The sequence below is a fragment of the Pecten maximus genome, chromosome 5, assembly GCF_902652985.1.
Source record: "Pecten maximus chromosome 5, xPecMax1.1, whole genome shotgun sequence".
NCBI classification, from domain to species: domain Eukaryota; kingdom Metazoa; phylum Mollusca; class Bivalvia; order Pectinida; family Pectinidae; genus Pecten; species Pecten maximus.
Window position 1 is genome coordinate 26,312,370 of NC_047019.1, and position 132,945 is coordinate 26,445,314.

The window sequence follows — 132,945 nt, forward strand, 5'->3', positions numbered from 1 at the left end:
GATTTTGACAAACAAGTTTTGTTGATTTGGTCTTTGAAGTGAATTTTGAGGACCATTTTAGTGTATCAATTCACTAAAGATATCACTGAATTCTATATGTCTGTGTGTAATCATTAATATATACAAAGGCGTACGTATATATCAAGATATGACGGGAACTTCTGAACCACACATGAATAATTTGACAAACTTTAAATCACCCTACTTTTTCCTTGGTACATCAAACAGGTATCGTCAATGTCAAGGTCATGCCATAGGTTAAAGTTCAAATAACTACTTCTAAATGTTGAACCTGATTTGATTGATGAGAAAATGACCTCACAGTATCACACCATGATTAAGTTGAAAATGGCTACATGAATGAAACCTCTTAATTTATAACAAAATGCATATATCACATTACCAGTATCCCGGCCTAGTCCGAGTTTCCTTCGGCCAAAGCACCTGGCTTAATAGACATATTTGCGTATAGATATAGAGCTGGAAGCAGTGGAAACTCGGCCTGTTGCACCCTTTATTTTGAATGACTGCTCTTTCCATGGTTAGCAAATATATTTGAGTACAAGTACAGTTAGCCACAGTTTACTCATGTATGTACAATGTGTACACTCTGGTCCTTAATTATTACTGTATGTACAATGTGTACACTCTGGTCCTTAATTATTACTGTATGTACAATGTGTATAATCTGGCCCTTAATTATTACTGTATGTACAATGTGTACACTCTGGTCCTTAATTATTACTGTATGTACAATGTGCACAATATGGCCCTTAATTATTGCTGTATGTACAATGTGTACACTCTGGCCCTTAATAATTACTGTATGTACAATGTGTACACTCTGGCCCTTAATTATTACTGTATGTACAATGTGTACACTCTGGCCCTTAATTATTACTGTATGTACAATATGGCCCTTAATTATTGCTGTATGTACAATGTGTACACTCTGGCCCTTAATTATTACTGTATGTACAATGTGTACACTCTGGCCCTTAATTATTACTGTATGTACAATGTGTACAATATGGCCCTTAATTATTGCTGTATGTACAATGTGTAGTCTGGCCCTTAATTATTACTGTATGTACAATGTGTACACTCTGGTCCTTAATTATTACTGTATGTACAATGTGTACACTCTGGCCCTTAATTATTGCTGTATGTACAATGTGTATAATCTGGCCCTTAATTATTACTGTATGTACAATGTGTACAATATGGCCCTTAATTATTACTGTATGTACAATGTGTACAATATGGCCCTTAATTATTACTGTATGTACAATGTGTAGTCTGGCCCTTAATTATTACTGTATGTACAATGTGTACACTCTGGTCCTTAACTATTACTGTATGTACAATGTGTACACTCTGGTCCTTAATTATTACTGTATGTACAATGTGTACACTCTGGTCCTTAATTATTACTGTATGTACAATGTGTATAATCTGGCCCTTAATTATTACTGTATGTACAATGTGTACAATATGGCCCTTAATTATTGCTGTATGTACAATGTGTACACTCTGGCCCTTAATTATTACTGTATGTACAATGTGTACACTCTGGTCCTTAATTATTACTGTATGTACAATGTGTATAATCTGGCCCTTAATTATTACTGTATGTACAATGTGTACAATATGGCCCTTAATTATTACTGTATGTACAATGTGTACACTCTGGCCCTTAATTATTACTGTATGTACAATGTGTACACTCTGGCCCTTAATTATTACTGTATGTACAATGTGTACAATATGGCCCTTAATTATTGCTGTATGTACAATGTGTAGTCTGGCCCTTAATTATTACTGTATGTACAATGTGTACACTCTGGCCCTTAATTATTACTGTATGTACAATGTGTACACTCTGGCCCTTAATTATTACTGTATGTACAATGTGTACACTCTGGCCCTTAATTATTACTGTATGTACAATGTGTACACTCTGGTCCTTAATTATTACTGTATGTACAATGTGTACACTCTGGCCCTTAATTATTACTGTATGTACAATGTGTACACTCTGGTCCTTAATCATTACTGTATGTACAATGTGTACACTCTGGCCCTTAATTATCATATTCACATAAAATATTCTGGACACAATTCACAATCAGATGGGAGTGGTTCCTGGAGACATCACAGACAAGGCTATCAGATGACCAGAGGCATGATAAAGGGAAAATGCTCTCATGTTTTTTTCTCACCAATAGTGGCCCAAACTTCTTTTTTGGATGGGAACTAAAAAGATAATATCCAAATATGTTTCAATCTTCTTGCCATCTTGCCCGTCACTTTTTTGAAGACGAAGAAGTAAAGATATGAAAAAGGACTACCATGGCAATCGCTGCCTTAGTTGGCTTTACAATAGTGAGTGGTATATAAAATCTGATTATAAAATGGAACAACTAGGAACTCTTACTGAAGAATGGTTGTGCTGTTGACTGGAAAAAAACTGGGTGGGCGAGACAGAACGTAAAAGAGAAATCTTAATCGATGTGGAGGGACTGTGTATAATCTGGCCCTTAATTATTACTGTATGTACAATGTGTACACTCTGGCCCTTAATTATTACTGTATGTACAATGTGTACAATCTGGCCCTTAATTATTGCTGTATGTACAATGTGTACACTCTGGCCCTTAATTATTGCTGTATGTACAATGTGTACACTCTGGCCCTTAATTATTGCTGTATGTACAATGTGTACACTCTGGCCCTTAATTATTACTGTATGTACAATGTGTACACTCTGGCCCTTAATTATTACTGTATGTACAATGTGTACAATATGGCCCTTAATTATTGCTGTATGTACAATGTGTACACTCTGACCCTTAATTATTACTGTATGTACAATGTGTACACTCTGGCCCTTAATTATTGCTGTATGTACAATGTGTAGTCTGGCCCTTAATTATTACAACTGTCCATTGGTCGTTAAAAAGAAAACAGGAGATCATATTCACATAAAATATTCTGGACACAATTCACAATCAGATGGGAGTGGTTCCTGGAGACATCACAGACAAGGCTATCAGATGACCAGACGCATGATAAAGGGAAAATGCTCTCATGTTTTTTTCTCACCAATAGTGGCCCAAACTTCTTTTTTGGATGGGAACTAAAAAGATAATATCCAAATATGTTTCAATCTTCTTGCCATCTTGCCCGTCACTTTTTTGAAGACGAAGAAGTAAAGATATGAAAAAGGACTACCATGGCAATCGCTGCCTTAGTTGGCTTTACAATAGTGAGTGGTATATAAAATCTGATTATAAAATGGAACAACTAGGAACTCTTACTGAAGAATGGTTGTGCTGTTGACTGGAAAAAAACTGGGTGGGCGAGACAGAACGTAAAAGAGAAATCTTAATCGATGTGGAGGGACTGGAACGTTTCAATACTTTGTTTTCCACTATCCATGGTCATTAATTATCACATATATGTTGATAAAATGTCCAAAACTGTAAATGGCTATACACACTTTACATCATACTCTAATGATAAAGGCGGGCTAAAAGAAAACAAACACAACTTTCTTTTAATATTGTTTTATAAGCGTAATAATACAATTCATACATACCCATTCAACATTCAATCAATATTAAAAATAATCGTTAATTTGCATGATTTAAAAAGCTACAGAAATGTTACTGAAGCTAGTTCAGTGTGAACAAGTTCACCAGGCTATTCCGACAGGTGTACCACATAGACATCTCTGTTTAAAATTTATATTTGTTAGTCATGGAACTAAACAAAAACACCTTTTCTCCAAAAGTATTTGTAATTCTTGTTGAATAAAGGCCTGTCTAGGTTAGAATGTCATGAAAGGTGTCTCTCCGATGTCCAAATTATTTTCTTGTACAGAAGCACATCCTTGTAATTCGAAATTTATTTCCTTCGTGAAATTAAATATATACTGCTTTTAATCAAATTACCAAACGTGTCCAAAGTGATCAGATTACCAAGGTTTACTACAGTGCAATAATATAGGAAATTACACAACATGAAATTTACATATCCTTACATACCGTAATTGTCACCATCACTTAGGACAAAAACAAAACAAGTTTAGCTATTTTTCAACTTCAAATTCCAGCAAAATCATGAAATATAACTGGTATCCACATTTCATGACTTAAGTTTCAAGTATTTTCAATTAATTTCTAAGTTCCAATGTGACTTAAAATTGTTCTAGCTGATATAAAACAGTTTTTTGGCTAGATACTATACAAACGGTCAGAACCAGAGTTGTGTAGAAAATTAGTGATTTTCTTTGTGTGTAACTAAATCATTGTAACTTTTTTTCAAATTGTGAAAAATACTCCAAAATAAAAAAAAAAATTAAAAAAATCCATATCTCATTTTTCATGATAAAACATTTATGATATAACATTTAAATATTGATCTAAATATAGGTAAGAAGATTCAGAAACTTTTATGTCCCTTTTTTTTTTTATTTGTGATAATATTATTACCCTTACAAGTAATTTTTTCACGAGGAAATTTTATTGACAAAAAACAATATGTTGCAACCCCATTAGACCAATGACAGCCACTTCAGCCCCCCCCCCCCCCCCCCCCAACGTAAACAAGTATAATCTATACCTCGTGTTTGAAATGTTAGCTGCTGTGTACCCTGCAATAACAACACAATACATATTAACATCTTTTCAACATCTTCTGTATTTTCCCTCAAAATAATAAAACACAGACAAGACAAGCTGCAGTAAAACTACTGTATACTGATAAAGGGTTACTGTAAATTAAAAACAAAATCAAACAAATATATCAGACAATTATGTAAGACCCTACAGTTAATGCTTCATGGGTACCATGTTACTGGGAAAACAATGATAACCCTGTACACAATGAAACCTGCCTAATCTGAACCAGACTGTCTTATCTGACCACTAAGTAATCTGATATCCTGTCTATTTAAACTTGGTAAGTAATCCTTAAAGAACTACACAAGTCTTCCAACAGTTAATCTTATCAATATTTATTTTTTACAGAATGCTGTATTTGACACGTTCATTTGATCAAGATGCTGTATCCCACTGGGTGTCAAATTAGACAGGTTAATTTTTTCAAAACTGTTATATTGTGTATGTCACAGTGATGGTCAAACTACGTGTCTCTTGAATGTAAGCTCTGTGGACGATTTCAGACCCTGTTCCACTACACAATTCACACCTTACTAAGCTTTCTGTACATGTCACAGACATACAACTTCCATACATTTGTCTCGACCTAAGGTCAACATCAATTCAAATTATTTGAGTTAAACATTTTCCATATCCTATGTGAAAGCTATAAGTGAATTCCATTGGCAGGGGTAACAAACTTGTTTTCTAATGAAGCTCTGAATCCTGAGAGTTGAATCTCTAATTATTTTCATCAAAGAGTATTTTTCTACATGGCTTTGTCATAGAAAGTAAATTATCCGGTGAAAAAGAGGTTTTCCTAACAAGCATTTCTGTTACTGAGTGCAAAATATTGTTAAAAAATGTCACATCTACTTCCTGGCTGACCCTATAGACGGACGACATTAAAAACAAGGGAGATAAATTAGCCATATCCTGTGTAGACCTGACCAGACTAAAATGATGATTCTATTCCTGATGGAGAATGTACAGTGCATACTGACAAACATTATCAATGTCTCAATTCAGTGACAATCTGGAAAACTTCAATTCTCAAAATTCACAAAGGAAAACATTTCACTGGAATTATTAACTTTCTGTTTAGATGAATGATATAAATGAAATATGTAACTTTCTATGTCTGTCATAGTCTCACGTGTCGTAAAGAATACAGTATACAATGTACTATATTAAATAAGGGAAAACTGCATTAAAATAAGATTAAGATAATGTTTATGATATTAATTCTCATTTTTGCCATCATTCCCTAAAAATACTATGGCATTAGGAAATGTTTGTAAAAACAAACATGAATTACTACCAAAACGAATCCCATTTATAATGAACACAAGTACAATTAAAATTCCTCGTATAAATATACCTGGACTACTTTTCAAAATCCCTAATAGTATTATTACTATACAATCAGATGTCAATGCTGTTTTGTAAACTTTTTTCTTGTGCATGGCAAAAAATGAATCCATATTTAACAGAAGGAAAAGAATGAACATGACACTGTTCATTCACTTAAGAATTTCCACAAATTTGAGTTCTCTGTATCATAAATATCTATGATGCTATAGCTAAAATATTAATAACTAATACTGACAAGAAATATTCATGTCATCTTGCTACAAATGTCCTTCGACTGGAACAGCAGTACAAAAGTTTGCTAGCAACACTGAAGCTCTTCCATCTTGTTTATCAGAAAAGTGTATTTATGAGGATGTAACAGGAAAGGAAAATGCAATGACCAAACCGGACTCGAACCTGGGACCTCCAAACTCTAAATGGTCTCTCTTACCATTTGAACTATCTGGAAACCAGTGTTCAGCCCAGTCCAGTTCCACCGTAAGGATATACTGTATAATTTTTTAAACTTGTTTATAAATTAGGATTCAAAATTTATTTTATAATTACTTTTTTGATACTGTCCGAAATATGAATTTCCACAATGCAACTTTCAAAAAAAAGATTTTTGAGTAAATTTATTCACCCTGTGAATCACAGTGGTAATGTCAAAGTTATTGATATAAAGACTGTATTCATCAGGCCAAGGGAGGCAATCCTGCTTTGTCACGACATTTTATGATTAAAGCTCGCAACATGAACTGTTTTCTGGAGAGCTCTCGTACTTGCTGCAATGATAAAGATACAAATTATTTGCTGAAATCCATACTTTCATTTTCTGCTTTTTGTTGGTTTTTTTCAATAAAATCATAATTACAGTGATGAAACATGAAGAACTGTGAAACAAAAATGCGGTGCTTTGTGAGAAAGCACAACCACATCATGATGAAATTTTAATGACAATCAGAGATATATTTATAACTCTCCTTTAAAAATTTGACAAACATAAACAAATTCTTGACTTGTTTTTTTAACATAAGGACTGATAAGTAAGTTGTTGTTAAGAAATGTATCTCTCACCTTGAGGAAGACATCAATATCAATGACATCTTTGCGTAGTGCATCTCCCAGGTAAAACAGAGCATCTTCAATGGCTTGTTCCTCAGCAAACGAGTTCACTAGCCTGTAGAAGGGGAAGAGATATATAATACTGGCCTAGTTAATCACATTTGTTTACCTGATCACTAAACACAGACCAGCTGGGGAATATTTATATATATATAAATTATTACATACTGTATTAACAGTGAATTGTATACAAACTGAAAACTGATAGGATCAAAATGGTTATTCCATATTGTACTCTTAAAAGTCATCCTTTTCAATGTTTGTATAATTTTCCAGAACAAGGGTCCTGTGATTCAGCGATCACATTGTATTTGCCAGCTTTATCAAAGAATTGTAATTTTGGAGAAATGACAGAAAATTCTCTCTCTCCACGAAAACAATAATGAAACAGTGGTATTACAATCTGGTTAAGTCCTGACTGAAAATCACACACCAGTTTCCAGGCATATTTGTAGTAGATCATTTTTTTTATCGCCCTCTCTTTTTGTGTGATTTCACGTGATACATGTCATATTATATTTTGCGAATAAAATTTTAAAAATATGGAAAACAAAACTTTTTCTGTTGATGAATCAATTAATTAGAAAAGAGAAGAAGGAACTGACTGTTTATACAGTGGCATTGTGGTGACCACTGCATCGTCGATGTTCATTGAATCCTGTTTACCCATCTTCTCCAAGGCGTCCTTCACCTCACGATCCTTCTCCTTCAACATTTGGATGTTGCTCTCAATGTCATTCTAAAAAATAGCAATGATAACCAATATTTTCATAGAATATCAATGATAACCAATATTTTCATAGAATATCAATTAATCAGTTTTTTTCACAAAATATCAATTATAACCTCCCAGGAAGAAGGTTGTCTACTGAATTATTCAATCTAAGGGAGGTGTCTACTAACTTATACAATCTAAGGGAGGTGTCTACTGACTTATACAATCTAAGGGAGGTGTCTACTGACTTATACAATCTAAGGGAGGTTCTACTGACTTATACAATCTAAGGGAGGTGTCTACTGACTTATACAATCTAAGGGAGGTGTCTACTGACTTATACAATCTAAGGGAGGTGTCTACTGACTTATACAATCTAAGGGAGGTGTCTACTGACTTATACAATCTAAGGGAGGTGTCTACTGACTTATACAATCTATGGGAGGTGTCTACTGACTTATACAATCTAAGGGAGGTGTCTGTAGACTTATACAATCTAAGGGAGGTGTCTACAGACTTATACAGTCTAAGGGAGGTGTCTACTGACTTATACAATCTAAGGGAGGTTCTACTGACTTATACAATCTAAGGGAGGTGTCTACTGACTTATACAATCTAAGGGAGGTGTCTACCGACTTATACAGTCTAAGGGAGGTGTCTACTGACTTATACAATCTAAGGGAGGTTCTACTGACTTATACAATCTAAGGGAGGTGTTCTACTGACTTATACAATCTAAGGGAGGTGTCTACCGACTTATACAGTCTAAGGGAGGTGTCTACTGACTTATACAATCTAAGGGAGGTGTCTACTGACTTACACAATCTAAGGGAGGTGTCTACTGACTTATACAATCTAAGGGAGGTGTCTACTGACTTATACAATCTAAGGGAGGTGTCTACTGACTTATACAATCTAAGGGAGGTGTCTACTGACTTATACAATCTAAGGGAGGTGTCTACTGACTTATACAATCTAAGGGAGGTGTCTACTGACTTATACAATCTATGGGAGGTGTCTACTGACTTATACAATCTAAGGGAGGTGTCTACTGACTTATACAATCTAAGGGAGGTGTCTACTGACTTATACAATCTAAGGGAGGTGTCTATACTGACTTATACAATCTAAGGGAGGTGTCTACTGACTTATACAATCTATGGGAGGTGTCTACTGACTTATACAATCTAAGGGAGGTGTCTACTGACTTATACAATCTAAGGGAGGTGTCTACTGACTTATACAATCTAAGGGAGGTGTCTACTGACTTATACAATCTAAGGGAGGTGTCTACTGACTTATACAATCTAAGGGAGGTGTCTACTGACTTATACAATCTAAGGGAGGTGTCTACTGACTTATACAATCTAAGGGAGGTGTCTACTGACTTATACAATCTAAGGGAGGTGTCTACTGACTTATACAATCTAAGGGAGGTTCTACTGACTTATACAATCTGAAAGGGGCCATGAGTGAATTGAGCACAAATACTATACAAATAGGAATGAAAATACTAAGAGGCAATATAAATTGTTTTAATTTTTCAATTCAACAGTCAAAATACTAACTCTAGCAAGACTAGGTTCATCTGATCCTATAACAATCAGAATACATACCTTTTCTGTATCAAGATCCTTCATCATTTTGTCCAATTTTTCCCTCCCTTGAAGAAGATCTGTCTGTGTTTTGTGCAGTACATTCATTTCAGCCTGCAAGATTTAGGAAACAAGTGAACCTACCTTCTGTCAGACACAGAAAATCACGACCATTAAGTTAATTGGATTTCATAGCATAGAAACACAAAGGTTTGGTATATTACAGAATAACTTTTAACAATCATAATATAAAGTTGTTTCAGTTTTATCACTCCTACTAAGCTTGATTACACTACAGAGATTGGCTGATGGTACTCATACAGCTGAATACAACAATTTACTGACAATAAGTAACAAACTCTTAGAACATGTGAGAGAACACCCAATGGTGTTATAGAGGTGATGTCCGTGTAGAATTAAATAGACACCTACCTGTGCTTGCTCAAATATTTCCCTAAGTCTCCGTTTCATTTTATCCTCGACAGCAGACAGTAATGACATCCGTAGGTGTTCCTCCGTCACTGTGTTGGTATTCCCAGGTCCACTCGGGCCAGAACTTGTCACTGTTGTTACAAGTAATTACCAATATATGATGACAAGGTCACAAAGGTAGAAACTCAAGGTCACAGACTTTCATAAACATGGCCATAAATGTCTTAGTCAGGGTCATAAGGTCAGAGACGTTGATATACAAGGTCACAAACGTCTAAGTCGGGTCATAAAGTCAAAGGTGTCTAACTACAAAGGTCACAGATATCTTATTCAAGGCCGTAAGTTTGCAGACGTGTAAATAATACCTCATGTCTACACACAAGCCAAAAATTTCATTGTGAAACAAAGATAAACTCCATAACACTGGTACATATAGGTCTCTATAGAGGGTCATAGATGTCCAAATTCATTTTCACAAGATGATTGAATTGAAAATAATGTTTTACAATAAACTATAACAGCATTACCTGTGCTGGCTGTGGATGTAGGGTACTGCGATTGAGATGGATAGGCTGGGTATGGCGTCTGCGACGGATACTGCTGCTGGCCACTTTGAGGATAACCTCCAGTACTTGGTGGGTATCCTTGGAATCCTTGTGGTTGCTGTTGAAAATTTCCACCATAATTGAAGTTGGACCCACTCCCTGGCTGGTTGTATCCCCCTGAGGGATAAGGGGTGTATGCTGGAGGATTAGATGTACCTCCACCGGGGGTCGGCATCTGGAAGCCTCCTGAAGTTATTAATTAAGAAATTACCATCTACTACAACAAACAATAGTCAGGAAATGTAAATGGCTTGTTTACTTTATCGTCCTGTAAAGAGCCAAGGTCATTTTGAGACAAGGTAAAATAGAAATGGTAGCATGCAAATACAATGATTTATTTTTAAACAGAGCAAAGGGAATAAAAATACATGCATCCTGATGTAATACATAGTTACTACATTTATTTTGTAATGAAATATAAGCTGTTATCGTGAAAATATCAGTCGAGTGAAAATAACAATTTTGATATTTTCACACATTTCAAACAGTATTTGGAGTGAAAGTTTCGCCCCGGAACTACCTTTTTTTTTGAAATATCAAAACAAAAGATTTATCTCCCCTTATTTAGCCTTTTATTTTACATTACACAATATTGTTAAAAACCTTTGATCTGCTGTCTCCAACGTTCTGACAAATAATGGCATATATTCAATCACTGTCACTGTCAGGAAAACAAGAACGTAAGCACTGTCAGGAAAACAAGAACGTAAGCAATCTAAATAACTACGACAAAATTAAGATCAATTTGAATCACGCGATCTCTCATATACTGTCATCAACAAATCATGATCAACCCCATATAATAATTTAATCTTCCCTCATCCCAGCTGCTCATAAATCGTGAAACTCAGTCTCTACAGCGAAATTTTCTTCTACTAAGAATGTTCTCTGAGAATCCAGTAATGTAATGTAATTATGTAATGGGACAGTAAAATTCAACTTGTATGGACAACAAACCAGTCTTCAGATGTCAAACGTATATTTGTCTTGTCAGGATTAATGTCAGTCTTGAGTTAGGAAGCATAACAAGCACAAAATGTTATTTCCTGACAGAGACAGTCATTGAATATAACAGATCTTGTTCTTTGCAGTCAAGATTTGTTTCAATTCATCTTCTGTGTCTACAGCAAACGACTTCAATAGCTCGGCCTACACTATTCACAACCACAGTCATATCACTTCGCCATATTGTGACAGTTGTGTTGCTGGTGATGTTATATAAAATTATGCAAACATTTTCAATATTCTTGTATAAATGCACAATGTAATTCTTCAGTGGTAAAAATCATAATCCTTTGATCCTAGAATATTTGCATTAAATTGCTGGAGTATAAAAGGTTGTATTTATTGACTGTGTTAATAACTGTCTTCCAAACTTGTCTCCCATATTTAAAACTATATTATTCAGTGGAGAAATAATAATATGGCAAGCAAACAGACAGAGCGGCAGATTTAAATTGGCATCGGTAAAGGTGAGATAAACTGAATTAGAATATTCATTAGTAGGAGTGGAAAATCTCCAAGTTTCCATTTCACATTATGTTATTCACCAACAAACAATGAATATCCTCTATTTAAGTAAACAAAAAATGAAGAGCAGATGATTAGGTAATCCTATTACAGTATTTTACTGTTATCATTACCTCACAAACATTACTTTGCAACAGATTGAGTTCCCTCCCATAGACCTTAATTACTTATAGGGCGAACTTGATTCTGACATGCCGGTGGCAAGGCAGGAAGGGGGCAAAATTACTTGATTGTGTCACGAATATATTTTGGCACGTGCTGATCGGCTTAAATTCCTGCCTGTTTGGAAGCACCGGCACACCGGCAAATAAGATGGCAACGTACTCAACCAAAAGATTAAATTAAGTGAGAAGTTAACGATTTTCAACTTGTTTTGAGCCTGTGATGCTATTTTAGTCATATATAGTGCAAAATAAGTTTATTTTGAATGATCTGCAGCGTTCAATGTTTACAATGCTTTTGAAATTTGTTTATTCGTATATGGAAAATGCAATCCCTAAAGAAAAGAAGACGACGACGGCGGCAACGATGACGAAGACAACAACAACAACTTCACTTGCCATGTTCATGACCAGTTCCAACTGTACAGCAAAAATGTTTCACTTGATGGTTATTAAAGCTTCAAGATTACCATAAGACACAAAGTAACATTTGAACAACACTGTATATACCTTGTGATGGGTACGGCAGGTTGGACGACTGTGCCTGGGGGTACGGGTTCGGTCTTTGGGCCTGAGCCCGGGAGAATACCGGTGGATCGTCACTGAACACTATTACAAGTATCTGTATCAACCCAAGCAGGTCCGATTGTGGCTGTTAAAAAAAGATTAATGATTGATTATAATGACAGGCTTTTATCAAACTACTTTATAGCAAATGATGCCTTGCTTCTATATTATCCCAAGGAAACTTCAAACGAAGCTAAAAAATGCACATGTCCACCATGTATATATTACTAAACATGAAGGTGATATAAAGGTAGATGGTTACTCAGTACGCCTTTCTTGGGTGGAACACTGTGATCACTCCTTATCTGGGGTGGGACACTGTGATCACTCCTTATCTGGGGTGGGAACACTGTGATCACTCCTTATCTGGGGTGGGAACACAGTGATCACTCCTTATCTGGGGTGGAACACAGTGATCACTCCTTATCTGGGGTGGAACACTGTGATCACTCCTTATCTGGGTTGGAACACTGCGATCACTCCTTATCTGGGTTGGAACACAGTGATCACTCCTTATCTGGGGTGGAACACAGTGATCACTCCTTATCTGGGGTGGGAACACAGTGATCACTCCTTATATGGGGTGGAACACAGTGATCAGTCCTTATCTGGGGTGGGACAATGTGATCACTCCTTATCTGGGGTGGGACAATGTGATCACTACTTATCTGGGGTGGAACACAGTGATCAGTCCTTATCTGGGGTGGGACAATGTGATCACTCCTTATCTGGGGTGGAACACAGTGATCAGGCCTTATCTGGGGTGGGACACAGTGATCAGTCCTTATTTGGGGTGGAACACGGTGATCAGTCCTTATCTGGGGTGGTACACTGTGCATGTGATCACTCCTTATCTGGGGTGGAACACTATGATCACTCCTTATCTGGGGTGGAACACAGTGATCACTCCTTATCTGGGGTGGAACACAGTGATCCACAGTGATCAGGCCTTATCTGGGGTGGTACACTGTGCATGTGATCACTCCTTATCTGGGGTGGAACACTATGATTACTCCTTATCTGGGGTGGAACACTATGATTACTCCTTATCTGGGGTGGAACACTGTGTTGTTTATTGTATTGATCCTTACATATCTCCAGTCACGGAGGTAGGGCAGATCTACTTTGCCGTTGGCGTCCACATTCCGGCCCTGTTTGATCTGCATGCTGCTTGTAGGTTTGACGAAGACCATTGGAGGATTGTAGGGATGTGTGTCAAGGATCCAGATACATACTGGGATGTTGTATGTAACATCTGTAAACAGTAAACAACTCTACTACAGTATGTTATACATTGTAGGAAAAATACAAATTTATGCACAACAATAACTTTCCAGAATTTAGTTATACTGTGCACGTGGATGTACATACATGTATACATTAAACATATACTTCTGGTAATGCCTATTCTATATCTATGTATTTTCTGCTATGCCTTTGTACTTTTTAAAAACATACATTTAACTCAACATCCTTTGCTGTCACGTGGTAAACAAGTAACTAAAGCTTTGTTTGTTTGTTATGTCAAGCAACAAGGAGTAGATATAAATAGTGAAAGCCAAAGAGGACAATTTGACAAAGTGTTTGCATATTTGTGTCAGATCCGGTACGGTACATACTTCTGTATGATACGGGAATAGTTCCATCCAAATTCAGGAGCTCCTTTTTGGACCCATCATTGAAAACTGCAAAATATGAAATAAGATATAGTTATAAAATATATCTAGTTACTAACATCTCTGTCCATCATTCTCAAATTTATGTCATAAAATCATAATACAGGTAATTACTGGTTTTCTTTTCTTAGGTAAGAAGCAAAATGTAAATTTAAAGATATGACAATATATCCTAATTAGAGTCATGTAGATGGATGTTATTTTGGACATTCTAGAGATATGATCTATTGATCTAACAACATACACAAATATTATTATCTGATTACATACATAATAAACTCAGTTTGATTTTTTGGTCTGAACGTTTTCATTGAAACAATTCAATTTTCTGGTACCAGGTGACATTTAAGAGGAAAGTTCTGTTGCTGTGCTGCAGCCATGTCACAGGAGAATACTGTATATAACATGTAAATAACCAAGGTCTGAACTTACTGTAGGAATCGTATGCCGGTCGAAGGTCTTTGAATTGTTGAAATACATTAAGTACATCTCTTTTGGCAATGTCTGCATATTTATACTGCAACAAAATTAAAAAAGGAAAAAAAAAATATAGCAAATAGATACCATGTAAATTAATGATACAGAAATGAGAATCAATGACAACTTGGTTTATAGAAATTGACAAGCAGCTATGTATATATATATAGGTTCAGGTAAAATTATACAGGATAATATAACAATTCCTCATAAGGGCCAAGTCAACACTATTTAAGTACCTTTTAAGTAGGAGTCATTTAAACTGAAACTATCATTAGATGATAACATACTGGAGTACCTGGGCTGATGTCTCTGGAAAAACACAGGAAGCTAGCTAGGCCCAGCCACACATATAATTACCCAAATTACCAAATTTCTCCCATACAAGACTGCTTGGCAATATGCTGCACAGAACAGCTGTTTGGGAGCTGTCTGGTCCTGTCAATTTACTGGATCAGATGGAAAGGTGCAAACTCAAAAAGAAGAGGGGATAAAGGTATTCCACTGATCAATGCAAATAAACACAGTCCTTATAAGGTCATGAATTGGGAGATAAAAAACAATGTATATGTCCAAAAAGTAACCAACCCTCCATGGAAAAGCTGTTGGCTTTATTACAATGTGTCTCGAACATCATCAAACCATCATGTTCCAAAGAGCCAATACCATCAATATAATTATTGATTCTCCAAGATCAGTACTTAAATTAAATGAGACAGCTAGCTGAAATCTTAAATCTAAGATCATGGGGAGACTGAATCAGCTATAACAGGATGAGCATTCCTGGTAAAGGTACATCACTTCAATTTACTTTTTATCTTTAAATTCAATTGATCCCTGCGATCAAACCATTGGTTTTCCAAAAGATGATGGAGAGTCTGTGGAAACTAAGACTAATGTCTACTATAATCATAATCTGTCAAATTACAGCACAACTGGGGAATCTACGTCATACTAATATAATACAGATACAGATAATGAAGACCAGATCTAGATTGAATAATCTGAAAATATAAAGGGAATGTATATTGTCTATATTGCCATGTCAAAATAGTTTACTTAACAGTTTGTTTGTTCTTTTGCTACTTTACTTTGTACTTTTGTTAATTCATATATAACATGCACACATATGGATTCATGCATAATTTGAAATAAATAGGATCCAACAAAATTACATTTGTTTTCCCTCTAGCCCGAGTTTCCTCTGGCCCTGACACCATGTCTGGTGTAGGGCCAGAGCGCGCTACTATATATATATATATATGAAAACGTGGAATTATCCGACACCGTTTGGTGTCGCTAAGAATCTGGTGCAAATGTAATAAAATCGGGAGTGACATTGTAGAGAAAACTGGTGTAGGGTTCTCACCAGCCTTCTCTAGAAGACTAATGAATGCTCCCGTATCCCAAAACCCATACAATACAGTGACGAGTACTCACGTTTAGTGGCTGTATGTGTGCATTGCAGGGTTCAGGATCAAAGAGAGCGCTCTCTGACACCCCGCGGGATTTTATACTAGCTCACGTGCGGAATGAGCTCCAACCAAGGGAGATAACTCCCCCGATTTTCACTACACTCCTCCCTGTTTTATGAAGGCCCCCTCCTGGACTCTGTACACTCCCTGGGAAGAATTGGTGGGTGTCCTAGCATTTATGGATCCAATGGCATGGAGGGCTCCAGATTCTAGGGTTGATGATCTTCCGAGGGACGACGAGGGTGTGGGCCTCCTTAAGCTAGATCTAATCCTATGTCTGTTGTCTAACTCCCATGACTGGAAACGGTGCACTTTGGAACCGTTACTCACATGGGAGATTCTTTCAGAATAGCCGAGATCCTAATTTCTGAAATTCTATTTTTGTTTTACTAATAGCAGCTATGTATATAACTGCTGTGTTAGACGACGGTCAGAGGGTTTTTATCCTCAGACTTCCTAACTAACATTTAACTCTGAGTATATATTTAAATACCCAAACTTAAGGGAGTTGGGGTTGTTCCGAAGGCCCCAGCCTGAGAAAACCCAGGGGTTCCTTGAACAACCATTTACTGTTTTATGTGGAGGGATTTTATTGAGGGTTAATGCAACTTACTTCATGAAATTATACCTGCTGAGATGAAGAATAACTATTTGTGCAACTGATATATGTACAATATTTACATTCCCCTATGTGAGGAAAGGCTTTAAGTTGCTTGTTAAGTCCCAGCCCCACTCGGATGAGGGTTCCACTACTAAGTGATAGGTCCCAGTACCCGACGGTTCTATGGGCAACACTTAAGCCATAACTGATCCTATATACATTAGATGTATTTTGACCAATTAAACCAAAACTGATAGTTTCATAGGATAAAAATACTAGGAGTGTAGTCACTCCATTCCCTCCCCCCTTTTATTGGAGAGCACTCTTGATAAAAAACTACTTATACTAGAAGTGTACTCCATTCCTCACCCCCTCTCTTAAGATGAGGTGTGGTCTCTGTGACCAATGGCTACCTGATGACCTGATCGAATTCTAATTATATGTATTAGTTCTCAGGGGAGGGTCTCTCAGGTAAGCTATATACCTGTCTCCACAGATTCCTCCCTCTCCACCTGAATACTCAAGGGGGGAGCCTGCGGTGACCTTGAGAACTTGTGCTGGAGGTATAGAACCTCACACCTTATCAATCTGTTGGTGTTGTGGCAGCGTGCACACCCTCAGAGGCTCTCGGACCCACAAATTGAGGAGAGATCTCTGTGTGACTGCACGCCCCCCTTGAGGGACTTTAAGTTCCATCAGCACCAGAGTGCCTTGAACTCTAAACCCTCCTTCCGAGAATTAGAGAATTCCGATATTTCATCAAGTATATAAATATCAATGGGGATGCTGCCTGCTGAGGTTCCACTGGAACCCCGCGCGCGGTGCACATTACTGGTTACATAGACTTTTAAGACTTGCCCCCTTGAGGTTCTACAAATAATTTGGAACCCTAGGAGGCATTTCTCTATTTTGGATATTTAGGGGCTCCACCGTCACCTCCAGCTCCTATAAAGCGGTGGCAAGGTGGATATCGGGTTTGGTGTTTTAGTGGGGCCCTGGATTGGTGAAGGGACATCCCCCCCGGACATTTCAGGGGGAATGTTGTCGCCCTCAAGGTCCGTCTTCTCCGGCTCTGCCAGGGGAGCACTGACGGGCCCTGGGGCGAGGAAGTCTCTGACTCCAATTGAGGAGTCGGATTTGCATACGTTTTGGACTCCTCCGTCCCTGTGGACGGTGGAGTCCCTGAGGGAGAAGTCCGACCCACCGGCCCTTTGGGGGTCGATGGCCATGGGGCTTCGGGTTCTAATAACCCTTGGACCTCCTTAAGGAGGTCCTCGAGCCCATCTTCCCGGTGGTGCAATTCCAGGATGTCCATTTATAGTCCTGCAACGGAATTGACTGAGAGTTGCATTGTATGGATCGGAATAGTAGCATTTCCTATCTATATACTCCTATACACCACCTGCATTTGTGCCTACACACACCACCTGTATTCGCTTGCCTAACTTACCTTCCCCCCTCCCGTAGTATAACCTAGGGTAGGAAGTAGTTGTCAAATCTACGGGGTTGTCTGGTTTGTCTCACCGTACGCGTTACTGGTTTATTCTGGTCCCCCCTCAAAGTGCTATCGGGAGAGCCAACGGTATTCGGGCGGTTCGAGACCCCGGGGCCTGTTGATGGTTTGTTCGGGGACACCACACTTGGCGGTGTGTTACTACCGCTTCCGGGGTGTGCCCCCCCACGACTCGCCGTCGGAGCGTCACTGTCCTCCCCTGAACTCGCGTTACACGGGTCTATGTCCTCCTCGTCCGAGGGTACTTCCGTCCGCGAGGGATCATCGTACGCGGCCCCCGGTAGGAGGTTGTGTCTTAGGCGACGTAGCCATATGGGAAATGTATCCCCCGCGTAGAGCTTTAAGCGATCGTGGTGACAATACTTGGCCCCTAGTCCTGTATCAGCCCCTTCCCAATGGACCTTAATGTCCAACTTATGGGGAGTTTTTGTCTCCCTGTATAGGAGAGTGATATAGGGTCCCCATTCTTCCCCTAGACTGCATGAGTAGGTACCCCCGGGGTCAATCTTCCATGGTTTGACAGACATACTCAGCGGACCCTGGTTCTGTTGGCGCGAAATCCCACGACACTGCAGATAGCGGCCCTTCAGCGCGTTCTCGCGTATGGGTACTACAGACATGTTTTTAAGAAGCTCTGATCCACTTCCTGGGTTCGGATCATTCTGGGTCTTCCATGACACGTCTCTGTTGGAATGGGCTTCTCCTGGCGGCTCAGTGTGTGGTTCCCTGACAGGAAGGGGCATATGGGGCTCCACTGTCTCTATTCTCATGACGTTCTTCCCCCTTGCAATTTTGAAGTCACTGACCACCTTCATAATGGCATGATCCACCCCAGAGGATACCGATGTGTTGCCAAATAATGGCCCCACTGCACTGGAGTTGGGCTGGACCATGACCGGCTGCCGGGTGGTCTCGTTCCAGCTGACATCACAAAATCCTATGGAGTTTGGAGGGATAGTGGTGGTCTGAGTCGCCGACACCTTAGTGGTATTCTGCTTGTTCTCCCTATACGGGGTGAGGGGAATTATCTGATCTGCCATCAGGAGCCTCCCGGAGTTCATATCCAGAACGCAGTTATTTTTGGCTAAGAAGTCTACCCCCAGCAACATGTCGTCGGTAATCGGTGCTTCACATACCGTCCAGGGGGTTACTATGTCTCCCACGCCGATGAGTAGATCTTTTATTTCCCACACATTCTCCACGTTGCCGGTGAACCCTCGGAGCTGTACGCGCTTTCCAAGTATTAACGGCCCGTTCAGGTGGTCCAACAATCCTCTCCGGACTAACGTCATGGTGGCGGCTGTATCTACGACTGCTCTTATGGACGTTCCATTCAAAGTTACTGGTATAGTGAGGCTGCTGCCTTCAGAGACCACCAACTTTATTTCCCTATGGGGGGCTGGATCCCGGAACCCATTGTTTGATGGCGACGGAGAGCAGGACCGACTAGGAAAGCTTTTCTGGCGGTCTGGGGACATGAAATTGTTTACTGGGACGCGGCTGTCTTCCGTGTTGCCCTGGCTCCTACCATTACTCCATCCTGGTGGTGTAGAGTTACGTCCTCGGTCCCACGTCTTCCGGTCAGCAGTAGGGGAACGATCCCGGTCCCTAGGCAGAAATTGACGGCCGTCATTATCCGTTGACCGTTGGAAGCGCCGCGGGGAACTGTCGTACCCGGGAGATCGAGGTCTTCGGTCGGGATTTCGATTCCCTTCACGATACGGAGGATACCAACGTGGATCCCCCGCCGGCGGGTAATACGGAGATGCCACCTCACCTCCACCCTGGTTATGGTATGGAGGTGGGGGCCGAGGCTGGTAGTACGGTGAGTTAGCTGTCCCACCACGCGTAAGCGACCGTTTGAGATCATTTACCTCATCGCGTAGCATTTTAATAATCTCCTGCTGTGTCTCACCGTCCCCGGGTTTGGTGCCTTCAGCGAACTCCACCTGTCTACTCGGAAAATGTGATGAGCGTGTGCCAAATAACGCGCGCTGGTTCGCTACCGAGGCCTTTATATATTTAAGGGCCTTATGAACCGTCTTGGGATTCTTTTCCATTGCTTTTTGAGCCGCCACCTTCTCCCGGCATCCCTTTAAGAAGGATTCTGTCGCGATTTGATCTTGGGTGGTCTCATCAGCGTAAGCATACCCATCATTGGTAAGCGTTTGGATACGCTGAGCGTACTCAGCAAGGGTCTCCGTTTCTTCCTGCTTGGCATACTGGAGCTCGCGCCTAGCTACTACAGGTACATCCTTGTCACTAAACCTCTCCTTCATCTTCTTTTTTAGCCGATGAAAGGAGAGCGCGCTGGGTAGTTTATCTGCATATTCTAGCGCGTCCCCGCTTAGACAATCAAAGAACCGGTTAACTGTCTTACGCTCTGACCATGCGTTGTCGGCTACTATGCGGTCAAATTTTAGGATGAAGGGTTCCCATCTATCCTTACCAGTAAATGTTGGCATCTTGTGGCGCTGCGGGCTTTTACTGCGATGTCGGTGGTGGCGGTGTCCATCTCTCCGATGTCGGTTGAAGTTGTCACTGGATGACTCCACATTAGGCTCCTCCTGACTCGAGAAATCTAAGTCAGATGGTTCACTGTCCGATGAGTCGGCACGGCGGTTTTCCACTCGGGCACGATGCGGATTGCGGGCACGCCTATTGTCAACGGCCCCTCGATCGGTTGAGCCGCGCCGAGAACCGTGGTCGTCCCGATTATGCCTATCATATGTGTGCCTCCCCCCTCCTGGGTCCCTATGGTATATTGACTGTCTGTCTACCGAACCTCTACGGGTATACTTAACAGCTGTATTCCCCACGTGGGTCTCCGTACCCATATTGGGAGGAGGTTTACTATCCCCCGAGTTATCCGGTTTAACACGGTTTGGTATAGTGAGGCCATCTATGTACCCTAATAAGGGAGTTTCTACATTGGGCCTACATACAGGTGCTGTGGGCAAGTCATGTATCTGTGGGAGTGGTATGGGTGTAGACCCCCCATAATCATTTGGTGGTAGATTGGTAGTAATGTTACCACCATAACCACCCAGGTCCCTGGAACATAAAGGGTCTAAGTCAGCAAATGTCTGGACTCCAGCAGATACTGGGTGCCTGCTTGTTACCTGGGGACCTGGTTGAAATCCATAACCTTGACATGGTAGATTGTCCCCAACATAGGATCTGGTAATGCCCATAGATACCGGTGGCTGATCCACAGAACTGTTCATGTTGTTCTGAGGTTCTGGAAAACCCCAAGATGTTTTAATTTCTTGTTGTTGAGGCGATATCTGTATCCCCCATGTATTGGCTTTAGATTGGGGAGGGTATGAGGTAACTTGATCCCTTATGTATCGACCATCCCTAGGTAGTACATTTATGATGCTGTCCAGATAAGGGTTACCTTGCGGAAGGGTCCCCGACATGACCAACCCCCCTGGTGCCTCCCGTTGTTGGGTGGGTTCCCCCCATACTGGCGGAAAGTCAGGAACTGTGGGTTCTAAGGGCTGGGGGTCTAGTGGTACCTGGTCATGGATGTACTGCGCCCCACTAGGGGTGGTTAGCTGAATTGTTCCCGGTTGTACCACCTTACCAGGAATTGTGGGATCGCCAGATCAAAGTTAACCACGCCCACCTTAACGACGGTTGTCAAGTAGGAAAGGCCCGTCATCAAACGTAAACAAATATGGCGGGCAAGACCGCTTTCGGCGACATACCCGACGACGTTTCTGCGGCATACCTGCCTTATACTCCTACCTTGCGACAGAAACAAAAGGCCATTTCTTTTGCAAGAGGTAGCTACATCAAATGTGTAACAATTAGCGGCGAAAGCAGCAGAAATGCGTGTATATCGGCCCGGGTTTACCGCAGCCAGAGGAAGTCGGAGGACCCTCACTCAACTGTCATCAATATAGACCTCGATCAACGGAAGATCACAGATGCGCATTGCAGCTGTAAAGCTGGGTAGGAATAATAAACTAGTTAAGATGTTCTGATTTGTTTGTTGTTTGTTTGTTTTTATTTCTTTTTGTATTTTGTTTGAGTGCATGTACAGTGTGTGATCAATTAGGCCTAACATGTTAGCCTATGTGTGCAAGGTTACGTTGAATGAATACGAAAGGCAAAAAGAAATATGCATGACGTTAGTGGAGTCACAAATGCAATAGAAATGGCACTGCATCTCCCATTCTGATCCAGTGAAAATAGAACAATATTAAGTGTAAATTAAGAAAAAATCATTTTAATTAAAAATTGTGAAAACAACATGAATACAGACATTAAAATTCAGAATAATTAGGCCTACAGTTTAGTACACATAGCATATTAATATATATCACAGATCGATATCAACAAAGCAGATAAATTGATTCCAGAAGGGAATGTTCTGTTTGCCTTATTGACAGTAGAGTTGATGTGATGACTAGTACTGTAACAATGTAACCAAATTAGGCCTATCAGTAGATCTATCAAAGTAGAACAAAAGTTTCAAAATATTGTTGAGAAAACAGCTCGCTCTCCCTGGATTTTCACTACAATATCCAATGGAAGCCAAAGCTGTTAAAACAAGTTATGGGGTCCTTGCACAAAATATTTCTTTTTTAATCATAAAATTAAATTCGTGTTGCAATGGTGCATGCATATCGTTTAAAATGAAATGATTTAAAAGCAATGATGGAATATGTCAAAACATATTGTACCGATGTATAGGCCCTAAATAGGCTACATTACACATATCATGATAGCGACTACAATATGTATGGCTATCAGGTTTTTAACATCCTACGACAGCCTAATTAGATATCAAATGAAAAAAGGATTCAAACCTGGGACAGCCGGTACTCTTATAATTACCAGACACACTAATGACTGAGCTACCTGGTAATTAATCCTGATCATCCCAGTCCAGTCCATCTACACAACCAAGATTATTCCTTTTACCTATCAGAAACAACATTACATTTTCTACAAGTAAAATTTTCATTTCCAGCAGTTGATTTTTTTACGGATTTTGATGTTCCTGATATTAACATGCATGCAGCTGTTAAACAGATTTTTAAACATTAAACAATGGGTATGTATATATATATATGTGTGGACATACTTCAGTAACTCAATAATTATGGCACTGATCATGAATTAAAGGACATTTTAAAATAAAAATTTGATTCAAATTACAAATCGATTTATCTGATCAATCTTGGTTTTTTTTTTAAAACTAATTTAATTACTGTACATTTTTATAACAGCATTTAAATCTTTGTTTAGATCTTACCTTCTTTATTTGCAGTCCTTATTGTATATACCGGAATGTATTTAAAAGTCAATATTAATACAATCAACTGCAATTGCCATCGATATGTTTGCAAGAGATCAATAATTGAAAACCAAAATTTACAGAATATCTGGACAGTGTGCACACATTCTTGCTGTGATAGTTATAATTGAGGAGTGGAAAATCGCTGGATTGAAAGAAGTTCCCTCTCAGCCTTCATCAACGAGTTTACCACAGCAGTGGGATAAACCGAGAGGACATAAAATAAAGCCAGAGCCTGTGTCGCAGATGGTCATATCCAGACCACTCAATATGAATCGGAAAAGGAAACCAGTTATTGCCTCTTTTGTTGACAATAGGTATACATAGTATGATACTCTTTGAGATACATATTCCTTTGGTAGGATGAGTCGCACCATTCAATATATCGTTTAATTTATTTGTAACACACAGAGTGTAGTGGAACTTCCTTTGAGGTTTTGATTGACAAATTGGTTAATTTTGTTGTTTATACATTCATTTACATATTTCAATTTCATCAATTAAACTGCAGAAGTTTAACATGTGAATATACAGTTGAGAGAATTCAACCTAAATATCATTTATCACATATATTAACATTGCAGGAAAATGCCCCTGACGACATCCGATATTGCTCATTTAAAGAGTCTCAGCAACAGCCCCATTTCATACTTGGTGGAAAATGGAAGTGACACAAGTACAGTTAATACCCCATTAGGCCCCCAGTTCATCGGTTCAGCTCTAAGCTATCATGTATGTATGCTGCATGATATTCAAATGTAATTGTTTTATAACTATTATTTATAAGGTTAAACACTTGATTTTCTAGGGATTTTAAACATCATACCAAATATCTTTCACATGCATAATGGGCCGTGGAAGCCAAGTGGTTAAGGTGTCCTGATCATAACATTTTATCACTGGCCCTTCACCTCTGGGTTGCAAGTTCGAAACCCTGTGGCAACTGCCTGGAAGTGACCTTAGGATGGAAGGTCGGTCGTTTTCCTCTGGGTACTCCAGCTCATTCTTAAATGACCCTGGTTGTATTAGGTAAAATAAAATAAACCAAACCAATATATCCCATGCATAACATAAAATACATGAAATATCTTAGACTGTATACTAAAAGAGGTATCAATGGAACATGTACAAGGCACAATACAAAAAAGATCAGTCTTGTATTAAATATGGCATGAAGTTTGTCAACAAACTACAAACTAACCAAACTTGGTTTATACAGCCAAATAAAGATAGGCTTATTTTGTCAGACAAAATTTTAAATTGCTTGATACGTGCAATAGCTCTTTCCACATGAACTCTGTGTTTTGCAATTTTTATAGTTTTTGAAACATCCCCTGGCTTCATCTGTGCTCCACTTGAAGCAAATGGTGGAATATTTAACTTGAGTCCAAGTTCCTTCAGTTCATCCTCAATAAGGAAACCCTTGTCAGCCATGATACCATCCCCTCTGTTTATTTTCTGTTGCTCAATGAGGTCTGTCAGAAGGTTAAGAAAACCACTTTCTTTGGTTAAAACTTTATCCGAAATAGATCCAGAAAAAAGCATTGAGGCAAAGATAACCGATCCTCTGGGATCAACACCAACTAGAGCTTTCAAGGTAGTACAGGATTTATAGTCCGAGTAGCACTGACTCTGTCGATTTAATGCACTTGGTTTTTGAATTTTGAGTTCTGTTCCATCGATGATAACAATCGTGTCAGGGAAATCCTCTTTGTACTTCGATGGCATATTCCTCACTATCTCCACTCTTTTGGGCCAAATCACAAGTGAACCAAGTTTGAAAAACATGTAATTAATCCAATTGGAAAATATTGTGCTGCAAGCCTGAGAAGAAAACATGAATAGGTTACTTAAATGTACAAAATCAAAATTTTGTCGTAACTTCATCAGCACAAGAAGAAGCTGGTCTTCCAAAGAAATATTTTTTGTTCCACTCACTGTTTTTGTAAATGTAAATGGCTCTTCTTCTGATGGGATAAAAAACTTGACCAAATTGTGAAATCTGTCACTGGAAAATCCGGTGTAGTACTGGTAATCTGATGGTTTCAAATTATTACAGCTGAACATGGCCTTGGAATCCCCCTGTACCTCATGGGAAGTTGTCTTTCGACATAACTGTTCATATTGAAGTATCATTTTGGAATAACCTTCACTTAAACGTGCGTTGTTTGATATAAGTTTGGCATGCTCCTGGTCTAATCTTCTGTTTTCAGCAGCCAGAGCCAGTAGGTCTAAAGGTTGTGTTTCTGAAAAATAGGAAATATCTGTTTAAAATACAAACACAAACTAATAGCAATTTTTGCTATGTACATATAGCAAATATTACACAGATAACAACTGTTCAATCAAAGATAAGAGAGGATGATATACATCAAACAACAAAAATTAAAAGTATTTTCTTTAAATTATTGATTTAATTACAGTGTATCTTCTCTTATTTCAATGAAATACTTGTATCATCCATAATATTATTAATTCATTATTCAATTTAACATATTTGTGTTGTGATGATCACATTAATTTTAGTTTGTATAATATCAGGCAGACTTCCCTTATAATTTCAGGCTCCCCTTATACAACCTGTCACTCAACCAAGGGAGGTAAATTCTGACAAATGTGGAGATATAGCATTTCCTAAGGAGCTACCCAGCTGTATTGATGTACCAGCACCAACACCAGAATGGGGGGATGTATCATTAACCCAAACAGAGGCACAGGATATTGAAAAGTCAACTCGCTCTCAGTCAGATACACAACTGTGGTTCACAGAGAGAAAGAAAAGAATCACTGCATCAAACTTTGGTAGGATAATGCTTCGAAAAAAAATTATAAATGATGCTTTCATGAGCACTTTTCAGGAGCGAAGTTTTACATCAGCTCCAACATCTTATGGAAAGGCAAATGAACTAATAGCCAAACAAATGTACATCAAACAAAGTGGCAACCATATCCATGATATTGGCCTTGTGATAAACCCCAAGCTACCCTTTATAGGAGCTACCCCAGATGCAATTGTCTGTGACAAAATGGTTACTGGATTAGTTGAAATCAAGTGCCCATATTCTGTGAGAGACATGACAATTGAAGATGCATGCACCAACAGCAACAAATTCTTCTTAGAAAAAAATGGAGGGAAATATGAATTATCTAATATGCATATGCACTGGTTCCAAGTGCAAGGGCAGCTTTTGGTCACAGGTGCCCAATTTTGTGACTTTGTAACTTACACAAAACAGGACTTCAACATTGACAGAATCCTTCCACATAAGGAAACCATGAAAACTCTGGTGGAAAAACTGACCCATTTTTATGTTGACCATTTCAAACCCTATTTTGCAAAGTAAAATATGGGGTATTGTAAACAGTTACCTTTCATAAGCAAATTGTCATCTTTCTGCATGTCTAATTGCACTTCAGATGGCACCACAATGCTCTCCATTTCGATGCTGTAATCAAAATAAAGATATTAAATACAAGTATTTGTTTTTATTTGGAGTTACATATTGTGTTGAATTCATAGCAACATATTAAAATGAATCACCTTGTCCAGAGTGTCTCCAAAGTGTGTGGAAGTGTCAATATTTTGATTTTGTTATATATGTACCATGTCCTATTAACTAACAGCTAGGTTCATTTGAGGATGTGCCAGGTTTGTTCCATTTTCCCACCCAGACTAAGGTGAAATCCAAATATTGTGTTTTAACACTACCTGCCAAAATGCCTCATGTGGGCCCTGAACCATATACAAATTTTTTTTTTACCTACCCATTGAAAAAAACATAGCTCAGGTTTGAAAAAAAAACAAAACAAACAATTTTTCAATTAAGGCCTGATCTGTATAATTGTTTTGATACAAAAGAATGTAGAAATAACTATGTTTATAAATGTATGTGTTTTAATTTTTTTTTTAAATAGAAATAATCAACATTACTAACTTATCATTTTCGTCCACGATATCCAGAATTTTTCGTTTGGTACTTTTTGTCAAATCAGGTCTTGGCATTGGTCTCTTTCTGCTTGGTGTTATCCTGTCATAGGGAAGTGCAGACCTTGGATTTGGATACAAATCGGATGGCTTCCCATCAACAAAATGCTACAATAAGAAAATGAAGATACTGTAAATGAAAAAAAAAATACAAAATTTGATTCCCAGTAAAGGCACAGGTAAAAGTCATTTTATTAAAATAGTATAATATATTATAATAAATAGTTATATTTTTATGGTACTATATGTGTAAGGTGCATGCAGAGAGGGATTTTATTTCATTTACTGGTTGTTGTTTTTTTAAATACATGTATGCTGTCTCAGGTGTCATATCCATCTAAAAGTAATTCATTTTGATAGATCTATAGATTGGACAAGTGCCGGTTTGTCTGACAAATATTTCTGTTATTGAAATGAATTCATGCCAGAGTTAGTTGTTATTAAATCATAGAGCTGAACTGCTTTAGCCTTTAAAATAAATCTTTAAATAGGATATATATACAGTCATAAAATGTAAACAACAGCTAATATTAAAAAATAGTCAGAATTACCTATGCTGTATATAAGGACTAGACATGTCCTTGTGATTCAAGCGTACGCATGTCCCTGTGGCTGATTTTTTCTTATAGAAACATGCACTGTGCTAAACATGTTCAAACACTCGGTAGAAATACTTTACAATTCGTATGGTATCGTACATCCAGCCCCCCCCCCCCCCCCCCCCCCCACACACACACACACACATGTACGCATACGCTACATACGACCTATTTCTGTGAGCATGGCAGTCATCTAAAGTAGTTACTACATTATCATTTATATAAAGAGGATATGACATTGAAATATCAATATTACCTTAGAACAGACAAACAGGTGTTTGGCTTTACTACGCTCACGCAAGATTTCTTCGTTCAGTTGTGATTGTGGTCTGCCACACAGTCTTATCCATTCTTTGCATTTTTCCAAACTCCTGCCGGGTTTAGGAAAGGGTATAAATGTCACCCCACCTTCCAGACGGTCGGGGAACCTGCTGTCCGTGTTACAGGTACCCCAGCAGCATCTTTTCACCATTGTTGTGACACTTCAGAAAAGTCCGACAGTGACGGGCAAAATGGCGGCGGTTTCATGTGTCGCCGAAGTTATTTGTAACGCGTCACGCGATTGGTCGAACTGATCTGTCAATCAAAATCTGGCGATCCCACAATTGACCTGGTAACAGCGGACTCCTCCTTCAAGAGTTCCGCTGTCCCCCTGTCTACCATAAATTTATCTAATTTTCCCCATAACTCTGTAAACTTGAGGTTCATGTCCCTCATTGCATCGTCCTGTTTATCCAGGCGACTTTCTAAATTTTTCCCAGGGGAATGGGACCCTCTCAAGGAACTGGGTGAATGGGGTGGTGAGGTTGGCCTCAGGTTCATACCTGTAATCCTTCCCTGGCATATCCAATCTAGCCAAGTGTCTTTACTAATTCTTAATTCCTTTAGGGAAGACAATGTTAATTCTTCCCTCCCCCTGATTTCTATTATCTTCCCTGCATAGACTTCCCCTATACCTGGAAGGGAACAGAGTTCCTCCTCTGTTGCTTCCCTTAAATTAATACAAGGCATGGTTATCACAGGAAAAATAAAGAAGGCAACACAGGTGGTGTAAATAAAGAACACAACACAGTTTTTGTATGCAAAAGGGGTGGTGTAAATAAAGAACACAACACAGTTTTTGTATGCAAAAGGGGTGGTGTAAATAAAGAACACAACACAGTTTTTACATGTGTTTGTAGGCTACTGTTGTGTGGTGCTATGTAAAATAACACCAATAATACATGTAATTATATCTAATCTATGCTATCCTAATACTAACTTAACACTAATTTCCTATAACTAAAAATAAGTTTCCCAACACTAACTACTCTAACCTAAAATACGTGCGATTATAACACACCTCCTCCGTACGCCGCCAAAATATAATGGGCGGCCCACAGCACAGGTGCGTAGCCGTATAAAAATAACTACCTAAACTAATTTCTAATTAAAAAAAACCTATGTCACTGTATAATTGTACACTCGGCCTTTGTATGCCGCCGATATGGGCGGCCCACACGATCAAGTGTACCAGCAAAAACACGAAAAAAAAACAAAAATGTTTGTTGGAACGACAATTAAATCGTTCCAACCTACCCTAACCTACAAATAGTTAGCAAAAAAAACCCTAATAGTCCGACAGAGTGTCGTTCTGCTCCGTAGGCAACATGTGCAGGTCAAAACAAAATGGCGCTGACACGTGCTGTCCGGAACAGGACGACACTAAGTTGAACAAACATGTAGAAAAAAATAGAATTTGGCGTGAAATTCTCACACACTCTGACACCAGTGTAGAGAAAACTGGTGTAGGGTTCTCACCAGCCTTCTCTAGAAGACTAATGAATGCTCCCGTATCCCAAAACCCATACAATACAGTGACGAGTACTCACGTTTAGTGGCTGTATGTGTGCATTGCAGGGTTCAGGATCAAAGAGAGCGCTCTCTGACACCCCGCGGGATTTTATACTAGCTCACGTGCGGAATGAGCTCCAACCAAGGGAGATAACTCCCCCGATTTTCACTACAACATAACACCTACCTTACATATATGCATAAATGAGATATTTATTTACTCCAGAACACCAATTTAGTCCCACCTAGGTGTTTTATTCCGTCGGTATAGACCCTTGCTTTACGCTAGGCAAAATTTCATACTTTACTCGATGCCATATTGCTAACCATGTAGGTCGCGGTCGGCCTAATTACCCTAATCAGTGGGCGATGGAGCGAAAAGAAAAAAATACATTTATTTTTTATATTTTACCATTTATAATTTATAAATAATGAATTTTTGAATTGAATATAATAGGTTTTGGGAAATAATAAGTTTAGTTTCCTTAATTTAAACTATGTAAGAAGAAAAACATAATAATTGATATGTGGTCTTTTCGGTCCATTGCGTTTCGATTCGGGTGGTTAGTCGTACTATCACCTACAAAATTGACTACAGTATTGACTAGCGTAAAGCGAGGGTATATATATACGGACGGAATAAAACACCTAGGTGGGACTAAATGGGTGTCCAAGGGTAAATAAATATCTCATTTATGCATATATGTAAGGTAGGTGTTATGTCACTCCTGATTTTATTGTTTTTGCACTAGATTCTTAGCGACACCAAACGGTGTCGGATAATTCCACGTTTTCATATAGTAGTGCGCTCTGGCCATACACCAGACATGGTGTCAGGGCCAGAGGAAACTCGGGCTATTTTCCCTCATGTGATGGGAATGGAAATATAAGATATTTTTTAATCAATATTTCAGCATTTAATATTTGCTTGTATATTATGTTACAAATACATGATAAACCTTATATATTGAAACTATCCAAGCCCTTTTTGTGGACCATCCTGTGATGTACTTTCATTTTGAATAATATTAAATCTAACCATATTACGTAAAATATAACATTCGACATACGCCTTGCCAAGTCACTTTGTTACCTATGAACGAACACTTAAATTGTATTCAGATATTACTTACCTTAGATAAAGACGTTTTCAGATAAGATTCGTAGTTTGTTGACATTGTTAATTTTTTTTGTATAACTTGATATTTCAAGTGTCAAATAAGTCACAAATACGTGTTGAGGTTACTGATAATTGAATGAATAATTATACATTGGTTTTATCCGAACTAATAAGTTACCGGTTCCAGAATTAAACAGCTGCATTCCTACATCTTAATACACAAACAATGTCAATAAATTCACATTTTCTGGTGAGGAAGATATGTCAGACATTTATGACTTTCTTTGAATCTTGAATCTTCGAAGCTTGTAACTGCTTATACTCCCCACCCAGCTTTACAAACACTTTGATGATAGTGATTTAGCAGGAATTACTGTCATTCCTAAAAATAGACTGTGACGTTATATTGGGAAAGCCCCGTTGAACTAATGTACACGTGTTGTTCGTGTTGTTATTACTTTGAGTAAATCACCAATCTAATCAAAATTGGATGTTCACATAATTTTTAGTCATAGTGATAATTGACCTAAAACTTCCTAAAAAATACTAGGTTCTAGCATCGAATAAAAATCGATAGGCAAACTGAACATTCGTATTACGCAATGCCATGTTCTGATGCTGTGCCGCAGTCATGTCATAAGATGTAACAGAACGCATAATTAATTGAATTTAAATCACTGCCTCCGCTAGGGATCAACCGGGACCTCTGACTTACTAGTCTTACGCTCAACCGATCGAGCTACAGATCTAGAGAATATCTCTCTCGCCGAGCGGTATATTGTGGATAGTATTACCAGGGTTACATACCCTACAACATGTACCAGGTGTGAAGATCAACTTACTGTAGGAATCTATTATCCTGTTATTGTTTACCGAGTCTCTGAAAATGTTTTCTACTTTTTATTCCACCTAAGTAATGTACAATTATGTATATACAGCTATATTTCTATAAGTTGAAATAACAAATTGTGCCAAGTCCTACTTTTGTAATCATTTTACAATAAAATATGTTTAAACTAAGCTATATTGAAAATTAATGCAATATTACAAATTCATTACCGGAAATGAGGATATAAACATGCAAAAATTAGAAGAAATGTTCATAGATATTATTTAAATGACATCGCGAAATTCATGAATATCATCGATCATAACTCTGTATTAGCCTTGTTGTCACGAATGTTGTAGGTAAAGTATATTACAACATAAATAATGGTGATAACATTTGACGTACATCAATTAAGTTGGAGATATCACTTTTATCAATTGATAACATCAGTTTCTGAATACAAGCAAATACGATTTGATCACAACAACGAATATGTGATATACATCACTACAATATGTATTGATGTCACCAATATGATAACTATTTAATGGATTGATGACATCACTTTTATGAATTGACGATAGATGAGTGGATTGTCTATAACTTTTTTGAATTGATAATATCACATTTATGAATTGATGGTGTTACTTTTATGAATTGATGATTTCACATTTATGAGTTGACGATATCACTCTTAAGAACCGATCGATATCACGTCCATAAATTGACGATAGCAGTTTTATGAATTGGCGATATCACTTTTATGAATTGACGATATCACTTTCTTAAAATGATGATATTACTAATATGAACTGATGATATCACTTTCATGAAATAATAATATAATATCGCTTTTATGAATTGATGATATCACATTGATGAGTTGACGATATCACTTTTATGAGGTGCCGTGGTGGCCGAGTGGTTAAGGTGTCCCGACACTTTATCACTAGCCCTCCACCTCTGGGTTGCGAGTTCGAAACCTATGTGGGGCAGTTGTCAGGTACTGACCATAGGCCGGTGGTTTTTCTCCGGGTACTCCGGCATTCCCCCACCTCTAAAACCTGGAACGTCCTTAAATGACCCTGGCTGTTCATAGGACGTTTAACAAGACAAACCAAACCAAACTTTTATGAATTGACGATATCACTTTTAGGAATTATTGATGATATAACTTGTATTAACTGATAATATCCAAGGTCGGATACAGGATGTTCAGTTAGGGGGGCGTGCCAAGTGATAGTTTTATAGACATTGCAAAATAATGTCGAAATAATGCTTTGGTATTAATTTAATACAAATCTAATTAACTAATTTGATAGAGTCTCTATTGTTTGATATGAAAAGTCCTTTTTTTGTACAATGAATATTGTAATTATAAAATAGGTGTCTGATTTATTTTATGCACTCGACACGATCCCATACATGTAGATCACCTGATCTTGTCAATATACAGGTGTGTTGTCTTTTTAACACCTGACTATTTACACTTGTTCCATTGCGTACGTGACCCCGGAACTACCAGGACAGTGTGCCTACTCCCTTCATTAGTCCGGTGTCGGTATCGATGTCGATTTCACGTGTCTCATTGACAGCTGATATACAAGAAGGGCGAGGTAACGTTATAGTTCACACGTATTAATTTGTTGAACGAATTTAATTCGACTGTAACTAAACCAATGTTAAATAGTCATCTGTGTTTGGAGTGATTGTTATTTCTTTATAAAAAAAGTCACGAATTTAAATTTAAAGTACACGTACAAATGTATTGTACTCCGGACACTATACATGGGATCGCCTTAGATGTTTTTACTATATTCTTTCTGTGCCATTTCATTCACAAAACTATGAGTTATGGTGACGTTAATTATCTAGTCAGATTTACTGTCACAATTAAAAGTAAAAACACATAATAGAACTGTTTATGATATCCGGGTTACTAGCCGAAATAAACACAACAGTGATTTGAGGTATACAATGTAATTCCGGTGTTTATAAACATACCCCTAATTAACAATACACGTATTGACACGGTATCATTTGAACTTCCTATAGGATCATCAGTCCTTCACAGAACAGGCTAGGCTCTCCCCGGATCATCTTGCACAATCAAATATATCATTTGTGTACGTATATTACCGAATGAACTGAAATTGAGTTATTTCAATGAAATGTCATTTCGAAGACATGTTGGTATGACATCTTTCTAAGTCTATTCTCATGACGCAGACACTAGTTATTAAAAAAGTCCAAAATTCAAACGCATTTTTTCTCGATTGTTTAATAGGGATAGCATGTATAGTCTTACGTCCTTCTAGTCTGAGCTTGATAATTGATGATTTGACGGAAGAGACTGGATTTGGTATCATTGCCAACTTAAGGACTGAGAGAAAAGAGAGGACCCAAAATGTAGTAGCTCCATGCAAATCATGCAGTGAGAGATGATAATAAGTACTATTCTTACGCCCAGCCTTACGGAAGAGATTATTACCATTAACCCCTTGCTCTCAATCAATCATTTGAAGTTTAAATGTTGTGAAATATATCAAATTAAAGTTTAAAGTTTTTCCTACTAGAAAAAATGATGTTATTGGTTAGGTTCAATAGCATATAAGAGCACACCAGTACTTGGAAGACAGTAACCCTGATATTTACAGTGGACTACGCAATCATGTTACAAAATGGCCGCCGTGGCTGCCATGTCAAAGTTAAGAGGCCGGAAAATGACAACTCTTAGTTTGCTCCCCTTCCTTAACATCCTCACCGATTTCCAGCTCAATGGCACCAGTGGAACTGGAGAAGAAGTTTAAAATATGTTTTTCAAGATGACTGCCATGGCGACCTAAAAATGTGTCTGTCAAGTTCACATACATGCCCAGAAAACGACAGGAAACGTTTATTTTTTAGTAAAACAATCACGACTTTAATAATCCAAAGTGTTAGGATTAAACCACGACACAAATGGGCTAATCGGTTTTGATAATCTTGTCGAATGTCACATTAAGCCGCTTTTGAGTTTAACCCCTTATAGGAAGATCACTCCTGGTATGACAAACGCCCCGTACATAATGTGTGTTTAATAGTGCTCACTTCCATGTACGTATATATAGTATATTGTTTTCTCCTCCACTAGAGTCCCTATACCGAGTCCCATTTTTGGAGGTAGGATGGCGCAGTGAAAACACGCTCTTTACTACTTTCTGCAAGTCGGCCTGGGTTCGATTCCCCGCCTGGGCGAGGATATAGTCTTGGATTATCTTAGGAATGTCTTGGGTGTTAGGTTGATCAACATAGTCCCATTATCACTGTAAAATAAATGACGTTTGTACTTGTATTGCATATATTTGTTTTTTCCCAATTTGTGAAATTTTGTTGAATAAATTAGGAGAGTGGTGGTCTGTTAGAACAGCTTGTAGTACTGTGGATTTGAACGTATTTCATTATTTAAACACAACTCGATTGGGCACAAGTTTTTGACAACTTAAAAAAATATTTACATTTGTCTGGCATTGTCACTATATAGTATGTTTGAGAGCTCTGGTATTGATATACGCTTAAATGCCATCCGTCACGCGCTACACTTATCAGCGTATTAATACAACATAAACCGGAACTACAATATCCAATAAACATTGTTTATAATTAAGTTTAACGACTAATTATTTTGTCTACATTATTTGTTATAAACAATATGTCATTTGCACATTACGTTGATAATAAGATGATTAACAAAATTGAGTTTTTGTTGTTGTTTTTTCTTCTTCTAATTTTCATGTACTATTTTGTTTGCCAAAAGCACGCGACCATGTTCAGGCTGTTCCAACGACTGACAAAAAATCTGCTGACTATCGGTAAGGCGGGAATAATGAATTTTGAATGTAAATCATAGCATTTAAAAAGAAAGTAAAAGGAATGAAAATATAAGTGTTGAACTGTTTTTTTTTCTCAAATAGATCATAAATATCATACAATAACAGTTCAATGCTTAAATAAAAGCCTACCACAAATATATGTTACAAAGATTGTAATAGCGACACAGTATACTTATAACAATAAGAAGAAAGACACATCTACAGATATAATAGTAAGATGAATGTTGCTACATCATAGACGACGTACACAATATAAATCTTTAAATACATTTAATTAAAATTAAATTCAAAACTGATGCATGGCACGATCTAGATAAATACATCCAATACACGTCACCTATCCACTGTAACTGAATCACAGGAGTCTAGGAAGTTGTTACAGCACACCTTAACCTGTCTACTGAAATCCATTGTAACTGACTCACAGGAGTCTAGGAAGTTGTTACAGCATACCTTAACCTGTCTACTGAAATCCATTGTAACTGACTCACAGGAGTCTAGGAAGTTGTTACAGCGTACCTTAACCTGTCTACTGAAATCCATTGTAACTGACTCACAGGAGTCTAGGAAGTTGTTACAGCGTACCTTAACCTGTCTACTGAAATCCATTGTAACTGACTCACAGGAGTCTAGGAAGTTGTTACAGCGTACCTTAACCTGTCTACTGAAATCCATTGTAACTGACTCACAGGAGTCTAGGAAGTTGTTACAGCGTACCTTAACCTGTCTACTGAAATCCATTGTAACTGACTCACAGGAGTCTAGGAAGTTGTTACAGCGTACCTTAACCTGTCTACTGAAATCCATTGTAACTGACTCACAGGAGTCTAGGAAGTTGTTACAGCATACCTTAACCTGTCTACTGAAATCCATTGTAACTAAATCACAGGAGTCTAGGAAGTTGTTACAGCATACCTTAACCTGTCTACTGAAATCCATTGTAACTGACTCACAGGAGTCTAGGAAGTTGTTACAGCATACCTTAACCTGTCTACTGAAATCCATTGTAACTGACTCACAGGAGTCTAGGAAGTTGTTACAGCATACCTTAACCTGTCTACTGAAATCCATTGTAACTGACTCACAGGAGTCTAGGAAGTTGTTACAGCGTACCTTAACCTGTCTACTGAAATCCATTGTAACTGACTCACAGGAGTCTAGGAAGTTGTTACAGCGTACTTCAACATGTCTACCGAACCTCTCCCTCAACTATAGTCCCAATTATTGTAATGTTTTTATTTTGACGATTTATGTTTTGGTCTGGTGTCTGTTAAAAGTTTGTGACTTAACCTTTCGTGCGCAATTCCCTGTTAAAGTTTTGGTGCAAGTTTATTCAGTAGCCCACAATTCAGTCAGATAATATGTTATTGTCTTGATTTTTGACATGAATGTTTATGTGAGGTCTAACAAAGATTATATGGATTTCATTAGGTAAAACAATTTCTATTTTCTCATTTAAATATTTCTTACCCATTTTGGACTTTTTGGGACAATTATTACCAAGTCCAAGTTTACATTATATATCAAACAAACAAAAAATAATTAGCTAGGGTCAGATGGGCTTGTTACACTCGTAGTTCAAAAAGACTTTATTCTCGTGTGTAAGAAGTACGTATTTTTTACGTTGTTAATTACTCAAGAAAATAGCTACAAACCTCAGAAACATATTTTCTCTATGTACTTGGTATGAAACAGCGGTTGGACTAATCATGAAGTAAGTTATGTCCTAAAACGTTAGAATAATTCGGTCTAGTTCAACTACAACACTTCACCTTGTAGTTATACGATACATGGACTTATCACCCCCTACCCACCCTGAACCTGGGCCCTATACGGGTAGGTACACGAATTATAAACTCATTATAAACAACAACAAACACCTGTCATTGTCACAATAATGGGGCTAGGATGTCCGGAGTCGGGTTGTACCTACGAGGAAAACCTTTGTGTGGTAAACATACTCTATCGATATACTGCATACTACCGAATCTTAGATAATGTATAGCCATAAACCAACGAGTGTATCTAGAGAATGATCATGCAAATGTGAATTTAATGGAAAGTATCAGTGATTTGATTAAAAAAATCAGCCAAGTACATGTAATATTTTATAGATTTACAATTTACGGCATGACAACACATTTAGAGAGTGTTTCACTACCGAGACGATTTCCGTCCATTATACTGACTTGTAATTAGATAACGTTCAATATTAACCAATCAAAACGATGCTCAACCTCCAAGGGTTCTAACCAACGCGGGACTCTTGCTCGCCATATTCCCCAGTGATTCCCAGATTATAGCCAATGATGGCGAAAAAGGGAGAGGGAAGTGACATCTATGTCGTGGTTTGCGCATTATAACATCGTGATTTCAAAATCGATTGCGGGCGTCTATATAAAAACAAACAATGGTTTAGTTTTACTACATCCTGAGAGACTATGCAAATAGTGGTATTTCTACCTCTCCTGTCCTGGAATATAACATTAGCTAATATACTGTGATATCTATTATTATCGCACACATGCAATCACCTGCAGTAAATACAGTTTTCAATGTATTGGTATTGCTTTGTTAGGTACGATATACTTTAAACTTCCATAATTGATAAATATCAATATTTTCTGTTTATAAATCTAGGTTTAGCATTGAAGAGCGGTATATCTGACATTCCGTGTGGCAATTCATGATGTCATAAAATATGCGGAAATGCGGAAACTGCGGTATATAACTTCTCCCTCCCCTTGTCGTCATCGTTAACTATAGTCTGGGAGTTGGCGAACAACAGACTGTCCAGCCTTGACGGAACTTTTACCCTAGGAGGGCAAACGTTTAGAGATTATTAACGCTACACGCTGACCAATGAATGAAGAAGTTGCGGTATGGAAAATACAGTTAGATCACAGTGAATCCTTTCTGGAAGCAGATTTTTACCCATTTTAACCTAGCGGATGAAGATAGAAGGAAAGAAGAAATAATCGTGAGTCCCCCGCATGCAACCCACTGTCCTACGGAACATGTAAAAATGAATACGGACGGATGAAAATCGGCGAAGAAAGGCATATAAGATAGTTTGGGATTTATATTTTATCAAATAAGGTAATTAAAACAGGAAACGAATAAGAGAGTAATTTATATTTTCGTTTTTACAGTTTTGAGTCGGTGGCAATCTTTGAGTTTTGTAGATGTGGAAAATGAAATGGTTTCAGGTTAGATTATGTAAAGAATCAATGTAGCTCAGGACGTACAATGTTTGTGATTTGTGATATTAAGCAGAATGTTACATTACAGAAATACTGCTTGAATAAATATTGTCATTATTTTGACCAGCGCCTCATCAGGTGAATGACAATGTATGGCATGTTAAAACCGACATTGGAGAGTTAGGGTGGCGGTGGGGGTGAATGGTGTAAGTAGGTACTCGGTGATGTACCGCCCTGACCAAGACATTCCAGGTGTGTACATTATATATATATGTGTAAACTATTGACGATAGTTCATTTTCTCCTATAATTATCGAAATGTGGATAAAATGATTATTTTTCTTCAGCTTGTTGAAAAATTTAAATCTCCCCATAACTATAGGAAAATAAAGAGATGTACATATTTTGGTATTATTGTCTCTCAGTTTTCCATCTTTCTCATTCTGGATCAAACCTTCCTCTAAAACATAAAAAACAAATAAAATGCGTTTTCTTATCGAAGACACAGAGAAGATGGCAAAACATGCGTATTTTTAAAGTATGATCGATATATTTGATTTTAATTTATTTGAGAAAAAAGACTTTTCAATGCTTCAAATGAAAAATATAGACTATGCCAAAAAAGGTCTGAGTGGATTCAATTCGCAATATTTATCCAGCATGCAACACCTTTGAAAGGCATTGCCACATACTTTATAATTGTACTAGGGTACTGACATTTGACATTTGGCTCCTTGTGGGGTTAGACTATCGGGGTAAAACTAAGGTATTTTGACATGTTTTCTGACTTCAACATTTTTTTTTTGCATTTTTGACGATATCAGAGATTTTACAGCTATTCATAAATGATGTAAATTACGGTTGGGTAACACAAATTAATTTCGTCAAGTACACAACACAAATCTTATTTATCCAATATGCAAAGCAAAACCAATTCATATATGTTAATTATTTATTGACAAATATTTGCGAGACAAGCTATGCTGTTCTACATCAACTCTTGTTTAAAACTTATTAGGGAATGTGAATTCGCTACTCCCCACCCTCAAACATAAGGGAAAAGACAACTAGCCCTAAAAGATGGTGTCTTCTTAGACTCAACCGGTGACCTTTCACATACAATTTACAGGATCTTTTTATTCATTAAAACTGAATAAATAAAGTCTACCAAATGTTTTTTTCCCTTTTGTTCAATCTCACCACTGAAGAAGTGAATTTGGTATTATATACTCTGCAAGCGTAGAAAGAAACGAAACGCAAGAATAAAGACGTCAAAGCGACTCATCCCCTTAATATCGTCATCACTTTGATAGGTTGATAGGACGTTAAACACCGAAGAACTTCAGTTGATGTAGGACAAAATGTGTGCCGATTCGGCCATACTAATCCCATATACATAATGATCACGAACTTACAGCAATACCAAAATATTAAACAGAAGGACGTTTTGAGAGTTCAATGTGTCCAGTGTTCTAAACTCCACACCTCGTGCTGATAAACCAAACTCTGATACTCGGGTTGAGATATCCATGTCCACAGAACAGGCCATTGTAAGATTCTATCAGTCACGAACCAGGGGGAATGGCTGTGGTCACAAAAAAGACGCAGACTGAAGTTTATTTATCATGTTTTCCCCTAACGTAGCCTAGATTACTGCGAACACCGTTGTATAAATTGAGAAAATATTATATTTTTTTCTTGATAATGATCATATTGTGTGAGACAGAGCAAATGTAGATAATGATATGATATGTCTGCGATGAACTTAGGTCACAAATCATCGTTACCTTCTCTCTAAACGTTGTCATCGTAACATGGTCTTTCCCCAAACAAAAACGTATTCATTAGTAACCGCAAATCAAGTTCCCGGACCTATATATTCCAGTTGTAGGTTTTCTAACAAAGAATATATACATAGATTAATTATTCCAATTTAAGACTATAGCTAATTAAGTTCTCCCAAATTAACGATTGTTGAAATCATTAGTAACTGCACTCTGACGTCATACACATATTGATTTGTCACATCAAGGTGTATAATCGTGAACATTTCCAGATATGTGCTGTTTTTAAGGGTTATTTTGTTCTCGTAACAACACCTGTATTAATTAATTCGTAGGTCATATATATACCTGTGGAAGCCAGGTGGGCTAGTTAGCGAGACATCCTCTTATTTAATTGTTAATTAGTCACGATCGTGTGTCGTCTAAACCTACGCTTTTGCGATCGTTTCCCGACTTGTTAAAAAATAGGGCGCAACTCTGGATATGAAGGCAGACGTGTGTTCGCAGATCACAGGCCGGTCACTCACATCTAAAAACCGAAAACTCGCAACCAGATTGATGACGTAACAATATTGTCACCAAATGGTGCCATATGAAAAAATGGCGTGGTAAGGGTTGACGTTTCAATTTGTAAAGTAGTCTGCAGGTTTGACCCATTAACACTACAGCAAAGAGAATGGCAGATTTTTACAAAATATTTGATACCTGCAGATGTTGAGCCAGAAAAAAAGACAAAAGAATTGGCCGCATCCGTTGATATATAAATCTGGGGGAATGCTCACATTGGTTGCATCTAAAATAGGACACACTAAAATGTTGTAACTGGGAATTTTGAGAGGTTTATGTTCATTTGTTATATACCAACCATCAATCGCATACCCAGAATCCGCCATTTTGTACGTGATTCGTGTCCGTCACCGGAAGTTGTTTCCATGTTAAGTTTTGAGAGAATGAAAATGGAAGTTACACAGAAACACGTGTTTGACTCGAACCTACACCCTCATAAAGCTAATCCCTTACACATGGAGATTATGACAATCCGATATGATTAAAATCCGGTACAAATGACACCCCGATGTTAATTATAACCGTCTAGCCCCCCAAAACGTTTCAAAATGTGCTATAACACAGCTTCCTGTGTTTTTGGTGTGGTACAGCGAACGCAATATTGGCCCTGCATTTTATCACCTGACAAAAACATAGCAAGTTTAGATGATGACATTGTTTGCACTTAATCTGCATTTATATAAAAATAACTTTCATGCTTTATTTGGGGGTTTACGCCACAAGGTCATATGAATCCGTTGTCCAAGAATGGTGAACCACTGAAGGACGACTTTCTACTGATCATATTATCTACAAGTTAATAAGGGTACTGTGTCTGGCTGGTGATTAGTTTGTAAAGCTCTATAAATATCTATTCTGGTATTAAGTGTGACTGCCGTCCCTGATTAACACCTAGTATTAATAAAGTATTGGTCTATGTAACGAGGACACACAACGTAGATATACTTTGGTATATGGAAGTCTGGCTCTTCGGTGGCAACACTGTCACCTTCATGTACTCGTACGAGCTCGTAATCAAATCGACAGGTATTTCTGTCTTCATGATAATCTATCGAGGTGGAAAACAGCAAACAGGTTTTTCGGCTATATTGCAGAGAAGTCTTACGTTACTGAATGGACGTGGTTCAATTGCCACAGAACTACATATTCACTTAAAAGAACAAAATCACATCCGCTCCGCTATGAAGATATGCGGATATCCCGTTTGAGTCCTACCTATATTTTATATTGCTAGAGTATAAAATCTGCCAATAGAACATACTTTTCACGGCCCCGAGATTTTCCGTTATCCTACATACCAAGTTAAAATTATTACATCTATGTGTTTGATCACAGGGACTTGAGAATTTGTTACAGTCTACGTGTATTTGGACCTTCCCTAGTGTGTATATAGCACATTTTGAGGGCTACAAATCGTCTCAAAATGTGCTTATACACATTAGGGAAGGTCCAAATACACGTAGAATGTAACAAATTCTCAAGTCCCTGTGTGTTTGATGTGTTTTTAGATTGATGTCTAATCTACTGAACTGCTATGTCAGGATATACTAGTCATAATACCGGCATGTAAACGAAGTATTATAGTATGTATCACTCAAGGTTTTCATGGCGGGTACGTGTTGTCAATTAAGTAGAAGACGCTTTCCCTTCCGAAACAAATGGTCTTATCCTCCTATTTTTTTTGTTATTGTTTTATTGGTTTTCAGATACAACAACGTATTCGTTTACATATTTGCACTAGTTTGTTTGTCGTGCAAATTAATTTTCAGATTACAGTTTTTTCATAAAAAAATTACAAAAATGTGCTCTACACTAAGAAGGATCGATTTGGAATAAAATGACATCGTTTGTGTCAAATAATTAATACCAAAGAGTTATATGAACACACAAAAAGGCGGAAAGGGCCTGCAGAATAAAGAACTTTGAACATTTTATCAATGATACCGATATTTTACGTACACAGTACCACTGCTTAACAAAGATAATAGTGATTCACAAATTTAATCTTTCGGACAACCTCATGTGAAAATCCAAATTCATATACATGTTTATTCAATGATATTCACTGATTCATTCAAAGACGGTCACTGACTTATTCAAATGCATTCACTAGATGGAAGCAGGCTGACGGATGTCCTATTGGTAAATTAAACGCGCCAAACAATATCACCAGACTACTCGCGTAACATGAATGCGAAAGCGTCAACGAAGCTTGTTCAGATTCATGTTGATAAAATCCATGTCCTCGCCTATGTTAATGTAGCAGACGAAGTTGAATTTGTAGTTGGTATTATTAGCGAGGGATTTAATTTAGCAATATTCATGGTAATTGAATATAGACAAAGCGATTGATGTTTACGGTGTTGTGCGAAATTTAATACCCGCTAATTAGTACCGACTAGGACAACCGCGAAATATTAGCCTATGAAGTTTAGCCCATATACAGTAATCAGAGTAGAAGAATGGAACACTTGCAGAATATATTAATAAACTCTGAGGTAAACGATCAAAATCATTTTAAATCAACCGCAACATTAGTGAAATATTTCATCGGTGATTAAAAAAACAACACAAACCACCTACACTTGTAACAAGTTTGAGGGGGCGTATGTCATCTCTTGATAACATACGATATTGATCCTAAAATCCTGTGTTGTTTTCGTGTGCGCTCTTCTGAGAGACACAGGTGAGAAACGAGGCGTACTAATCCTAGTATACACAGATATGGTGAACTCTTTTTTTTTTTCAAATGTCATACGACAAGAAAGTGATCACATATATATACAAAAGAGAGTGATTTTTATATTTCTGTAAACAGTGAAAAGGCGGCATTTGTTGAAGAAGTTTAATTTCTCACGGTTTTAAGTGACACACGTGGACTGTCGTTTGGCGATTACGCAATCGCAACTTCCCAGCCAAGTACGAAAAAACCCCGATACAAATAACTATATAGTCAATACGTTGGTAAGTTTTACTAGTGTGTTTTATAACAGGTCACTGAAATGCTCTAATCGTTACAATATTACTAACGACGCCCAGTTTGGTTTTTAACCTGGTTACAGTACAAACAATGCTTTATTTGCTCTGCACGGTATTATAAAAATAACTCTCTAAAAAGCGTAAAATTGCTGTTTTATAGACTATCGTAAATCATTTGAGAGTGTTAATAGAAATAAATTATTTAAAACATTGTATCAGATTCAGATTATTTTATTATTTCCTTGTGTTACAAGACACATTGGAGAGTAGACATATACATATACAAATTGTGTAAGAGGGACACCTCTAAACTCGTGGACCTTTTCCGCAATATGCTTGGCTTGATTCAATGTGTCTCTTTCTCTACTCAATGTACGTTAATGATTTTGAAAATGACTCAAATAACATGCCATGTGATGTATATTTTCTCAGAGACGTTCTTTATTTTTGTCGATGTAAGCTGACGAGAATGTTTGTTCTGAATCACCAACTGGTCTTCAAAAATGTTAGAGTCTTTGAAATCATTCAGTGACAATTAATGGCAACTGTTTGTAAATACTGGAAAAAACCCCCCATAAAATTGTCATTTTCAGGAGTGTTTGAAGATTAAACTCCAACGAACATTTCTTTTTTTTATTTTAATTTAATTTTGAATTTGAAGTTGTCGATAGCTTTATTTACCTTGGGATCGCATTGTATTTTAATGGTAACTTTAATAAAACTCAGCTCACTATTGCTGATCATGGACGAAAGTGTTTGTTTAATGTTTTAAAGATTTGCAACAATCTGTCTTTAAATGTTGAATCTAAGATGAATGTTTTTGATGTTTATGTTTCTTCTGTCCTTAAGTATAGCTGTGAAGTTTGGGGCTTTACCCCGGCAGGACAATTAGAAAAACAGATCTTGGTTTCTTGAAAAGGATGTGAAACGTCAAAAAAGCGCAACATAGTATATAATTTATTCAGAGTTGGGTCGTTTACCTATGCATATCACACGGAAGTGTCGAATTATTAAATACTGGCTTAAATTAATTAAGTCTGATAATTGTATACTTAAGTCAGGTATAATTGAATGTAATCACAGAAGCTGTCACTGGCGTTGCCGGGTTAGAAACCTTTTACGTATTTCGGTCATGGTAATGTTTGGTTGAGTTATAACGCAGATAACATTGATTCCACCGATGAACGATTTCATGGAAAACTCATCAAATTGTTTTTTGTTCAAATTTTTAATCGACTCCTTCACTTTTCTAGGATGTCTTTCTCCTGTGTATTTTTTTATTTCGATTATCGTTACGAAAATTCCAAAATATTCCAAGAGAACGCAGATTTTGCATTTACTGTAATCATATTTGTTAGAAGATAAATTTCATGTCATGTTTATTTGTCCTCTTTATAATAATTATCGTAAAATATGTTTAGAAGTTTTTTGGAATCGGGCATCATCTTACAAACTGGTTCTGTTATAAACTCAAAAGGAACTTTGCAAATTAGACAAATACATGTATCTTAAGCTTTCACATCACGTTCCGCGTATCATGGTTAGGGCAATTTTCAATAGCATTAAGTCGGTCACTTCCTGCCAATGTGAAAACCGCCTTCTCATGTTTCACGTGACTTTTCATTTTTTTTTTTCAGTTTTATAAGAGATCATAATTTATTAACTTTATGTCAGTGCTTTTTATCTTTACAATTCTGGCACTTTTTTGCCGTTATTCAATATAGCAGCAATCAAATGTCCGCCCGTTAATTAATAATGCACAAGCTTGCTAATTAACATATATAATTTATTTGATTTATCAATGCTGTAATGACTTGTAAATTAGTGCACGTTGTATATATGTTGTAAGCATGTAATGCTTGTAACCCGGAAAGCTTAAGGTTAACAATTATTGAAACAATAAAATTCCGAGTCTAGGTAGAATTGGACGAGATGTTACGATGATGTGATCATAGTGTCACATTATGAACTACTTGACACTTTCTGTTAGTGTTTTACCTAGCCGTACTTTTTTTCTTCGTCGGGAAAAACGAAACCTTATGAAACATTTTCAGCAGACATTTTTCGAAATTAGACATTGAAATAATATACAAAATAATAACAGTGATACACTCTTGAAGAGTGTTCCCCGTAAATGGTTGGTGACTTTTCTTTTTTAAACTTCATTGGTTTAGATCCGTTTAAAGGAATATTTTATTGAGCTGTCGACCTTGTTTTATGGGGACGGGTTGACTATAGTAAGGGTGATTTGGTTTTTGTATAATGTTATTTGATCGTGTGTATGTGTGTCCCACGGTACACACTGGTGGGGTATGTTGACCTAGGGGACTAGACTCTCCAGAACCAAACCTGATCTTACCCAAATGTTTCTATTTATAGACGGCACGGGATACGAAAAGGGTGCGTCATAGTGTGCCGTATTATTATACACATTGTCGTCAGTATATTATTGTTGTTGAGAGTTCAATACACATTAAACAACGCGTTACCTGACTAACGACTTTAGAATATTACTATTGTCGTGAAATGGAAACATTTATTTGGTGACATATGTTTCATATTTCTTTGCAAATGTGAAAGAATGTTCTTTACGAGGTTTTAAATCATAATGTGTATTATTGAATCCCATTCACTGCGGAATTAAGTGTGTCACATTGTACAGCGGGGATAGAAATATATGCTTGACAGGTTTTGGACACGCTTTGTTGAATTTAATACAAACGAAGGAAGACTACCGGTCGGAAGTTTATATACCCGTAGTGTCACTGGAACAGCCAGGTCGTGAACTGTTGAGCTCATGGATGTTTATACTTTGTCCACTCATCAATAATATTAAAAACAGCACGTCTTTCATATATACATAAAACTCTGAGATTAAGAATCATGTAAATAAGACCAGTGTGTTATTGAAAACTGGAGGTCAGCGTATACAAACTTTCGGTGGAATGGGTCTAGTTTCCCCCATTTTTACGTGACAATAGTTCATACCAGAGTTTATAGAACGTGACATGTAACATAAGGACACATAGTGAAGTTGCCTGTCATCCTGATCGACAACCTACCCGGAGTGTAAGGTAAGGCAGCATTGTTATATATATGAACGTATATTAACATAAGTCCTTTATACACAGACTATACAGACTGCATGTAGTCTCTCTTTGAAGGTAACGCTGTTTTATTGCATCTAGAAAAAAAGGAAAGTTGGCCAGTATATTTTGCACAGGTAAGCATCGAACTTACTCTCTTTACCAAACTTTGTTACTCTATGAAGCATTCCTTTAGAGAAGAGAAGGCAGTCGTGTCATATTTGTAAGTAATCGCTGATGTTAATGCAGTCTCGATTTAGTAAAGAACTGAGATGACATCCATGAGCTTAGAGTTCTTATTAACAAATTTCTCCTTACCTGTGTTCAACTCTTCAAGCTACCAATGCAGGCCTCGAAGATTTTATTATGCTGTCTTTTCCTTTTCATTGTATTAAGCGATGGTGCCTTTTCTTATGTTGCTCTCTTCGTTACCTACTGTCTTTCTTTTGGTTTGTTATTTCCTCAATTTCTATTGTCTTCCTTTTTGTTTTTTGTGTCCTTAGTTTCTATTGTCTTCCCTTTCATATTGTTGTGTCCTCAAATTCTATTGTCTTTCCTTTCGTATTGTTGTGTCCTTAGTTTCTATTGTCTTCCCTTTCGTATTGTTGTGTCCTCCAATTCTATTGTCTACCCTTTCGTTTGTTCTGTCCACAGTTTCAATTGTTTCGTTTTTCGTGTTTGTGTTTCTTCAGTTTCTATTGTCTTCCCTTTTGTTTTGTTGTTTCCTCAGTTTGTGTCGTCTTCCCTTTTGTTTTGTTGTTTCCCACGTTTCTATTATTGTTCCCCTTTGTTTTGGTGTTTCAACAATTTCTATTGTGTCTTCATCTCTTGGTACCTTACGGCCATTTCCATTGATTCAGCCCGATTGTTTATATCTACGTGAATTCGCCTTCTCCTAAGCATAGTTCTCGTTTCTTTCATTCAAGGTTCAATACTATGAATCTTTTTGAACTCAGCGATGATGTTTTTCCTCTTATTTTCTTCTTCTGCTTTTTGTTTGCTTTGTTTTTGTTTTGTTTTTAAACAATGGTAATTGTCTGATACTTGTCCTGTCAATGGATTTATAATAATATATATATGTTGTTATTTTGTTATAATTGACATTCATATTATCAATCTCCACGTAAGTGTGTAAAAGGCTTAAGCTCGGCCACAGGTTTTGGCTACGCTCGGACAGATGTCATTTAATAATGCAAGTCTATATAAGCAGGTGGACAAGTTGGCAGTAATGTTACCAGTGTACAGGTCTCCGTATATGTGCTGGCTTTAATAGGATTAATGTGTTTGAAAAACGACAATACATACGTAAATACCCCAGGACTAATGTACTAATTCAACATATTCAACAATGTAGGCCACTTGGAGGTATTTTGTTATGGTTTGCATTTTTATTCAGATGAGATTTTACCTCTTGAAGACACCATATACATTACATGTTGTCGCGTTTACGTTGATGCATGTTAGACTATAAGATCTATATCAGATAGAATCGTTAATGAACATATTAAACACACTCAACAAACATATCTTCTTATATATTCGAAAAATTTTCAATTTTAGTCCTATCAAATTGGACAATTGGAATTATTAAACCCGTTTATAAAAATACATGAACACAATCTTGATAACTACAGAGCAATTACTTTAGTATCGTGCCTAGGTAAATTAAAAAAGCATTTGATACGGTGTGGCGTATCGGATTATGGAGAAAAATGCAGTCCGTTTCTATCACGGTTAAAATTTTCAAAGTTATCAATAACTTATATAATAATTTTCAAAGTTATCAATAACTTATATAATAATTTTCAAAGTTATCAATAACTTATATAATAATTTTCAAAGTTATCAATAACTTATATAATAATTTTCAAAGTTATCAATAATTTATATAATAATTTTCAAAGTTATCAATAACTTATATAATAATTTTCAATGTTATCAATAACTTATATAAAAGTACTAAATCATGTGTAACGTAGGGTTTAAAATAAGGCGAAAATGTGTCATCATTGTTGTTTCCTATATACTCTAACGATTGTTTTCTTTAGTATAGTTAGTATCAACACTTTTTATTTTCATGTTATTAACCTGTAAGCCCTGTGCATTGTTTTGTCATATTGACGTCTTGTTACACACTTTGTGTGTCCTGAATGAATGAAAAACATATTGAACTCTTGAATCAAGAAAACTCAGTGAATACACTTCTTTTGAGAAACACTTTAGAGATTGAAGAAGTCCAGCTAGTTTCGTTTGTATATGCATTCGTTATAGGAATGTTTTGTTTCTGAGTGTCGCTCCCTTTTTCTTTGTTTATAAAACAGTGATGTGTATTCTAGTTAGTGTATTTACATAAAGAATTTTTTACATAGGACATACACATGTTCTGTGTGTCATTGTCATACAGGAAGGCAGTAGTCTTTAATTATATTATCTGTCTTGAGAGGGTTATTAAATTATTTACAGATAATCACGGCAATTAAACTGATAACATATCCGGTTTGAAGTAAACTCCGAGCTGGTTTGTCACATGATGCTATACATGTACACTGTTTTAAAGTCCCGTTTTCCTTTTTCGCATAGAAACTTTTGATAAATTTTACTCGTTGTATTCATAACCAGCCTTTTTAATTAAAAAAAAATGACTGTGTAACGATATGTTAATACATTTCTCAAACATGCCCTGTGCTCCCGATGCTATTGGTTGCTTGAATTGATTTGAGTTTGTAGATTCCATCGTGCCAAAGTTGTTCATACTCCCGGAACATCAGATTACTTAAGATTGTATATCAAACTAAACTACCAATGATGCGTTACAGCGTGTTATATATCCCAAGTGATATTAGTCTGCAGAAAACGGTTAGTAAAGGTACAGTGGTTTTCGGAATCCTCAATTTATCTTTTTGTGAAATCCTGGTGTTTTCATGAATACAGAACAACGTATTGTTTTAACCCAAACAAGCACTAATTAGAAAAGAGAAGAGAACAACGCATAATGTATACTCAGTAGTGCTTAGCTAAATTCATAAAATTTTGGATGATAAAGTATTCCAGCGATTAGCATTTTTCATTGACATTATTTTAAACTCGTCCTTGGTACGTCGGAGTTTTCTTGAATTTAATACCTAGCCTGTTGCGTGCTCAAATGAAATAAGTCCGAAACCTGTTGAAATAGACACCTTTTGTCCGATAAGCCGATCAGGACATTTTTGAGTACTATGATAAACTGTTTTACATTTAGAATACGTATAATTATTTGACGGGATATCTCTAAATCAACATATTACGATGAATAAACATGTGTTTAACTGTATTATAGGTCAAGCTGTAGGTCATCTATGATTTATTGTATGTTTTTATATCCGGAAAGGTCGGAACATTTGTCGTGTTAAGAAACGGCCCAGTAGGTCGATCTCATTTTGGCATTTGAAACCGATACCTAGATTGAGGTCAATTACTGTGAGAGTTTTTGTGTGAACCCCATCATAGAAGGAGAACTGTATTTAATCTTGATGTCATAAACGTTTGCCGACCATCTCAAATTGTTCTAATGATAACTTCATACATAATGATTTCTCGTTCCTGAGGAAATGGAACAATTTAACAAAGTGACACTTAAGTGTGGATGAGATATACTAAGAGTCATTTTGAAAAATCAGTATGTATTCAAAATGTCACGTACATATCGATGTATGTCGAGGATCGTATATAACTGTATGGTCGCTTAAGTACAAATTCTATGAATATAACGAGCCTGTAAGAGTCTGTAAGTCTATGTAACGTTTATTGGAGTCAGGGCGTTCTATTATGACCTCTCGGGAAAACATCATTTCCTGTAATCTTGCTTTTACAGGATTTCCTTCAATAATCGAAAAATTCTGTTCATACAATTTAACACTGTTTGAGACAAAACATTGATCTATTAACCAATTCATTTCAGCCAAATTTATAGATAATTACTATGCTCTGTTTTTTTTTTCTCTAACGATTATAAGATATCAAAACTCTATATAAAATGTCAGGAACATGTCGTGGTATAAACTTGAGAGTTCATATGCAATTGAATAGGAATCGAGGTTTCAAACTCTGTGTGCAAAAGAAAAGTGACTGGACTTTTTTAATTAAAAATATCTTAATATAACTGATGCGTGATATTCAAGACATCGTGTGTAACAATGGATGAAGTACATCGTGATGTTGCTAGTTTTTATCGCTGAAATTTGTAAATAGATATTCTTGTTTAGAATGAAACAACACCCCCTTTCAATTTTCTTGTGTAGCAAATGTAGACAACTCACGTTAGTGTGCGTGTTATATTGAACGGGGCTCGATTCAACAAAGGTTCATTACTTTATTGGTGGAGAAGGGGGAGGAAAGGGTGATGGTATAAAAAGACAGGCGATGCTAAGAGACATCGGTATATATAAACACGTAGGTTTAGCATGCAATCATAACAACAGATATCCCTGTCGAAACTCATAAAATGCATGAAAAAGTGTTGAAATGGTGTAAAATGTATGAAAAACAACGAAACATACAGAATGTAACACTCTTTAATATGTATTTAGTATCAGATATAACAAATTTAAATTACAGCATTACAGACAGAATAGAGGTTTACTTTTATTAACATTGATTGTTTCTCATAACAAATACAATAACAAATGAAAAGTGGATCGCGTTTTTCATATATAAACGCACATGAGATATTGTTATATACACAAAGTAATATATAGCAAAGAATTAAAAAAATGATATAATAGATATAGCATATGATTTTATGTAAATGTCATCATGCCATAGACTTACATACATACATTATGTATGTATAATATGTACATGTAGGCATATGATCAATTTGGGCTTTTTAAGCTAACTTATTTATAAGGTTCTCGAGTGCGATGTAATAAGCAAATTTTTAGGAATCGGAACATACAAATACAGGAATAACAAATGGAAAACATCTAGCAATGAAAACGCACAAAATTAATTAAAGATGAAGATCAGGTAATAAATTATCTTCCGGTAGATTCCTGTCTCCCTTACAAAAACAAATCGTGACTTATTAATAAACAAGCTAAAAGGAGGAATGTTTAGTTATTAAAACACTACTTTCATTTTACTCCAACCAATGCATTAAAATATCACAGAACTTGATAAAATTTGGAAAAAAAAGAAAAAAAAAAATCTATAGAGAATGAGACTATTGAGAGATTTAATTGTTATAATATAGCCTAAAAGATAATTAATATTCATGAAGAGCTATAACAGGTAAATGAAACGTAAACTAGTACGACCTCACTTCAAGCAGAAGGATAGCTGAAACAAATCCTGGTAATCACTCTGAGGTGATGTAAGTTGACTAGTAAGAGATGTGACACTAGAGTTATGTAAAAATCACTCAACCATGTCTAATCATTTGCCTTTCATTAAATTTACACGCGTGATGTTAGTTCATACCTGCTAATTTACATACGTTACCTGGTGTAACAATACACATATCTAACACAAGGTAAGTGTGTTTTTTACACTTTCTAACATACAATTGTTATCCTATACCTGGTTATCGCTACCCGAGGTGATGACTGTGTACTTTGGACTCTCGTCCGTCTTTAGCTGGTTGAACGGCAGTGGGCAGCAGTATAGGATTTCTAGGGGTGTTGGTGTTCATGCCTGCTCTAAGGAATTAAATTATCATTGTTTTGCATGTAATATACCTTTACATAGCAGTGTGTGTTTCGGACAACGTAATTTGTCTCACGCCCACAAGTAGTTTCTGTGGTTTGACAGATCTTGTTGAAATTCTCAGCTGAAAAGTGCATTGTAGTATATGTTACAAATATTGATGGAGGCAAATGCTTGTTGGCTGAATGATAGACGTTTTGGTAAGAGGAGGGCTAGAATGGAAATATCGGAAGGACGAACTGTTATGTGATTTGATGAAGTTAGAGGAAAAAACCATTAGTGCAAGTGTTGATGGAAGACTGAGCTTTTATAGGGAAGAAAAACGGATCGACTATCAGATGGTAAACAGCTGCCTTGTAATAGATTTAGTTTAATAAATGACACGACATTAGCATGGCTTAGTGAATTGCCGCATGGTAGACCAAAGTGATGCATGATTTGACGGGCATGGTTAGACTGTCAGATTCATAGCTTGACGGGTCGTTGCATCGTTGGAAGGAACAACACATGTTTGAACGGTGTTACGCTTAAAATGTTTTAACGAAGCTTTTTGTTTCTGTGCATCCTGTAGTTCTAGTGTGAAGTTTTGAAATATGTATTTAGTGTTCAATTCTAGTGTCTTCGATGGTTCGTGTAAGATTCCGACTCTAGCGTCTTTGAGGATACTTGTTCTAGTTGGACTAGTTAAATTCTAGTGTCTTCCATAGTACTTGTGAGAGTCCCACTCTAGCGTCTTGGACGATACTTGTTCTAGATGTACTAGTTGAATTCTATTGTCTTCGGTGATACTTGAACTAGTTGAAATTTGGTGTCTTCGATGGTACTTGTACTAATTCTATTCTAGAGTCCACGATGATACTTCTACTAGTTTAACTCTAGTGTCCTCGATGATACTTCTAAGAGTTCAATTCTTGAGTCTCAAATGATACTTTTAAGAGTTCAAACCTAGTGTCTTCGATGATACTTGTAAGAGTCCAGTTCTAATGTCCTAGTGGCCTTCCGCATATAGTATTGCCGATGATTTTATATTGTTTAGCATCAACAGCTATAGTTGCTCAAGGATGGCCGCCTGCGAGCTATATACTTGTGGGAGGCTGCGGTATGTTCTTGGTTTCCTCATTTGTATAACATTGGAGTGATACCTACTTTACAGTGCTACCTTACTGAAGCGTACTGCCAAAGTCAAGATTCTAGTGGTCAGTCTATATTCTATTGTATTTTCTACTGCGTTCGAAATAAACCTGTGTATGCTAATTAGCTTACACACGAGGGGACCTAATTCCATACACGTCGTAATTAAACCGTCTGGAAATAAAACACTAGAAACTTACTTAAATATATCACCGCAAATAATTGATTGTAAATGTCAGAAATGCAAATTCTACAGTTCCAAAACTACCAGAGTTATATACGTTCCCGAACATTAGCTGCAAGTAATACCCGCTACGGACGTTCATGACGAAAATGATAAGGAAGTCAGAAATATTTGTTGTCATTCTGTCAACACGAAAAGTGAAGAGGCCGCCAAAAGTAGCCGTTGACGAGCTTTCTGACACTACCGATGACAAATGACAAATAGTCTGCCTTTTTGAAAGGACACATACGTCTAGCGTGACTAAGCTGCCATTAGTACAGCTTTTAACTTTAAATTTGACCATGTGATAAATGGGTGTCTGGAATGGATTTGTAAAGCATTTATACATTATGATATGTTTAACAATATGTCTATACTATCAGCCAAATATTCAGACCAACAGTTCTGCTTTAGTACCAGCAGCAGGGTGAGTACTCCTTACGTTGTCTCCTATCGATATTTTTGTATTTTTTTTTTTTTTAATTTCTAATTTATTTTTTTGTGCAACTTATTTATTTGGCTTAAATAATAGTTATTCAATATGAATGACAATTTGAGGAATTTGGAAAATATAATATATAAATACATTTGTAAACGCAAGGATTCGGAAAATGTACCTTATTGATTCTTTGCTAATACGTTTCCTGAATACTTATATTCTTTTTTGGGATATCTACATTGTTGTACATGTATGCATACATTAACACGTCTCGCATGCCATTCCTATTGGAAGTAAACATAAACATTATATAGTAAATAAACATTATATCGATATCACATTAAAAAATAAAAACAAACATGATATTGTAGGGTGGAAGGGGACGGGTACAATAGTGGAGAAGTAGGGACCATGCTGATGGGATAATTCATACAGTACATCCAGGTTTATAATATAATGTTATTGTTCTTTGACTCGCTGTTATTTCGGAAGGTCAAACTCCCATATATAGCATACAGCACTTATGTCCCTAACATCATGGCGGAGTCCTAATGGACGAAAAAGCTGTATGGATCTTACATCACTGACGAGTTCTAAAGGACAGAAAGCTGTATGGTGACACTAACATCAATGATGAGTCCAAGAAGGACAAAACTCTGTATGGTATCCTTAGTATCACTGCTGAGTCCTATATGTGGACCCAAATTAACTCAAATGTTATCATGATGGTAGCCAGATGATGTTGATAACCCAAACGTATAAATGTAATTGCACGCGGTTTAAAGTAGTATAAATGCTATTTATTTATACCATGGGGAATCCTTAAAAATGATATATATGTGTTGTTGATCCGTAGATCGTACACATATAGTTTACTAAAGTTCCATTTTCTTGTTAAACGAACCACGCAGTGACCGCCAGTGTTCTGCTCATATTAGCTCAAATGTCGCATCTGATCTACTCCCAAAAATGTGATGGGTTATCAATATTTATATCCAATTGCAACATCAAATTTTATTAAAAGATATTTTAGTGATAATGATAAAAACAATTACAAAATATATATACAGAGAAAAAAAATTAAATACACATATACGAAATATTTATGCTTCATGTATAAGAAATATTAAAAATACACATAAACGAACTATTCATAGATAAAGACAAATACTTGTATTTGAATAGATGGTTACTATTTTGAAAATAAGTGAACAAATGGAAAAGTGAAAAATAAAGAATTCGAGAGCTCACACAAATATTTGGAAAAGTGGAGCACACCATTTATTAAATTGCAAATAAGACAGTCAGACTCATAACTATGTTATAACAAGCTTTTATGTTTCTTTTCATCAATATATATCGCTAATATCGTTGGTTACTTTAATCTGAATATAAAACTCTAAGCCTTCATCTGATGATGACAATGCAAATAAAGTGCGAATTAGAAAATGATTCCCATTTTTTCAAAATGGTGTTTTATATGAAAGTTTTATAAAATGTTTGATTAAGCTTACAATGCTTTATAAAAGTAAACCGGAACACTGTTTAAACACTTACGTTTGACAGATATAATAAGACGTTTAGATTGTTATCATTTACGTGTACCTATGTAACCTGAAACTAGGTAATATGTTTATCTTTATTGTCGTAACAACATAATTGCACGTAATAGGTATGGCGATTTACTATAAGAACATATATTGTCCTCTGTAAATCTCTGTTTATGTGGTAATTGATATAATTGTTTGGGAAGACACAGTGGGCGCTCTGTATTTTATCTTCTACCAAGACAACGACCTATCTATTTGGAAGATTTCTGACTTATTGTTTTTTTTTGGCATTAAAGTCAGCGACGGTTTTTATGTGACTCCATAACACCATAACTCACTGTTTCCTAGAGAGTTTACTCATTGCCATCAAGCATCTGCTGTAGAATGTTTTCATCAGTCTGATTGAAATTCTAGACCTTTAATTCCACTCCTAATGTTTGTCAGAGTATATTATCGAAGAGAGCAATCACCGATTGAATTTTAATCATATTCTACTTGTTATCGTCGAGTGCAATGCTTCAAAGTGTCTGATGGTTCTTTTTATCAAGTCATTTATTCTAACGAGTATATCATTAAACTATTGGGGAACCTTTATTCTATGATATACCATCACGCGAATTTCAGGTAAGGATGCTATATGTGTAGGAATATATTCATGTCGGCCCATGAGATATGGCAGATGCAGATATTCGATGTTAACGAGGCTAATCATTCAATAGAAATATGATATGGCGATGAAACATGATCGTGTCCTGTGTCGCGAGGAATGACATGTGAATTATTTTCAGTGACGTCAGTGATAAATTGTTTGGACAGAGAAGTGGCTTAATGAGAGATTTCAGAGAGTCTGTCCGTGCAGTTCAGTTAAAAACAGAGTATTTACGAAGCTTTTGCGTAGAATTCTATCAAAACTTTCTTAATTCTATCCCTTTGGTTTCATTGATCCGTGAATGTATAAACATCTATTTTCTGTTATAGTTCTAATATTTCTTAAGAATTGATACTGGGCATTGAAGAAGGGCAGACATAATATGACCGCACGGTCAGTTCCACTAATCTTTTCCCTGTTGTTCTCTCACTCCAAATCTTCAGGATTCGAACTTGAAGCATCTCGACAATAAAGGCATGCTCTATTCGAAACAATTGCGAAAACAGTTCAACTACAATCGACCCAGTCCAATGTCAACACAAAGTAAAGCCTCTCGCTTTAACTTCATATCGGCCATCGGAAGACCTTGTGGTTGAACTTCTCCCTTATAGAGATCTCAGTGGGTGTTATGCTACCTTGAGGGTTCCTGTGCGATGGTATTATAAAGGCACTACCAGTAGTCTCATCATTGGCAGACATCGTCCTCTTATAACCATTGCGATGAAAATCCATTAGGGCAGAATGTCAGGATGTAAATTAGATCCCATCTTGCTTTCAAAAGATCACCCAACATATATTTTCAGTTGTCCATGTAGCCACGATAAGTCCGTTTTCTGAACACACACTGATAATTAAGTAACTTTGGTGTTTTTGTCGGTAAAGGTAAGCAAGATTCAGAGTAATTCAAATTCGGATCAGGTCGGAAGAAAGTATCTCCCAATATCTGATTTTGTCCTAATGACTTCGAACCCTTGCTCTATTTTCAATGTTGATATGCAACATCTTTGCTAATATGAATTAGTCATGCAAACCGTCGTTCGCGAACGACTGGAACAATGACACATTTAGATGTGAAGGTCACGAGTAGTGCTTTGTTACAAATTCAGTTTTGGCAAACATAAATATCTAAACGTTCTCTTGAACTTGATTAACTATAATAGACATTATGTATCACATTGATGTTTATATTTTACAGATATACTCCCTACTGCTGATAAGAGCGAACCACAAAGACTACAGACGGAGACACATGTATATGTGTGACTGATATCATATGTTTGTTTAGAAGGTAAACAAAACTTCCCAGGCCAATAGAAATTTGTGAAACCGACCCATGGTAATAATCGATCAGAAAGGTGTTTATCCGCTTTGATCCACCCGGGTTGGTATGTACTCGTAATCAGAAACAGTATTCGTCCTTACCCGGGCCTCCTACCTGTCCGCTCAGCTGTGATGTTTCTTATGTGAACTTCTGTTATGACACTTGGATTTAGACAGAAACACATATGTTTGCTTGGATTTTTATACAACCGCCTCTGTTTCTGTGATATCTACCTGTAAAGAATTTTACGGGTATTTGTTAATAACGGACATTATTAGGTCATCATTGAGATATCAACCAGTGTAAACCATATTTGCGCAGATACCGACATTCCCTGGAAGGCAAGGTACATTCTGAAGAGGATCGTAAATTATATCATTTTAAAATCATCCCACGCAACCCAACGACTTGGAGTTTAAAACTTGTGAAATTGAAATAATATTGGTTTAAATCAACTCCAACACTTCGAGACATCAATGTTTAAATTTCATGCCTGATATCAGTTAATCATCCATGATGTCGAAACAAAGATTAGCCCTGCATATTTCGAGGACGAGTTGTACGTTTATAGTATTCATTGTGTGTGTTTTATTATCGAGAGTCAACTCGTCAACAACGACAAGTTTCTTAGATACTAATATCTGTAGCCCAGGGAACACAGTAACGTGCCCATGTAGATTCACGAACAAAAGATTGACGGTCAACTGTACTTACAAAGGATTCAATGAAGTTCCCCCGGGATTTCCTTCTGAAGTCAAAGTATTGTAAGTAACACCCTTTTCTGACCTATAATTGACCCAATATCATTGTACACTAAGATAACATTGAAAACTATATTAGAATATGTCGATGATAGAAAGAGAGTGAAATGAACTCTACTTTAGTATATGTCATATCATATGTCATCGCGCCACTCCGTATTTTCATGGATAAATTTATTATTTGTCTTTAATTAGCTTTATAAAGCATGTAATTAGCAGTATGATTACGATTATTGTTATAAGATATTCGTATACCACTTTTACTCACTGAATCCTCTACGAACATTATCTCACTTAAATCGAAAATTAGATTGGTCAAACAAAACGAAACAAATTGTTACATGTGGTAATTTATTCTACGATTTACATTGATTAAGTCACTATATGAATGTAACATGTCTCCTTACCACACGTACTATGAGTAAAGAGCTTCGACTCCGACCAATCTGATGACATGATATAGTGCTTTAAAATCCTACATATTCTCTCTATCAGATAAAAATCCTCCTCCTGCTCCTCCTTCTCCTCCTTAATGCGCTACGTAACCAAATCACTGAGCAATGGTATAGATACACATAATAATGATTCTGTTTGGCGGCTAATTATTTATTTATGTGTTGGTTAGTTTTGAGATAGGCGTTAGGAGTGTACAGAGAACCCCTTCTTTTGGTCTGAATGTCGACTGAATATTTGCCGGATTTGCAATTGATGTTTGAGAACCACCAGGAAACAGAATTTTCGGGAATAGACGATGAACAAAACATTTTGCAACATTACAATTTTTCATTTTTTTTTTCATTTTTTTGTCGTTTTTTGTTTTTTGTTTTTGTTTTGTTAAACATTAATCTAAAACTCGATTTTCTTGACATTAAGGATGGTATGCTCCTTAGTTGCATTCGAATGTACTTAATGATTTATGCATTTAATCGTTACTCTACAGGACCTCTGACAATAGAGGTACTCATCCCGGCAGTGAAGATGTGAGATATTTTTTTCTGAAATATATATTTTTTCTTTAATGCCAGATTAAACAAAAAACAAAAAAACAACTAATTCCATTTTCTTCATGTAGGGTTTTATATTTTCATATGCAGAGGAGTGTCATTTTGTAATTCATTATTTTGATAATTTACCCTAGGTTCTGTAAACATGCTAAGTCATTGGGTATGCGTAAACACTATCCGGCTTAAGCAGTTGACAGACGGATTAGCCACCAGGTAGCGTCACTGAAGCACACACATGTACATGAATAGGTTGGTAGGTGGGCACTGTCCATACCACAACAAGAAAAATGGACTCCCTAAACTCCATATCGATTTCTTAGCTATATTTTATTGCATGCTTGCCTTCATGCATATTTGTTTCCAATATCTCGTCAATTTATCTCATTTTCTGTATTTACTTGTTTTCACATCTCTTGTCACTCCAAATTACTTCTCTGTCTTGTTTCAGACAAATAAGGAACTAACACGCTTGCAGTTGATTCTCGCTTGTCCCACATATTCATTAATGATGTACCTGGTGATTCTCGCTTGTCCCACATACTCATTAATGATGTACCTGGTGATTCTCGCTTGTCCCACATACTCATTAATGATGTACCTGGTAATTCTCGCTTGTCCCACATATTCATTCATGATGGACCTGGTGATTCTCGCTTGTCCCACGTACTCATTAATGATGTACCTGGTGATTCTCGCTTGTACCACATATTCATTAATGATGTACCTGGTGATTCTCGCTTGTCCCACATATTCATTAATGATGTACCTGGTGATTCTCGCTTGTCCCACATACTCATTAATGACGTACCTGGTGATTCTCGCTTGTCCCACGTACTCATTAATGATGTACCTGGTGATTCCGTTATCATCATCCTAGTACTCATTTTGAGGTCATGTCTTAACATGTATTCGACCTAGGTTCACCTTTCCGGGTGTTGTATTTGAAGCGGAAGGCCCTCATCCTTCCGAAATACCTTCTCTCATTCCTCTTTTATCTTTCAATCTTGAATTTGTTCGTATTTTACCCTCTTTTTTCGATTTTGACGGTTTCGTTTCCGATATACCACATAAACTGTCAGGATATAAACAACCATGATTATCACTTATCATCAGGGTTTTCAGTGATAATTACCTTGAATCGTCAAAAGACCATGCATTTGGATGATATCCTATTGTCTTCATTCTTTGTAATATTTTGAATTTGGAAGTTTCGATTGTTCACACGTATACTTTCTGAAACGTTAAACACTTAGTATCGTTATTTATTTCGTTAGTAGTTGTAAAGTATATAATGTTTGATATTGATTATGCTCATTTTTGTTTGTGTATTTTTTATTTTTAAGATTACTGAAAAACAATATTATTACATGGCTAAATGCAGGAAATTTCGCTGGTCTACATTCCCTAGAGACGCTGTAAGTATGAGTGAAAGAAGGTTAGTTATAGGGTGAGTAACAATGGATATTAAAGAGAACAGATCTAATAAATTTTGAAAAACATTTTGGAAAATTTGCAGTTCCTCGTTTTTCTGATTCATAGACATTCTAAACACAGTTGGCTTTCATTTGAGTTAAGAAACATTTAATTTTACGACTTTAGTACTGTAAGCAACATGCCGCACTGGATTACAGGAACACAATATGACGGCCACTACTGAGACGAGTAGAATAACCCTGAATATAATATTCTTTGGTGATTTCATTTTTCATCTTATATCAATGCTAAGGTAGTTTTCTGTTTTACTTGAACGCAGAGATAAGTAGTTATATGTACGCAGTTAAAACGGATTATCACACATCCTTACAGGTGAAAAAGTTAAAGAGTGCATGCATTTTAAGTGCTCAGCATGCATATTTATTTTATTGTTTATTGGAAAACGTTGAAGCGTTCAAAAGCACGAGATGATATAGCGTATTAAAAATAAATCCGAAAACAATGGCACAATCACCGTGATTGCCATTCCAAATGTTAGTAAGATATTTCATTTTTTAGTCTTGAGGTGCTTAGTTAACATTGTAAGGCATGCAAATTAAATGTATCTATTTTGTCGTTCCATGTACATAATGAATCGTAAGACGTATTTTGTGAGATGTACATAGCGCTCCGATTACATCATTGCAATAAGCGATCACCAATCGCTACACACAGTAGAAGGAAGTAAACTAATTTGATTTTGAATTATCTTCCTGACATTTTCTGACTGATATTTGTAGCGTAATTGTAAGCCATGTTTTTACAGACATGCCAGCGACAACAGAATAAAGAACATACAGGCTGGAACCTTTGATAAGCTATACAGCCTGAGGACTTTGTATGTATACTACGATATATGAAGATAATGATTGACTTAAGTTAAATATGTTGGTTATTTCTTTAAAAGAAATCTTAAAGATGACTACTACCTTTTCGGTGTTGTAGAGTTATCCTTCTCTAATTACTTCGAATCTATGAACGTATTTCTTTTAAAAATTAAAGAATAATATACATGTTAAAATATATATACTTATATAATTTAGAAAATTCTTATTTGGTGTGAATGCTAATTAGCTAAAAGGTAAGGGAGTTAACTCTTATTCACGTCATATTATCTATATAATTTGTAGTTTGAACAGAAAATTAATACATTTAGGACTTCTTTGATCCAATCTTGATTTCTAATTTAAAACGCTATTATCGGTTTTTTAATATGTTAAAATGTTACGATTCAAGCAAATCCACCTAAAATGTATACCATTGATGGGATGTTTTTTGTTTTTGTTTTTATGTTGTAGAAATTTACAGAATAATCTTTTGACAAGGATTGAATCTTCCATGTTCCGAAATTTGCCTAACCTTCAAACACTGTATGTATTTATATGCTAAAAGAAGATGTTCTTGAACACAGACGTGATTTATGACCATATCTGATTATTTTATTTGTTCTATAAGTAAATCTCTTTATAATAGTAAATATTATGCGATCCAATCGTCGCCATGCGTTGTAGTAGAACGAGTCATTTATGATATCTTCACAAGTTCCTTTAGGTTGAAATGATCACCCATAATAAACTGTCGTATCATTTACGTAAGTTCATACGGCAACATTGACGTCATGATCGAATAAATAAAAAACAATTGTTTAAATGTTGTGATATTCCATTAATGTTAAATTGAAAATATTGTTTACTTATCATAAATATATATTTTTGTTTAAACAGCGACCTTTCAAACAACCAGATTTCAAGAGTGATTGGCGATGCTTTTGTTACCCTCACCAATATCAACCAAATGTACGTGTTCAATCTCTGCTGAGAAATTCTTAATCAACAGATAAATACATCAATATGGTCTCTTTCCTTTCAACAGTAGCAATTTATTTATTATTCAACTTTATTTGATACTGAAATTGACAAATAATAACATTCTTGTGGAGATTGTAAGAGAAAACAATCAGTTTGCTTTTGGAATGTGCTAAATTTCAGCACTGAAAGTCGTAGTTAACACGTCATGTGAGATGTAATCATGCAGTAGATCTCATAACGCCCGTCACGCTCGATAGTGATAATTAATGCTAACATATACCCTTTATACGACGCTGACATAAAGCTAGAGGTGTAAACAACACCAAAATGGTGACAAATATATGATTAATAGCATCGTAATTAACAGACATATGTCCACAATAAATGACTGGCTAGCAATAAATCTACCTTTCCAATTGACGGTAAGCATCTATATGTTGAACAACTTATATACACAATCCCAATTTATTTATTAAATATCTGCGTGGAAAGTATTTCATCAGAAATTGTATTTTCGTAGAATTTCTTAAATCACGAAAAAAACGAAACTCAATTCTGAACGTAATTTTATGCTTTTATTAAAAGATTAGAAGCAGTATTATGTTAAGACATTGGAAATAGTTAAACATTCATTCTTATACCTTTTAACAGTGCATTTACCGGAAACGGACTAATGTGTGATTGCGAGATCCAAAAGTTCAAACAATGGTACGAGATAATGGGAGGATATAATGTTGGGGTGCTCGACGCATATTGTGCCAACAAAAACAACCTTCCAATCCAGGATGTATCTGACTTCGGTGGATGTGCTGGTAGGGTCATAACATACTTAAACAACATAGTAACCAGTCTCGTCTTCACCGGCATCGTTCCAATTTTATAATTAGGTTTTAACCCAGATCTAGATTTGCATGGTGGGTATCGTCTACGAAGAAGATGACGACGTTACTGGAGCACCTGGTCGCATTCTTTGTACTTTTTTGCTCGATGCAAATTAATATCTTTCATTTGATAATCCTCAGATTGATTTATTTGTAAGACTGGCAAATAAAATATAACAAATATAAATTTCAAGCATATCTTTGAGTAACGCAAACATTGGACACTTAATGTCCATTAGCATGTCCCTAAAATAAATTTATTCGCATTCAGTAATTAACATACCATTTATCATATTGATAATCGCATCGAATGTGTGTATCCGTAAGATATCCAGAAACTACTTTAATGTGATGTTTTCATTTTAATGCTCCAAACTTTGTATAGATTGTTTAAATAACGTAAAAGGAATAAGGTAATATCTGCAACTCGAAATATCCCTAGGGTACCATTGTTACAGAAATATTGATTTTACTTTATATTATAAGACAGATCGGTGAATTCGAGAATAATAAAATATCTTTCCCATTTTAGGACAAAGCCTGTTTGACCAGCTTGTTTCGTGTGAGTCGTGTGAAGTAAAGAAGAGTGACAGGCTCTGTGAAGTACCACAGGCATCATCAGTGGTTTGCTCGAGTGCTGACCATGTAAGTACATTAGAGGTGTAATCTTTTTATGGTTTGTTTGGTGACATAAGAAATAGAATCTTGGAGGGTATTTAACAAATATCGTTGTATTAATCTGTCGTCCAGATTTCATTGGAATGAATGAATGATGATACAATTTGAGGATCGCTCAATTATTGTATTTACCTATTATATATTTTAAGCTCGCCATAATCAGACGATGGGCTATTCAAAATCGCCCTACTGCCGTTCTCAGTCCTTCCGTTCGTCTTCCGCCTGTACATAATCCTTGTTATTACTATTTATTAAAACGGACTCAAAGGATATTTCTGAAAATTTATATAAATATAATTTGGAATCTGATCGGTGAAAAACAAAATGGCAGTCATCTTGAATTTTGGCAGTTGAAGTTCGTTATTGCCATTTCTTGTGACTCATGGTGATGATATTTCTGAAACTTGATATGTACGATTCTCTTGGTCCCTGGTCGTGCCATTTGTTTTTCCACTAAACCGGGAAATAAAAATGGCCGACAGGTAGCCAAGTTTTTTTTTACTATCACTGTTTCTTAAGAAGTACTGAATACCTCATTTTCAAACTTGATATGTAGGTTCCCTTGGTCAATACAAAACAGTTGTTTCCATTTAATTTTATAACTACCGACAGGTAACTATCTTGGATTCCGGCGGTAGCACTAGGATAATATTAAAAAAAGTTAAATTAGATTGTTGGTACCTACTTGGGTCCATTTACTTTAAAGTCTGACAAGATAAAAAAAAAAAAAAATGGTTGACAGGTACCCATTTTGGATTTTGCCAGTTGATGTCTCTATTTCTTCAGAAGTTTTTGCAAGACATGCCTGAAGCTTGATGTGTAGGTTCTCCTTGATCCTTTATTGTGTGTATGGTGAATTTTGAGACGGACCAGAAAAACTAAAATTACTGATAGGATTGGATATCAGTTGAAGTTTGTCATCGATATTTCCCACAAATCATTCTACGATTAGTAATGTAGGTTCTCCGTGTTTTCAAATTATCTAGAAGAAAAGAATGATCAGAAAGACAGAGAAAAGACCAGTCTTATATAAATTTGATTAAGGTAATAAAATGGGGAGTGTCATCTGGGATGGGATATCTTGTTTTTAGATATTCGTGTGGCTATGTCATCAAATACCTTTCTTCTATTTCTTGTTATTGGAATTACTTCATTCTTCATTAGTGTGTGTCGTCCATGTAGTAGATGATGTCTACCATTCCGGACTTTCATGATCTCCATATATATTGGTATTTTGTTCCTATTTCGTCCTCGTATTATCGATTTTGAGTTAGAATTTTCTTTCGTTACCATGACATTTGAGTGATGAAAAGCTGTAATACCGACGTGCCAATTGTGGACGTTAGGATACTCAACATGACGTCAAAATAACAATGGTATTGATGTCATGTCATTTGCGATATATCTCAAATCTAGCCACACGTTCCAAACATTATTTCAGCATATTATCTAACGGAGGCACGTTGGTCTAGTGATAGGACGCAACTCTGCGTTACCGAAGGGTCGCTAGTTCGAGTCCCCGCACAGGTGTGGTTTAGTATCCTTGAACAAGATACTTTACTCGGTTGTGTTCTAGTCGACTTAGTTGTAAATGAGTACGTGGAAGGGCAGTGTAATAAATGTAGTGTGTAACCTGTATGTTCCACAGAGAGTTGAGAAAGACATTGGCTGGTAGATAAATGCCAAATAAACACGGACAATAATTTGTGAACTGCTTTTAGACGGTGTTGTTGTGATACAGCGGCATATCCAACTTAAAATTAATTTTCATATGTTATAAGATATGTATAGCAATGAGAAAAACATTTTAGGAACAAAATTATTATTTAAGAGGTAGAAATTTTCGTTTTGTCGGTTGAAACTGGCATCTACTAATATATCAAAATCAATGTTAACATTTTTCATCAGTATTATATTTGACAAAAGTAAATATAAAACACCTTTTTTATACGTACAGTAAATTCATGTACGCCTATATACAAAATCGGACTTCCGTGATTATATCTACAGATCTGCATGATGTGCGAACAATTCCGATGCGTGCTTATCTGTGGTATTTTTAAGTGCCAGTTGCCAATTAATGAACAAGTTATATATATATCTAACGTTCATGAAAAGTCACACGCGTTTAAGGAGTATGGTCGTTACGCTTAAAAAGTCATAACATGTTGTTATCCTGTAGCAAATGGCATTAGTACACAGTCAAATTGTCCAGTGTTATGATACTCGTTATGTAATCGTGACTTAGTGCTGATATATATAGACGTGTATATCGGATAATACTGACGTAGTTTTTCTATTTCAATTTAATTCTTTCTTCTATTTCAAATTCCGTAATACTGAAATGATGCTAATAGTTTGATTTACATTTTTGTTGCATCATTTCGCTAATGAACCTAATCGATATCAGTTTAACAGCGTGTTTCTGGATCCTAGTTCATTGTTTGTAATGTTAAATGGGTTGTATATATTAACTACAAATTTCTGAAATAAAATGTGGTTTATATTAAAAGGTCATAAAAACCAGGTGTGGATGTTATAAGCAGTGATATTGCGATTTTGTCAGGTGACCAATGAAGTCCATGTACCTCCTGATACTGATTAACAAATGGAGATCTGATGAAGATTCAGTCGCCGCAGTTCTTACTTTGATTAATATTTCCATGACGTTAGTAATTAAAACAATGGAATACAAGTATCTACGAGACTAGGAACGTTCGGAAGTAATTGTTTGTAGAACCTAAACCAATACAGCTACATGTACACCCATTTGACTTTGTAATTAAGATAGAGTTAATGGAAGATCGCAATCACGGTTTGTTTATATATTGATAAGATAGCAGCTCGATGCTGTTAGAATAATGACTGTAATGTACTTGTAGCGATATCCAAATGACTGTGTCCACAACAAGTCTTTGATGTTTGATAACAGTTTATTCAGGTAATGTTGCATCCCGTTTGCTGGTATTTTGCCGTTTAACTACAAATACAATCTAACAAGTATTCACATTTCAAAAAAAAAAAGATTTTTTTATAATAGCGTCATCGTTATATATGTTAAGTTTAGGTTTTAGTTTTGTACAATAAAATATATGTTAGGAAAAATGAGGCTGCTGGTAAAAACATGAATTATGAGTTTCCTTCAACTTTTCTCACAAAATAGAAACGATTTTACTTGATGAGAAATGTCAATAAGCATTTATATAGTACGCGGTAGAAAGTACACTGGTGATCGCGAACTCACGAGTTTTGACTTATATACAGCATGGTTAAGACTTATATACAGCATGGTTATGACTTATATACAGCATGGTTATGACTTATATACAGCATGGTTAAGTCTTATATACAGCATGATAGCTTTCATGACACCGACCGCAATGGTGTCGGAATGTAGGTGGCTTCGTATTGTAAACTGCAATCCAAATTTTATTTTGGACAGTTAATTGTCACCGTAGTATATCATGCTGCAATTAAAAAATAAAGTTACCTTGATACCTGTTGCACTCCGTGTGTATATCATCTGATTTGGTGGGCTATGTAAATCCCCTCGAGTCTATTGTCCGTCTGCCTTCCGTCCGTAAACAATCCTTGTTATCGATATCTATTAATAAGTACTGGGGTGATATTACTCAAACTTCATGTGTAGGTTTTCCTTGGTCCCTAATTGTGTCCGTTTGATTTTGAATCTGATCCAGACACCAAAACCGCTGACAGTCAAAATACAGCATTAAAATTTCTAATTTACGGCAAATTCTTCTGATATCTTTACAAGATTCCGTATGTAGGTTCTAATCGTTATCAAATTATTAAAGAAGAAGAAGGAACTGTCTTACGTAGAACAAGATAATGCAATGGTTGACGTCAAGATCACTCTTGGGTCTCTTGCATGAATATATAAGCTATTCATTGATAGAACGTCCGATTCCTGTGCTTCGACATAAAGGTCAAGTCGATACTCTACATTTAGGTACCAGCAGTCTAACGGATATACGCCTTTCCGTTGGTTTCGTCAGTGTACCGTTACAAAGGTAGCATGTAGACAAAATTAGTCAGGAAATTGTTATTGATCAACATATATATCAGTTATTGTATTACTAGACGGTGGTATGACAACGACTACATAGATTTGTGTTACTTTGATAAACCTAAAAGATCTAAGAACATATGTATGATGCCCTTGTATCAATTCTTGATGTTACAACTTCATATGGTAACGTACATTGTTGCATCATCGAAGAATGAGGAATCGGATTCTGATATCATATTTATAACTTCATATCATCGAGCGAAATGGCGGATAGTAAAAATATCATTTATCAGACAATGGATATGCTACAATATTTTTCATGTTCACGAATTTCTATTTTGATTTTATTATACAGGCCATGACTCGTTTGATCATTTTTCATATTTACTCAAATATTTTTAGATGCACCGATGTAAATTTATCAACTCTTATACGTAAACTATGTTTTAGTTATATGATAAACTAAATTGTGTTCAATTGTATCAAGCTAATTTTCTTAAATTGATTGTGTTAGGAAGAATAATTTATTTGTGAGGTTTGATAAACAGTAAACGTTAATTATCCCCTCGTGACGAAGTCGCTGAGGGATTATGGAGTTCCGTTCGGGCTATGTTCTTCCTTTTATCAGCGCTCTAGAGACTTTATATTAAAACTGATATCAATAATAAGTCTCCCTAGAACGGGTTCATGTTTCAGGGCGCCTAGGTCAAGGGCAAGGCTATTTTTATAGAAAATCGTTGTCAGCGCTCTAGTGATTTAATTATTTGTTGGCCAAGTATGGGAATACTTCGAACCAGTTTGGTTTAGGATGCTAATTTCAAGGACGAGGTCACTGTATCCATTTTAAAAAAAAACTTGGCAATCACACCTATTTCCTCATTTTTCAACAGATTTTGATGAAACTTCGTATATTTGTCAATTATTAGAATATCTTGAACGAGATGGCATGAGAGGTTAATACAGAGAATTTTAGTACATATACTTGCCACGCGAGGGGATTTGTATCGGTTGCAATGTATTGCTCTAATTAGGGCAGAATTATCTGTGATATATAAATTCACAGGTAAGGGCTGGTACAAAATCTACATAAGTGACCTTTACTTTGAATTCAGGTACTGTCTCATAACGCTGAATAGTGACTACAACTCTAGTCATAACAGATTTGTCTTTTCAGGAATGACAAACCATATACAAAAAAATAGTTTTATAACATTTTATCATGATGTTTGCAGGCGACATCAAATTGGATTATTTGGAAGTTGTTTAACTCCTAGACATTTTTTTTTTTTTTTTTTAAGTTTTAAAAAAAAAATCATTACCAAATTGTGTGTCACGTAAATATAAAAATAAAAAAACAATTTCTGAAACCAATCCCCCTTCCATAGCGGTAAGAACATACAACATCTCTTTAGGTACTGTTTCGCTCGTAAGGGAATATGTCAATCACATCGGTATATTGATATGGACATCACTTGATGAAACAGTTTGAAGAGATTCCCATTTGTATAGGTGTACCAAATACTCGTTGACAAAGCTATGACAGAGAGACACAATTGGTTGCCTATTCAGATACAAATCCCAATATCGATCGCTCATTATGAACGCAGACTATACCGAAAACGTCGATGCCATATTAACTGTGATCGCGACGGCACGCAACACACGCCTTTATCCAGGGGAAGCAGGAGCCAGTGTTTTCATTGATGGATTGGTTCACTAGGAAAAGCGTTTCCGCTTTTTGGACATCCACAACAAGGTAAACTGACATTTATACATTATAACGTATTGCCGTAAATATTGTTAAAGGAAATGTATTTGTGCTGTTACTCAAATCATCGACTTGATGATAATTCCTGTACTTTGAAATTCTGAACGAAAAATATCTACTTAATTTGATATAAAATCTTCATGTCCAAAATATGTTTAGATATTTTGGTAAGAATAATACCTGTAAGAAGTTACGAAGACCTAGAGGGACAGTAACTGGTTCCCATTTTTTGCAATCATTAAATCATAAGTTTATAATTTCGCATGCATATACATTTTTACATTTGCAAAGATAATTACACTGATCGAAAATATCGCCTGTTTTAGATTCTGTATCAAGGAATGGACAGAATGAAAGTGTACGTCACAGTACATTGTACCATAACCTTTCATTCGCTAATATAAAAACCTGATAGATTTCTTTTCGAGTTATATCTTTAAATTAATTTTTACCGCTCAACTAGGTAAATTTACCTGAAAATACAAGATACGGCAGGGTTGATATTTGTTGAGCAACATTCCTGCTTGCATTAAAAATTATACTGTCATTTTCATTATACCTAAACAGCTTCATTAATACTTTATGAATTAGTGCAACAAAGCAGTTGTTAGAGAAATACCAGGTTTATTATACAACTAATTAGCTTTATAAATGAATGCGCTACCATCAGAAACACAGCAGAACCAGTTTTCGTTTGTATCTATGGTCATTCTGACGTCAATTCTGACATGTGACCGGATGAAATGCTATGTCATGATGTGGTATCAATATAGTGTTATTTCATAGAAACATTTAAACAGGTGACGCTGAGGGACATTCATCTCATCGTCAGACACCCTCTCTTGGTTTGATCTGCTGCTTTTTAAGTAATTATCTAAACAATCGAGAAAACAAAGTATTAACCAAAAAACAATAAATAATTTTTAAACTAAATGCATAGATTATGATGATAGTAAAATAAAGAAAATAAATGTTTTTCTTGTATTTCAGATATTTCGAGTTGACAGGGATTACATTATGATGAATAATAGCAGCGATCCGTTGCTTGTTTCTTGTGATCACATATGTTGGGAAGACAAAATTGATCAACTGAACGATTTTATGGTAGTTCGAAATGTGCCCGTCCTATTGTTCATGTGCCTGCTAGTGATCATAGGAATCCCTGGTAATCTAATCGTGATTTGGATGTATGGTGTGCGAAAGGTTCGAACCACTGCCAATTGCTTCGTCATCACTCTGGCCTGTGTTGATCTAACTTCATGCGTTGTTATACATCCATATGTTATATCTAAATTATTTAACAGCTACAATCAACAACAAGTATTGACCTGCAAGTTGTTCGAGTTTTTGATTCATTCTACTTTGTCGATATCGGCCATCGTTTTGTTTGTGGTCGCCATAGATAGATACCTTGCAATTTGCAAACCGTTCCATTTCTTAAAATATCAGAAATACGCTACGGCAATTCTGATTGCAACGTTTGCAATAGGTATAGTAGACAGTCTTCCTTTGTTGGAGTTTTACGGGAAAAGAACGATAGAGTTACATTCAAGTTCCAACAGAAAGATCAAAGGATACATTTGTGACTTCAGCGATGTGTATCAAGGATCATCATCAATGGCGTCGTTTGGAATGTTTATGTTTGTTTGTTTCTCAAGTATAGTAGTTGGGATGACGATAATGTATTTCAATGTAGCCCGAACCGCGTATAAACGTCGATCGAGACTTGTTTCTCCCGTGGACTTGGTCTCCGATTTCTCAGACAGAAATAGCAAATATTACAGTAAAGGAACGATTCGAACCTCGCCAGGTAAAGGTGGTAGAAGTCAGGATGGGACGATTAGTCCTGTCATGGGATTGTCTGGATCTTCGAATCTATGTTCAGTATCAACAGTTGGACACGTATCGTTGACTATCAACATGTTCACAGCAAATACGTATAAGGATTTGGAAGCAAAGACGACACAACAGTCTACGGCGAAAAACTACAGCAAATATGCCGAGACATTAAATCTAAACTCAGATAATGGGAAAACCTTGAAGGACAACACATTAAAGATAAGCAGGGTGTCAGCACAGGATAGGTTACAATGGAAAGACAATAGACAGTATAATTATAGATACAGCGCCAGGTTGAAGGCGGCAAAGATCCTGTTTCTGGTTACGGCTCTATTCCTTCTGTCCTGGCTTCCGTTTTGGGTAATCAGATTTCTCTGGCTCTTCGCACCATCGTACATGTCCACCCAATCAGAGACCGGGAATGCGATAGAACATTTTTTCATGCACTTGTTTTATCTAAATAATGCGGCGAACCCTGTTATTTATACAATCATTAACAAGAATTTTCGTGAGGAATGCCGCGTATATTGGGAAAGGTGTCGTGTTAAGATTGACCCAGCGTGATCTGACACCTCCTCCTACTTATTCTATTCGACGGTGTTTTTTCAGAACTACTGTCATTGTGGGACAATACACCTTTGATACGGTGATTATTTGAACTCTTTTCGTTTTGTCCTGTCCGGCCTAATATTTTGACCGGGTGATGTGACTTCTATATTTTCGCTATTAGTATACATTTCTTTTTAAACCTTTCATTCAATCATCTAGCAAATACTTCAAAGGTGTTTTTATTTGCTTATTGATTTGACCCGTTTTTGTACATTTCTATATTGTGTTTGATGTCTGGCAGCATGCATCTTTACTAATGAAAATTTGGTTTGACGTAGGTTTTGATGGCGGGTGGTTTTCACGTGGCAGGAGACGCTTTCCTTTCGGATTACCATTTGGTTATATCTAACAATAAGCTGTGATTTCCTGATGGCTCCCCGAGAGCTATAAACTCTAACATATCTAACAATAAGCTGTGATTCCCAGATGATTGCCCGCGAGCTATACACTCTATTATATCTAACAATAAGCTGTGATTCCCTGATGATTGCCCGCGAGATATAAACTCTATTATGTCTAACAAATAAGCTGTGATTCCCTGATGATTGCCCGCGAGCTATACACTCTATTATATCTAACAATAAGCCTGATTCCCAGATGATTGCCCGCGAGCTATACACTCTATTATATCTAACAATAAGCTGTGGTTCCCTGATGATTGCCCGCGAGATATAAACTCTATTATGTCTAACAAATAAGCTGTGATTCCCTGATGATTGCCCGCGAGATATACACTCTAATATATCTAACAATAAGCTGTGATTCCCTGATGATTGCCCGCGAGCTATACACTCTATTATATCTAACAATGAACAGTGATTCCCAGATGGTTGCCCGCGAGCTATACACTCTATTATATCTAACAATAAGCCTGATTCCCAGATGATTGCCCGCGAGCTATACACTCTATTATATCTAACAATAAGCTGTGGTTCCCTGATGATTGCCCGCGAGCTATACACTCTAATATATCTAACAATAAGCTGTGATTCCCTGATGATTGCCCGCGAGCTATACACTCTATTATATCTAACAATGAACAGTGATTCCCAGATGGTTGCCTGCGAGCTATACACTCTATTATATCTAACAATAAGCCTGATTCCCAGATGATTGCCCGCGAGATATACACTCTATTATATCTAACAAAAAGCTGTGGTTCCCTGATGATTGCCCGCGAGCTATACACTCTATTATATCTAACAAATAAGCTGTGATTCCCTGATGAATGCCCGCGAGCTATACACTCTATTATATCTAACAATGAACAGTGATTCCCAGATGATTGCCCGCGAGCTATACAATCCAATATATCTAACATTAAGCTGTGATTCCCTGATGATTGCCCGCGAGCTTTACACTCTAATATATCTAACAATAAGCCTGATTCCCTGATGATTGCCCGCGAGCTATACACTCTATTATATCTAACAATAAGCCGTGGTTTCTGATGATTGCCCGCGAGCTATACACTCTATTATATCTAACAATAAGCCTGATTCCCTGATGATTGCCCGCGAGCTATACACTCTATTATATCTAACAATAAGCCGTGGTTTCTGATGATTGCCCGCGAGCTATACACTCTATTATATCTAACAATAAGCTGTGATTCCCTGATGATTGCCCGCGAGCTATACACTCTATTATATCTAGCAATAAGCTGTGATTCCCTGATGATTGCCCGCGAGGTATACACTCTATTATATCTAGCAATAAGCTGTGGTTCCCTGATGATTGCCCGCGAGCTATACACTCTATTATATCTAACAATAAGCCGTGATTCCCAGATGATTGCCCGCGAGCTATACACTCTATTATATCTAACAATAAGCTGTGATTTCCTGATGGCTCCCCGCGAGCTATAAACTCTAATATATCTAACAATAAGCCGTGATTCCCAGATGATTGCCCGCGAGCTATACACTCTATTATATCTAACAATAAGCTGTGATTTCCTGATGGCTCCCCGCGAGCTATAAACTCTAATATATCTAACAATAAGCCGTGGTTCCCTGATGGCTCCCCGCGAGCTATAAACTCTAATATATCTAACAATAAGCAGTAAGTCAGTCCCTGTGTGTGTGTACTCATTTCTTTCGGTTTTGTTTAAAATCACATTTTGTTGTGGATATGCGTCAAAGAAAACAAGCACAACAATGTTTTAAAAACAAGCCATTAGGCTAGATGAAACATACAAAATAAATAGATAATGATTACGAAAACATCCGTAATAATATCATTTCTTTTCAATCCCGTCACAAACAATACATAATTATAAGATTTATTAACGTTTTATTTTACATACACACTAGTTTCAGCGTATAAGCCATTGGTTATCTGCCAGTGCGGGGTATCTTTTTTTACGATAATGACTTGTTATTGCAACACTGTGTGACAGGCAATTAGCAGTGGTAGGTATAGTAATAATATGTCAGATTATTGCCATCAGGTACTATCTATGATATCAACTAATATCTAAATCGCTGAATACGTTAATGTATCTCGTTAGGAATCAACATGATAGAATAAGGAGATGGGTTTAAAAGTCACCAATCCGGTCAATGCCCCTGTCACACTTGACCGGATTGGTGTACCGGACATCAACGGATAGAAATTTTTGTTATCCGGTGGTATACGGTGGCAAAGTTGTCAGTCCGGTAGAAAAATCCAAACTGACGACGTACTTGCACAGAATATGGAACGGATAAAACGTACCAATAACAAACATGTAACGTACGGCTACCGTACTACCAACCGGGTGTCTCCGAATGAGTTCCTCCCCCTGTAGGTATCCTGTAGGTATTCTGTATTCATCCGTTCTGTGCGTGTTATCCGTTTTCAATCCGTTTGTCTATTCGTCGTGTCCGGTGTTAATCCTGCAAGCATCATGTGTTTGTCCGTTATGTGTCCGTTATGTGTCCGCTGAAGGTCCGGTTTATGCGTGGCGTGTGCGTTCAAGTTCCATCAACGGACTGGGTAACGCATGCCCCCCGTACACCTACCGCATATAAACGAACAATGACAGGATATATACAGGACAAAACGGACATGCACAGGACAGCCAACGAATATTCTTATCCGTTACTGTCCGTTTCACAAAACTTTCCAACGGATACCACTGGACGCACCGTACATCACCTGACATGAAACGAATGAACCGAATATAAAACGGACATAAAACGGATATTGACGAACATCATCGGATATCCAAAAATGTTATCCGTTTCACGTCCGGTGGCCCAATCCGGTAAAGTGTGACAGGGGCATACAGTGAAAGCATATCAATATTTCAAATGATATAAATACACCTGAAATAAACGTTACTGGTTGACTAAAATGAAAAATCTAATTAAAAACTTAAACTACCGTAAATGGCATGCATTTAATATTAACAATTGATTAGGAATACACTTTCAACAAATGAATTGTATATGGAAGATATATCTTACAGGTGTTCTGGTATTAACAACTGTAGAAATACATAAATTAAATGTATAGTGTAAAGTATTCAGGACACAAATACTTATTGTGATTAGTTTTGAGAAATCCCAATTATACGAATTTATTCTCATTCTAAGTTACGACATAGGGATTCCAAGGCTTGTTGATTGAGCTAGTACATCCCTAATGATATGCCTGTAAAGATATTCGTTGGTACTTGTGGTCAGCATTAAAAGCGTCCTTACTCCTTAGGTATGTCACATAACCTGTAATTACATCCAGACTGGACAATTAACGTTTTAAGGATGTTTACAGTAGAAACGTTGTGCGACTGTCTCTTAAAAAAGTGATACTAAGATACAATATATATGTAGATAGCTGAATTGTTCACGTATCAACTATGGTAAAAAGGGAAGTTTTAAATATAGGATTGGAATCCATTTCACTGAATATGAGATTATAATGATCTCGCTAAACTACTTGAAGACTTTAACACTCCTCCCATAGGTAGGAATCGTCATTGGATTACAATTCAAACAAACTAATAACTCTTCAAAAATCCTGCCACTGACTCGGAGTGTCAATTGCCAGTACAAATCTATCAATGAACACTTTTCAATTCATGTTAGTTTATTAAATGTCAATTTGTAACATCCTTGATCTCGTCAAAAACAACAGAGAATATCGACATAATAACGGATCCACAAATCAAACTCAAAATCGATTAAATGAGGATAAACTATCAAGGAAAACATAGTTTTGTATGGAGACTGCAGCAGAAAGTACAAGAATTGTGCTCCAAATGAGTAAACATCTTCTGCTTCATCGACGACACCCGCTCTAAAAATCTAGGTCACGGCGACACCCGCTCTAAAAATCTAGGTCACGGCGAAACCCGCTCTACAAATCTAGGTCACGGCGACACCCGCTCTACAAATCTAGGTGAAACCAAAGCTAAGGCAGATGACAACAGAACATCAAACATGTCACCAAGCGCTAAACACGTATGACGTCATCTCACATAAGGAAATAGAATATTTCCAAATGATATCAAGATGGCGACCATAAACGTTCCATCCACCTGCATCTCACTGACAAACATACTTGTTGATCCATTAATTTGTTGTTCACATGTTCTTTATTTTGTAACAGACCTTTTGTTGTTTTATCTCTAAATAAAGATAATTAAACCTGTTATAATTGTCGTTTGTACTGAATACATCAAAGTATAGATCCTAACACAAAGGCCATAAGTAGCCTGCAAAACAAAAACGAGGTGATACTTTATAACACAAAATATCCGCGGGTTTCATCTTCTGCGTTTTTAAGATGTAAGTTTCGTTGTAAGAAAAAGAAATAAGGTTTCCCAACTAATTGTTTTCTATATATGCACGGTTCCTGATAGGATGTTTCATATGATTTATCCAATCACTCCTGTATGCTTTATAACATAGTGATACAAATGACAAATTTTTATGAGTCGTGCCCTAACCTGGTATCAAAATCACGATCTATGGCACTTAACAGGCAGAAATACCTGCAGTATACACCACCATTATACCAAGTCCGCGTTGCTTAAATGTACTTTCGATGGCGCAGTGATGAACGGCTCGATGTGCAGTTTAGATGAATGTTTAAATTGAATGCTCGAGTGTTTTCCTTATATAGATGACTGTTTAAGTTGAACGCTCGAGTGTTTTCCTTATTTAGATGACTGTTTAAGTTCAACGCTCGAGTGTTTTCCTTATTTAGATGACTGTTTAAGTTGAACGCTCGAGTGTATTCCTTATTAAGATGATTGTTTAAGTTGAATGCTCGAGTGTTTTCCTTATTTAGATGACTGTTTAAGTTGAACGCTCGAGTGTTTTCCTTATTTAGATGACTGTTTAAGTTGAACGCTCGAGTGTTTTCCTTATTTAGATGATTGTTTAAGTTGAACGCTCGAGTGTTTTCCTTATTTAGACGACTGTTTAAGTTGAATGCTCGAGTGTTTTCCTTATTTAGATGACTGTTTAAGTTGAACGTTCGAGTGTTTTCCTTATTTAGATGACTGTTTAAGTTCAACGCTCGAGTGTTTTCCTTATTTAGATGACTGTTTAAGTTGAATGCTCGAATGTTTTCCTTATTTAGATGACTGTTTAAGTTCAACGCTCGAGTGTTTTCTTATTTAGATGACTGTTTAAGTTGAATGCTCGAGTGTTTTCCTTATTTAGATGACTGTTTAAGTTGAACGCTCGAATGTTTTCCTTATTTAGATGACTGTTTAAGTTGAACGCTCGAGTGTTTTCCTTATTTTATTCTGAAATGAGGTTTTATATGGTACATTATGTTCAATTACACATAGTGAAACATGTACTTGTTTCTTTACATAACACAGACGTGATTGTTTATTGATTGTTTGTTTTTCCGCTCTTTCATGCCGTAACACATTAAACACATCAGACCGCACCAGCATCAACAGTGCATGAAATTTGTGACAGATTTGATAAAGTGGTTGTGCTTTAGCATGGCTACGCTTTAGCACCTGATGTAGTGACCCTTTTATGAAGTGGCCACGTCCTCAGAATAAAAAGGATCTAGTCTCTAGTCATTTGGTAGGTGAAGACACATTGCCCAAGTATAAAAACGACAAATATACAAATACACATGCCTGTATAACATGAAAGAGAATTATACAACCCCACAACAGGCGAGTCCATGTCTGCTGTAGGGGGAGGAAAACTTCTACACAACTTGTCATACTTACTCAGAAACGTGTCATATATACCTATATGTTAAACTTATTTTATATTACTGTTGTATAGTTTGTGATTGGAAGAAAATCCTGGGTACCTACTGAATCATCATCAGTGAACTTCCCAAGGAACCTGATACTTAAAGACAGTTAAGTGAACAGGTTGGAGAAGTAAATCTCAAAAAATTGTTTTACAGAAAAAGAAAATAGTCGGACAGAACAAGTAGTTTTTGACATGTTATCTGATAGCTAGGCGACCATTACTATTATACTCAAACATGAAACTGAATAAGGATAGTTTTATATTTAATAAAAAGTTCTTTAGAAGAAAAACAGTAGAAATATTATTTGTATTCTTTGAAAATATTACAGAGATCTACAGACATTTACGAACACCATTTGTTCCAATCTCCAACCGTCATGTTCCAAATACGCACAATGGCATCAATGTATCGCTATAACAAAAGATATCAATGACAATATCGAAATGGAAACAATACAAAATGATCAATATGATCAGACTAACACGCTCTCGTCATTGTTTGCTTCATCTGCATCACTTGGGAGTTAAATGCAATGCTTGCTGATTTTGGAACGGAATCGACATACGAGAACGTCATTAATACTAGTCCAGTACAATCCATTCATATGGTAACAACTAAAAACACACAGTGATTTGAAAATATCTTCATTTATTGTACGAATGGAGTTGTATCCTATTTCTCTCAAGGGTTTCAATATCAATCAATTAGTAAGGTCATTAATTTACCGTTATTGATGTTCATCCTACTATTAAATAGCTGCTCTATGTCCGCCTGTAGATTAATTATTTATGATATTTGTATCAATATATGCCAACCTTCTCGGTACCATTGTAATAAATCTGTGTCACATATAAGCACAATTGATTCTAAAGGTCAGGATAAACTCAATTGTCGTAAACAGAAATTCGATCTTTGTCCACCCCTTAACTTATTTTAAGAATTCTTTAAAGAATTAATAAATAATCAATGGATTGTAATTGGCTGGGAACATCCTTTTGTGGTGGGGAGTCATATTCCCCTCACTGTCAAACGATTTGGTTTGAGAGATGAAAACAACGGCCAACATTAGCGATTATCCTCAGGTGTGAATATATTCCCTGTTTCCCTGACCCCATAGGACTGATGGGGAAAAGTATGTCAAAAATAATATTTTGAAAAAGTCTTAATCCCTTACATCTACTGTTTTGTGTGATGAAAACAACTAACGACATAAACTTCTCAACTTGGGTTTGTCACTGGTTAACAACAATGGAACTTGATGTTTCATCTTATTATTGATTACTGTTAAACATTAGGCGGTGTATCAATATACCAGGGCTGGCCTTGATGGCAAGTCCTTCAAGTTACAGATGACATTATCTGGGATCAAGTATGGAAAAGAAATCCTATATCACATCAAAGTACACAATTGCTGTGCATGACGATGCCGAGTAATCATGTTTCAGAGGTTGGTAGGCAATCCTGTTCTAGAAGACTTTTTTTGGGCCAGAATACAAACAACAGAGAATACCGACATCAAAACAAAATCGCAATTCTAACTCAAAATCGACAAAACCATGGTAAAATAAAAAAGCAAGAAAAATATTTAAATGGAGACGCGTGAAAAAGACCATGTGTTAAGCAAGGATAAGCGTCATCAACGCTATCCGATATGCTTACACTGTAACAATACACACGAACTAAGGTTGAATCCTAACACTGTAACCATACACACGAACTAAGGTTGAATCCTAACACTGTAACCATACACACAAACGAAGGTTGAATCCTAACACTGTAACCATACACACAAACGAGGATTGAATCCTAACACTGTAACCATACACACAAACGAAGGTTGAATCCTAACACTGTAACCATACACACAAACGAAGGTTGAATCCTAACACTGTAACCATACACACAAACGAAGGTTGAATCCTAACACTGTAACCATACACACAAACGAAGGTTGAATCCTAACACTGTAACCATACACACAAACGAAGGTTGAATCCTAACACTGTAACCATACACACAAACGAAGGTTGAATCCTAACACTGTAACCATACACACAAACGAAGGTTGAATCCTAACACTGTAACCATACACACAAACGAGGATTGAATCCTAACACTGTAACCATACACACAAACGAAGGTTGAATCCTTATACTGTAACCATACACACAAACGAAGGTTGAATCCTAACACTGTAACCATACACACAAACGAAGGTTGAATCCTTATACTGTAACCATACACACAAACGAAGGTTGAATCCTTATACTGTAACCATACAAAGGTAAGAATTTCAACCAACAGTTTTTGGATGTTCCTTGGTTTTGGACGAATTGTTTAGTATGGCCTTTGATTGGAAAAGATTATCATAAAACCAAATTGATAAACGGTGATATACATGTGTGTTTGTGTGTGTGTGTGTGTTATATAAAGCTTATTTAAGAAAAAAAGGATATGTTCGTAATATTTACTGCAATGAGTATCTTATTGATCTGTCGTTGTTTACATATTCCATTTAACCCTTTTGTCCTGAATGTCCTACTTAAAAAAACATATCTCAAATACATTACATACATATACACATCTTTAATTTCGTCCCATTTCTTGCAATCAAGACAATCGGATGGCGTTATCCATTCATAAAGCACAACATTATTCTTATAAATGTAATGAACGTGTTACATTGTGCATCAGGCGAGTATATGATGATATGTCATTCCGTACATTATTCAGCTGATATTTACAAAATTGACTTGCTGCATTATTTAAATATAATATAATTGTATTTTCAGCCAGTTTGCTATACACAATTGGCGTTCACAACGACTGGTCTAGAGCTGAATAAAGGATGTGAAACTTATCTTGATTGTGTTCAAAAAGCTCGAAATGTTAATTCACAATGCTTCGGAATTACCAACGCAGTTCATTGTACATTCTGTTGTCTAGGACACAACTGTAATGACGATGATATCGGAGGTAAGTAGTCACGTGATCGAGTATAGGATGCTGATTGGATACATGTTGTCATCTTAGACATGAATATTATTTTTTTTTTACTTTCCTTCCTTCCTCATAAGGGATATAAAGTAAGCGATCCGCGGTGTCCTTAAACTCCAACATATATCACATTCACATAATAGTATTTTAAAACCAGATTAAAAAAATGTATATACATGTATATATTGGTGATCATCTGTCTAGGTTAAAAAGGTCATTATACTAGACCACTTTTTAAAAAGTTTGCGTTCAGGTTAATTAGCGAACTGCTCAACAGATAACCCAACATTATCAGAACAACTCCTGATGATTTTGGTGGTGATCTATCATTTAATCAAACTTAATTAATGTTAATTATAATCTTTATGGTTATTACGAAAATTTGCTTTCTTACTAAGTTATTCGTTTGTTTAAAAGTTATGGTAATGGTAGAGTATAATAAAAAGCATTGCCATCTAATTTCTGAAGAAACTGTCAGTCAGGTTGATGGAATTTCAAATATGATTATTGTAAAACCACACAACAAACCTGAATTTTGAAAAGAAATTTTAAAACGTTCAGCAGTAAAAATTGAAAATGGTGAGAGGAGATGAAAAATGCACAGAAAACCTTAATTTACCTGTCTTTCTAGAGTATTCCCCCAAACCTGTCAGCTGTCAAATGATGATGGGGGGGAAATTTTTTTTTGTAAAAATAATTAGATACATGAATAATTATTCTGGCTTAAAATATGGACGAACTTGTTTGATTGTAAACATTTTTTCAAATATTAATATTTTTACTGATATCTATAGTGTTATGTTCACAGGGCGGACGAGAACAATAATGTTTGACTTGTCAGCACAACTGTACGGAGTGGTGGACGATAACTTGTTAGAGGCGGGGTCACTGTTGTACACATCTACACAGACAGGGGTAAGTCGGTAGAACATCATATAGATAATTCTATACTGAGCATTTTATATCCATTTTATATTCGTATATTGTTTCCGGAATGCGTATTTTGGAAATATGATTACTAATATACAGCCTTCCTAGGTTTTCTCGAGTTTTACATACATTATCTTGCATAATGAAATGAAAATTCAATTTGCTGGTCATAACTTTGAACAAATGTTGCAAAAAAGTGTTTTACAAAAGTCTCAACTCCTCAATGTTGGTTCCATAGTTATTACGTCTATTGAAGATTGTGACGTCATTAAATCGCCATTTTATCAGGTTACTTTAAATTATATTATTACAAATTTTCTTTTTTAATTTGTTTACTCACGACAATTGTTATAAACATCTCTGATTAATCTGGGACAGATATTACATGACTATACAAATAAAAAAAGTAACACATACAACCAGCGACAGCTACTGTAGGTCTCCTCTATTCTTGTTTATAGATATAAGTATTAATAAGATTGTTTCTTTTCTTTCAGATCGCAAATATTCTTACCAATCATACATTAGGAACATATCACGTGATTGTGAATAGCATCGCACGCTTAGGGTAGGTAACATATATCATACTCTGATCTTACCTTAGGATAGGTAACATATATCATTATCTAACCTTAGGGTAGGTAACATATATCATACTCTGATCTAACCTCAGGGTAGGTAACATATATCATTATCTAACCTTAGGGTAGGTAACATATATCATTATCTAACCTTAGGGTAGGTAACATATATCATTATCTAACCTTAGGGTAGGTAACATACATCATTATCTAACCTTAGGGTAGGTAACATATATCATTATCTCACCTTAGGGTAGGTAACATATATCATTATCTTACCTTAGGGTAGGTAACATATATCATTATCTAACCTTAGGGTAGGTAACATATATCATTATCTCACCTTAGGGTAGGTAACATATATCATTATCTTACCTTAGGGTAGGTAACATATATCGTACTCTGATCTAACCTCAGGGTAGGTAACATATATCATTATCTAACCTTAGGGTAGGTAACATATATCATTATCTTACCTTAGGGTAGGTAACCTATATCATACTCTAACCTTAGGGTAGGTAACATAGATCATTATCTAACCTTAGGTTAGGTAACATACATCATTATCTAACCTTAGGGTAGGTAACATACATCATTATCTAACCTTAGGGTAGGTAACATATATCATTATCTAACCTTAGGGTAGGTAACATATATCATTATCTCACCTTAGGGTAGGTAACATATATCATTATCTGACCTTAGGGTAGGTAACCTATATCATACTCTAACCTTAGGGTAGGTAACATATATCATTATCTAACCTCAGGGTAGGTAACATATATCATTATCTAACCTTAGGGTAGGTAACATATACATGTATCATTATCTGATCTAACATGAGGAACACATATTAGTAATAAAGCGTTTAGAAATTTAATACATTGTCGTATCGTTTAGTTGGTTGATGTGTGCCCTTTTTACGTAGGTAAATTATTTAATCAGTGATATTTTTCTTGTTTCCTATCGAGTTTTATTAATCATTAAGTTGTAACACAGCTCACAGAAATGGCATTGACATTATTATTCTAATCAATTCCGATTCCATGGCCAGCATGGCTCTCCGTATCCTGTGAAAATAAATCAAGCCCTACAAGTTAGTCAATATTGTTTAGAAAATATTGAAAATGGATACAAATACCATTATATGTCAGTAAAACTGTTGTTATGTGAGCTTTGAATAGATGAAATAGAAGCCCAATAGTTGTCTAACTTGGGTGCGTGTGGCATGAATTGATAGTTGGGAGTTGAAGTTTATAGACATGATGTCATCTTCTGTTCAGTTGCTTGTTAAATTATCCCCCCGAGTCTCCCCCCCCCCCCCCCCACCCCCCGAGTATTAAACAATAATATGCATATTTTGCAAAATTATACTGATATTATTTCAATTTTTCTACAGGGCTGGAGAATTGACTGTATCTGCAAGCATCGAATGCACAACACTATACGAAGCACATGAAAAGTCCATATATGTCTTTATATATAATGAACTGCATACAACAAAGAAGCTGTATGACCAAGTAGTCCATAGCTGGGGACTCGAAAACCCAAGTAAGTGTAGAACACGCCCAAAGAAGAGCAGGACAAAACAACGTTTCAGCACACAAGAGTCATCATGAAACTGATCAATAGCTAGTCATCTTAAAGGGTAGTTCACAGGCTTCCTGTAGCTATATTAAAATTTTACTGCTTTTCATTGAAACCAAAAAAGCCCTTTAATATAAAGTAAACATGTTATTGTAATTTCTTAAGTTGAATGTATTTATTGCAAAACGTATAAAATTTGTCAAATTACCAAATTACACGATTTTTGTTAATGTTTCCCTTTTAGAAATTTTCTTTTCCTCATTTTATTTTTTTCAGCGAATTAATCAGGAACTATCTCATTTAAATATATCCAATTCCCTAAAATTATTTGACTTTTAATGATTTCAATACAAATACGAGTACACATTTCGTTATAAGCTTTGTTAGAACATAGAACAGTTCGGTAGGAACTCCCTTGGCACATACATACATGTATGTAAATCATTTGATTTTTTTTTTTTATCAATTTTCAGTTTTTTATCTTATGGGGTATTCCGCATAAATGTGAAAATTTCTGCCTGTTCTGCACATTTTAAGAATTCATTCTTATGGGTTTTATGACTATTGTCAAGATGGGTTGCGATATTGTTGGGAAATCCCTGTTTAATATATAGTGAGATGACAGCTTACCGAATCATAGATTTTATGTGCGTAGTTTGTTAACGAACAAGTGTGTACACCGTTATACTTTCTACGGATATAACAATTCATTACTTCGGTACACTCAATATCTATCGATTTTCAATTGTACACAAATGTTTCACACAGTTCGGCTACTACTCTAGTGAGACGTAAGCCTTATTGTGGTACAATAAGGGCCGCGCGAACATTTTTATATCAGTCTAAAAATGTATCTAGATCTTTGCAGAATTTCTACAGATTAAATAAACGATTGTTTATATAGGATACTCAGGCGTATGATTTTCATTAGAATGATTTTCTGCAAATTTTACACACACAAAAAAAAAAAGAGAAAAAATTAAAAAGAAAACCTAACTTTTATGGGATATCCCTTCAATAGTAAAGCATACTAAGTGGTAAATGTCGGCTTTGTTTTAGTTTCGAGAGGATTTCAAAATAATGTAATAGATGTAAAATAAATACTAGTATATGGCAATGACTTTAGATCTATATGATGTTGTATAACAGAAATGGTAATCATAACACTTCATAAGGATTATCTTGTACATATCTGCAACGTTATATATATGTGTACATATCATCATTTCCGGGGTGCTTTACACTCATTTGAAGTAATGAAATATCAGAAAGTGTCAATTTTATAGAAAGGTTATATGACCGCTTTTACCATCACTGGTGTAGACAGAAAAAAGACTAGCATCACTTCTGATCACAGCAAAACATACCGACTTACAGCAGAAAACGGTGAAATGGCGCTGCACAACACAACCGAATTACGCTGTCTTTTTGTCAATACTAGAGATTGCAACTGATTTCTACGCAATTTCAATGCAGAAACATTTTCTATTTCTGGTCTGTGAATTAATAGATAGCAAATGTGATGATTTCCTTTTCAATATCATATGTATTCTACATGTAAGATGGAATACATAGATTGATATTGTTTACTCGTGGTTCACAGTAAAATAATGAAATTTTGGTGATATATACATGTATACGAAATTTAAATGTCTTTGTTTCGGTTTCAGCGCTATGTCCTGCCGAACAGGTTGCTAGCCCTAAGGGGACATTTTCATGGCCTGTGGCAGACATAGGTGAGATGGAGAGAGTCGTCTGTCCAAGTTACGCGGGGAACAATGTCAAATATGCGACTAGAGAATGGTAAGGGGAACCAGACAGGTGGTAGAAGTATTGATATGAATATTTGTGAATTTTACCGTTAAATCATTATCTCATTACAGCTATAACGTATTTTATTTGTGTCTCTAAAATATTACGTTTTCCTGGAAAGCCCTCGCATGTAGTACCTAGTTCTTTCTTATTGTACGTAGTTCTCGCTTACAGTACTTAGCTCTCACTTATAGTACGTAGCTCTCGCTTACAGTACTTAGCTCTCACTTATAGTACGTAGCTCTCACTTAGAGTACGTTTCTCTCACTAATAGTTCGTAGCTCTCACTTATAGTTCATAGCTCTCACTTATAGTACGTCTCATTTATAATACGTAACTCTCACTTATAGTAATTATCCCTCAATATTAGTCCGTAGCTCTCACTTATAGTCCGTAGCTCTCACTTATAGTCCATAGCTCTCACTTATAGTCCGTAGCTCTCACTTATAGTCCATAGCTCTCACTTATAGTCCGTAGCTCTCACTTATAGTCCATAGCTCTCACTTATAGCCCATAGCTCTCACTTATAGTCCGTAGTTCTCACTTATAGTCCATAGCTCTCACTTATAGTACGTCTCACTTATAGTACGTAACTCTCACTTATAGTACTTAGACCTCACTATTAGTATAGCTGTCACTTATTGTCCGTAGCTCTCACTTATAGTACGTAACTCTCACTAATAGTACTTAGCTTTCACTTATAGTATGTATAGTATGGAGCTCTTAATTAAAATATGTGAAGTTGTAGTTCTCACTTTTAGTACGTACCTCTCGCAGTACGTAGCTCTTACTTGTAGTACGTACAGTTCGTAGCTCTCACTTATAGGACGTAGCTCTCACTTATATTACGTAGCAAATGCAATATTTTCTAAATACATTGGCATGCAATAGAATCGTTCATTTTGCAAAAAAAAATATATCAAATCGTGACAATATATCTGACGATCATGCTTGATACAGCTGGGTGTTATCAGTTCAGTGTCCTGTACGTTTCGATTACGTCACCAATTCCCGGAAATCATTTAGATGTGTAACAAATTCATGGATTCATTTTTTTACTGCGTTATCTATTCTCTTGCCTATTTCCTATGTATCATTGGTTTTTTGAAGTCGATTTTGTTTCGACATGTATCAAAATAATACGAAACGTGTACAAAATTTTCCTAATTTATTGAGCAGGATTAAATTTTTGTTTTTCATTATGTAAGGATATTGCCATCCATTATGGTTTACCTTATACGTGTTAAGTTTCTTCTGTTGTTTGTATTCACTTAAAATATGTCCATATTGATGACAATGTAAATTCTTATTCAATTTTCGAAAGCCTCATGGGAACTAACAACGCCGCAGAGTGGTCAGCCATGAGTGTTGGGGATTGTCTCGACTATACGGCCCCACAAACAACGACAATAACAACAACGACAACGACGACGCTGGCGACGACAACAACGACAACAGTTCCTCCAGTCAACATTACAGCCAGTTTGATAACACTCTCCCGACAAACTGCCACAGACGGTAGATATATGATTTGCTAGTTGTCTATACAGTTAAGATTTCGATTCCTTTTTGGTTCGGTACGATGTGATATCGTAGTTTCTATACCATATCCAGTTTTCGATTAATGATCCATGAGGCTGTATTGACAAGGTTAAATGAGTCATTATAGGTGACTTGAGTAAGGATATACCTGATTTACACCTTAAAACCAATTCGGTTGAAATGTAAAAAGAATTATTGGAACCACACCATATCTACCCAAAATTGATCACGAGTGCATAAGTTATTAAGGAACAACCTAGATTGCTTTTGAATTCCCTAATTAATCTAATAAGAACAATGTTTTCATTAAATACAATGAACGTCTTATCGGAATTGTTTCCTTTCTATTCTTTTATTACACGGTACCTACGCGAACAAAGATTACAATGAACTAATATCAAATGTCTTTAACTGTATAGCTGTTGAATTTCGTAATTACTGGAGGAAGAATATACATTTCATCAAACAAGACCAATGCTTAATTGAATTTTCTCCTAATCCTTTGCCTGGGATATTTCAACACATTGTTTAAATGAAACCCGATTGGTTTCGTCAAACAAGTACATAATTTAAATCCACATGTGACAATCTTAACTCATATTTTATCTTAGACAATGCTAATGCCCAAGCCGAGCAACTTGTGGAAATATCGGAGTCATCCGAAACCTATACCAGTACAGATGTTAAGTTAACGGTCGATAAGATAGAGGAACTAATCAACCTGGACAGTACCCACTTCTCCATACAACGAGAGACAGACATAGCCAAGACAATGAGCAACTTCCTGGACACACCACAAACACAGTTGTCGATTGCAGAGAAGGATTCGAACAGCCCCACTAGGTAAGCGCTGTAATGACTTTGAGGGAAGATTCAGGATAAATATAGCACGTGCAATATATATTTGAAAGACAACGAAAACTAATATTGACGAAACATTTTCTTTGATACATATAATTCTATAACTATCGAAACTTCGTGACGATAGTGTTAAATAGGCACTGCCTACTTACGAGCACACTTATCATATCACAGCAAAACAATTAACTTTTTGGCATGTGAAACCTGAACTACAAAATAGTACTACGTATAGAACGCATGCTATGACACATTAATCGTAACATGCTTGTGTCGAAATAAACATATTTTAGTATCTTTATTCAGTATTTATAAGATATATGTATAGTGTTGTTTATTTACCTTGCCTTTGTTCTATGGCAACAATAATTTGTTTATTTAGTATACTGAAAAGTCTTATTGTGCTGACTCTGTGGTATACTGAAAAGTCTTATTGTGTTGACCCTGTGGTATACTGAAAAGTCTTATTGTGTTGACCCTGTGGTATACTGAAAAGTCTTATTGTGCTGACTCTGTGGTATACTGAAAAGTCTTATTGTGTTGACCCTGTGGTATACTCAAAAGTCTTATTGTGTTGACTCTGTGGTATACTGAAAAGTCTTATTGTATTGACCCTGTGGTATACTGAAAAGTCCAATTGTGTTAACCCTGTGGTATACTCAAAAGTCTTATTGTGTTAACCCTGTGGTATACTGAAAAGTCCTGTTGTTTTGACCATGTGGTATACTCAAAAGTCTTATTGTGTTGACCCTGTGGTATACTGAAACTATGACAACAATAATTTGTTTATTTAGATTCCTACAGACGGTACAACAACTTGTGGATAAAGCGGAAGCTAACAGTTTTAGTGCTGTTAATCCGAACCTGGCACTGTTTTCTAGAAAAGGAATCACGTCCTCCAATTTCAATGGCTATACTATTCGATCGAACAGCCAACCAGGTGAAAAGTTTTCTCCAACTTCAGTAAGTATGACGATGGTGATATATATACGAAAATAATAAATTGTAATGTGCAACGAGTAAAAAACTTAGGTAATTAGAAGAGTGACGTTTCTTATGAGGGTTGTGATGGTAAAATGATTTTGGATTCAAAGTAAGCAAATATGTTCAACGGCAAAGTAGATTTATCGTGATACTATATAAAGCAACCTATCATTTTAATATGTTCCCTGTACGCCTACATTAAAATATTGCTTTAACAATTTCATTTCCGGTTTACAATCATAAAATTGAGATTACTCGCCGATATTGTTTTAATTCCACACCTTTCGTTTTATTGACGACGCGGTGTGTTGTGCCTTTGTGTTGACCGAAATGCAAGACTTGTAAATGTGTGTGTTAACTGTAGTATATTGTATGGTTTTTTTTGTTGTTTTTTTTTGGGAAATTTTTTATTTCTTCCATACATATGCATACATGTAGCAATACATAATATTGGTGTATATTTAATTGCAGCAATGACATTTTTTCATATGCTTAATAAAATTCGCTTATCGATACATGAAGTATACCTCAGATGCAGTTTCGTCACAATACATTAAATCTTGCAATTTATTAGAGTGTCGCATAAAATGAATGGTTCATCTCGATTTCATATGATCTCATTGTATATTGTATGTTGACCCTGACGTATACTGAAAAGTCTTATTGTGTTGACCCTGTGATATACTCAAAAGTCCAATTGTGTTGACCCTGTGATATACTCAAAAGTCCAATTGTGTTGACCCTGTGTTATACTGAAAAGTCTTATTGTGTTGACCCTGTGGTATACTGAAAAGTCTTATTGTGTTGACCATGTGGTATACTGAAAAGTCCAATTGTGTTGACCCTGTGATATACTGAAAAGTCCAATTGTGTTGTGCCTGTGATATACTGAAAAGTCTTATTGTGTTGACCCTGTGGTATACTGAAAAGTCTTATTGTGTTGACCCTGACGTATACTGAAATGTCTTATTGTATTGACTCTGTGGTATACTGAAAAGTCTTATTGTGTTGACCCTGTGATCTACTGAAAAGTCCAATTGTGTTGACCCTGTGGTATACTGAAAAGTCTTATTGTGTTGACCCTGTGGTATACTGAAAAGTCCAATTGTGTTGACCCTGTGATATACTGAAAAGTCTTATTGTGTTGACCCTGTGGTATACTGAAAAGTCTTATTGTGTTGACTCTGTGGTATACTGAAAAGTCTTATTGTGTTGACCCTGTGGTATACTGAAAAGTCCAATTGTGTTGACCCTGTGATATACTGAAAAGTCCAATTGTTTTGTGCCTGTGATATACTGAAAGTCTTATTGTGTTGACCCTGTGGTATACTGAAAAGTCTTATTGTGTTGACCCTGTGATATACTGAAAAGTCCAATTGTGTTGACCCTGTGGTATACTGAAAAGTCCAATTGTGTTGACCCTGTGGTATACTGAAAAGTCTTATTGTGTTGACCCTGTGATATACTGAAAAGTCCAATTGTGTTGACCCTGTGATATACTGAAAAGTCTTATTGTGTTGACCCTGACGTATACTGAAATGTCTTATTGTGTTGACTCTGTGGTATACTGAAAAGTCCAATTGTGTTGACCCTGTGATATACTCAGAAGTCTCATTGTGTTATTATTTTGTCCCTGTCTGGAGCTATATTTGTAGTTTGCTCTTGTTTGTAACATCCAAGTGTTGTTGGTTGTTATAATGTCTACTTTCTACGTGTTTTTTTTTTTATTATTTGAAAGGAAACTGCAGTTGATTTGACCCTCGATCAGATATATGCAACTGTTTCACTAAACACTATGAACTGAAAACATTTTAATGGCTTGCCACAGCAGACCTTTACTAATGTTACCAAACAATTTATATAGATATATAGATCTAGCGACACTAGTTTGACAGCAAAATCGTGACTGGAAACGTCAAAAATTGTCTGTACCTGTCAAAGTGGTGTCATAACTACTGACATTGTCGGGTGATCTTATTTCAAATTACACCTGACTGCTGTTAGGAACTGTTTGTATATGTATGTATCGTATTGGTATTAATTTTATATCGATTTGGCGTAGGTTAAAATACGATCAGATTAAGAAATATAACACTTCAAATTAATCCTAACTACGTTATACCAACGATATAGGATGACGGATATCATTTTTGTTCTATTTGTTACAAATACAGGTGTTACTGTTTGTATCGTTACAGGTGTTACTGTTTGTATTGTTACAGGTGTTACTGTTTGTATTGTTACAGGTACAGGTGTTACTGTTTGTATTGTTACAGGTACAGGTATTACTGTTTGTATTGTTACAGGTACAGGTGTTACTGTTTGTATCGTTACAGGTGTTACTGTTTGTATCGTTACAGGTGTTACTGTTTGTATTGTTACAGGTGTTACTGTTTGTATCGTTACAGGTGTTACTGTTTGTATCGTTACAGGTGTTACTGTTTGTATCGTTACAGGTGTTACTGTTTGTATTGTTACAGGTGTTACTGTTTGTATCGTTACAGGTGTTACTGTTTGTATTGTTACAGGTGTTACTGTTTGTATTGTTACAGGTGTTACTGTTTGTATTGTTACAGGTGTTACTGTTTGTATTGTTACAGGTACAGGTGTTACTGTTTGTATTGTTACAGGTGTTACTGTTTGTATTGTTACAGGTGTTACTGTTTGTATTGTTACAGGTGTTACTGTTTGTATTGTTACAGGTGTTACTGTTTGTATCGTTACAGGTGTTACTGTTTGTATTGTTACAGGTGTTACTGTTTGTATTGTTACAGGTGTTACTGTTTGTATCGTTACAGGTATTACTGTTTGTATCGTTACAGGTGTTACTGTTTGTATCGTTACAGGTGTTACTGTTTGTATCGTTACAGGTGTTACTGTTTGTATTGCTACAGGTACAGGTGTTACTGTTTGTATTGTTACAGGTATTACTGTTTGTATTGTTACAGGTACAGGTGTTACTGTTTGTATTGTTACAGGTACAGGTGTTACTGTTTGTATTGTTACAGGTACAGGTATTACTGTTTGTATTGTTACAGGTACAGGTGTTAGAGGGAGCATACAACAATAGCGAACAATCCTTCATGGTTCTGCCAGCCGATCTCCCACAGTCATTAACCCCAAGTCAACGGGCGGCCATATCTAAAATTACATTTGCAGCATTTGCGGAGGAGAAATTATTCACAGTAGGTACCATGTTCTAGTTCTTTATCAACCAAAAATCCTGAAGGCCTATATGTATAAAAGATATATAGCATGAAACATTATAGATGTGTACAGGAGAGTGTTACATACATGTACATGTCAATTGAACTAACGTTACGTACAAAACATTAAGGATATTCTCAAAACAAGGAACTTCGACTACTTCACACCTACAGACAATGAAATACAACATGAAAATGTATTATCAACGTAATTGCATATCGATTATTGCCTGATTTCGCCATTAATAAAAATCCTCATCTGTGACAAGATGTAACGGATCCGAAAATTAATTAAAGTGTGAAAAGGAGAGTTGTGACCAGCAATACATAATTTACCTACACTTATCAATTACGTATATAAGCCAATTATAGATATTTACGGGCAAAACAACTGATCCAAATGTGATCTTGTTTAATACGCATTTACTATGAAAATAAATTACATTCTAAATAAATATGTTAATATGTTTAGTCACTACCTCTTCTAAGTGTATAGAAATGACTTTGCGATTCATTATGTACGACCTTCGAATATTAAAGGTGTGGGTTTCTCAACAGGCAATCACCGGCCAGCTACCACCAGCGTCTGACAGTGTGCAGGTTGGAGATGATTCGAATTTCATAAGGGGCCCTAATAGTGTGATAATGGCTGCATCCATACCTAACGTTGATGTCAATGGTCTACAAACTCCTGTCCTACAACGTTTTGTCCATAATGAAAAGGTAAGCATGATTAAAGCATATTCTTGAATTAATGTATAATCACATTCCACCAGACATCCTTAATTAATTCTAGAAAGAAGAACTTACATCCATGGGGCAACCAATGTCATTATAATTCCCTTCACTCGACGCAGTACCGTCATACAAAGCAAGCATTTAGATAACCTTTGAACTGACTATTTAGATTCATAAATATATCCTTTCAAAGCCCAAACATCTGTCCATTTTGATATTGATGTGTGTCCTTTTAATCCACATAGTGAGTAGTATATAGTCCACCTTGTTACTTTATACTATCCAGTTGGTAAAGAAATAATAAGACACTAGCAATAAGTTGAATTATAAATAAATATACGTTTTATTCGATATGTCATTCTAACTGTATGTAATTTGCTATTCTTTAAGCATGTGTTTACACTCCTGTATTTGACGTAGGTATGTCTACAGCTGAGACGTGAACGCAGGTCACAATTATTATACACGTTGATGTATTGGATGAAGATGTGAATGATTACTAAACTATTCGTGCCACAAAAACGTTTCTTTTTCTTCTTCCTCTTGCATCTCCATTAAAATGTTGTAAGTAAATGCTATTGTTTACTCACAGAATTCAAAGAATCCTGAATGCGTTTTCTGGGATGAAAGTTTGCAGACCACATCAAAATGGGCCAACCAGGGATGCTACGTTTACGAAACAGTGTCGAACTCCCACACAACCTGTGCTTGTGACCACCTCACCAACTTCGCTCTATTAATGGTAATGCTATTAGCAGCCTTTGATAAATATGACTCCGAACTATTAACTAGGCTGTAAGGCTAACTCAAAATCGACAAAACAAGGATACGACATGAACAGATGGTAGATTGACACGGTTTGTTTGTTTGCTGTGTTTAACGCACGTGAACAACCAGTGTCATTTTGAGGCGAGGTCTCCTTGTAGTTGTAGGTGACTACCTCACTAAACAACAAACATCAGGCCTATCCAGAGCAATTCGGGTAAAGCGTCTTGTCCAAGGACACAACAACGACAATTCAGACCGGTCCGTTTTTTACGGCGTACGTTGACAAAGATAAAACGACCAGCTGGTCCGGACGGGTAACCGTCCTCTGTTTCATCGACAACACGTTTTTTGTTGTTGTCTTTAAACCAATTTAAATCCATTTACTAGACTAGTGTCACATTGTCAAAATGATAACTAGAGCAATGACAGAAGAACAACTATATCAACAATCGTGAAACACATATTGCTTCATAATTGCAAAGAAAATGGAATATTTCCAAGAGAGACCATGAACATTTGAATCAGAGAAATGAATTCCATAAAGAACTAGACTGGGCAAAAACAGTATACCTTACTTCTTTAAATATTTTATTAATGGAATCCATCTAATGTTTTGTCCGTGTATTAATGTTTACAAAGAGCGTAGCCCTGCTTAAACTTATGCTATTCTAGTTCCTATTGCAAAGAGGAAAGCTTGTATTATTTTTGCTGAATTTATTCTTGTAAATAATTTGCTTGGAAATACACAACAAGACAAGATGCTGGGAACTGCCTTATCTATTCGAACACTATATTACACTTTGACAGCGGGAATGTGTTGAAGTTTAGAGAACGTTAAATTGTAAAGGTTGTCAGCAGATTTTTCACTTAATATTTTGGCCAACCTGGTGGAAACAAAACACTTGTAATTATTACTTCATAAACAAAATTGTCAAAATCATAATGATTTTACATTTTCTCCATGCAAAACTTAGTTGTTCGGATTAACCCTCGATTTATCAGTTTTGAGTTAGAATTATGATTTCGTTATTAAATCGGTATTCTCTCTTGTTTTGTGAGCCTCTAGTATGTAATATCAGAATTTGCGTAAAGATATCAACCTTCACGAAACTATTAATAATTGTATTTTTTCAGTAATTGCGTAGCTGTCACGTTGGAGATATTAGTAGGCGAACACACCAAACAGATTTATGGCCCACCACTCTGTCTCGCTTTGTTGTAATATGACACGTTATTTTTATTTACGAACATGATTGCCATTTTCTTTATGGCAAACGTTTATGAGAACATAAAAGGTTATACAGACCCAGACATTATTTGGTGTTACAGTTTCTATAGAAACAGTGTTGGTATGTCCCTAAAGATATCCCAAACGTATACATTGTATAACAATTGTTATATTTCCTCTTCGCGGGCGTTGGCGCGTGCGTACATGTATACGTACATTAGCCTATAGTACACAGTAGATTAAAGGTATATCATGAAATCCAAAGTAGATACAGTCCCTTCATTCTGATATTGAGGTCTACATATGATTAGATTTTGATGGTTAGTGGTCAAGATTAAATTTCATATGATTACATTAGAAATATGTCATGCACACCAAATTACATTTAGTTCATGTTCGAACACTAGGGTTCTGATATCGAGTTATAAAATGTTGATTATAGGAGGTGACCAAAACAAAACTCGAAACAGGTCAAAAGAATGCCAAACTCTGGATTGGGAGGTACAAACGACCCATAATTCAAAAAAAATTCAATAAATTTCATAATTGTCAATATTGCATTTCAAAAAAGTATTAAAAACATATGTATATTCTAAACCGTGTCTCTATTTGAGATAATTATAAAACAGGACAAGCAGGTTACGATAAACCTCGATATAACCGTCAATTCAATTTAATATTTGCGCTGCTCCTATAAAGAATTTAACATATCATTTTTAAGGTCATAATTCGATATTTTTTCATTAATCGTTTCTTTCATCTTTTCATTGCAACTTGATCTAGTGTATATTGACTTCAGTCAAAAAGACAGCCACTGTATGTTGTTAGATGTATGGATGTACCAGTTGTCGAGTTGGTTGTCATGTATTTTGGTATTGTACGTGTATCTACTTAAGCTGGGAGATGTCTTGCTGTTTAATGTCGATCATGGGTTAAAACCCGACAAGTGGATAGCATGTCATTGTCATCGGGTGTAAATGTGGTGTCGTGTTCTCTATTCATTTATCATATTGAGTGGTCACCAATTATACATGTACAGTGTGTACTATCATCATTGTATCATCGTTGATATGCTGTCACAACTTATTTTACAATGATCGTGCCTTGTATGATATCTACGGTAAAATGTAATATGACATCTTATCCAAAAATGTTCTATAGGCTATCAACTGTAATATAAAAATAAACTGATATCTTTTACAATGTTTATGTCATTGTAGGCTTCCATGGTAACATATATTAACATATCTTGCTTAACGCTAAACTGTTATATATAGCAGTCGGTAATGCACATCTAACTAAGTAATAGTCGTGTTCTGTGAGATATCTACGCTACTGGACATCTAAGTAATGTTTGTGTTCTGTGAGATATCTGCGGTACTGGACATCTTAGTAATGTTTGTGTTTTGTAGGATATCTACGGTACTGGACATTTAAGTAATGTTTGTGTTTTGTAGGATATCTACGGTACTGGACATCTAAGTAATGTTTGTGTTTTGTAGGATATCTGCGGTACTGGACATCAAAGTAATGTTTGTGCTTTGTAGGATATCTACGGTACTGGACATCTTAGTAATGTTTGTGTTTTGTAGGATATCTACGGTACTGGACATTTAAGTAATGTTTGTGTTTTGTAGGATATCTACGGTACTGGACATCTTAGTAATGTTTGTGTTTTGTAGGATATCTACGGTACTGGACATCTAAGTAATGTTTGTGTTTTGTAGGATATCTACGGTACTGGACATCTAAGTAATGTTTGTGTTTTGTAGGATATCTACGGTACTGAACATTCAAGTAATTATTGTGTTTTGTAGAATATCTACGGTACTGGACATCTAAGTAATGTTTGTGTTTTGTAGGATATCTACGTTACTGAACATCTTAGTAATGTTTGTGTTTTGTAGAATATCTACGGTACTGGACATCTAAGTAATGTTTGTGTTTTGTAGGATATCTACGTTACTGAACATCTCAGAAATCGTTGTATTTTGTTTATTAATATGACATCTAGCTAAACAATTTTTTGTCAGATCATTCAATATTTCTAAACAGAGGCTATGTTTTGTAGGATATATACGGTACAGGAGGGGACCTCAGCGAGGAGAACAAACTGGCCATGTCTCTGATCTCCTATATCGGGTGTGGTATTTCCATCTTCGGCCTTTTGTTGACACTCATTACATATTGTGCATTTAAGTAAGTAACCAATAAAAAGAAGAGATATGATTGCTTATCCAAATGTAATAGGTGTTTTTTTCCCGTGAAATAGTTCTCTGGTGAATAAAGGGAGACTACTTATGTGTCGATATCATCACTCAACGGATATGGTTTACAGTGATTACCGTTTGAATTTGAATATGAATTGATTCTTGATTCTTTAATTAAGATATAAACGCGTTTAAAAGTAAAGCTATATTTGGGTATTTTTTTATATGTAGCGTGATACAATATAACTCTTGCGTATTCGGAACAATTTCAGTTTTAACCCTCGCAAAGGGAAGTTACTCGTGATGTCTTAAAGGAAAACTAAATTCACATCATGTTTTTCTCCCACAGGAAACTACGAACCAGTAACCCGTCAAAGATCCTTATTAACCTGTGTATAGCGTTAATTGCGGTTAATGCTATCTTTATTGTTGGTCAGCAACAATACACTCTAGATAACGCTATTGGATGTAAGGTATGACCACTATTTTATAATTTAGTATGAACATAGAAAACTTTAATGTCATAACAATTGTCAGCCATCTTTAATTAAGCATAGTAGTTTAATTAATTAATCAGTAAAGATTCCAATGGACCATTAATAAACATGCTGTTGTATCTGGCTGCTTTTGTACGTTCCGACGGTCCATCTTTTTCGTGTGTAATGTGACGTTGTGGAATTAATGACATAAGATGTTAGGTTAATCTTATCTATATCTGTTTCGGTTGCTATGGTTGCTATGGTAATACGATTGTGGCATTACGACTCCACTTTCTAATGTCGGCTATGACGGTATGTGAACCTATTCTATATCTGTTTCGGTTGCTATGGTAATAAGGTTGTGGCATTACGACTCCACTACTTCCTGATGTTGGCTATGACGTTTCGTGAACCTAATCTATATCTGTTTCGGTTGCTATGGTAATAAGGTAGTTGCGGTACTGCTCCACTACTTCCTGTTGTCCGCTATGACGTGGATGGCCGTGGAGGCTTTCTACATGTACCTGGCACTGGTCAAGATATTCAACACCTACATCCGACGGTTCCTTCTCAAGTGCTGTCTGGTTGGATGGGGTAAGTACAACTTTTGGTATTTTAATACGACAATTCACAATGTTTCTAGCGAGTTGGTGACGGAGTATTGGCCATATGGTATATCGTACTTGTGAGTAACATTGCCAGTCTTGTTTTTGATAATTAAAAAAAGTATAATAAAATTATTTTATCTATAAAGGAAATATCCCATAGTACATCAACTAACTTATGCTAAAACCTATCTAATGTTATTTCATTATACAACAAGTGCCTATGTATTGCTCAATTTAAGTTCAAATCACTGCTTTTTCACAAATATATACTTAAGTAAAATCCATACTATTTTATGTGATATAAATCACAATCCCCACTACAGTTGTATGTCTTTGGCAGGTTTACCGCTAGTAGTTGTGGCCGTGACTTTGGGAATTAACAAGACGGATAACTATGGAAAGCAGCCAGGCGACATGTAAGTTAATACTTAATAGTTCCAGATACTGATCTCACTACAATGTCAGTAAGGATCTATGACGTTACATATTAGCAGTGGTCTAAAATCGAGACATATTTTCGTTATTGTATTCTGATGGTATTACGATGCTACTTACATTTTACAGGAACAAACATACAGATGGATATAAATTTTCTTGACATTTTTGTTAAGATGTAAAAAGGTCAGATTTTTGATATTTTCACTACTTATTGCTCTGAAGTTGTCTTCGTAAAATGTTTTTTTTCTCTTTTATTTTGCTAGATGCTGGCTTGATGCAATACCGTTCTATGGTGCATTTCTGGCCCCTGTTCTGCTGGTTCTGATTCTAAACACTATCGCATTTGTGATGGTCACACGACAACTGTTCGGGATGTCGTCCAGAAAGATAACTAAATCAGACAAGTCCAGCACTGTGTCCCGACTCCGGGGAGCGGTAGGCGTCGTCATCCTCCTTGGCCTCACGTGGTTGTTTGCAATATTTGCTGTCAGAGGCACCGGTGGAATAATTGTCCAATATCTGTTCACAATTCTTAACTCACTTCAAGGACTTTTCGTTTTCATATTTTACTGTTTCCTACACAAAGAGGCGAGGAAAAACTGGGCGAGAACCTGTTGTGACGTCACAGACGAGAAAGGCAGTACACAGACTAGTAAAGGTATATATCATTCAACCGTGTCCAGTATTACACTAGTAAAGGTGTATATAATTCAACCGTGTCCAGTTTAAAACTTGTAAAGTTGAATCTCATTTAACCGTGTCCAGTATTAGACTAGCAAAGGTATATATCATTCAACCGTGTGCAGTATTAGACTAGTAAAGGTATATATCATTCCTCCTTGTCCAGTAATAGACTAGTAAAGGTATATATCATTCAAACGTGTCCAGTATCAGAGTAGTAAAGGTATATATCGTTCAACCGTGTCCAGTATCAGAGTAGTGAAGTATCAATGTACATATGTATCTCCCGGGAGTAGAATGTCCTATATATTAAAATATCCTTATATGGCATCAAAAACACTATTTTTACTTCTCCGTCGGTTATACATTTCTAAATGTGAACTTGTTAATAAATTAACGTTATTTACGAATTGTTTAATTAGGAATGTTTTCTAGATAAAAGGGCATCTTTCGAAGGGTAGTGCACTAATACGTGTCTTACCATGAGTTTCTAATCCACTCAAAATGATGATATTTGCTTTCGGTCTTGTAACTACAAATTAATTCCATCGGATGTAAACTAGACAGGAGAATTATTCTAAACACTACAAACAATACACTTAACATAACCTACCAATTTGTATCAAAGTCTTGATAAATACATATTTACCAGCTAGAACTCGTATATAAACATGCTTTGGAGAGAAGAGGAGATATAACTTGTTTTTGATTATATTGATTGTAATAGGAACAGCAATCTAACACGACTCCCTACAGAACAGGGCACTTGTTATATTTACACCTTCGTTATAACTTGTTTTTGATTATATTGATTGTAATAGGAACAGCAATCTAACACGACTCCCTACAGAACAGGGCACTTGTTATATTTACACCTTCGTTATAACTTGTTTTTGATTATATTGATTGTAATAGGAACAGCAATCTAACACGACTCCCTACAGAACAGGGCACTTGTTATATTTACACCTTCGTTATAACTTGTTTTTGATTATATTGATTGTAATAGGAACAGCAATCTAACACGACTCCCTACAGAACAGGGCACTTGTTATATTTACACCTTCGTTATAACTTGTTTTTGATTATATTGATTGTAATAGGAACAGCAATCTAACACGACTCCCTACAGAACAGGACACTTGTTATATTTACACCTTCGTTATAACTTGTTTTGATTATATTGATTGTAATAGGAACAGCAATCTAACACGACTCCCTACAGAACAGGGCACTTGTTATATTTACACCTTCGTTATAACTTGTTTTTGATTATATTGATTGTAATAGGAACAGCAATCTAACACGACTCCCTACAGAACAGGGCACTTGTTATATTTACACCTTCGTTATAACTTGTTTTTGATTATATTGATTGTAATAGGAACAGCAATCTAACACGACTCCCTACAGAACAGGGCACTTGTTATATTTACACCTTCGTTATAACTTGTTTTTGATTATATTGATTGTAATAGGAACAGCAATCTAACACGACTCCCTACAGAACAGGGCACTTGTTATATTTACACCTTCGTTATAACTTGTTTTTGATTATATTGATTGTAATAGGAACAGCAATCTAACACGACTCCCTACAGAACAGGACACTTGTTATATTTACACCTTCGTTATAACTTGTTTTTGATTATATTGATTGTAATAGGAACAGCAATCTAACACGACTCCCTACAGAACAGGGCACTTGTTATATTTACACCTTCGTTATAACTTGTTTTTGATTATATTGATTGTAATAGGAACAGCAATCTAACACGACTCCCTACAGAACAGGGCACTTGTTATATTTACACCTTCGTTATAACTTGTTTTTGATTATATTGATTGTAATAGGAACAGCAATCTAACACGACTCCCTACAGAACAGGGCACTTGTTATATTTACACCTTCGTTATAACTTGTTTTTGATTATATTGATTGTAATAGGAACAGCAATCTAACACGACTCCCTACAGAACAGGACACTTGTTATATTTACACCTTCGTTATAACTTGTTTTTGATTATATTGATTGTAATAGGAACAGCAATCTAACACGACTCCCTACAGAACAGGACACTTGTTATATTTACACCTTCGTTATAACTATAATTAATGTATCACATGGATGTCTGACTTGTGTTTTCAGGAGAGAAAGCCAAAAAGTACATTGCAGGTATATCGATTGATATGTGTGGCATGATCTGTTACAGCACTAAACTCACATTTATTTTAAATGCTCACATCTAAATGTTTGTTATCTCATCTCTAATAACTGTTTCCTCTGTGTGACTCTCTTCTCACTCTCTGAATTGACCACCGTTAATACTGTAGGGTTTTAATAAATAACCTTCTATGAATATTAAGGGACTATGGTCACGTGTTTAACAACTATTAAGGGGACATGGTCACGTATTTAACAACTGTGAAACAACTGTAAAGGGGATGTTGTCACATTTAAAAACTAACAGGGACCAGTTTCATCAATACTCCTTAAGTTGAGGAAACTCCTTAACTGAACTTTTCCATGGCAGAGCATTACATGATTAAAAGAATGTTAATTAAAGGAATGTTCTTAACTACGGCTTCCACCTTAAATTCTGGATTGCTCTCCTATGGGAAATTTTAAGTTAAGGTATTTCCTTAAGTTAAGGGGCGTTCATGAAACCGGAGTCAATTACAATCTGGTATTTACTAACGTTGAGGGTGTCAAGATGTTTGTCTCTTGCAATGCGCACGGATGATTGTCTGCAATCACAAACTAACCTGAGGCTGCTATGCCCTCTCTAAAATGTGGTGTTATGTACATTAAAACACACTAACATTGCACGTCTTAAAACATTCGCATTAAGCAATGTTCATGGGTGATTGTTTACAATTTACAAAATAATCGGGAACGTGACGCTTTGATGTTGATCGTGTGATTTTCTTTGATTACTAATTATGGGTTTTTATAAAGTGGAACCTTGTTAATTCGGCTACCTGATTTTCCGAGGAAAAATTCGAATAGATTAATTTGTCGTATTAATGAAGCAATACATTCGCTTTCTTTCAAACTTTGCTTCCTACTTTGCTGTTTTATAGTGTTTGGATTGATTTCGGATAAACAGAGGTTACGTTTAACGAGGTTCTAGAAAGATAGCATGCATTGTCATGGCACCGCATGCTAATGTAAGAACTAAGTATTCATATTTGTACACTGTGTATCAAATGATAACAATGTAATATATTTCGCAAAAGACAATGGTTTATGATTGCAATATATTGCAACGTTTGCCAAATCAATTAACCAACTGAAAAAGCTAATATGAATTTTGACACATAAAGCTCAATCTGATTACATAGGTATTCTAGAGATTGGGGGCCAGTCTAAATATATCCAAGTGCTTCAAATATATCATAGGAGCATTGATTTTTTTTGCAATGGCGGCTTTTACTTGCATTTTGGAATCTCTTAAGACACCATATTCTTTCATTTGAAAGAATATGTTTTCTCCGAATCACTGAACAAAAATGTTGAGTTGTATTGTTGTAGGATGTGAGAGCTGACTAATGATTTTTTTTACATATCTGGCTGAAGTAATCTTTACTCCGGATAATTGAGATTCCATTTTGCGTTGCTTGTGTGTATCTGTGTTCCTATTTCTATCCTTCTCTTGTCAGGGTACAATTCCAGCAGTTCTCCGTCTTCTAGAAATGGCACTGCCTCCTCTGGCGACTTTTCTTCTGATATAAGCAGGAGCACAAGCCAAAGTGACATCGCTCCACAATGTAGGTATCTCCCATAAACTAACACTTACAACATTACTTTCGGGTCAACGTTTGTAAAATATATTGAAGAAAGAAGATATTAAAGAACATCCAGTATTACACCAAATGATGTTATATCCGGGTTATATCAGAAAATGCATTCAATATTCTCTGATTTGTGTACTGTTAAATAAAATTCAATTTTAAAATTATCACAATAGAAATTTCATTTTTACGGTTGAAGTTTTCGGTCTTTCAGAAGGATGATTGTAACGATCAAACTTGGTCCACTGTCAGCAATTTCCTTTCACGTGTTACAATATGCAGTTTTGTAGTCTGGTAAAAGAGATGCTACGTAATTTTAACAAATGAAATTTCAAAGTTATTTATATGTTACCAGGTTTTAATTTTATTCTTTGTATTTTCACTGATTAACTATGAAGATGAAAATACGGTTTTAAAACAGTACAATGTATTTGATTTGAAGAAACGTTTTACTCTATCAGGTTGAGTTTGTAAGAAGCTTCCTTCACGTGTAAGTTCCCATATTAAATATTATGATTTGAACAGTCATCTATAACCGGAATCCGAATGAAAGTCGTGAAGGTTACTGATAATACTAATTTTAACTCGTTTGTTTTCATTAAATGTAATTATATTCTAATATGATATATATACATATACATCAGATGTATATGTGTGTGTGATTTATACTAATTCCAAAAGTGTGTCCTCATAACATGATGGGACGGAGTTACCAGGGGAAAGGGATGCATATTTTAAGCTTTAGCTTATGCCACTAAAACTACATTTCATACTCATCTTACGGTGATTTCTTCTTTTAAATAATGAAATGGGTTGAAGATATTGAGATAAACGCGTTTTTACCGTGAAAATGCTCTATAAATATATGTTTACGTTTTTTAAACACTATTTACGGCAGTTGGTGTTTGTAAACAATTCTACACGAGAAAAGCTAAATAGAGTCAGCGTAGTGTACCTACCCAATTGAAATGCAATAAAACATGCGTTCGGACCCTTTTACTTTCTTTGATGAAGAGTAAGTTTAAGTTTGATGATATATTTTCAAAAATATCACTCCCGAAAATATGTATTTTACTGTGGGTTTGACAGTTACAGTGGCTTTAACGTTTCACCGCCATGGCAGAATTTCACTGATGAACAGAGACGGGAAACATTCTTATCGATACGATAAGAGATTAGGTTATCTATAATAAATAATCTATAAATAACTAATCAGATTGCAAAAAATACACATTGTCAGTGGACATGAGAAGGCTTATTTACAGGTTTTCCTGCTGCATAACTGCCATTACAAAATATTGCTGCGCTTGCATAAAAATGCTTGTTCATGGGACACATGCTTGCGACATTTATTGATGCTAATAGTAACTAGATAAGCAATTTTGTTAGCGTTTGTCCACACAAGTAAAAATAAAATCACATTAAAGAATGTTAAACCCGCGTATAAGTATATTGTGAAGGTTTCCTCTAATCCTACTAAAGTATTAACGGTGATCAAATCACTCACTATCCCAGCCAACTGTCTACACCGAACTCTGTATATATTACAACCTGTATTAATATGAATTTTACCATTTCGCATATATTTGATTTATTTCAAACAGAACTATCTGAACGGGGACGATTTGTTCCGGGATATGTTCCGTTTGGACAGTTTTAAGATATATCACTCATACTGTATATTTATAGTAATTATAACAATATAGGAATTGTGGTTACTTTTCGCTTATTGTCAACGTTTATGTTTTGACATACATTGTATCAAGTGAAAGACTCGAAGAGGAAAGTGTTGTCATCGAGATATATTTGCTCTTCTTAAGTAATTAATTCCTAGCAGTCAATAGTTTTCATTAAACAATTGCAATATAATGTTCTATTATATTCTATAGAGAATTATAGATAAAATTATTTCCTTTTCAAATTGCAACCCAGAATTTAGCATGCATATGCTTACATATCTAAATTTTGTTCTATACATTGGTGTAAATGGAATTAACAAGCATGGGATTTCTATATATGTCAACAAGGTATGCATAATTAATATTTAAGTAATGATCAAATGGTATCAATCAGATTATCTTGACTTATACATGTAGTTAAAGAAATCTATTTTTAGAGGTAAGTCGTAAATTCATGACACAATCTTACATTTTTAAAGTTTAAGCGAACATTATGTTGACTTAATCAGTAAATTTTGAAAAGGCAATTACAAAAAAAAAAAAAAAAAAAAAAAAATAATGAATGAATTGATTAATTAAATTTAATTAATTAATTAAGTGCATTTACACCAGTCTTCATTAATTTAATTATTTTTATTTCAGTTTCAACACAGGAGCACACCAGAGGACGATTTCCATCATATGCTGATTCGACAGTATAGCGTCAACCGACAAGATTAATCGAAATCTTGTTCAACAAATTTGAACATGATCTATCCAGTGCTCGCCTCTCTTCAATAACATAGCAACATCGCCACGTCTTAACTATATTTACAAATAATAGTCAACTCTTTTAATTCAACAGAATACAATATAACTCTCAACTATGCTTCCATCCATAAACACAGTGCATAATGCATGTATATTCAACAATAATGCTTTTATCAATAATTCAACAATATTGTGTTCAACAGCTTTGATATTACAGTGTATTATGTGTGTATTATGTATAGTATATTCAATCATATACTTCCATACTCCGCGAAGTACCGACATGAACTGGTTTCACTTATATGAACCCCTGTCCTATTGTAATATTGTCCCAGTTATATAGACAAATGTATAGTATTATATAAGTATCTTCTTCTGTATTTGTATGATATATCTCGTGATATATTATATGATTATGTATGTAAGAGGCTGAAATATACTACAGGCGTGCTAAAGAAATTTCTTGATAAAGAGAAAGTGTTTAAGAAAGATATAAAGACTGTGAATGGATAGACACAATGGTCGATAACTAAGATGTTTGTTTACCAAAGACTTTTGTCCCTTTCTATTATACATGAATTTAATCCTATGCAAAACCCGTATAGATAATGATGAACTAGACGATATACATAATTGTAAATAAATAGTTTTGTTATGTAAATATTAATAGGTAGTTAATTAAACGAACAGGTAAATATGAATAAAAGAATGAGCGGACGAGCGAACGAATATAAATGAATGAAGGAATACATGAATGAATGTCTGAATGAATGAATAAATGAATGAATGATGAATAAGTGAATGAATGAATGAATGAATGAATGAAGGATAAATTATATGGGTACTGCAAGAATTCGCATTTAATTAACATCTGTAGTCATTTTTTGTGAAATTAAAATGAATTCACCTGTATGCACTGTGTAGTAATATCGCTTTTTAAAATGTATTATTAATTCTCATATATTATCGAAATAGTTGCAGAAAGACAACATTTTGCAAACAATATCATCGGAAACATAAGTAGAGTATATATATGTATACATATACAAAATGTACATCGTATCCATGTCATAAGAAAAGTTCATGTGTTGTTTGACGTGGAAACTCGTTAATGCGGCAAAAGGAAATGTCGTTATGGCACCGTTATGAATATAGAAATACGAGTTTCGTATTAAGGAGGTTCCGGTTCAATATTTTTTTTAAATACATTAATGTCATATTTCATGTACTAACGTCTATCGACAATCAGTATTCTAACATGTGTTTCATAGTGTTTAATGTTTTACAATGCCAGTTAAGGTAAAGTGTACCATGCTATATTTATATCTTATCTCCATTATCATGACATGTTACAGTTTCTTTACCCTCCGGACGTTTTACTTCGAACACGTCTACCTGTATTATGATATTGTCATCAACTGTGAGACGCAAATAGATTGACAAGGGAAGTAACTATTAGCCAAATGCCTATCTTTTTTCGCTACTCTGTAAAAAATCTGAAACGAAACCTACCCCATTATTAAATACTGCAATGGTACATTTAACATCAACTGACATTGCTGTGTTGTCCTTTATCATAACCCAGTTTTCATTCGATTATTTAGCAAATGTTTTTGTACATCGATTTAAGATGTTTCATTACAACTCGGATAACTGTCATCATTATTTCACTATTGGAGAAACAACGTCATCATGATGGCGTCATAATCGCGTCACAAGTTATATCATGAGGCGATGTCATTTATTTGGAACACTCAACTGACATACATGAAATTGTTTGTATATATTTTAGAATGTAAGGATTGCTAATATGCTAATATGCAATATTATATCATTATGTTTTAGGGGAAATAAGTTGGTTTTGATTGATTTTGGAAACATCACTAACAGAAATGTATTCTCTAAATTGAATACAACAAGATCAAATTTGAAACACTTCTGTGTCCTACAAAAGGTTTTAAAATATCTAGCCACTAGATATCGTTCTGTATCGTTCATTGAAGACAGCTCATGACAATCTAAAATGTGAATAAAAGAAGGATCCATGTTACTCTACATAATTAACTCAACGTAACAAATCTAAACAAGAAACAAACTAAAGCATTTTAGCACGAATAACAAAATTAAATAAGTTTGAATCATTTTTGGTATCAGGAATATTATTTTATTAATGTGTCATTTAAAAAGAAAATCTACTTATTCAGTTTGCATTCAATCTTATCTTTGTTTCGTTTTTAACTGCATATCTGCATTTTGCATTTACCGCTACATTGACCAATCACATACTTCATCTTGACCAGTAACGCCACCTGTCGCGTAATATCCGGGGACAAAAGAAAATTAAACGGCTATGCCGAAAAAGGGCAAAATGACGATTAACCTTTAGTCAAATAAGATTAGACTAGTCGTCAATATAGGCACAGTCCTGCGTGTGGAAAAGGTTGCTGTAGCTAATATGGAAAACGAAAAAGTCATTTAAATTATATGCGAATGACACTTGTAGACGTTGATCTAGACGTTGAACTAATTCAACATATTTCGGTCTGACACTTGTGGACGTGGCACTAATCCAACATATCCTCGGTCCGACACTTGAAGACGTTGAACTAATCCAACATGACGTCGGTCCGACACTTGTAGATGTTGAACTAATCCAACATGTCCTCGGTCCGACACTTGTAGACGTTGAACTAATCCAACATATCCTCGGTCCGACACTTGAAGACGTTGAACTTATCAAACATGTCGTCTGTCCGACACTTGTAGACGTTGAACTAATCCAACATTTCGTCGGTCCGACACTTGTAGACGTTGAACTAATCCAACATTTCGTCGGTCCGACACTTGTAGACGTTGAACTAATCCAACATTTCGTCGGTCCGACACTTGTAGACGTTGAACTAATCCTACATTTCATTTGTCCGACACGTAAAAAGATGATGTCATATTTAACAAAATATTATGTCTATGACTTTTGAATACACGCAATCATGATAGATTTTCAACTGATATATTTTTTTTTTTAAAAACGTTATTTTTTCTATTGAATAATTCAAAGTGTGCCGAGAAACAAAGTTACATTGTAGATTGTGTGTATAATAACAAGTAATTCAAACAATTAAACATAAAGTAATGCATCTATTTATGTATCAAAGGCAGACCTTAAAAATATACGTTTGTCTGTAAAGTACATCCTCATGATTCAGAGAAATGAATGGTCCCTATAAAGGGATTATATAACTATCACCTCAGTTACCTATACCATAGTCTATTGTTATGAAATGCATAATACGTATATACGTGTACGGTGATGTTAAAGTAAATAAACTTACTGGAACAAAACTGTCTTCAATTTTCTTTTGATCTTCACCTTTGTACAATAATTGGCACCTTGGATATCCAGATATCCGACGTGCTATGCTTTTTTAATTTTCAATTTCTTTATTAACTGTTGGCCATATTGCCCATTAGCACATGTTATAATATACAAAGTCGTAATATACGTGAACAGCAATAGAAATTACAAAGTGGAGAACGAGTTCAGAGTTTGTACATATAGCCAGGATCTTATTGGCTTCGAAAATAAGATTTACATGATACAATTCACTGACATAAGTTATATTTAACATAAAAGTCTATACTTAGTCAAATCATGTACTATTGGTTACATATAATATTGATATAATAACAGTATATTAAAAGCTATGTATTTGATCCAAATGAATGATCTCAACGGTGAGGGAGATGCGAGAGTGGTTGGGGATACCCCTACCAGAAACTCGCACATCCCCCGTTGAGATCAGGCAGATCTGATTGTATGGTGAAATACTTATGTGTATCAAGCTAAAATATATGGAGCGAATGTAGGGGAAAGAGAACAAGTTAAAGACATGCGGCCCGAATCTTATTAGCTTCGAAAATAAATTTGCCTAAACGAGTTAGCTGTTTGATATTATTTAAATTCAATAGCTGTATCAATTTAAACATTGCTAATAAGCACGTTTTATAATTGGCATGCTTTTAATAGTTTCTTTTCCATATTATCACCAGAACATCTTGTCATGTCTTTGATACACGACTGTTTTGATTTAGTCATTTTACATTTTTCGTTCCTCTCTTCCACATGCGTCGAATTCATCGGATGGACCATCGTCAGAACGACAACACTTTTCTCGTTTACTTATTTATCATTTATTTGTCACCAATATGAATGTAGCAGTGATAAGTACACCCTGTCGTTACATCTTAACATCCAAATTTAATGGTCACGTTTATTTTGACCCGACAATGAATAAACCACGCATGATCTGGCTATATGAAATAAGACGGATGAGTGCCTAAATCTAAATGCTGCTTCGATTGAAATACGGCTGTTCATAGTTATACATAGTTATACAATAGTTGTTCATAGTTATACATAGTAATACATAGTTGTTCATAGTTATACATAGTAATACAAAGTTGTTCATAGTTATACCTAGTTATACATAGTTGTAATAGTTATACATAGTTATACAGTTATAACAAAGTTGTACAGTTAAAGTGTGAAACATCGCTATACATAGTTATTACATTAGGATACAAAGTAATACATCATTATAACATAGTTATACAAATACGTACATAGTTATACATGTATACTATATATAATTTAAAAAAAATGAATAGTAAATATACTTCAGAATAATATAACCCACAGTCACCATCTGTAATGGTAAAATTATTCTTAAGATATTTCGATATTATTGTTTAGTTCGAGATAATATTGCGTTTTTATGCATGTTCAGATGTCGAATAGCTCAGTTTCACGATTAGAAAATACTTTGGAAATGTGTGGGTATTTGTCTAACGAAAGAACCTGTAAAATATAATCAAAATTTCTTTTTCGGAAAAAATTATATTTCTTCCATTAATATTCAATTGCATTGCACAGGAGGAATTAATTCCCCAAAAGAAAACCGACAATGCCAGTTTTGTCAAAATTGTTCTTCATTCTAAAGGTAATATCTCTCATCCTTACTGAAAATAAAGTATTGGAGCATGAGGTAATTAATTTGATGAAATATACACGAGACGGAACAATGTACTTGCATCATGCTGTTCAACGTAGGTATCGGTAGATACACACCTTTTGCTAGAAAATGTCGATAAATCAGCCATCACTCTCCATCAAACTTTGGCGGTATCTCCGGTAGATCAAGTATTTATGAATGGGGAATATTTTATTTTCCATTTAATTATAACCTACTGTGCACTTGGCGCGAACCATGATAGACTCCTGCATCGTCTTTGTCCCTCTCAATGCAGCTAAGTGGCCCGTACCTCCCACCTGCGTTACCTGTATCAGCTACCTTAACCACCAAGTAGTGAACAGATGTTTATAAATCACATAAAAATCATGATTTTTATTTTTTCGTCATTGAGAACAAAATTATTTGTCTCTGTACCGCTGTTGAGTCACCTGGTGCACTTCAGCCGAATTCCTCTTAACCACAATACCATCTGTCCGGAAGTGAAGAAATGCAGCTCAATGAGTCTGTAGCTGTGAACATGGGAGTGTCATCTGATGATCTAGCCACATGAAAGAGGCCTGTCACAAAACCAGATATAACAGTTCTGTAAAGAAATGATAATTTTTCAATCTTTCTACAGAAATTGGATTTGATGGTTACGGAGTTGGACTAAGATGTAGTTTTAATGAGCTCAACGGCTTTTGGGTTTGGGTGTCAATATATCACAGCCTGGGTGAACTTAGTATAAGTTGTCACCCGATATAGCCACATTAGACCACCAGGCACCGGTATTGTAATGTTTTAATTTTACACCTAGATAATATTTAACCAAAACATCTTGACTTTGAATTTTGTGTCAAAAAGATACAAGCAAAGTAATAAAATAATTTAACACGAAGCACATGCACCTATTAGCCTTCCACGTCTCTCCGACATAGAGTTACCATTATCACGCCTCGCAGATAAAACCTGGAGAAGCCAGTATGAGATGGTGAATCATGCATGGTTAGTATTAGGTAATGTTTATGTTAAACACACCAAGACATAATGATATGCAATGCTGCAGTTTGTCAAAGTACTAAACACTTTCTCCTTCCCTAATTATAATACAAACACAAGACTACCGGGTTTCCAATATCACCTTCGCCACCACTATAATGGATGGCTTGACGAGAGTGCGCTCAGTTAAAAGACAGGTTACATGTGGTACATGTCAGTCATAACCCGAAAAACTGCGCACTAGAAACAAACTGTCAGTTTTAAATGTTTTCGGTGACCAATGCTCCACTGCTAGATTGAGGATCTCGAGAAACCGGAAGTGTGACTTTCCCTTCAAATTGAACTATTGTATTTCTATTACTGTTAGTATTCCACGTAACAGAGGAGATACTACTGAAATTGCCATCATTTTCGGACAATGCCGGACCAGCTGGAGACAATGGATTGTGATTTATGTCCTGAGAAGATTTTAGATGATTCCTGTGACGATGAAAATGAATCTGAAATATCGTCAGAAGGTAAACTGTAACATTTTTTTCTCGCATGTATAACTGTGTACTTGTAGCTGTGTATATGGCGCAATGTATAGATTATGGCTATGGTGATTACAGAATATCAAAGTTTATCAACAACTAACGATGACATGTATATCATGTCTCAATCCCAATCAAACGAATGTACCCCAGAATACTTGACAATATTTACAATAGAAACATAACAATAAAACACATTACAATCCTGTGTTGTCTGTGTGATTCAAATGAATGTAATGTGTCACCACCTGAAACAGACTCATCTTGAATGGTTTTAACGTTTGTGCGTTTTAAGGATTCACGTGAGGCTGGCTTAGTCATTATACGATTTTAAGATTATAGAAATGATACCAATAACGCTTCATATAACGTGAATACAACATTCTAAAAAAAAAAAAAAAAAAAGCAATATCCATTTTTGTTTGCGCCAAGTTTCATTTTATACATGTAATGTAGTAAAACGGGTAAGTTTCCATTGATACGTCTATGTTAGTACATTTCGTATTGTTAAATGGGTCGTGATAAATTTGTAGGTATAGACCGAAGTCCGGCTTTTATTGACAGTAAAATAACAATGTAATACATATATGTTTTGTAATAAATGGCAGGACGTAAAGAGAAAACAACATTTTAAGACTCATTCATGTAATTTTATCACAGAAATGTGTTGTTAGCATGTAGGTATTCTCTGTTTATCTTCATAATGATAATAACTTACAACAACGTATTGGAAGCGGTTCTTGTTTCAGCAATCAATGGTTTGATATTTCATACATGTTTCATTTGAAAAATGTCCAATATACGAGCTGTGATGTAGTTTAAGGGAATATCTTCCTGAATTTGAATCAACTGTATATGACCTGTTCCCGGTTTCATCAACGTTTTTAGCTTAAAGAATTTTCTTAAATTAAAAATTTCCACAGGAAAGCATTACATAAACTAAGTGAATATCTAAGTTAAGGAAGCATCCTTTAATTATGGAATGCTTCCCTATGGAAGACTTCTAGTTAAGGGATTTACTTAGTTAAGGAATATTAAAAGTGGCCTTAGGGTCTTTGGTCATAAAGGGCTATGTACGGTTTGGATGTTGAGTTCCAGTTGACTCCTATATATCAACACTATCATTAAGTAAGTTTCTGGTACTACTGTACCTAACTCTCAGATTGTGTTGCATGGTGTTAAAATCCTATAGTACAATCCCATCAACTTTCAAGGGACACTCCTAAAATTGTGGTTGTATAGGAGTATTATCCATTTCATTGGACGTTTAATAAAACATTTCCATGTATTGCATAGTCTGAAATTGACTGTAACAAATAACAATAGAACAGGATTTACACATTTCAAAACAATGCCCCAACTGTATTTCTATTGTTTTTCGTGTAATGTGTGGTTACGTTACGTTTGTTTAATTTTCGTCATTTCAAACATCCTCTTTTTGTATATGTTTACAAGGGCAGACACATTTATTTCCCTACTACGTAGCAGTGAACTTGTTTCTAAAAAAAACAGCAGAAAAATACGAAATTGTCTTCTGACGACTTCCTCGAAAAAAAATCTGTTTTTATCTATGTGATGCGGAAAATCCTGCAATTATATATTCTATTGCTAAATATGTATTAATGAAGTGCGATGCAGAATAGCTCGCCAGATTGCCGCAGGTCAAAACAGAATTTAAGTAAACAAAAATTATGTAAAATGAAAAAACAATACCAATTAATGTCTAGAAATGTCATTTAGGATATATATTTCCACAGACAACTGCAGGTGTTGATATTAAATAAGATGGAATGAAAAACTAATGTTACATTTTCTCCGTATTTTCATAAAGCAAATTCAACACATTTAAACACTTACCTTACATTCTGGAACGATTCAAACTGATCTTCCTGAGGTGACATACAGACTATACCTGACGGTCCTTGATCATCAGAGCGTGCTCAATCTTACACATATTGTGACGTAATCAGCCTGAATACAATGATAATCCTTTGATCATCAAGGGATGCATTTGAATGCTTGATCTGTCAAAAGGAAAGGGGGGCTACATCATCCGTTTAATAGAAATCTAAAACAGTTCTGACAACTTCATTGTCGGACCTACCGCGTCACAGACGTTAGGAAAATCATAAAACAAATCTTAACTGTAGGTTTAAAAAGTATTGCATTCAAACACGAAATCACATATGTTTGTAGGCTGTTTAATTTAAAAAAGATAAATGGAATACATAAGGACAATCATATCTTCACTCGCATAGCATGTAGCCGCACTTCTTGTCCAAAAGTAAAACAAAGACGATAGGTAAAATCATCATAGGTCGTACAACAGAAACAAGCTCATAGTAAGTTTTCTGTACAAAAGACTTGTGAAATTTGATTGGATTGATAACTTCAACAGATAAGTACTCACCTGTATATATAATTTTTCATCTACCATATCCTTAGGAGGAATTTGGCACAATTCGTCTTCTTTGAAGTGAAAAACATTTTATGTAACACATTGATGTCAAAGCACGCAATGTTTAAATTATGTAATGTGATCATTCTTTGCCAAAGCTTGCATGCGATTAAGGATCAATGTTTTTTTTTTCTAATTTGATTAAAACCATGATTTTTTTTGTTCTTACAAAAAGTATTCTTTGATCTTCCAATGGAAAGGCCACAGATGTATGTTGGTTGTAATGTTATATTACAACACATTGCCAAGGTTTTATTGTAATGAGTCATTCAATATCTAAAAAAGCATGGGAAAATACTTCAGGTAATACCGTATCAGAAATAGAGGTGCTGAGTCTGCAAAATAAACTTAAAAACAATATTGACAATATAGACAATCACTATAAACACATAAAAAGGGCATCGACGAGCAATTTATATCACTTGGTACATTTTGATACGATCCCAAGAAAAGTAGTATTTGAAGACGAACCTAAGAAAGGTATAACGTTTTAATGCCTAGTAAGACATCTTTACAGTGGTTACTATACACCTACTGTAGAGTCGAATACAATGACCAACATAGGTGACAGATCGAGCTCATCGAAAAGTCACACTTAAATCCCATACTAAATGTGATTTACTAAAGTCACATTGTTACTTACCAACCTGAAGAACATGTTTCGTAAAAATATGGCGGTACATAATCGGTACGTTCCATCTATTGGAGAAATCAGTTATATATTCTGCTCTCGTAACAACAGTTGTCGCCTCTTCACTGTTTTTATCTTCCATTTTCTGAAGTGTCTCCGAATATATATCTTCAACCCGTGTAGATATTACCGGGTTGAGTGTCATCCTATTGTGTCCAGCTTTCGATAGTTCAGCGAGATAGCACTATAAAGTGTCACACGAATGATCTCGCCGCCGATGAAGAGTTTGTGCTGTCATTTTGTTTATATTTGCTCGATAGTCGCCTTGTAATCCTTCCTACTCTTAATCAATCTATCGAATTGAAAAATAAGATTTTGTTTACAGTTATTCCTGTAGTTTGTTTTATTTTAGAATTTTAACATTCTCATATATCACCAGAGATGCAGTAGCTCACATTTCGTATCTTTGATACCCCTATAATCAGATGACACACGGATCACCTAGTTGAGTGTCAATCCTGTTTAACGAAAGTACGTCTGTCAATTATCTACCTAAAACCAGCTGAAAAACAAAGGGATAAAGAATTGCTGACACTAACTGGTTTGAGAAACAAAGGTATCCCTATAAACGAGACGATATCCTTTAGATCATAAGATGTGTTTTTTTGTCCCCCTGGTATCCATTTCTTTTATCAATTGTTTCTGTCACGGTAATGTTTCTCATAACAAAATGTGGGAAGTAACAAAATATTACCTTGTATTGGTATTTTGGAGGCACCACACAAATTAATTGATCCACCTTCTGCTTTTCGATCTCACGTAAAATGACAGCAACCTAAAATTATCATACCATAGCCAAGGTTGTAATAGATAAATGTATCACCTGGAACTATGATGCTTACGACAGAAAGTCATTTTTACTTCTATTCAAATGAATACTTTGATCCACAGCGCCATGAAAAACATTCTTTGACATAGTGATAGAAAGGTACTAGAATCGCCCCGGGTTTTATAACGACAGTAAACTGACAGGAAACACTAACATAATTTCACTGTTTAAACGATTGCATCTCAATTCATTTTTTATGTAAGGTAAGATTTATGTGTTGATGGACTTGACTTGTGCTCGGCGCGTGTCCGTTCATCACGTGCACGTGACAGGAAATTACTTATAGACACCTCCTCGATCTGTGGTGACTTTGACGATAACAGTGTTTAAGGGGAACTATTTACGAACTATTATAATTCCCTTAAAGTGCCTCTTTACTACTTAAGCTTATGCTTATTAAGTGTTAAACAATGAAATTCAAAATCCGGGTTTCGGTGACCTAAATAAGAGAAAGATAACGATAGTTACTGTCTTGTGTTGACGAGGTGTAGGAAGTTATACCTTCAGCGTTTTATGCTCTGTGAACACTGATAATGAATTTGTTTGGTTTTTTTTCTTTTTCTTTCTCCTTTTTTTAATTCATAAGTTACCTGCATGTATGCTAGGTTGAGTAACTTTTCCATTTAGCAGCAGAGATAGGTACAAGGATACACGTAAGTCGCCTCGCACTGTGCTTGCCATAGTTGTTCAAACGCCAACACAAAATCGATTATTTTTAAACGTAAACACTGTTCAGTGTTACGCCAGTGCAACTTTGCATGCCACAAGCCAATCAGTGCGGCATGACGGCACAACCAATCACGTTACGCAAGATACTGATTGGATAACTCTATGTTTATTGCAGACTCAAAAATCTAAGACACACCCATTCATGAATATTTATGAGTAGGTATGATTGAGGCCGTCTCCGCGTAATGTTAAAAAAGCGGGTCACATTCTAAACACATACACACGTGGAATATATTAGCATACATTTATTCGTTTACAAAAAACTCGAATAATTACATCGCTTTCTAACGAGAGTGCGTATTTAACTTAGTGACATTTGAACTGAAATAAAGGTAAATAAAAACTATAGACCTCCTCATTCCTTTGTGCATTGTGTTATTATCCGGGATGTGTTTTATTTCCATATTAAAGGAAGCTCGAATGAGGTCAAATATGTAGTAATTTGACCTAATTTCCGGGAGTAAGTTAGAGCAGCCTGAAACCCAGTTTAACTTATATGTATCAGCTACGCCACAGATCAATGGGGTCAAATATCACATGCTTTTGGCATTGACAATCTATTTATTCTAACATAAAAGGTATATTTAGGTGGCGGGGTGTTTTGTAGGGTATTATCAGGCGATACTAGCCCTTAATGATTTTGTGAACACGTTGACTGATGTAGATTGTTTTTCTTTATAGATTATGATAAACAAATAACCCAGATATATATACAGTACCACTCGTGTGTGAGTAAAAGTAATGTCTGATGTTTCGACTTATGTTTGAAGAGACGACCTGGCCCGAACATTCCCTCATATCCACATAAGTAACAATACATGTGCATGTTTATTTATGGTATAACACCTTGTATTACAAGCTTTATTTTGAATTCGACATACATTATTTTATGTATCTGCATTGTTCCTTGAAGTTTGTTGCGACTAAATTAAATTGCTTCACTCAATGTACCTGGGTTTTTTTGTTTTTGTTTTCAGCTGTCACTGTTAATATAATAATACTAATAAATGATGATTTCGAGTTTTAGATAACGCTATAGCACAGCAACCATCGTCTTTCTCAACTCAAGATTGATACAGAGATAATACATTAAAGCCACATACTCCCTAACACTGTACATCGTTTAATATATGTGTACCTCACACTACACATCATGATTCTCTGAATATATTGTGTGCCTATCACTGCACATCGTGGCTCTCTGAATATATGTGTGTCTGACACTGCACATCGTAAATCTCTGAATATATATGTGTACCTAACACTGCACATCGTGATTCTCTGAATGTATGTGTGCCTATATATGTGTGCCTAACACTACGCATTGTGACTCTCTGAATATATTGTGTTCCTAACACGACACATCATGATTCTCTGAATATATTTGTGTCCAACACTACACATCATGATTCTCTGAATATATTGTGTTCCTAACACTACACATCATGATTCTCTGAATATATTTGTACCTAACACTTCACATCATGATTCTCTGAATATATGTGTGCCTATCACTGCACATCGTGGCTCTCTGAATATATGTGTGTCTGACACTGCACATCGTAAATCTCTGAATATATATATGTCGTCTGACACTGCACATCGTGATTCTCTGAATGTATGTGTGCCCATATATGTGTGCCTAACACTACGCATTGTGACTCTCTGAATATATGTGTGCCTAAAATTACACATCATGATTCTCTGAATATATGTGCACTTAACACTACACATCATGACTCTCTGAATATATTTGTACCCAACACTACACATCATGATTCTCTGAATATATGTGTGTCTAGCACGACACATCATGATTCTCTGAATATAGTGTGTTCCTAACACGACACATCATGATTCTCTGAATATATTTGTACCCATCAATACACATCATGACTCTCTGAATATAAATGTGCCTAATTCTGCACATCATGACTAGTACATGTATAGATTTTTCGTCGTGTGATAAAAAATGATTTTACTAACTTTTGTATATTTGTGTAGTTTTTCCTCAAGACACACAAACAGATTTCCATGGAGGTGGTTCTATAAAATTGAGTTAAGTGCCTCTTTAAAGCGTCATCTCACTGGAATGCCAGAAGATGGACAAGACAGCATGTATCTCCTTCCGTTCTCATTGTGCCAAAAGAGAGAATTAAATGATATGATTTAGTTTTCTATAATTTCAAATGAAATAAAAACAAAGACTTTTGATGTCTAAAACTATGACAAAGTAATAATTTTGCTCTTCGTCCGTGGTAGGTCTGTCCGTAAACAATTCTTGTTAATGCTATTTCTCGAGAAGTACTGGAAGGATATATCTCAAACTTCATGTGTAAGTTTACCTTAGTACTAACAATTTTTTTGAAGTTGTGCCTATTAAATTTGGAGTCAGGTCCAGGGAAAACCCCGACAGGCAGCCATCTTGGATCTTGGATTTTGACTGTTGACGTTTGTTATCTGTCTTAATTAAGAGGTACTGTTTGTTATCTGTCTTAATTAAGAGGTACTGGAAGGATATTTCTCAGCCTTTATATGTATATGGATTCCCATTTGTTCCTAAAGTTTTGCATATTTAATTTTGAGCCTGATCGGGTAAACAAAATGGCCGACATGCGGCCATCTCGGATGCTGACAGTTGAAGTTAGTCATCGCTAGTTCTTTAGAATCCTGTAGGTTTGCCTTGGTCCCTGATTTTACTCATTCACTTTTGATCCTGATCAGGAAACAGTACGCTTTCAAGAATGCACTCTTGGAGATATTTAGAAAGTTCTTCCTAGATCCTATCTATATAAAACTAGAGAAAAAGATTAGTCTTTCATAGAACCGGAGGATAAAGATTATTAAATGGTGGGCGCGAAGATCCCTCCGAGATCTCTTATTTCATTTCGTACAATACAAATTCAAGAAAATCTCAATGAAACTTTGATTCTTTGTTAACTTCTGATGTCATTGCATCTTCTGTGACGTCACGGTGTTACAGATATCGTACGTGATGATATTCACCTTGGTTTGGTTTTTGCGTTTCGGAAACTGCGTAAATAAGACCTAATGCTATTTTCACATCTAGCCATTGGCTGTATGACGAATCCACTAGTCAAATTAAACAAACAGTTTGGGATGTGGTTACTAGTTTTCATTTCGCGTGATTCAGGTTTGAGATAAGTTTAAAATACACGACGCAGTAACATCTTGTTCATGTTTAATCTTCTGAACTTTTGCCACTCTGTTTTGTCTGTTAGTGATAAAATGGTTGAACAACATCTCGGGAGTTAGTCCAAGTTTCCTTAGGTAAAATCTGTTGTCAGGGCCAGCGGAAACTTGGATTTTTCGCGAGTGAGTCGATATTATCACAACATTCATTAAAAATTCTCGGTAATTCACCTGAGGTAAAGCGACCGTACATAAGAGATGTAACAAGATTAATACCGATCATTATAGATCAACCGGAAATATTATTCACCCAGAAACTTACAGACCATTAGATCAACAGGACATATCATTCACCCAGAAACTTACAGATCATTAGATCAACAGGGCATATTATTCACCCAGAAACTTTCAGAAACAAACGGAATGAGGAGGACGGAGAAATATATGAGAAAGAATATTTTTGATTCAAATAACTCTCGAACACTCAAAACAAACTTTTTTTCATCCCTTTCCTTGACCACTGGCCATACGAACGTGCTGTTGTCAGAGGTTTGAGGAGAGTTGTCTCCCAGGAATCAGTATTATGGGATGTAATGCATCACAGGTGAACGATCTACAACAACATTCCCAGTGAACTAAAATACAAAAACACCAATCAACACTACACTCCGTGACTGTGTATATATGTGTCAAACACCACATCGTGACACTCTGAATATATGTGTACCTAACACTGTACATCGTGGCTCTCTGAATATATGTGTGCCTAACACTGTACATCGTTTAATATAGGTGTACCTCACACGACACATCATGATTCTCTGAATATAGTGTGTTCCTAACACGACACATCATGATTCTCTGAATATATTGTGTGCCTAACACTACACATCATTACTCTCTGAATGTACGTGTTCCTAACACGACACATCATGATTCTCTGAATATATTTGTACCTAACACTACACATCATGATTCTCTGAATATATGTGTGCCTATCACTGCACATCGTGGCTCTCTGAATATATGTGTGTCTGACACTGCACATCGTAAATCTCTGAATATATATATGTCGTCTGACACTGCACATCGTGATTCTCTGAATGTATGTGTGCCCATATATGTGTGCCTAACACTACGCATTGTGACTCTCTGAATATATGTGTGCCTAAAATTACACATCTTGATTCTCTGAATATATGTGCACTTAACACTACACATCATGACTCTCTGAATATATGTGTGCCTAAAACTACACATCGTGGCACCCTGAATATATTGTGTGCCTAACACGACACTCTCTGAATATATTTGTACCCAACACTACATATCATGACTCTCTGAATATATTTGTACCCAACAATACACATCATGATTCTCTGAATATATTTGTGCCCAAGAATACACATCATGACTCTCTGAATATAAATGTGCCTAATTCTGCATATATATACCATGTGATTCAATGAATGCTAGTACATGTATAGATTTTTCGTCGTGTGATAAAAAATGATTTTACTTACTTTTGTATATTTGTGTAGTTTTTGCTCAAGACGCACAAACAGATTTCCATGGAGGTGGTTCTATAAAATTGAGTTAAGTGCCTCTTTAAATCGTCATCTCACTGGAATGCCAGAAGATGGACAAGACAGCAAGTATCTCCTTCTGTTCTCATTGTGCCAAAAGAAGAGAGAATTAAATGATATGATTTAGTTTTCTATAATTTCAAATGAAATAAAAACAAAGACTTTTGATGTCTAAAACTATGACAAAGTAATAAGTTTGCTCTTCGTCCGTGGTAGGTCTGTCCGTAAACAATTCTTGTTAATGCTATTTCTCTCGAGTACTGGAAGGATATATCTCAAACTTCATGTGTAGGTTTACCTTGGTACTTACAATTTTTTGAAGTTGTGCCTATTTAATTTGGAGTCAGGTCCAGGGAAAACCCCGACAGGCAGCCATCTTGGATCTTGGATTTTGACTGTTGACGTTTGTTATCTGTCTTAATTAAGAGGTACTGTTTGTTATCTGTCTTAATTAAGAGGTACTGGAAGGATATTTCTCAGCCTTTATATGTATATGGATTCCCATTTGTTCCTAAAGTTTTGCATATTTAATTTTGGGCCTGATCGGGTAAACAAAATGGCCGACATGCGGCCATCTCGGATGCTGACAGTTGAAGTTAGTCATCGCTAGTTCTTTAGAATCCTGTAGGTTTGCCTTGGTCCCTGATTTTACTCATTCACTTTTGATCCTGATCAGGAAACAGTACGCTTTCAAGAATGCACTCTTGGAGATATTTAGAAAGTTCTTCCTAGATCCTATCTATATAAAACTAGAGAAAAAGATTAGTCTTTCATAGAACCGGAGGATAAAGATTATTAAATGGTGGGCGCGAAGATCCCTCCGAGATCTCTTATTTCATTTCGTACAATACAAATTCAAGAAAATCTCAATGAAACTTTGATTCTTTGTTAACTTCTGATGTCATTGCATCTTCTGTGACGTCACGGTGTTACAGGTATCGTACGTGATGATATTCACCTTGGTTTGGTTTTTGCGTTTCGGAAACTGCGTAAATAAGACCTAATGCTATTTTCACATCTAGCCATTGGCTGTATGACGAATCCACTAGTCAAATTAAACAAACAGTTTGGGATGTGGTTACTAGTTTTCATTTCGCGTGATTCAGGTTTGAGATGAGTTTAAAATACACGACGCAGTAACATCTTGTTCATGTTTAATCTTCTGAACTTTTGCCACTCTGTTTTGTCTGTTAGTGATAAAATGGTTGAACAACATCTCGGGAGTTAGTCCAAGTTTCCTAAGGCAAATCCGTTGTCAGGGCCAGAGGAAACTTGGATTTTTCGCGAGTGAGTCGATATTATCACAACATTCATTAAAAATTCTCGGTAATTCACCTGAGGTAAAGCGACCGTACATAAGAGATGTAACAAGATTAATACCGATCATTATAGATCAACCGGAAATATTATTCACCCAGAAACTTACAGATCATTAGATCAACAGGACATATCATTCACCCAGAAACTTACAGATCATTAGATCAACAGGGCATATTATTCACCCATAAACTTTCAGAAACAAACGGAATGAGGAGGACGGAGAAATATATGAGAAAGAATATTTGTGATTCAAATGACTCTCGAACACTCAAAACAAACTTTTTTCATCCCTTTCCTTGACCACTGGCCATACGAACGTGCTGTTGTCAGAGGTTTGAGGAGAGTTGTCTCCCAGGAATCAGTATTATGGGATGTAATGCATCACAGGTGAACGATCTACAACAACATTCCCAGTGAACTAAAATACAAAAACACCAATCAACACTACACTCCGTGACTGTGTATATATGTGTCAAACACCACATCGTGACACTCTGAATATATGTGTACCTAACACTGTACATCGTGGCTCTCTGAATATATGTGTGCCTAACACTGTACACCGTGGCTCTCTGAATATATGTGTGCCTAACACTGCACATCGTGATTCTCTGAATGTATGTGTGCCTAAAATTACACATCATGATTCTCTGAATATAAATCCGAGTGTACCCAACACTACACATCGTGACTCTCTGAATATATTGTGTGCCTAACACTACGCATCATGATTCTCTGAATATATTGGGTGCCTAACACGACACATCATGATTCTCTGAATATAAATCATATAAGTGTGCCTAACACGACACATCGTGACTCTCTGAATATATTTGTGTGCCTAACACGACACATCATGACTCTCTGAATATATTTATGTGCCTAACACGACACATCATGATTCTCTGAATATATTTGTGCCCAAGAATACACATCATGATTCTCTGAATATAAATCATATAAGTGTGCCTAACACGACACATCATGTTTCTCTGAATATATGTGTGCCTAACACGACACATCATGATTCTCTGAATATATTGTGTGCCTAACACGACACATCATGATTCTCTGAATATATTGTGTGCCTAACACGACACATCATGATTCTCTGAATATATGTGTGTGCCTAACACGACACATCATGATTCTCTGAATATATTTGTGCCCAAGAATACACATCATGATTCTCTGAATATAAATGTGCCTAATTCTGCATATATATATACCACGTAATTCAATGAATGCTAGTACATGTATAGATTTTTCGTCGTGTAATAAAAAATGATTTTACTTACTTTTGTATATTTGTGTAGTTTTTGCTCAAGACGCACAAACAGATTTCCATGGAGGTGGTTCTATAAAATTGAGTTAAGTGCCTCTTTAAATCGTCATCTCACTGGAATGCCAGAAGATGGACAAGACAGCAAGTATCTCCTTCTGTTCTCATTGTGCCAAAAGAAGAGAGAATTAAATGATATGATTTAGTTTTCTATAATTTCAAATGAAATAAAAACAAAGACTTTTGATGTCTAAAACTATGACACAGTATTAATTTTGCTCTTCGTCCGTGGTAGGTCTGTCCGTAAACAATTCTTGTTAATGCTATTTCTCTCGAGTACTGGAAGGATATATCTCAAACTTCATGTGTAGGTTTACCTTGGTACTTACAATTTTTTGAAGTTGTGCCTATTTAATTTGGAGTCAGGTCCAGGGAAAACCCCGACAGGCAGCCATCTTGGATCTTGGATTTTGACTGTTGACGTTTGTTATCTGTCTTAATTAAGAGGTACTGTTTGTTATCTGTCTTAATTAAGAGGTACTGGAAGGATATTTCTCAAGACTTTATATGTATATGGATTCCCATTTGTTCCTAAAGTTTTGCATATTTAATTTTGAGCCTGATCGGGTAAACAAAATGGCCGACATGCGGCCATCTCGGATGCTGACAGTTGAAGTTAGTCATCGCTAGTTCTTTAGAATCCTGTAGGTTTGCCTTGGTCCCTGATTTTACTCATTCACTTTTGATCCTGATCAGGAAACAGTACGCTTTCAAGAATGCACTCTTGGAGATATTTAGAAAGTTCTTCCTAGATCCTATCTATATAAAACTAGAGAAAAAGATTAGTCTTTCATAGAACCGGAGGATAAAGGTTATTAAATGGTGGGCGCGAAGATCCCTCCGAGATCTCTTATTTCATTTCGTACAATACAAATTCAAGAAAATCTCAATGAAACTTTGATTCTTTGTTAACTTCTGATGTCATTGCATCTTCAGTGACGTCACGGTGTTACAGATATCGTACGTGATGATATTCACCTTGGTTTGGTTTTTGCGTTTCGGAAACTGCGTAAATAAGACCTAATGCTATTTTCACATCTAGCCATTGGCTGTATGACGAATCCACTAGTCAAATTAAACAAACAGTTTGGGATGTGGTTACTAGTTTTCATTTCGCGTGATTCAGGTTTGAGATAAGTTTAAAATACACGACGCAGTAACATCTTGTTCATGTTTAATCTTCTGAACTTTTGCCACTCTGTTTTGTCTGTTAGTGATAAAATGGTTGAACAACATCTCGGGAGTTAGTCCAAGTTTCCTTAGGTAAAATCTGTTGTCAGGGCCAGCGGAAACTTGGATTTTTCGCGAGTGAGTCGATATTATCACAACATTCATTAAAAATTCTCGGTAATTCACCTGAGGTAAAGCGACCGTACATAAGAGATGTAACAAGATTAATACCGATCATTATAGATCAACCGGAAATATTATTCACCCAGAAACTTACAGATCATTAGATCAACAGGACATATCATTCATCCAGAAACTTACAGATCATTAGATCAACAGGACATATCATTCACCCAGAAACTTACAGATCATTAGATCAACAGGGCATATTATTCACCCATAAACTTTCAGAAACAAACGGAATGAGGAGGACGGAGAAATATATGAGAAAGAATATTTGTGATTCAAATAACTCTCGAACACTCCAAACAAACTTTTTTTCATCCCTTTCCTTGACCACTGGCCATACGAACGTGCTGTTGTCAGGGGTTTGAGGAGAGTTGTCTCCCAGGAATCAGTATTATGGGATGTAATACATCACAGGTGAACGATCTACAACAACATTCCCAGTGAACTAAAATACAAAAATACCAATCAACACTACACCCCGTTACTGTGTAGATTCTATATATATGTGTCAAACACCACATCGTGGCTCTCTGAATATATGTGTGCCTAACACTGTACATCGTGGCTCTCTGAATATATGTGTACCTAACACTGTACATCGTGGCTCTCTGAATATATGTGTACCTAACACTATACATCGTGGCTCTCTGAATATATGTGTACCTAACACTGTACATCGTGGCTCTCTGAATATATGTGTACCTAACACTGTACATCGTGGCTCTCTGAATATATGTGTGCCTAACACTGTACATCGTGGCTCTCTGAATATATGTGTGTCTGACACTGCACATCGTAAATCTCTGAATATATATGTGTACCTAACACTGCACATCGTGATTCTCTGAATGTATGTTTGCCTATATATGTGTGCCTAACACTACGCATTGTGACTCTCTGAATATATTTGTGTGCCTAACACGACACATCATGACTCTCTGAATATATTTATGTGCCTAGCACGACACATCATGATTCCCTGAATATATTTGTGCCCCAGAATACACATCATGATTCGCTGAATATAAATCATATAAGTGTGCCTAACACGACACATCATGTTTCTCTGAATATATGTGTGCCTAACACGACACATCATGATTCTCTGAATATATTTGTGTGCCTAACACGACACATCATGATTCTCTGAATATATTTGTGTGCCTAACACGACACATCATGATTCTCTGAATATATTTGTGTGCCTAACACGACACATCATGATTCTCTGAATATATTTGTGCCCAAGAATACACATCATGATTCTCTGAATATAAATGTGCCTAATTCTGCATATATATACCACGTAATTCAATGAATGCTAGTACATGTATAGATTTTTCGTCGTGTAATAAAAAATGATTTTACTTACTTTTGTATATTTGTGTAGTTTTTGCTCAAGACGCACAAACAGATTTCCATGGAGGTGGTTCTATAAAATTGAGTTAAGTGCCTCTTTAAATCGTCATCTCACTGGAATGCCAGAAGATGGACAAGACAGCAAGTATCTCCTTCCGTTCTCATTGTGCCAAAAGAAGAGAGAATTAAATGATATGATTTAGTTTTCTATAATTTCAAATGAAATAAAAACGAAGACTTTTGATGTCTAAAACTATGACACAGTAATAAGTTTGCTCTTCGTCCGTGGTAGGTCTGTCCGTAAACAATTCTTGTTAATGCTATTTCGCGAGAAGTACTGGAAGGATATATCTCAAACTTCATATGTAGGTTTACCTTAGTACTTACAATTTTTTGAAGTTGTGCCTATTAAATTTGGAGTCAGGTCCAGGGAAAACCCCGACAGGCAGCCATCTTGGATCTTGGATTTTGACTGTTGACGTTTGTTATCTGTCTTAATTAAGAGGTACTGTTTGTTATCTGTCTTAATTAAGAGGTACTGGAAGGATATTTCTCAAACTTTATATGTATATGGTTCCCATTTGTTCCTAAAGTTTTGCATATTTAATTTTGAGCCTGATCGGGTAAACAAAATGGCCGACATGCGGCCATCTCGGATGCTGACAGTTGAAGTTAGTCATCGCTAGTTCTTTAGAATCCTGTAGGTTTGCCTTGGTCATTGATTTTACTCATTCACTTTTGATCCTGATCAGGAAACAGTACGCTTTCAAGAATGCACTCTTGGAGATATTTAGAAAGTTCTTCCTAGATCCGATCTATATAAAACTAGAGAAAAAGATTAGTCTTTCATAGAACCGGAGGATAAAGGTTATTAAATGGTGGGCGCGAAGATCACTCCGAGATCTCTTATTTCATTTCGTACAATACAAATTCAAGAAAATCTCAATGAAACTTTGATTCTTTGTTAACTTCTGATGTCATTGCATCTTCTGTGACGTCACGGTGTTACAGATATCGTACGTGATGATATTCACCTTGGTTTGGTTTTTGCGTTTCGGAAACTGCGTAAATAAGACCTAATGCTATTTTCACATCTAGCCATTGGCTGTATGACGAATCCACAAGTCAAATTAAACAAACAGTTTGGGATGTGGTTACTAGTTTTCATTTCGCGTGATTCAGGTTTGAGATAAGTTTAAAATACACGACGCAGTAACATCTTGTTCATGTTTAATCATCTGAACTTTGCCACTCTGTTTTGTCTGTCAGTCAATATTATCACAACATTCATTAAAAATTCTCGTTTATTCACCTGAGGTAAAGCGACCGTACATAATAGAAGTAACAAGATTAATACCGATCATTATAGATCAACAGGACATATCATTCCCCCAGAAACTTACAGATCATTAGATCAACATGACATATCATTCACCCAGAAACTTACAGATCAATAGATCAACAGGGCATATTATTCACCCAGAAACTTACAGATCAATAGATCAACAGGACATTCCATTCACCCAGAAACTTACAGATCATTAGATCAACAGGGCATATTATTCACCCATAAACTTTCAGAAACAAACGGAATGAGGAGGACGGAGAAATATATGAGACGGAATATTTGTGATTCAAATAACTCTCGAACACTCCAAACAAACTTTTTTTCATCCCTTTCCTTGACCACTGGCCATACGAACGTGCTGTTGTCAGAGGTTTGAGGAGAGTTGTCTCCCAGGAATCAGTATTATGGGATGTAATGCATCACAGGTGAACGATCTACAACATTCCCAGTGAACTAAAATACAAAAATACCAATCAACACTACACTCCGTGACTGTGTATATATATGTGTCAAACACCACATCGTGACTCTCTGAATATATGTGTACCTAACACTGTACATCGTGGCTCTCTGAATATATGTGTACCTAACACTGTACATCGTGGCTCTTTGAATATATATATGTGTGCCTAACACTGTACATCGTGGCTCTCTGAATATATGTGTGTACCTAACACTGTACATCGTGGCTCTCTGAATATATGTGTGTCTGATACTGCACATCGTAAATCTCTGAATATATATGTGTGCCTAACACGACACATCATGATTCTCTGAATATATTTGTACCTAACACTACACATCATGATTCTCTGAATATATGTGTGCCTATCACTGCACATCGTGGCTCTCTGAATATATGTGTGTCTGACACTGCACATCGTAAATCTCTGAATATATATATGTCGTCTGACACTGCACATCGTGATTCTCTGAATGTATGTGTGCCCATATATGTGTGCCTAACACTACGCATTGTGAATCTCTGAATATATGTGTGCCTAAAATTACACATCATGATTCTCTGAATATATGTGTACCTAACACTACACATCATGATCCTCTGAATATATTTGTGCCCAACACTACACATCGTGACTCTCTGAATGTACGTGTGCCTATATATTTGTACCCAACACTACACATAATGATTCTCTGAATATAAATCATATAAGTGTGCCTAACACGACACATCATGATTCTCTGAATATATTGTGTGCCTAACACGACACATCATGATTCTCTGAATATATATGTGTACCTAACACGACACATCATGATTCTCTGAATATATTGTGTGCCTAACACGACACATCATGATTCTCTGAATATAAATCATATAAGTGTGCCTAAAACGACACATCATTATTCTCTGAATATATTGTGTACCTAACACGGCACATCATGATTCTCTTAATATATTTGTGCCCAATAATACACATAATAATTCTCTGAATATAAATGTGCCTAATTCTGCATATATATACCAACTAATTCAATGAATGCTAGTACATGTATAGATTTTTCGTCGTGTGATAAAAAATGATTTTACTTACTTTTGTATATTTGTGTAGTTTTTGCTCAAGACGCACAAACAGATTTCCATGGAGATGGTTCTATAAAATTGAGTTAAGTGCCTCTTTAAAGCGTCATCTCACTGGAATGCCAGAAGATCGACAAGACAGCATGTATCTCCTTCCGTTCTCATTGTGCCAAAAGAAGAGAGAATTAAATGATATGATTTAGTTTTCTATAATTTCAAATGAAATAAAAACAAAGACTTTTGATGTCTAAAACTATGACAAAGTAATAAGTTTGCTCTTCGTCCGTGGTAGGTCTGTCCGTAAACAATTCTTGTTAATGCTATTTCTCTCGAGTACTGGAAGGATATATCTCAAACTTCATGTGTAGGTTTACCTTAGTACTTACAATTTTTTTGAAGTTGTGCCTATTAAATTTGGAGTCAGGTCCAGGAAAAACCCCGACAGGCAGCCATCTTGGATCTTGGATTTTGACTGTTGACGTTTGTTATCTGTCTTAATTAAGAGGTACTGTTTGTTATCTGTCTTAATTAAGAGGTACTGGAAGGATATTTCTCAAACTTTATATTATATGGATTCCCATTTGTTCTTAAAGTTTTGCATATTTAATTTTGAGCCTGATCGGGTAAACAAAATGGCCGACATGCGCCATCTCGGATGCTGACAGTTGAAGTTAGTCATCGCTAGTTCTTTAGAATCCTGTAGGTTTGCCTTGGTCCCTGATTTTACTCATTCACTTTTGATCCTGATCAGGAAACAGTACGCTTTCAAGAATGCACTCTTGGAGATATTTAGAAAGTTCTTCCTAGATCCTATCTATATAAAACTAGAGAAAAAGATTAGTCTTTCATAGAACCTGAGGATAAAAGGTTATTAAATGGTGGGCGCAAAGATCCCTCCGAGATCTCTTATTTCATTTCGTACAATACAAATTCAAGAAAATCTCAATGAAACTTTGATTCTTTGTTAACTTCTGATGTCATTGCATCTTCTGTGACGTCACGGTGTTACAGATATCGTACGTGATGATAGTCATTGAAACGCATAAGAGTGTGAGAATAATAGACATGTAAAAAAAACCTGAAGATT

General features: G+C 35.9%; 4 protein-coding genes across 8 annotated transcripts; 2 read left to right on the forward strand and 2 right to left on the reverse strand.

Moving 5' to 3' along the window:
• Positions 1-3,553: 3,553 nt before the first annotated feature.
• Positions 3,554-31,634, reverse strand: LOC117327683 (tumor susceptibility gene 101 protein-like). Its single transcript, XM_033884785.1, has 11 exons — positions 31,351-31,634; positions 14,856-14,940; positions 14,367-14,432; positions 13,839-14,002; positions 12,691-12,832; positions 10,412-10,675; positions 9,885-10,015; positions 9,474-9,566; positions 7,748-7,881; positions 7,095-7,197; positions 3,554-6,802 (listed from the first exon to the last, which is right to left on the reverse strand). The coding sequence occupies exons 1-11, from the start codon at positions 31,393-31,395 to the stop codon at positions 6,713-6,715; spliced, it is 1,317 nt and encodes a 438-aa protein (XP_033740676.1). The 5' UTR covers positions 31,396-31,634; the 3' UTR covers positions 3,554-6,712.
• LOC117327682 lies at positions 22,711-28,980 on the reverse strand. Of its 2 annotated transcripts, none has more exons than XM_033884783.1 (4): positions 28,641-28,980; positions 27,736-27,893; positions 27,170-27,246; positions 22,711-26,046 (listed from the first exon to the last, which is right to left on the reverse strand). In XM_033884783.1, the coding sequence occupies exons 1-4, from the start codon at positions 28,854-28,856 to the stop codon at positions 24,950-24,952; spliced, it is 1,548 nt and encodes a 515-aa protein (XP_033740674.1). In that variant the 5' UTR covers positions 28,857-28,980; the 3' UTR covers positions 22,711-24,949. The 2 variants fall into 2 exon arrangements, with proteins under 2 accessions (XP_033740674.1, XP_033740675.1); XM_033884784.1 differs by having other exon boundaries at positions 27,736-27,915; positions 28,641-28,748.
• Positions 31,635-47,015: 15,381 nt separating the features above from the next.
• Positions 47,016-109,156, forward strand: LOC117327684 (adhesion G-protein coupled receptor G2-like). Of its 4 annotated transcripts, XM_033884788.1 has the most exons (28): positions 47,017-47,645; positions 58,527-59,416; positions 61,761-61,832; positions 62,657-62,728; positions 63,189-63,260; positions 63,615-63,686; positions 64,350-64,510; positions 65,112-65,224; positions 82,518-82,701; positions 83,531-83,637; positions 84,150-84,220; positions 85,633-85,784; positions 87,491-87,623; positions 88,957-89,150; positions 89,786-90,017; positions 90,827-90,995; positions 94,055-94,201; positions 94,781-94,945; positions 95,553-95,702; positions 99,028-99,155; positions 99,516-99,639; positions 100,095-100,239; positions 100,594-100,669; positions 100,955-101,349; positions 103,523-103,549; positions 105,037-105,144; positions 105,630-105,658; positions 107,490-109,156. In XM_033884788.1, exons 2-27 carry the CDS (start codon positions 59,166-59,168, stop codon positions 105,632-105,634), a joined length of 3,525 nt encoding a protein of 1,174 aa, XP_033740679.1. In that variant the 5' UTR covers positions 47,017-47,645; positions 58,527-59,165; the 3' UTR covers positions 105,635-105,658; positions 107,490-109,156. The 4 variants fall into 4 exon arrangements, with proteins under 4 accessions (XP_033740680.1, XP_033740678.1, XP_033740679.1 ...); XM_033884786.1 differs by lacking the exon at positions 105,630-105,658; XM_033884789.1 differs by lacking the exons at positions 105,037-105,144; positions 105,630-105,658 and having other exon boundaries at positions 47,016-47,645.
• Positions 70,936-76,062, forward strand: LOC117327686 (G-protein coupled receptor 84-like). The gene is made up of 2 exons (XM_033884790.1): positions 70,936-71,043; positions 72,046-76,062. The coding sequence occupies exon 2, from the start codon at positions 72,073-72,075 to the stop codon at positions 73,456-73,458; it is 1,386 nt and encodes a 461-aa protein (XP_033740681.1). The 5' UTR covers positions 70,936-71,043; positions 72,046-72,072; the 3' UTR covers positions 73,459-76,062.
• Positions 109,157-132,945: the final 23,789 nt, after the last annotated feature.

What these genes read in the sequence shown, in the direction of transcription:
- LOC117327686 (XM_033884790.1), top strand. Translation starts at nt 72,073, where the DNA reads ATGATGAATAATAGCAGCGATCCGTTGCTTGTTTCTTGTGATCACATA.
- LOC117327682 (XM_033884783.1), bottom strand. Translation starts at nt 28,856, where the DNA reads ATGGTGAAAAGATGCTGCTGGGGTACCTGTAACACGGACAGCAGGTTC. An exon ending in ACCTGTTTGTCTGTTCTAAG is followed by an intron (nt 27,894 to 28,640) that starts GTAATATTGATA and finishes TTCTTATTGTAG; the next exon opens with CATTTTGTTGATGGGAAGCC. An exon ending in TGACAATTTGCTTATGAAAG is followed by an intron (nt 26,047 to 27,169) that starts GTAACTGTTTAC and finishes CCTATTTTTCAG; the next exon opens with AAACACAACCTTTAGACCTA.
- LOC117327683 (XM_033884785.1), bottom strand. Translation starts at nt 31,395, where the DNA reads ATGTCAACAAACTACGAATCTTATCTGAAAACGTCTTTATCTAAG. An exon ending in TGAAAACGTCTTTATCTAAG is followed by an intron (nt 14,941 to 31,350) that starts GTAAGTAATATC and finishes ATTTTGTTGCAG; the next exon opens with TATAAATATGCAGACATTGC. An exon ending in TATTCCCGTATCATACAGAA is followed by an intron (nt 14,003 to 14,366) that starts GTATGTACCGTA and finishes TACTGTTTACAG; the next exon opens with ATGTTACATACAACATCCCA.
- LOC117327684 (XM_033884786.1), top strand. Translation starts at nt 59,166, where the DNA reads ATGATGTCGAAACAAAGATTAGCCCTGCATATTTCGAGGACGAGTTGT. An exon ending in TAATGACGATGATATCGGAG is followed by an intron (nt 82,702 to 83,530) that starts GTAAGTAGTCAC and finishes TTATGTTCACAG; the next exon opens with GGCGGACGAGAACAATAATG. An exon ending in AAAAGTTTTCTCCAACTTCA is followed by an intron (nt 90,996 to 94,054) that starts GTAAGTATGACG and finishes GTATTGTTACAG; the next exon opens with GTACAGGTGTTAGAGGGAGC.